At 56.0% G+C, this 128835-nt stretch overlaps 13 protein-coding genes across 24 annotated transcripts in view; 5 read left to right on the top strand and 8 right to left on the bottom strand.

Annotated features, from left to right (window-relative positions):
* Window positions 1–1564: 1564 nt before the first annotated feature.
* Window positions 1565–7097, top strand: EFNA1 (ephrin A1). Its single transcript, XM_004589219.3, has 4 exons — window positions 1565–1786; window positions 4894–5189; window positions 6018–6083; window positions 6232–7097. Exons 1-4 carry the CDS (start codon window positions 1695–1697, stop codon window positions 6396–6398), a joined length of 621 nt encoding a protein of 206 aa, XP_004589276.1. The 5' UTR covers window positions 1565–1694; the 3' UTR covers window positions 6399–7097.
* A 900-nt stretch (window positions 7098–7997) lies between these two features.
* On the top strand, window positions 7998–10341 carry SLC50A1 (solute carrier family 50 member 1). 2 transcript variants are annotated; one of them, XR_009244919.1, is made up of 7 exons: window positions 7998–8169; window positions 8495–8572; window positions 8687–8810; window positions 9380–9541; window positions 9767–9886; window positions 9960–10165; window positions 10209–10341. XR_009244919.1 is itself a non-coding variant. In XM_004588984.3 (6 exons), exons 1-6 carry the CDS (start codon window positions 8090–8092, stop codon window positions 10059–10061), a joined length of 666 nt encoding a protein of 221 aa, XP_004589041.1. In that variant the 5' UTR covers window positions 7998–8089; the 3' UTR covers window positions 10062–10341. The 2 variants fall into 2 exon arrangements, 1 of the variants encoding a protein (XP_004589041.1); XM_004588984.3 differs by having other exon boundaries at window positions 9960–10341.
* Window positions 10342–10937: 596 nt separating this feature from the next.
* Window positions 10938–11351, bottom strand: DPM3 (dolichyl-phosphate mannosyltransferase subunit 3, regulatory). The gene has a single exon (XM_004588986.2). It carries the CDS (start codon window positions 11286–11288, stop codon window positions 11010–11012), a length of 279 nt encoding a protein of 92 aa, XP_004589043.2. The 5' UTR covers window positions 11289–11351; the 3' UTR covers window positions 10938–11009.
* A 9747-nt stretch (window positions 11352–21098) lies between these two features.
* KRTCAP2 (keratinocyte associated protein 2) lies at window positions 21099–24064 on the bottom strand. The gene is made up of 5 exons (XM_004588987.4): window positions 23971–24064; window positions 23597–23751; window positions 23398–23461; window positions 21474–21540; window positions 21099–21251 (listed from the first exon to the last, which is right to left on the bottom strand). The coding sequence occupies exons 1-5, from the start codon at window positions 23975–23977 to the stop codon at window positions 21131–21133; spliced, it is 414 nt and encodes a 137-aa protein (XP_004589044.3). The 5' UTR covers window positions 23978–24064; the 3' UTR covers window positions 21099–21130.
* Window positions 24065–24569: 505 nt separating this feature from the next.
* On the top strand, window positions 24570–35462 carry TRIM46 (tripartite motif containing 46). 3 transcript variants are annotated; one of them, XM_004588988.3, is made up of 10 exons: window positions 24570–24750; window positions 26069–26330; window positions 26567–26910; window positions 28276–28419; window positions 28542–28637; window positions 29317–29570; window positions 29779–29900; window positions 30947–31249; window positions 33296–33593; window positions 34392–35462. In XM_004588988.3, exons 1-10 carry the CDS (start codon window positions 24688–24690, stop codon window positions 34783–34785), a joined length of 2280 nt encoding a protein of 759 aa, XP_004589045.1. In that variant the 5' UTR covers window positions 24570–24687; the 3' UTR covers window positions 34786–35462. The 3 variants fall into 3 exon arrangements, with proteins under 3 accessions (XP_004589045.1, XP_058516372.1, XP_058516371.1); XM_058660388.1 differs by lacking the exon at window positions 24570–24750 and adding an exon at window positions 25738–25823; XM_058660389.1 differs by lacking the exon at window positions 33296–33593 and having other exon boundaries at window positions 24619–24750; window positions 34392–34617.
* An 868-nt stretch (window positions 35463–36330) lies between these two features.
* MUC1 (mucin 1, cell surface associated) lies at window positions 36331–40562 on the bottom strand. The gene is made up of 7 exons (XM_004589220.3): window positions 40439–40562; window positions 38423–39921; window positions 38274–38329; window positions 38008–38141; window positions 37730–37842; window positions 37465–37614; window positions 36331–36655 (listed from the first exon to the last, which is right to left on the bottom strand). Exons 1-7 carry the CDS (start codon window positions 40500–40502, stop codon window positions 36581–36583), a joined length of 2091 nt encoding a protein of 696 aa, XP_004589277.2. The 5' UTR covers window positions 40503–40562; the 3' UTR covers window positions 36331–36580.
* A 2335-nt stretch (window positions 40563–42897) lies between these two features.
* Window positions 42898–52781, bottom strand: THBS3 (thrombospondin 3). 2 transcript variants are annotated; one of them, XM_004588992.4, is made up of 23 exons: window positions 51959–52781; window positions 50720–50926; window positions 49977–50233; window positions 49765–49867; window positions 49497–49523; window positions 49235–49317; window positions 49094–49145; window positions 48839–48987; window positions 48459–48599; window positions 48210–48287; window positions 47360–47512; window positions 47065–47175; window positions 46850–46957; window positions 46450–46609; window positions 46090–46208; window positions 45930–45982; window positions 45468–45661; window positions 45181–45359; window positions 45009–45057; window positions 44645–44841; window positions 44246–44418; window positions 43358–43497; window positions 42898–43276 (listed from the first exon to the last, which is right to left on the bottom strand). In XM_004588992.4, the coding sequence occupies exons 1-23, from the start codon at window positions 52035–52037 to the stop codon at window positions 43218–43220; spliced, it is 2871 nt and encodes a 956-aa protein (XP_004589049.1). In that variant the 5' UTR covers window positions 52038–52781; the 3' UTR covers window positions 42898–43217. The 2 variants fall into 2 exon arrangements, with proteins under 2 accessions (XP_004589049.1, XP_058516373.1); XM_058660390.1 differs by lacking the exons at window positions 49497–49523; window positions 49765–49867; window positions 49977–50233; window positions 50720–50926; window positions 51959–52781 and having other exon boundaries at window positions 42899–43276; window positions 49101–49145; window positions 49235–49313.
* Window positions 52782–52854: 73 nt separating this feature from the next.
* MTX1 (metaxin 1) lies at window positions 52855–57765 on the top strand. Its single transcript, XM_004588993.4, has 8 exons — window positions 52855–53479; window positions 54370–54439; window positions 54577–54656; window positions 56168–56260; window positions 56442–56624; window positions 56752–56828; window positions 57172–57326; window positions 57420–57765. The coding sequence occupies exons 1-8, from the start codon at window positions 52970–52972 to the stop codon at window positions 57632–57634; spliced, it is 1383 nt and encodes a 460-aa protein (XP_004589050.2). The 5' UTR covers window positions 52855–52969; the 3' UTR covers window positions 57635–57765.
* Window positions 57756–63882, bottom strand: GBA1 (glucosylceramidase beta 1). The gene is made up of 11 exons (XM_004588995.4): window positions 63688–63882; window positions 63253–63340; window positions 62816–63007; window positions 62534–62680; window positions 62101–62234; window positions 61701–61873; window positions 60580–60817; window positions 59444–59668; window positions 58989–59152; window positions 58527–58643; window positions 57756–58428 (listed from the first exon to the last, which is right to left on the bottom strand). Exons 1-11 carry the CDS (start codon window positions 63712–63714, stop codon window positions 58323–58325), a joined length of 1611 nt encoding a protein of 536 aa, XP_004589052.2. The 5' UTR covers window positions 63715–63882; the 3' UTR covers window positions 57756–58322.
* A 29002-nt stretch (window positions 63883–92884) lies between these two features.
* On the bottom strand, window positions 92885–99202 carry ENTREP3 (endosomal transmembrane epsin interactor 3). 3 transcript variants are annotated; one of them, XM_004588997.2, is made up of 12 exons: window positions 98427–99202; window positions 98165–98221; window positions 97853–97963; window positions 97608–97730; window positions 97381–97488; window positions 96778–96950; window positions 96548–96647; window positions 96147–96216; window positions 95295–95879; window positions 94074–94142; window positions 93730–93986; window positions 92885–93634 (listed from the first exon to the last, which is right to left on the bottom strand). In XM_004588997.2, exons 1-12 carry the CDS (start codon window positions 98649–98651, stop codon window positions 93461–93463), a joined length of 2052 nt encoding a protein of 683 aa, XP_004589054.2. In that variant the 5' UTR covers window positions 98652–99202; the 3' UTR covers window positions 92885–93460. The 3 variants fall into 3 exon arrangements, with proteins under 3 accessions (XP_004589054.2, XP_036350429.2, XP_058516921.1); XM_036494536.2 differs by having other exon boundaries at window positions 96778–96953; XM_058660938.1 differs by having other exon boundaries at window positions 96778–96953; window positions 98165–98307; window positions 98427–98621.
* Window positions 99203–99635: 433 nt separating this feature from the next.
* SCAMP3 (secretory carrier membrane protein 3) lies at window positions 99636–104314 on the bottom strand. Its single transcript, XM_004589000.4, has 9 exons — window positions 104057–104314; window positions 103657–103734; window positions 102395–102517; window positions 102181–102301; window positions 101699–101827; window positions 101133–101292; window positions 100930–101031; window positions 100332–100449; window positions 99636–100117 (listed from the first exon to the last, which is right to left on the bottom strand). The coding sequence occupies exons 1-9, from the start codon at window positions 104120–104122 to the stop codon at window positions 99971–99973; spliced, it is 1044 nt and encodes a 347-aa protein (XP_004589057.2). The 5' UTR covers window positions 104123–104314; the 3' UTR covers window positions 99636–99970.
* Window positions 104315–104744: 430 nt separating this feature from the next.
* On the bottom strand, window positions 104745–113749 carry CLK2 (CDC like kinase 2). 5 transcript variants are annotated; one of them, XM_004589003.3, is made up of 13 exons: window positions 113444–113749; window positions 111801–111970; window positions 109981–110188; window positions 109356–109440; window positions 108938–109004; window positions 108661–108777; window positions 107779–107945; window positions 106774–106868; window positions 106312–106441; window positions 106124–106206; window positions 105911–105990; window positions 105679–105769; window positions 104745–105284 (listed from the first exon to the last, which is right to left on the bottom strand). In XM_004589003.3, the coding sequence occupies exons 2-13, from the start codon at window positions 111968–111970 to the stop codon at window positions 105099–105101; spliced, it is 1479 nt and encodes a 492-aa protein (XP_004589060.1). In that variant the 5' UTR covers window positions 113444–113749; the 3' UTR covers window positions 104745–105098. The 5 variants fall into 5 exon arrangements, with proteins under 5 accessions (XP_004589060.1, XP_004589059.1, XP_004589058.1 ...); XM_004589002.4 differs by having other exon boundaries at window positions 109981–110191; XM_004589001.4 differs by having other exon boundaries at window positions 109356–109443; window positions 109981–110191.
* Window positions 113750–117900: 4151 nt separating this feature from the next.
* HCN3 (hyperpolarization activated cyclic nucleotide gated potassium channel 3) overlaps window positions 117901–128835 on the top strand; it is an 11483-nt gene continuing 548 nt past the window's right edge. Inside the window, exons 1-8 of one of the 2 annotated variants that reach the window (XM_004589004.3) lie at window positions 117901–118333; window positions 123139–123568; window positions 124403–124564; window positions 124916–125134; window positions 125500–125646; window positions 126034–126274; window positions 127034–127198; window positions 127525–128835. The exon at window positions 127525–128835 is cut by the window's right edge and continues 548 nt beyond it. In XM_004589004.3, the coding sequence (XP_004589061.1) occupies window positions 118056–118333; window positions 123139–123568; window positions 124403–124564; window positions 124916–125134; window positions 125500–125646; window positions 126034–126274; window positions 127034–127198; window positions 127525–128225 (2343 nt within the window). In that variant the 5' untranslated portion in view covers window positions 117901–118055 and the 3' untranslated portion in view covers window positions 128226–128835. Of the gene's footprint in view, window positions 118334–123138; window positions 123582–124402; window positions 124565–124915; window positions 125135–125499; window positions 125647–126033; window positions 126275–127033; window positions 127199–127524 lie in introns of those variants that run through there. The other variant, XM_058660394.1, reaches the window with a different exon arrangement.

Below are 128835 nucleotides of genomic sequence, written 5' to 3' on the forward strand. Positions count from 1 at the left end.
CTCATATTTATTGTAAACCCGCGAGTCCGGCCTCCTGCGGCGTGAGCCCTCCGGGGCGCGGAGGAGGACGGTGCTGGCCCTCCCCGGCTCCAGGCTCCTCCCTGACGGGGTCAGCGCCGGACTTGCCGCGGCGTCCGGCCTCCGCGTAATTATAGGGGGCTGTCGCCAGGCCTGGCCGTAAAAAGAGGATGAAACAGCCTGGGAACTGAGAAAGCTGAGCCCGCGCCGGCCAGGAGCCCCAGATTTGTGGCATCCCGGTGGTGTGCACCGTAGGGGAGGAGGATACACACACCCCCTCCCACCGCGAGCGGGAGGCGCTCACACAGTCACAGACGCGCGGGCTCCCCAGCTGCTGGCACCGTGAGCCTCTTCAGACACCTGCCTGCCTTCTCGACCGGGGAGCTGACACCGTGTGCTCGCCTCCCCCTCTCCAGACGGCAGCAGGTCCCGGCTCGGAGAAGAGCCTCGAGAGGCGAATTCCAGCGGCTTTGTTTACACGGCGCGGGGCTCCTGGGGCTCGGCTGACTAGGAGTCCCGCTTGGCCGGGGCCAGACCCTGGCGCGCGCCACCCCGCCCGGGGGCCGCCGCCCGCCTCCCTCTCCGCCCGGCTCGCGGCCTGTGGACATTAGCATCTGTAGCTGGCAGAGATCCACGCGCTGCCACGCATGTGACTGGGCTGTTGCTCAGGCGCCTCATATTTGCGCGCCACACACGCCAGACATACACACGTGTGGAGACAGCTTGTCATCCTTTCAACACAGGTTCTCGCAGCCCATACGTACCCTCCGCGGGGCACATGTGTGTTGTCACACACACACTTGTAACACAACACACGTACACACGTGAGTGTGCCATTGGTGCATCTGCAAGCAAGGACCGACCCCTCGCGAGCCCGGGATCCGCGTGGCCCTCCCGGGCACAAGCGCTGAGGAAAGTACCCTTAGCGCTCGACCGGACACGCTCCACACTCGATCACACACAGCGTGGCGCTTTCTTCCCGGCATTTCGGCGATGACACAATCTCTTGAACAAAGACAACATTGACAAACCCAACAAAAACAAACAGCCGCGTGTGTGCGGGGAGGGGCGGCGCCGCTCAGAGTGAGTGTGGGAACGCGGGCGCCGGGCTGGGGTGTGCGAGGCTCGGGGCGGTGGCGGGGTGGGAGTGGGAGTAGGGAGGCAGCCGCAAATCAACAGCCTCGCACCCCGCCTGAGCGGACAGCACCGGCTGTTGCGGAGCCGGGGCCAGCGCTCCAGCGCGCTTGCAGGCCGGCACGTGCAAGTTGGCTCTCTTCTCCCGCACGCTCGTACGCGCCTGGTGCTATCAAGCCATAGAAAGCTCCACTCAGGCCACCAAGTGAGCGGACCCGCAGCTCTCGGCCGTGGCAGAGAGGGAGGGAGGCAGGAGGGAGCAATCTGCGGCGGCCGAGGGGGCCTCCTTCCGCGCCGGCCCTGCGCCCCTCCTCCACCGTCCCAGCACCCACGCCCCGGGGCAGCCGCGCGCCGGGCGGGGCGGGGGCGGTGCCGGGTGTCAGGCGGCGCCGGCCCAAAAGGCGGAGTCGCGCGGCCGAGGGGGCCAGAGCTGGTGAGCGCGCGGTGCCGAGTGCGCCGCCAAGAGAAAGCCCTGCAAGGATCCCGGACCCTGAGGAGTTCCCTCCACCAAGCCGCGTGTCCGCCTGGCCCGGCCCCGCGCTATGGAGTACCTCTGGGCGCCACTCTTGGGTCTGTGCTGCAGTCTGGCCGCCGCGGACCGCCACACCGTCTTCTGGAACAGTTCAAATCCCAAGTAAGCCCCGAGTCTCCCGCTGGCGATTTGGGTGCCCGGTTGGCATTGCCCTACCCCCCTCTCCCGCGCTCCGGTCAGTCCGGGACCTGAGCATTCGAGAGAAGAGAGAAACAGACGCGGGAGGGTGGCTGCAACTTTTCTTCCGCGCACTTGGCCCTCGGAAACAGGAGTACCCCACTTCACCCCATCCGCCTGGTCTGCCCTCCCCTTCTTCCCTCTGGCAGATCCTCTCACTTGGGGGGCGAGAGATGCTTGCTGTGCAATTCCTACCTCCAGCTGGGACTCTCCTCCCTGGGTTTCCTTGCCCTAGGCTCCCCCTCCAGGAAAACCTCAATGCCCCTCGCCATAGGGACCCCGAGCTCGGTACTGACAGGTAGCGCTGCTTGGTGGAGCGGACTGAGTGCTCAGTGTGTCCCAGGAGGGGCCTCTCTGGAAGGCTAAGAGGGCATTAGCCTTGAGGGAGACCCTGGAGAAGCCCCCCCACAAGGGATCTGTGGGGCTGATGGGATGAGACCCCCTGCCTGGGCCAGCTGAGGGGGTCACCTGTGCCTGAGTTTCAGGCAGTAGAACTGAAGAGAGAAACAAGGAAAGCTTCTGAAGGAATGAATGGGGTTAAAAGGATTACTAGGGATTCCGGGCAGGGAAGAGTTAATTTCTCCTGGGCAGGTTTAGGGCTGTGAGTCGAATGGCACTTGGAGGAAGACGTTCTTTGGGACCTTTTGTTCTTGCCCTTGAGTTTTCTGAAGTTAGGGGAACAACATTTGTGGGGAAGCAGGAGAGGGGGGTAGGGTGGAGTGCGGAGGGGCGGGCAGTTTGGGGTCACTGGAAACACTTCATTCCTTTAGGCCACCCTGAGTGAGCCCTTGCTGGCCTCCCCCCATCTCTACCCCTCTGCCCTATGAGGAGAAGACTATGCCCGCTTCTCTGGGGACACCCCATGGCCTTGCCTGCTGCTGGGGTTTGTTGTCCATAACATGTTGGGGAGGGGCAGGTGTGGGGGGTGGCGAGGCAGCTGCCAAGCACCAAGGGCAATGCCCTTCTGTCCAACCTCGGGGCCCCAGGGTAGCTGGCCAGCCCTCCCCTTCCCCACTCAGCACGGCCTGTTCTTTGCCTTCTTGACCCAGTCTGGTCCTCTTAGTGGGAAAAGAGCAAAGTCCTTGTTTATGTCCATGCCAGGTGTCGACTGGAGGAGGAGGAGGGGCCAGGAAGCCTGGAGTAGGAGGGGGGGATGCTGGCCTTTTCCGTTCCCAAGCTCCCAGGTTTCCTCTCTTTCAGGAAGGAGCCTCTTCCTCACCCCCCCCTCCTGCCCTCCCTGACGCCACGGCCCCCCCTCTTTCCCCAAGGGGAGCAAGGGTGAACTGAAGGTCCAGGGAAGTGACTGGACACCCTAGAGGGAGTCATGGGGGAGGGTCCCTGCCACCCACAGCTTCTGCCCGGCCCCCTGACCCCCCCCAACACACACACACACACACAAACACACACACACACACAAACACACACACACACAGAGCCATATTTTAGACTACAGAGAAACCAGCCCGGACTGGAGTTCCTGGGCAGCCCAGCTTGGGGGCAAAGATGAGGTGGCAAAAATTGGGCGGCTGTGAGGCTGCCATAAGTGACTCAGGGCAGTGGGCATCAGCCCTGGGATCTCCAGGCCCCGGGCAGGGGCAGCATCAAGAGGAGGGTGGTGCCACTGCGAGCCAGGCCCTGGCACCGGAGGGGCAGAGAGCAGCCTGCTTATAGATACCAGCCACCAAAGGCTGCCTTGGCCTGAGGGGCAGTGTGGGACAAGCAGGTGCTATGGCACCCTGGGGTCCTGGGGGCTCAAGTCCCCTCCCCATGACATTTCCACAGGCTTCCCAGAGTACTGAGGTGTGTAGCAGAGGTGGAGGAGGTGTGAGTCAGTGCCCGTCACGGGAACGGGGAAAGACGCCAGGCCCAGAGCTGAAATACCTGTTCCGAAATGGCTTCTATGTTTATCTCTCCAGAGAGGAATTTTAAAAGCCTCTCTCAGCTCCTCTCTCTCTCTTTCCCCTGAGGTGGGGGAGGGGCCGGCGAGTCCAGTCTGAGCGCCCCGCCCCTGAAGCGAAGGGAGGGAGGCCGGGCCTCCCTGCTAGCTTTGGTGGGAGGAGGGGTGCCCCGTGCTGCCTGGGCACAGGTGGGGGTCTACCTCCCACACCACCCACACCCAGCGCCTTTGGCCTGAAGCAAGCCAGTGGCCACGCCTGCTGGCAGGCCTTGGGGGGAGTCCAGATGGCTGACCAGCCTGGAGAGCCAGCTGAGGGGAGGCACTTTCCCTCTGGAGGACCCCACCCAGGCCTGTAGCCAGGTGTCTGGAGCTGGTCAGAGGGAGTGGTGGGCAGTCAGGCTGGAGCCTGTGGGGTTTGGGGTATGGAATAAGCTGGGAGAGGGGAGCTGGCTTTACCTGGAGCATAGAGAAGGGGACGTGCCTGGCTACCGCCCTCCCTGGGGAAAATGAGTGGTTTTTGGAGATGAAGGGATGTTTTGGGAGTGCCCCCCCCCACCCAGCGAGAAGCAGGACTGGAGTCCAGGGCTTAGGTTTGAGCAGTCAGAAAGGGAGACTGAACTGGATGGACAACGAGAGAGAGGGATGTGACTTCAGGGGTTCTCTGCAGCCCTGGGCTAGGACTGGGATTTGGGGGAAGTGAAGCTGGGAAGTGTGTGGTCAGGGAAGTGTGAGAGGATGAGAGAAGTGAAAATGTGTGTGGGACCAGAGCCAGCACGCTAAAGGGGATAGGTTTCCAGGATCCTGGCCCACAGGGTCTCGTGACATGTAAAGGAGCAACCCATAGAACAGATTGGGGGGGCGTTTCTGGGTGCAAGGTAGTGAAGGCGGAGCTACAGAAATACTTAGGAAACCCTGTTGGCTGGGGTGGGGGCTGGTTGCGGAAAGTGCTGGGAAGCTGGCGGGGAGGATGCGTGATGAGGACAGTAAGAGCCCAAGATAAGTGCACGTTGGAAGTGGACATTCTGGAGACAGTTTTGAGGGGCTGGTGAGTAACATGAGGAGTTCTGCAAACCTGTGGCGGCTCAGAACGCTGGTCTGGCTGCATGCTGACCACCTTTCTTTTGCGCATGCCCAGGTTCCGGGATGAGGACTACACTGTGCACGTGCGCCTGAGTGATTACCTAGACATCATCTGTCCGCACTACGAGGATGACTCTGTGGCAGAAGCTGCAATGGAGCGCTACACGCTGTACCTGGTGGAGCAGGAGGACTACCAGCAATGCCAACCCCGCTCCAAAGACCAGGTCCGCTGGCAGTGCAACCAGCCCAATGCCAAGCATGGCCCAGAGAAGCTGTCAGAGAAGTTCCAGCGCTTCACACCATTCACGCTAGGGAAGGAGTTCAAGGAAGGACACAGCTACTACTATATCTGTGAGTGCCCGGGGAGGGCAGTGGAGGGCCCCGACCAGTCATTCACATCGCACAAGGAGAGTCCATCCTGGGCACTCTGTGTGGCACAGAAATCAGGGAAATGTAGCCATGTCCTGGACATTGGAAAGAAAGACGCAGAGGTTGATAGATGTGGTGTGGCAGACATGAGCACTGGGGCCTTGGGGGACCTAGGCGTGTGCTAGGCCAGGTTAAGGGGACTCAGGGAAGGCAGGCTGGCAGCATACAAGAGCTGGCCAAGCACAGAGGAACACACGCAGAGGACCGTGACATCTTCAGGGAACTTCCCGGAGTCAACAGGTGGAGCTGTAAGAACACGGGCAGGGAGGGAGATGGGCTGGGAGAGGTGGACAGATCCTGAAGATGTAGAAAGTAAGAAGGAGTTGGGTCTTTATCCTGAGGGCAGTGGAGAATAACATGTGAGTTACACGAGTTCCAGGATGAACTTTGTGTAACAGGGACTCAGGCCCCTGGCCCTGGTTTAGCAGCAGGTGACATAAATACTGGTCCAGCTCAAGTGGAGAGCACTTTGAAAGCCTCTCCCAACCTCAGGCAGGAAGGAACGAGGGACAGAATGTGTGTAGGGTTTTTCCCACTGCCACAAGCTGTAGGGTCAGTCCCAGGAATTGTGGTGGGGCTGAAAGTTGTGCAAGAAATACGCAAGAACTGTGAAGGATCCCAGTCTAAGTTATAAGGGAGAAAGGAATGAAAAATGAGTGGGGAACCTAGTCAGCAGGACCAGCCAGAGGCATTTCAGGTTTTTGTCTTCTAACAGTTCCCTCCTTAAAACGCTGTGGGTCTGTCTTGCAGCCAAACCCATTCACCATCAAGAAGACCACTGCTTGAGGTTGAAGGTGACCGTCAATGGCAAAATCAGTGAGTGTCAGGGCCCTGGGGACCCCCTCCCTCATGTCCATGCCCGGGACCAGCCTAGTGACCTGCGACACTTGCAGGAATCTCACTGCCCCCCTCCCCTCTGCTTTCCCCATGCAGTTCCTGACCTACTGCCCTGCTTATCTTTCAGCTCACAGCCCTCAGGCCCACGCCAACCCACAGGAGAAGAGACTCCCAGCAGATGACCCGGAGGTGCGGGTTCTACACAGCATCGGTCACAGCGCTGCCCCCCGCCTCTTCCCACTTGCCTGGGCTGTGCTGCTGCTGCCGCTGCTGCTGCTGCTGCAAAGCCACTGAAGGGGGCCCACCTTTCCCTACTCAAGAACTGGAACCAGAGTGAAGGGGTTAGGGGCAGGTAATGCTCACCTGTCCTGGGGCCCCTCCCACCCCACGCACAAGCTGCCACCCCGCAGCCTCAAAACGGGTCAGTATTAAGGGTTTCAACCCAAAGGAAGTTGGCCAGCCCGGCAGGGCCATTCCTGCCTCCGCCTCAGAGTGATGGAAGAAGTGAGGTCAGTCCCTTTTCCAGCCATTGCTGCCTTTAAGCCAAAGAAACAAGCTGTGCTGATGTAACCCCCCTGAAGAAGAGCCTCAGGGCTGCACCGATGGACACCAAGCTTGGCCAAGATGCTTAGGACGCCCCGATGGACAGATTGAAGGCAAGGGGAGCCAGGTACGGGAGAGGCAGCACACTTGGGCTAACCCAGCACATCGCTGTCCCAGAGGACGTTCGCAGCACAGCACTGCCTTCTCCCCAACCTGGGGTGACACACCCCAGAACTGTGGCCAGCAGGGGGCTATGCCAACCTGGTCTCAGAGCATATGTAGCAGTCAGGGCAGTGCCCGTATGTACAGACTCCCTATAGTGTGGCAGGGTCCACGTGTACAGTACCTGTATATAAACTCATTGTGTGTCATTTCTACAACTGGAGGATTTTTTTTATATACCATATTCTTTGTCTCAGAATAAATGTGTTTGGCTTTGTTTTGTATGTACTTTTCTATGCCTGGTGTTTCTTTCTTGGGGCCAGTGGGTCCCACCACCTGCTAGGCTTCTTGCTACACCACAAGCTGCTGTGCTGGCATCTCCCCTTCTTCCTAGTATACCTAGCCCTTAGCAGGTCAAAATGGCAGGTGTGTGCTCCCCAGGGCTGTCAGGGGGCAGGAATGCTCCTCATGGCTGGCTCCCGACCCCGCCCCACCACCCCCTCAGCCTGGGCATACTCCTCAGGTACTCATGCTGTGGGTGAGTCAGGGAACGCCAGCTGAGGCATGCGGCCCGCCCCGGCCCCGCCAGCAGAGACGCGCGTGGGAGGGAGGCAGGGAAGTTCCCAGCAGCCAAGCAGCCTTGGTGCGGGCAGCTGGCATGGGAGGCCCCCGTGCACTGGCCATGTCCGAGGACCTGGCGGGTGTCTGGCTGGGTGTTTCCTATCAACCCCTGTCAAGAGCAGAGACCGGGAAGAGGCTTCAGACAAGCCTAGGGAGAGTCTCTGGTGGAGAGCCCTGGATGGGGGGGCGGGCTGCGGCGAGGTTAGGCTAGTGGTTCGTTTTGCTGTCGGCTGTGCAGCAGCCTGTGTGAACATGAGGGTTGAGGTTGCGAGGCAGGAGGATCTAACTCCAAGGCAGAAGCAGAGTGTGAAAGCGGCGGGCGAGAGGGCAGGCTGTCAAAGAGCCCTGGGACGGGAATGGGCAGGGATGGCGGCGTCAAGGTCAGGAGCTGGACACCGGTCAGCCAGCATTGATTTGGCCAGGGGCAGGGCCGGCCTCTCGGAGGGGCGGGGCCGAGTTCCGGTCCGGCGCGCTAGCGGAGGGAGGGGCTCAGACCGTTTCCGGGGGTGGGACCCAGGCGCAGTGGAGGGGCGGGGCCCGGCGTCGTCGTCAGGGGCGGGGCCCGGCGTCGTCAGGGGGCGGGGCCCGGCGTCGCGGGCTCTGGCTGAGCGGAACGATCCCGGCGCCGCCGGCCGGGAGCGGGATCCGAGTCGGGCGGGATGGAGGAGGGCGGCGTGTTCGACTCGCTCCTTTCCGGAGCTTGTGTGCTCTTCACCCTCGGCATGTTCTCCACCGGCCTGTGAGAGCGCGGCCGGGCTGGGCTGGGGCAGGACCAGGAAGTCAGGACTCTCGCGTGGTACAGAGACGTGGCCATGCCCCCCCACTCCCCAGCGGGATGCGTGCGGATCCTGGGGGCAAAATAGAATCTGGTCGAGCCTACTTGCGGCCCAAGGGCGAGCGAGGTGGCCACTGGGCCCGAGGGAGGAAGACAGGACAGCTGGCTGGGTGAATGGGTGGGCAGGGGTCTGTGGTTATTGGGGAAGGGTGACAGGCATTGCTGATCCCCTCCCAGCACCCTGGTTCTTGCTTCCCACACCTCACCCCTCCCTTGGGGCTGCTTGCAGCTTGGACCTCAGACACATGCAGATGACCCGAAGCGTGGACAGCGTCCAGTTCCTGCCCTTTCTCACCACGGATGTCAAGTGAGAAGGGGCCACTGCTACCAGAGGGAGGTGGGAGGACAGGTAGGAGGGGCAGGTCCGGCTTCCCATGCGCAGTCTGCCACCTGCGGGCCGTACCCCTCCCTCCCCGTGCAGTAACCTGGGCTGGCTGAGTTATGGGACCCTGAAAGGAGACGGGACACTCATGTTCGTCAATGCAGTGGGCGCCATGCTTCAGACCCTGTACATCCTGGTGTACCTGCGCTACTGTCCGCAGAAGGTAGAGGGCCCCCAGGCTCGGAACCCACCTACCCCACCCTACCCCGCCCCACTCCATCCTGCCATGCTGGCAGGGCCAACGCTGCTGCCTGGAAGCTTCTAACAGACTGGCACTGCCCCTGTTTTCCTGGAAGGCTCCCCCCACCCCACCCTCTTGCAGTTCTTCCTCCATGAAGGCAGCTTGCTCGGATGCACCTGTTGCCTCCATTCCTGCAGGGCCTGAAGGTGCCCGGGGCCACCCAGAGCAGAGGAGAAAGGGCTCTTTGTCTCGGAGCAGAAGCCAGAGTCTGAGAGGGACATGTCCAGTTCAGCTTCCCCATGCCAGCACACAAGCACTTATGAAACCACTACTGTATGTGTGTGTGCATGCCCTGTGCTCTCACACACAGATCCACCTCAGCACCTTGTGGATCTGACTCTCCCATCAGGCCACTGGTGGGAAAGAGACCATACAAGGTGGCATCTCCTTCAGAGCCTGGGAGAGAGCAAGAATGGGTGGCTCCCAGCAGCGGGGTGGGTGTCCAAGGGTGCTCTGGGCACCTGCAGGAGTAGGTGCCTTCTTGCCCACAGCGTGCCCTGCTCCTGCCCACCGCGTCCCTGCTGGGGTTCCTGCTGCTGGGCTATGGCTACTTCTGGCTCTTGGTGCCTGAGCCTGATGCCCGGCTCCAGCAGCTGGGCCTCTTCTGCAGCATCTTCACTATCAGCATGTACCTGTCACCGCTGGCTGACCTGGTGAGCTGGGAGTGGGAGGGGAGGCTATGCCACGAGGGGTTGTGGGGGAGAAGGGCCCGGCTCCCTCCCAGAGTCAGGGACTGTGGTTTCTAAAAACTCCAGGGGCAGGGGAGGACCAAAGGCTGCAGGGAGACAGGTGGGTGAGCGGGAGGCAAGGCCACAAGAGCTAGGTGGCAGAGCAGGTGGAGATGTGCCTGACCCTGTTCCTGTCACCCTGCCCCACAGGCCAAGGTCATTCAGACGAAATCCACACAGCGGCTCTCCTTCTCCCTCACCATTGCCACCCTCCTTACCTCGGCCTCCTGGTCCCTCTATGGGTTCCGACTCCGAGATCCCTACATCATGGTAAGCAGAAGAGGGGACAGGGTGACAGGTGTGCGGGGTGGGAACCTGGCTCCTGGTCTCCTCCTGTGTGCAGGTGCCCAACCTCCCGGGAATCTTCACCAGCCTTGTCCGTTTCTGGCTGTTCTGGAAGTACCCACAAGAGCCAGACAGAAACTACCGGCTCCTGCAAACCTGATGTGGTCCCCTCTCCCACTCCACGCCAATGTGATACCAAAGATGACTGGTGCCGCTGCCCAGCAGCTACGTGGGCACAGTGGGCTATGGGCACATGGCCACTGGGTGCTCATAGCGTTCAAAGAAACAGCTTTCCTTAGACGGTCAGGTGGGACCTGGGGGATGAATCACGCCTAAGGCTTTTTTTTTTAATACACTTCAGAGATTGTCTTTCTTAATCTTCAGGTGATTTATTTGGAAGGTGCCTTATAATAAAATGGTCTCCACCCTTGGCAATCCCAGCTCATTCTTTATTCATGATGGGTGAAGAGTCGATCAGAAAGGGAACCTCAGAGAACCAATGGTTGGAGAGAAGGGATTAAAAAAGGAAGTAAGGCTGGGGCTAGCACCATGGCTCAACAGGCTAATCCTCTAACTTCAAGCAGCAGCATTCCATCTGGACACCAGTTCGTGTCCCGGCAGCTCCATTTCTCATCCAACTCCCTGCTTGTGGCCTGGAAAAGCAGCAGAGGCTGCCCCAAAGCCTCGGGACCCTGCACCCACGTGGGAGACCTGGAAGAGGCTCCTGGCTTCAGCTCAGCTCAGCTCCAGGCTTTTGTGGCCATTTGAGGAGTGAACCAGTGGATGGAAGATCTTTCTGGTTCTCCATAAATCTTATCTGTCTTTCCAAGAAAAATAAATCTTAAAAAAAAAAGAAAGAAAATGAGACTTCCTGATGAGATTGCAGACCCGAAAGGCGGAATGGCAGCTCTTGGGAGGGGAGCTTGGCCCACATCTGGCTGCAGGGGGCGGGGGCTACTCTGCCACTTCCCCCTGCCCCGCCGCTGGCGCTCCAGCCTTTTCCACTCCCGTTCCCCATACTCAAGCCACACCAAGCTAGAAAATAAACTGCTCTTTAATGGGGGCGTGGGCGGGGCCCCGGGGACGGGGTGGGCTGGACGTCCGGCCGTCAGAAGCGCAGTCCCCGGCGCGCTAAGTCAGCTCGGGCCTCCAGGATCTGACTCTGCAGCTCTCGCGCCGCGTCCTCGCAGTCGTGAAACGTAGCCACGCGGTAACCCACCGTGCCCAGGGCGTAGCAGCCGGCGGACACGAGCAAGTAGGCGGGCAGGGGCCAGAGGAGCTCCCGGAGGGAGGGCGGCAGCTCCAGGCCCAGGGCTCCGGTGCTCAGAGCCAGCCAGGTGGAGCCCAGCAGCGCCAGTCCCCAGAGCCACTGCGCTAACTTCGTCATGGTCGCTGCGGGAAGAAAAAGCACAGTTCAGGTCTCCTGCCTTCCCCGTCCCCCCTCTACACGGGAAACCCGCCATCCCCGACGCTCTCGCCCTCCATTCAAACTTCCTAACAAACCTTACCGCGGCCAGGGTCTCCTCCTCGCCGCGCCGCCCCGACGTCAGTATCCGGAAGTTCTCTGCGGCTCACGCTCCGCTTCCGCGCTGCCTGCTGGGAGTTGTAGTTCTCAAGGAGGCCATCGGAAGCCCGGATCCGCTCAGACAGCTCTGCTCAGCAAACTTGGAAAATCTGGGTCTGGGTCGTGCTCTGCGCTGCTGGTTCCCGGCTCCCTCGGGCCCCGCCAGGAGTGCTGTAGAGAGACGGAGCACACTCGGGAACGTTGCCATAAGGTGAAAATATAGCATCATTTTTTTAAAAGATTTATTTTCAGATAAAGTCAGATATACAGAGAGGAGAGATGGAGAGGAAGATCTTCATCTGATGATTCACTCCCCAAGTGACCACAACGGCTGGTGCTGTGCTGCAGAGGTATGAAGCCAGGAGCCAGGAACTTATTCCCGTTGGAAGAGCTCACACACAGGTGCAGGGTGCAAGTACATGGACCTGCTTCCACTGATTTCCCAGGCACATTAGCAGGGAGCTGGATGGAAAGTGGGACATCGGGGATTACAGTCAGTACCCAAACAAGATGCCAGCACTGTAAGTGGAAACTATGTGCTAAGACACAGTGCCAATCCCCCAATTAATTTCTTCCCTTTTTAAAGATTTATTTATTTATTTAGAAAAGCAGATTTACAGAAAGAAGTTGACACAGATCTTCTATCCACTGGTTCACTCCCCAAGTGGCCACAATGGCCAAAATTGAACCAATCTGAAGCCAGGAGCCAGGAGTCTCTTCTGGGTCTCCCACATGGGTACATGATCCCAAGCCTGTGAGCCATCTTTAACTACTTTCACAGGCCACAAGCAGGGAGCTGGATGGGAAGTGGGGCAGCCACGACATGAACCGGCACGTATATCAAATCCTGGTGCTTGCAAGGAGAGAATTTAGCCACTTAGCCATCGCGCTAGGCCCCAAAATAAATCTTTCTTTCTTTCTTTCTTTCTTTCTTTCTTTCTTTCTTTCTTTCTTTCTTTCTTTCTTTCTTTCTTTCTCTTTCTTTCTTTCTCTTTCTTTCTTTCTTTCTCTTTCTTCCTTCCTTCCTTCCTTCCTTCCTTCCTTCCTTCCTTCCTTCCTTCCTTCTTTATTTATTTATTTTAATTGGAAAGTCAGATATACAGAGAACAGGAGAGATAGAGAGGAAGATATTACATCCGATAATTCACTCCCCAAGTGACCGCAACGGTTGGTCCTGCGCCAATCCGAAGCCAGGAGCCAGGAGCCTCTTCCAGGTCTCCCAGGCAGGTGCAGGGTCCCAGGGCTTTGGGCCGTCCTCCACTGCTTTCCCAGGCCACAGCAGGGAGCTGGATAGGAAGTGGAGCTGCCGGGATTAGAACCAGAGCCCATATGTGTCGCTGTCCCACAGCGATGGACTTGGTGCACGGAGCCGATAATAACACACGTGGACCCTGACTGATGGTCAAAAGCCGTAGTTTATTAGTGGCATCAAACTTTATACACTGAGGGCCATACAGGATAAGGGAGGAAGTATTGAGCTCATCAACAAAACCATCAATGCTTTTGTTTGGAACTCTTTTGTCTTGTATATTCCACCAGGTGTTCTCATTGAAAGTGAGGAATTTAGCCACTAGGCCACCGCTCTGGGCCCCAAATAAGTCTTTTAAAAATAAAGTCTTTTAAAAATAAAGTATATTTGGAGTCCAGCGCGATAGCGTAGTGGTTAAGCGTAGTGGTTAAGCCCCGCTTCCTATCCAGCTTCCTGCTTGTGGCCTGGGAATGCAGTCAAGGATGGCCCTGCACCTGCCTGGGAGACCCTGAAGAGGTTCCTGGTTCCCGGCTTTGGATCGGCATAGCACTGGCCTTTGCGGTCACTTCGGGAGTGAATCAGTGGACGGAAGATCTTCCTCTCTGTCTCTCCTCCTCTCTGTATATCTGACTTTCCAATAAAATAAATAAATCTTTAATAAATAAATAAATAAATAAGAATAAAGTAGATTTGAAAGGCAAACAGAGTCAAAGAAACAGAGATCCATCATATGTTCTTTGTTCAACTGCCTGCAACAGCCAGAACTAGGCCAGGCCCAAACCAGGAATTTCATCCGGGTCTACCCTGTGGATGCAGGGACCCTATATACCCAGGCCCTTAGCAGGGAGCTGGAAAGCACAGCAGCTGGGACTTGAACCAGTTCTATATGTAATGGCGATTGGGCAGGTGATGACTTTACGCAATAGGCCACTACCAAGGCCCCCAAGCAGCATTTTTTAAAAAATATTTATTTATTTTAATTGGAAACACAGATACACAGAAGGAGAAACAGAGAGAAAGAACTTCGTCCGCTGGTTCACTCCCCAAGTGGCTAGAACTGAGCTGACCTGAAGCCAGGAGCCAGGAGCTTATTCTGGGTCTCCCATGTGGGTGCAGGGTCCCAAAGCCTGGGACCATCCTACTCTGCCTTCCCAGGCCACTAGCAGGGAGCTGGATGGGAAGTGGAGCAGCTGGGACACGAACCGGCACCCATATGGGATCCCGGCACATACAAAGCTAGGGTTTAGCTACTAGGCTGCTGTGCTGCATACCTCCCCTCGCCCACTTCCCTGCCACCTCTAACCAGCATTGTAACCGCTGCCCCATGCCTGGGAACCCCCAGCCCAGAGTTGTGTTGTTTTTGTTTTGAGGAAAGGCAGTGAGGAGGGACTTGGCCCACTACTACACACATAAAATTAAGTAGTAAATTATAAAGTCATAGTAATTAGTGTAGAAAAATAAACATTCACTAGAGGTTGTTATGTGGTGCCTTGCCCTGTGTGACCCTGCTCTGGTTGCAATGAGTGTTTTTGTATCCCCATGCATGAGTGAGGAAGCAGACGCAGAGAAGGGGAATGGTAAATAACAAATTCCTGCAGATAGTAAGCGGTGAAATCGAATCAGTCAACCTGAAGCTATGTTCTGGCACAAGTGTCTAACCTGGAGGTGCGTAAGCCAGTTTGGGCACCTGTATCCCATAATAAAGTGCTTGGCTCCAGCTCCTGCCTTTAGCTTCCAGGTTGAAGAGACCCTGGGAGTGGCCAGGATGGCTTAAAGATTGGATTCCTGGGGCCCGGCAAGGTAGCCTAGTGGCTAAAGTCCTCACTTTGCACACACTGGGATCCCACATGGGTGCCAGTTCTAATCCCAGCAGCTCTGCTTCCCGTCCAGCTCCCTGCTTGTGGCCTGGGAAAGCAGTCTTGGACAGCCCAAAGCCTTGCGTCCCTGCACCTGTGTGAAAGACCTGGAAGAGGCTCCTGGCTCCTGGCTTCAGATTGGCTCAGCTCTGACCATTGCAGCCACTTGGGGAGTGAACCATCGGATAGAAGACCTTCGTCTCTGTCTCTCCTCCTCTTTCTGTATATCTGACTATCCAATAAAAATGAATAAATCTTTAAAAAAAAATTGGATACCTGGGGCTGGCATCATGGGTCAGCAAGTTAAGCTATTTTTGATGACAGCAAGTCACTTGGGCACCTCTTTTAGTCCTGGTTCTGGCACCTCCCTGCTAATGAGCTTCAGAAAGCCACAGAAGATGGCCCAAGACCTTGGGACCCTGTGCCCATGTAGGAGACCTAGAAGAAGCTCCTGGCTCCTGGCCTCAGCCTGGCCTAGCCCCAGTCGTTGTGGCCATTTGGGGGAGTGAACCAGCGATGGAAGACCTTCTCTGTGTGTGTATCTCTCTCTTTCTGTAACTGCATTTCTAATAAAACTAAATTATAAATTGATCAATAAATAGAAGTGTATGTTCTCAGCAGTTTCAGCCAGAGGTGTTTCTAGTGCAGGGACAGGCAGCTGACCCTGGCTGGGAACTGTGTGACACATGTGTCAAGTGCTTCATGCCCTACTTCACTCCACCTGCACAGCCACCATGGGAAACAGCTGCTATTATTATCTATCTTTTGCTAATGAGGAAACCGAGGCACAACATAGACACTTAGACTCCTGAGCTTATGTACTTTGTTGCTACAATGTACTGCCTCCTTCTCCTGCTACAATGTACTGCCTCCTCCTCAGGATGCAGGCAACAGGCTCAAAATGGAAAAGGCATCTAGCATACAGTGAGGAGGGGGCACCTCGAGCCAGCCAAGACAGTGAGGCCAACCCGAGCAACCAGCAGTGGGCTTCCCCACTGGCTACTGTGTCACTGTCACAGCTGAACAAGACACTGTGGGCAGGGGCCCAGGGATAGTGTGCCACCTGGGAGGTGTGCGTGGGTGTCAATGCCTCCTTCTAGATGGCCATTCCAGATGCCACCTACAGCTGACGACACACTTTGTTCCCAAAGCAATGCTCCCCGCCCCCACAACACACACTCTGCCTTGCACAGCAGCATTCACAGCCCCTCTGACGCAGGTACCTTCACAGCCTGCTAAGCCCCGTAGAGGACTTCCTGCTTTGGCTAGCGTTGGTCTTAGAGGGACACGAACTCCATACCCAGGAGTTCCCGGTTCTAGGGGACAGAAGGACATGCACAGTTCAACAGAACATGAAAGAGGGTGGGACTGTCTGTTGTGGGGGAGGAGGGGCTGAGTGGAGACCCCAGAAGGTGAGCAAGAACTGTGAGTAGAAAGAACGTGGTGGAAACACAGGGGCCTGGAAGTTCAAGGGCAAAGGTCCTTCAAGCCTCTCTCTGGAACAAGGAATGCTGTGTGGGGTGGCGGGGGAGGGGGAAGTGGCAGGAGACCAGGGTGGAAAAGCTGCCCAGAGCCATGGGGTTACAGATCCCCTTAGTAGTAGCCTGTGCATTGGGGGTATGTAGGTGGGGGTAGTCTGTTGGCTCAATGGTTCTGCTGCCTAGAGCTGTGGGCAGCGCCCTGTGTGTCATGGCAGGTGGTAGGACTTTGGGGGTAGCCATAGGTGCCAAGGTAATGAAAAGTCCTTGGGTCCTGGAGGTCAGGTGGTGTTAACAGCACCACTGCCCTCAGGGCACCCACAGTTTCCCAGGGGCAACAGAACAGACACACATATAATCAACCAAAACAAACACTTGCCAAATTACAGGCGGGCAGGACAGAGTGATGGTGACCCTGGAACAGTGTACAGCTGCTTGGAGAAGGGGCTGGGTGGGTAAGTCACGGTTTTCCATGGAAGATGACCCGGAGGAGAACAAGATGGGAAAGGAGGATAGCCTAAGGGAGGAGGGAGTCTGGGTAGTTGCCTGGGGAAACATCTGGCTCTTTCTAGGGATGTAGCAGCTTGGAATAGGGGCTGCTGGATAGAAGGTAAGTTTCTGCAAAGAGGTCAGAGTATAATGGTTTTCTTGTACTCTGCTTGTATTGAGCACCTACTGTGTGCCAAGCACTTGATGCAGTAAATAAAACAGACCACTGCCTTGTCTTCCATGAAGCTCATTCCAGTGGTGGGGCACAAGAACAAATATCTAGTGCATCAAACAGAGGGCAGGTCTTTGATGCATGGGCTGACACCTGTATTGCACAGCAGAGCGCTGTGCTGGATTCCAGCTTCCTGCTGATGCTCACTCTGGGAGGCAGCATGGGATGGCCAAAGTCCTTGTGTCCCTGCCTCCCACATGGGACACCCGGATTGAGTTCCAAACTCCTGGCTCTGGCCTAAGTCCAGACTGTGGCAGGCATCTGGAGACTAAACCAAATGGATGAGAGATCTCTGTCTTTTGACTAAAAAAGTATAAAATTACAGCTCTCTGTGCAGTACGGGGACTGGCAGCTGGCAAATGCTCACATAAAGGCTTTTGACAATGTAATTACATAGGAAACAAACAGCATTTGCATCATTTACAAAGACTCCTCATCACCACAACCTGAGGGAGGTATTGGCACCCTTGGTTTATAGCCAGGGAGGTTACCCACTTTCCCCGGGGACCTTCCCCCGGCAGGTGTGTCTGAGCCCCACCTGGAAGCACAGGCACATCAGGTTCCCCATTGTGGCCTTTTGCCCACAGTCCTGCATGCTAGTTAGAAACCTGCAACACTGAGTCAGAATTGGGCCTGGATGCTGCAGGCAGGAAGTGGGGAGGGGAGGGGGTCATTCTTGGTACACTCACGCAGATAACCACTTAGCATAAGGAGGAGGCCCCTCTGTGGTGGCCAGGCACCTGGCCCAGCCCTTCCTTCTGGCGTGTTCTGGCTGCTAGGGTTCTCAGGAAAGGCCTCCTCCTAGGCCAGCAGGGCCATTAGGGGCTCGGGCCTTATGGTCACACAGAATCTCAGACGTAGACCCCATATGTCACCTCCATGTGCTGGTGGGTCACAGTGTTGCTCTGATGAAGCAGAGATGTGTCATAAAACATATTCAGTCTTTATGATGGGATTTTTTCAAACACTCCAAAGAGGCTGGCATGGCCATTATCACAGGACTGGAAGTCCGGACCGCTGCGGAGGAGAGCGCTCCATAAACCGGGTAATGATCTTGTGGTTGGTATAACGTCGTTGCATTGTGAGTTTGTTTTGTTTTTTTTTTAAAACTGTTAATTTGTCGACTGTAAACATGTCTGTCTTCCCTTTTGAGCCCGTCTGGAGTCCTTCACCCCAGCTGACAGGGTGCCTGCCAGGAAGACCAAGACGCAGGTGCGGGCAAAGGCTGAGCTCTCTGCCTCTGCAAGGGCTCCCAGGGCCATTCCTGCCAGCCCACAAGGAGGACTTCCCTCAGCTGAGAAACCCACCTGCAGGGGAGCAGTGAGCCGCCCCCTCCACAGTGCCGCCCCTGGGATCTGATTGAGGGGCAGCTCTCCTGGGGACCCTAAATGAAGCCAAAGCCGGAGGAGGGGAGGAGCCCAGGGCCTCCGGCTCCCCACCGCGCCCGGCCCCGCCCGGCTCACAATGGGCTTCAGTGCCGGCTTTTGACCGAAGCTTTCCCCCTTTGTATCAGTCTCTGTGTGTCTCGTCATCTCTGTCGCGGCGGGTCCCCGGCTCTCTCTTGTTTCCCAGTATCCTTCCCGGGCCCCCCTAGGGAGCCGAGCAGGAGGGGGCGGGCAGTGGGAACGCGACGGCCTCCTGTTCTCACCACGGACAATAAGGGCCCGGAAAGGGCTGGAGCCAAGGCCCGGCGGCGCGGACTCCCCCTCCCTGCCATGCCCTGGCGCCCCTGTCCCCGCCGTCCTGACCCGCTGGCGTGCCCTAAGTGCCAGGCGTCCCTCATGCTGGTAGTGCTAGCGCCCTGGGAACTCTGGCCTCTGCCCGGGATAAGGAGGAACTGGCCCCTTAGGTGTCACCTTCCCACTGACCGCCTCCCCCCGCCTTTTTTTTTTTTTTTGCAGAGGGCGTCACCTCCTGCCCAAGGGGCGCAGCCTCCGCCGCCCTCTCCCGCCTGCTTTATTTACTCCTGTTTCCGGAGCTCCCGCAGCGGTGTTGTCGAAGCCACGTGTGAGGGAGCGGGGAGGAAACATCTGGCTTCCCTCTGTCCTCCAAGGGCGGAGACTCCCCTGTCTCCCAGGCCCCTGGCCTCGAGGGTGGAGCTGAGCCCCAGGACCGGGAGAGGGGTTAGCTTTTTGCCCTTCGCACCGCCCCAGGTCTCCTCAAGTTACCGTGTCCTCACGCCCCCTTACTTAATGATGGTGATTAGGTGGCTGTGATACCCCTGCCAGGGTTAATTGGTAGGTCAGGTGCAGGCGGTCTGCAACCAGGCACCACGATGGACCTAGGCGGGGTGGCGAGGAGGTCGGCGCCATCCTGCCTTGTAAATGCACCCACTCCCGGAGAAAGAGGTCATTATTCCTGGCCCACACACTGCCCCACTCTAACAGCAGATGATAGCAGCTGCCCAGATCCCTGGACACGGCCGGCTCTGGGCTTGCTCCCTGGTGCCACTTCGGCCTCCCTGAGTCACAGAAGGCTCTGCCTGGCCCGTCCAAGCCACATGGTCCCCAAGGCGTCTGGGTCCCAGGGGCCGTGACCCACTTGGACTGGCACTCGGCTCCCTGCCAGGAGAGGACAGTCAAGAGTTGACACTGCGCCCTAGAACTAGCCCAACCTCCCTATAGGCCTAGGGTCCATCCCGGACCACCTATTCTGTCCCGAAAACCCCTGCAACTTTCTGCAACCACTGCCAGTGAGTTAGCGCCGGGAAGAACCACCCTCTCAGGAAAGGCTCTGTGCTGCCCTAGACTCTGCGTCCCTACACCCAATCCGGGCAGAATAGAGCCGGATTCTGCTTCAGGCCTCTCAGGAGGCCAGACGTGGCTCGGTCCAGGACAGCCGCCTCTGCCCGGGTTCAGCCCTCTGGGGAGGCAGCCACGGGAGGCGCTGCCTCCCTCCCGGAGGAACAGCGAGCTCGCGGCGCCCTCTACAGGCGACTTGGATGAACTGCCCAGCACTCCCTCTCAGCAGGGCAACGATCTGGGGTTCCGGCCAGGAGACCCAAGTAGCCTCTAATCCTTGACCGGAACTCCTGGGACTCACCGTGCTTCCTGCCTAACTCCGGGTCCTCAAACGTGCAAGGCCTTGTCATGTAAATATTAGTTCTTCCCCTTACCACATCGGTCTTTTGTTTTTTTGTTAAGATTTATTTATTTTTATTGGAAAGGCAGATCAAATTTTCGGAGAGGCAGAAAAAAAAAAGATCTTCCATCCGCTGGTTCACTCCCCAATGGCCACAATGGCTGGAGCTGACCCAACCTGAAGCCAGAAGTTAGAACCTTCTTCAGGGTCTCCCATGTAGGTGCAGGACCCCAATGCTTTCCAGCCATGCTCTGCTGCTTTCCCAGGCCATAAGTAGTGAGCTGGATGGGAAGTGGAGTAGCTAGGACACAAATCAGTGCCCATATGGGATACCAGCACTTGCAAGGTGAGGATTTAACCACTGAGCTATAGTGCCAGGCCCCACCCCATCAGTCTTTTTTTTTTTTTTTTAAGATTTATTTTTATCGCAAAGTCAGATATACAGAGAGGAGGAGAGACAGAAAGGAAGATCTTCTATCCGCTGATTCACTCCCCAAGTGACTACAACAGCCGGTGCTGCACCAATCCGAAGCCAGGAGCCAGTAGTTTCTTCTGGGTCTCCCACGTGGGTGCAGGGTCCCAAGGATTTGGGCCATCCTCCACTGCTTTCCCAGGCCACAAGCAGGGAGCTGGATGGGAAGTGGGCCTGCTGGGATTAGAACTGGCGTCCAAATGGGATCCTAGGGCTTTCAAGGCGAGGACTTTAGCTGCTAGGCCACCGCGCCGCGGTCCCCATCAGTCTTTATTTGGCCAAAATGGGCAGAGGTGAGCTAATCCAAAGCCAGGGGCCAGGAGCTTCCTCCTGGTCTCCTACGTGGGTGCAGGGTCCTAAAGCTTTGGGCCATCCTCTACTGCTTTCCCAGGTCACAAGCAGGTAATCAGATGGGAAGTGGGGCAGCCGGGACCAGAACTGACACCCATTTCGGATCCAGGTGCTTGTGAGGGGAGGATGTAGCCATTAAGGCATCGCATGGGGCTGGTGCGTTACTACTGCTCTCTTACCCATTTCAGACCTTTGTGCAGGCCCTCCTTTGCCTTCTTCCCTTCCCTGAAGGCCAAGGCTGCTGTTCATTCACACATCTGTCTTCCATGAGGCCCTCACATGCACCCATGCCAATCCAGTAAATGACATAGAAATGAACCCCTCACCATCCCCAAGGTGTGCAACAGCGTAGCTGTCTCAGCACTCAGTAACACCCAACCAGGCCGTGGCCAACCAGACGCCCAGTGTGCGACAGCTCACACAGCTACAAACAACCATCTTTATTGGACATTCAGGTCTAGTTTCTCTTCTTGCCCTTGCCCGTGACCTTGGCAGGGGTGAGGACCGGCGCTGTTGCCTGGTAGAGGGTGGAAGAGATCTTGTTGATGTAGTACAGACCGACCATGGAGAAGATAAAGCTATGGGGTGGAGAGAGAGGGGTCGTGGCTGACATCAGAGGCGTGTTGCTGGCCCGGTACCTTCCGGGGTGGGCATCAGCATTGGGAAGAGAATTCAGAGCAGGGCGTAGGGCCCAGGAAGGCACGCCGCAGGAGGCAGGGGTGGGTGTCAATCTCCTGGCACCATTATAGACAGGGCCTGGTGCCAGAGGACAGTGCCAGGTCCCTCCCCCAAGTACATACCAGGTGGTAACACAGACTCGGTGGATGAGGCCGGATGCAAAGAGAGCCAACAGGAGGCACAGGAGAACTAGGGGGGCAGAAAGGGAGGGGAGTGGTGAGCCCCAGAACACCAGGCACCTGTTGCTCTTCTGTTTTAAAGATTTGCTTATCTAAAAAGTTACAGAGTTACAGAGAGATCTTCTGTCCACTGGTTCATTCCCCAGATGGCTGCAATGACCAGAGCTGAGTTGACCCAGAGCCAGGAGCTTCTTCCGGGTCTCTCACACGGATGCAGGGACCCAAACCCTTGGGCCATCCTCTGCTGCTTTCCAAGATGCATTAGCAGGGAACTGGAGCAGCCGGGGACTGCCACAAGCACTCAAGTGGGATGCCAGCATCATAGGTAGCAGCTTAACCAGCTGTGCCACAACAGCCTCTACCAGGCAACCTTAGGTGGAGTCTAGCACCCTGGGGCCCTCTGTCTGGCTGGGAGAATGTAGCTTGACAATGGAAGGAGGACCTCGGATGGCTTGCGTGTGCCTGGATGCTCTGCGCCAGATCTCAATCAGCTCCCCCCAAACTGTCTTTCTCTTGTACAAGGGAAAATAGAAGACGATGGCAGAGCTCACAGCGCCGAGCCTGATGGTCCCACCAGGACAGGGGGCAACGGCCTTTCCAACAGAAGCCAGACTAAGGATCATAGTGGGGGCTGTGGGCCAGAGGCTGGCAGCTACACGTTTACCCACTCTGGGAGCAGGAAAGGATCTTAGTGTGTCCCAGGGCAGGAGGGCAGAACGTGGAAGTGGGCAGGCGGGCCAAGGGCTGAGGACTTTGTCCCCCAGCAGTGGTTTCCTCCAGAAGCAAATGCAGACTGCACATGGGGGAACCACACAGGACAGAGAGGCCTGTGGGATTAAACCATTGCCAGGGATGTACTCAAACCACGTCAGGGCAAACACAGCAAGATGGCCCAGGGGCTTGAGTCCCTGGAAAACCCTCGTTGAGAGCCCCCGATGGGCCAGCAGAGGGAAGGTCTCTCTCTGGGTGTGTCACTCTGCCTCTCCAATAAATACTTCCTCAAGAAAACAGTAAAGGTCTAAAGGAGAAGTGCTGGGCCCTGATGGACAGGAGGATGTAGGCCACCCCAGGGCTGGGCAGAGGGCCCCACTTAGACCCCACAGGAGACCCCGTCCCCAGGAACAGGGGACTCATGGCATTTGTTAGATCTGACTCTGCGGCCTCACCTGCTTCATGAGCTCTTTCCCGCAAGTAAATGACTTCACCAATCCAAGCACCAATGGAAGGATTACTCCAAATGACAAAGCAGTGAACTCGTTCTAATTTGATCAGGGTTCTTGTTGCCATAATATTTAGGCTCTTCTCCATTCCTCTCACCTGGCTCATGTCCGGTGTTTCACTTCTGGACCCCCTCCCTGAACATCCCCAGGTGGAAACTAAGTAAACTGCCTTCCAGGATGCAGTCCAGCCACTAGGAGCTATCCCTGGGAGGTGCAGGGCTCTGGGGTCCTGCTTTCAGAAGCCTTTCAGAAGTCTCCCAGCTACCATTGCAGCAGCCAGGCAAGGTGCTGGATCCCAAGATGTCGCGTGTCTTCAGTCTTAGTAAACTTACTTCTCCTTGACAAAGTTTACCAGGAGAAGGGGAGCGGGGGAAAGAGGCTGGGCAGCACGTTAACCTACTACATGTTTTATGGGCAAATACGAGAGTGGAGCTCACAGGATCCTGGCATTAAACAATGATAAGGGGGAGGGGACACGTTAATGTCCTCGGCTGGATCAGGCCACATGGCACCCGTGTACCCAAGCACTGTGCTCCGCCCGAGCGAGTGCAGTTTGAAAATGAGACGAGCCTCAACTGCCTCTACATGTGCCAAGGGGTGACAGAGCTGAGGCCCACCTAAATACTTAACCCACAAGTTTTACTTACTCTCGGGGAAGATCTTGGCTTGGAATCCTTTGCCAAAAACAAGATTCTCGAGATTATTGAAGGCCTGGGTTGCGGCAGTTAAGGGAGGAAGGGCACACAACATGGAGGCAAGCACCCAGTGGGTTCCCCAGGAAGCCCAACGCGGCCCTCCACTCTGCCCACCATCCCCTCTCCCCTCTCTCCACCGCGGGCAGGATACAGTGAGCGAGAAGACGAAGAGGCCGGAGCCCAGCAGGCCGCCCTGGATGGTGAGCCACTCGGTGGAGGCCAGTTGGCGGCTGTACATCTGCATGCCAGCGAAGAGCAGCAGGGACAGGAGGGACGAGAGCGCCAGCGAGGTGCCGGTGCCCACCACTGCAGGGGACGAGGGGCAGTGGTCACTGTGTGAGCATGACCCCCCCCCCCCCCACACACACACACAGGAGACCCTCGGACACTCCACCCCCACTCCCGGTCCCCGAGGCAACGCCCGCCGCCTGCAACCCAGGACACGTCAGCACTGCCGGAGAGGACCCAGAGAAAAGATCCCCGACCCCTCCACGCCGCCCCCCGGGGACCCCGCGGTCCGGTTACCCATCATGCCCCGCCCGTGGGTCCAAGAGGCGCCTCTGGCCACGAACTCGGGGAGCCGAACCGGCGGCGGCGGCTGTGCGCGTGCGTCGGGGCCGGCCGGCCGCACGCCGCGTCGCCCTGCGAACCGCCCTGGGGCTCCGCGCGGCGCCCTCTGGTGGCAGGGAGGACGCACGGCGTGGCGGAGCGCTTCGTCCTGGGCCGCCGCCCCGGAGCCGGTGCAGGCCGGCCTCCCAGCGCCAGCCGCGCTCACATCCCTGCGCGGAACGCGGCCGGTGGCCTCAGCCTTCCTCTGCCTTCCTTTTTTTTTCTAACATCCATGTCGTCTCTAGTGCCTGCGCCTCGAACCTTCCTGCCCCACGCGGCATCTCCCGTGGATTCTGGCCCAATTCATGTAGTGCTGACACCCAGGTCACAGCTCCCTCCGCAAACAACCTCTCTGCTTCCACGAGCAAGACTAGAAGCCAGTGTGAGAAATGGCTGTGCCCTCAGCCCCCCCAGCATGTCCCCCCCACCCCCATCGCCCTTCCAGAACCACGTGGGCAAAACTTTCCCACCCCCAACCCCGACGGGCGCTGGTCGAGGCTGGTCCCTGGTGCATGCGCAGTGGCGCTCACCCCCACCCTCTCCCCACACCCCCACCGGGCTCCTGCCTCCAGCCCCGGGTTCGCAGCCGCAGCCGGGATCGGGCAGCCGGGGGCGGGCGGGCGCGGGAGGGCCATGGCTGAGGGGGAGGAGATGCAGACCTTCACCTCCATCATGGATGCACTGGTTCGCATCAGTGTGAGTTAAGGTGGTGGGGTCGAGGGGAAACGGGAGGGGGCGTTGAGGGGTCCTGGAGCAGGTGGGAATCCAGGAAGATGCCGGCATGCAGACAGGGGGCTAGGGCTGGCAGCGATCACAGGGAGGGTGGAGGGGATGCAACTGCGAGAGGCTGCCTTTCCGCAGCCCGGAGCGGGGTGCGGCCAAGGCGACAGGCTGCTGCGCTGTGAGGAGCATGGAGCTGCCCAGACCCCGCGGACCGGCCGGGGTAGCCGCCCGCGGGGCACCGGGGCTGGGGCTTTTCGGGCCAAGGAGCTCTTTGCTGAGAAGGGGGCCTGGGAGAACTCGGGGGCCTTCCAAGACGGCGGGGGCTGGGTGGGAGGCGATGGAGAAGGCGCCCCGAGGTGCAGCGCCTAATTTGGACCCCTCCCCAAGACCCCACCCCACCGCACCCCCACCCAGGGCTGCCTGCGAGACTGCGGTTGTCATGGCAACCGGGGCCCGGCTCTCCCAGGGGCGGTGCCAACCTTGCTCCCCCCCATTGCTTCCTCCCCCCTCCCTCCCCGTTCCTCCCTCCTTTGTGTCAGCTGCGCCCCTGACCGGGATGGCTGCGAAGAGAGGGTCCAAGGTGAGGTGGGGGGTGGGGCATAGCCTGAGGACCCCGTGCAACCAGAAGGGGGAGGGACACTTCCGGTGGGCTGGGGGCGAGTAGGCGGGGTTCTTGTTTTTCCCTAAGCTCGGGGAGGGGGTTGCAGCCGCCTGCCGCGCTGGGAGGGGGGCGGGAGGGCCAGACGGTGAGGGTGGGTGTGTGGGGGGGTGTAGGAGACGGAGTCGGAATGGGAGGGGGCCTAGAGGAGACTGATGGGGAGGTGAAGGATGAGGAATGGCCGCTGGAGCGGCCACAGGCCGGGAGGACTGAAGGGGCCAGCGAGAGGATGGCAAGCAAGCGGCGCCGAGCACTGGGGAGGGGTCGACCGCGGGGGAGGGGTGTCAGGGAAGGGGGCGTCATCGGTGAGCACGGAGCTGCAGAATGGGCGGTGCCCTTGAGGGAAAGGCCAGGGGCAGGCGGTCCTGACACGGAGGGATGGAGGCAGGTGAGAGAGGGTGCCAGCGCCGGCTGCTGCGGCCCAGGGATGAGGGTGGGGCCTGTAGGTGGGGGAGGCCCGCGCGGTGCTCGCCTCTGCAGGAGGGAAGCAGGGACAGGGTAAAGGGGTGGTGGTCCGGCCCCTCCCTGAGACTCCTGAGGTCTACACGGAAGGCAGCTAAGAGGGGCCTGCTGAGACAGGCCCAGGAACCCCAGCCCTGAGACTGCCTCCTGCTCCCCGTTCCCCTTCTGCAGACAAGTATGAAGAACATGGAGAAAGAGCTGCTGTGCCCAGTGTGTCAGGAGATGTACAAGCAACCCCTGGTGCTGCCCTGTACCCATAACGTGTGCCAGGCCTGTGCCCGGGAGGTGTTGAGCCAGCAGGGCTGCCTAGGCCATGGTGGGGACCCCAGCTCAGAACCCACTTCTCCTGCATCCACGCCTTCCACCCGCAGCCCCCGCCTCGGTCGAAGAACACTGCCCAAGCCAGACCGCCTGGACCGACTGCTTAAGTCAGGTGGGGCTGGGGCCTGCTGGGCTGGGGGCAGAGTGAGACAGGTGGAAGCCGGGCATCTGTCCGCTGGAGCAGGACATCTCTGTCCATCTTTGGGGACTGGCAGCCCTGCTCATGTGGGCTGCACTGAGCGCTGAGCTCTGACCCGGCCCACAGCTCTGTTTTGTCATGGAACAAACTCCCTCGCCCCTAGCCCAACCAGCTGTTAATTCTCACCCCCTCTTAACTTCCATTCACAGGCTTTGGGACGTACCCTGGGAGGAAACGAGGTGCCTTGCACCCCCAAGCAATCATGTTCCCATGCCCAGCCTGCCAGGGTGATGTGGAGCTGGGTGAGCGTGGCCTGGCGGGCCTTTTTCGGAACCTCACCCTGGAGCGGGTAGTGGAGCGGTACCGCCAGAGTGTGAGTGTAGGAGGCGCCATCCTCTGCCAGCTGTGTAAGCCCCCACCCCTGGAGGCCACCAAGGGCTGCACCGAGTGTCGAGCCACCTTCTGCAATGAGTGCTTCAAGCTCTTCCACCCGTGGGGCACCCAGAAGGCCCAGCACGAGCCCACTTTGCCCACCCTGTCATTCCGCCCCAAGGTGAGCTGGCTCCGTTGAGGGAGGGGCGTGGTAATGGATTTCTTTTTTTTTTTTTTAAGATTTTTTTTTTTTTTGGAAAGGCAGATACAGAGAGAAAAGAGAAAAAGACAGAGAGATATCGTCCACCCACTGGTTTACTCCCCAAATGGCCACAATGATTAGGGCTGGGCAGATCTGAAGCCAGGAGCCAGGAGCTTCTTCTCAGTTTTCCATGAGGTACAGGGTCCCAAGGCTCTGGGCTGTTCTCTGCTTCTTTCCCAGGCCGTTATCAGGGAGCTGGATGGGAAGTGGAGCAGCCGGGACTCAACCTGGTGTCCATATGAAATGCTAGCACTGCCGGTGAAAGATTGGTTTGCATGCCACCACTCTGGCCCTGTGGTGGTGGGTTTCAAAACAGAGCTAGGGACCCAGCGTGGTGGCTTAGCGGCTAAAGTCCTTGCCTTGAAAGCCCTGGGATCCCATATGGGCACCGGTTCTAATCCTGGCAGCTCCACTTCCCATCCAGCTCCCTGCTTGTGGCCTGGGAAAGCAGTGGAGGATGGCCCAATGCATTGGGACCCTGCACCTGCGTGGGAGACCCTGGAGAAGGTTTCTGGCTCCCGGCTTCGGATCGGGCGGCGCAGCACCAGCCGTTGCAGTCACTTGGGGAGTGAATCATTGGGCGGAAGATCTTCCTCTCTGTCTCTCCTCCTCTCTCTATATCTGACTTTCCAATAAAACAAATCTTAAAAACAAAACAAAAAAGCAAAAAACAGAGCTAGGCAGGGGTTGGCCACTGAGTTCTTTCCGTGGAACCAAATTGCTGGATGGAGCCACCCACAGCTTCTTGTCTTTGGTAGCCTGGCATGGGTGGGTGGATGGGGGAGGTGTCTGTCCTGCAATATTTGTCCCTGCAAGGTTGTTGACAAGCTTGGGGATAATGTTTGTTCACTCACAAGTGTTATCTGTGCATAAATTCACCCCTACGCATTCTTTCCTCTAACAAATATTTATGGAGCACCACAGTGTGTGGGGGGGCTGATGCAAGTGTTAGGAGTCAGGCAGTCAACAAGAATGGAACAGGTTAAATATCAACCAGGGGTTGAGATTAATTTCCATCATTATTGTTGTTGTTCCTGCACATGGTGGGGCACTGGATAGATGGAGGGAGGAGCAAGGCTGGTGACAGAGGGCCAAGGCCTGGAAACTGCAGGCAACGGCTCTCGCAGATGCCAGTGCCCACGACCAGGTGGCGCTGTGGAACACCACCGGCTGCCTTCCCTTCCCCTACTCTCTGTAGAGGGTGGGCTGCTAACTGCCCCAGGGGTGTAGAGCCCCTCACACTCTATTTAACTACCTGTCTCTCATTGTTCTTTGTGTCCCCAGGGCTTGATGTGCCCAGACCACAAGGAGGAGGTGACCCACTACTGCAAGACATGTCAAAGGCTGGTATGCCAACTCTGCCGGGTCCGCCGTACCCACAGTGGGCACAAAATCACCCCGGTCCTCAGTGCCTACCAAGCTCTCAAGGTGAGCCCCCTTCCTGGCTGAGTTGCACTGCTCACTCACACTCACGCCCTCCCACACCTCCTCCCAGAGCCGCTGGCTCCTGCCCGGCCAGGGGTGCTGCCTGTCTCTTTCTTCCCTCTCAGGACAAACTGACAAAGAGCCTGACATACATCCTGGGAAACCAGGACACAGTCCAGAACCAGATCTGTGAGCTGGAGGAGACCGTGAGGCACACCGAGGTGAGGGAGGAAGGTGCTGCCGCGGTGGGCTCTGGGCCCTGCCAGGGAGTGCTGGCGTGAAGGGGGTGTGGGTAGGCAAGACCCAATCACCTAGCTGCAAGCTGTGGAAGCCCGCTGGGGGTGAGGGTGTGTGTATGTGTGTGTGCGTGTGTGTGTGTGTGTGTGTGTTTGTGTCTGTGAGTGCTCGCAGCTGCTTAGATTCTGGTTCAACCAGGTTGGCAGGGACACTAGCGCCGCAGGCCAGACCTCCATGATGCTGTGCGGCGGGGGATGAGGCCACTGTGGCTCAGGGGCCCCTGAGGCTAGCATGCAGTTGGCCAGGATAGCATGCAGTCTTCCGTCAGCAGAGAGAGACCACAGGCGCGACACAGGTGCAGGTGGCGCATTAGTATAATCCTTTACTTTGGGCGAGTGTTTAAGCAGTTGGGAGTGTGACAAGCATGCAAGGAGCTTAGCGCATGCTGGCAGGTGGTGAGTCGTCCAGCCAAGGGTAGGGGGCCATGGCAGCCATGAACCTGTGCCTGTTGGACTGGGCAATTAGGATTTTCACCCAGCAACTTCAGGAGCCTAGGCCTGGCGTGGCATCCCAGGGATAGGGTAGTGGGGAGGGGGGTTTAACCTTCAAGGGGAGCACAGTTAGTCATGTATTCCTGGGGGGCGGGATTTGTTCCCTGGGCAGGTGAGTGGTCAGCAAGCCAAGGAGGAGGTGTCCCAGCTGGTGCGGGGACTTGGGGCTGTGCTGGAAGAGAAGCGGGCGTCCCTGCTGCAGGCCATTGAGGAGTGCCAGCAGGAGCGGCTGGCCCGTCTCAGCGCCCAGATCCAGGAACACCGGAGCCTGCTGGATGGCTCAGGCCTAGTGGGCTATGCCCAGGAAGTGCTGAAAGAGACAGACCAGCCTTGCTTTGTGCAGGCAGCCAAGCAGCTGCACAACAGGTATTTAGGGGTGTGGTCCCCAGCACAGGTTCCCTGGAGGGTTGGTGGGGAGGGAGCAGAGCATTATGTTGGGAGCCAACCCCCAAGACAGGGTCTAGAAAGCTTCTGGCTAGCAGGCTGGGACCCTGAGGGGGGTCTCTTGAGTACAGCGAAGCTTGGGGGCAGCAAAGAAAGGGCAGTGCCTGAGCCTCTTGCACCCCTCCCCCAGGATTGCCCGGGCTACTGAGGCCCTCCAGGCCTTCCGGCCAGCCGCCAGCTCCTCCTTCCGCCACTGTCAACTGGACGTGGGGCGTGAGATGAAGCTGCTGACCGAGCTCAGCTTCCTGCGAGGTAAGGAGGTGGCCAGGCCCCTAACACCCAAGCACAGCCTTCCCTTTCCACCTCCAGCAGCGGGCCTGGGGGGGCAGTGCCCACCAGGGACCTCCTTGGCCTCCTGCCCCGCCTGGCCAGGCCAGGCCAGCCACTCCTCCCAGCCAACCCACCCTGCCACGCCATCCCCACCACCGCGTTCAGCGCCGCTTCTCCCCCTCTCTTTGTTTGTAGGCTGTGGCCACCGCGGACTCTGCTCCGGAGCAGCCCAGGCAAGTCAGCGGCCCTGCCCCGGGGGGGGCCTGCACCCCCCCGTCGGGCCCCCCACCCCACCCCCATGCAGCTCTGTGTGACCCCACCCCTTGCTCCACACATGGCCTTCCTTTTTTCCCACCTTCACCCAAATCACCTGGCTCTTCCACGAACCAGTGCCTACACTCTTGCTTCTGCCTTGTGCAATGCTTGCCCCATCTGCCCTGGCCCTCCTGACCTTTTGACTGCTGCCCTCCTGGGCCTTCATTCTCTTTTTCCTTGGCTTTCCCCCATCCCTCCCGTGTTCCCCGCCAGTGCACAACAAGCTGCCGCTTGCTTGCTTGCTTTCCCTCCGTTGTCTCCCAGTTTTCCATTTTGCTGACCATGCATCCCCCACCCGGTCCTGTTCAGTGGCCTTTGCCTGCTTCACCCTACGTTCCTCTGACCTCCCAGAGTGTTTAGACTGGAAGGACCCCCACTCCCCCCTCCAGAATGATGCACCTGCTCTGCTACCCTGAGTAGGACAGAGTAGGAAGCTGATGCCCCAAGACAGGAAGTGACATGGTGGCAGACCAAACAGCATGGAGCCCAGGGCTCCTGACTCAGCCCCACACTCTCTCTCTATTGCTTTCTCTCCCCTGGGCTCGGTCTGGCCCATGCCTAGCACCCACAGGGGTCTTGCCCCAGTTCCCTCTCACCCACACTCACCCCCCCGGCTCCCGCTGCTTTCCCTTTCCCTACCCACCCATGCCCACCCTGCCAGGCCAGAGGTCAAGCTCTCACTGACCAGCCACCCCATTCTCTCTCTCCCACAGTGCCTGAGGCGCCTGTCATTGACACCCAGCGCACCTTTGCCTATGACCAGATCTTCCTGTGTTGGCGACTGCCCCCCCACTCCCCACCTGCCTGGCACTACACTGTGGAGTTTCGCCGCACAGATGTGCCTGCCCAGCCAGGCCCAGCGCGCTGGCAGCGACGGGAGGAGGTGAGGGGCACGAGCGCCCTGCTGGAGAACCCCGACACAGGCTCTGTGTATGTACTGCGCGTGCGCGGCTGCAACAAGGCTGGCTACGGCGAGTACAGCGAGGACGTACACCTGCACACGCCCCCGGCACCTGGTGAGCATGTGGAGGGCTGCATGGCTGGGCGGGCGCCGGGGCTGCTGAGGCCTGAGGTTTATGTCCCGGATGGATGCCAGAGAGCTGGCTCAACACAGCGAGTTCTACAAATGAGCTCTGGAGCTGGGCTGCCTGGGTTCAGAGCCCAGCACCACTTCTTACAGCTGTAGCTCTCTCTGTGTGTTAGACTTGATTTATTTTGATTCAGAAGTCAGATTTACAAAGAGAAGGACAGATAGAAATAGAGCTTTCATCCGCTGGTTCACTCTAATTCAATGGCTGCAAAGACCAGAGCTGAACCGATCTGAAGCCAGGAGCCAGGAACTTCTTCTGGGTCTTCCACAGGGGTGCAGGGGCCCAAGGACTTGGGCCATCCTACCCTGTTTTCCCAGGCTGCAAGTAGGGAGATGGATCAGAAATAGAGCAGCTAGGCCATGAACCAGCACCCATAGGGGATGTTGGGATTGCAGACAGAGGCTTAACTTTCTTTTTCTTTTTTAATATTTATTTATTTTTATTACAAAGTCAGATATACAGAAAGGAGGAGAGACAGAGAGGAAGATCTTCCATCCGATGATTCACTCCCCAAGTGACCGCAATGGCCGGTGCTGTGCCGATCCGAAGCTGGGAACCAGGAACCTCTTCCGGGTCTCCCACGTGGGTGCAGGGTCCCAAGGATTTGTGCCATCCTCCACTGCTTTCCCAGGCCACAGGCAGGGAGCTGGATGGGAAGTGGAGCTGCCAGGATTAGAACCAGTTCCCATATGGGATCCCGGCGCGTTCAAGGCAAGGACTTTAGCCGCTAAGCCACCACGCTGCCGGGCCCCAGAGGCTTAACTTTCATTGCTACAACACTGGCCCCCAGCTGTGCATCTATGGCCAAGACTTTCACTCTCTTCTGAACCTTCTACCCGTCTCTCAGTGTGGCTGTGAAGATTAAAACTGTAACATATTTGGGCCTGGTGTGATAGCCTACTGGCTGAATCCTTGCCTTGCAGCTGCTGGGATCACACAAGGCTGCTAGTTCCTGTCCTGTCCTACCCAGCTCTGGCCATTGCAGTTACTTGGGGAATGAACCAGTCGATGAAAGAGCTTTGTCTCTCCTCTCCGCAGATCTGCCTTTTCTTTTTTTTTCTTTTTTTTTTTTTAAAGATTTTTATTATTATTATTGGAAAGCCGGATATACAGAGAGGAGGAGAGACAGAGAGGAAGATCTTCCATCCGATGTTTTCACTCCCCAAGTGAGCCACCGGGCCGGTGTGCGCCGATCCGATGCCGGGAACCAGGAACCTCTTCCGGGTCTCCCACGTGGGTGCAGGGTCCCAAAGCTTTGGGCCATCCTCGACTGCTTTCCCAGGCCACAAGCAGGGAGCTGGATGGGAAGTGGAGCTGCCGGGATTAGAACCGGCCTCCATATGGGATCCCGGGGCTTTCAAGGCGAGGACTTTAGCCGCTAGGTCACGCCGCCAGGCCCCAGATCTGCCTTTTCAATTAAAATAAATCAATCTTTTAAAAAAAATAAACAAAAATAATTTTTAAAAGGCTGGAACATAGTCACAGTCGGGCTCGCAGTGAAGGCTGGCAACATATTAGCAAGGTGACTCCTGAAACTTGACTGTGAGCTGATGGCAGGAGCACTGAGGGAACGGCATGAGAGGTAGGGGCATGAGTACCGGGGGTGGGGGGAAGGCACGCAGACGGAGGTGAAGTGGCAGTGTCGCTAGGCAGGACACCTGCACAACAGGGGCTCAGTACAGGGCCCACCGCAGCTGCGAAGCGGCAGGAAGCCTGAGGCAGCTGTGACACTAAAACTGTTCCTGGGGTCCCATGCCCATCTGGCATCCCCTTCTTTTCTTCCACATTGCCCCCCATCCCAGTTTCCCATACACGTCCTATCCCCCAGAGCCCCCTGCCTGTTCTTGGGGAGCCAGTGGCCCTTGGCCACCTGCCACCTGTTCAGAAGCACCCCAGCCCCCAGGGTCTTATCCCAGCACCTGGGCTGCCCTGTGTGTCCTCCCTCCGTCTTACCCCTCCACCTCCTTCCAGTCCTGCACTTCTTCCTTGATGGCCGCTGGGGCGCAAGCCGAGACCGCCTGGCCATCAGCAAGGACCAGCGGGCCGTGAGGAGCGTCCCGGGGCTGCCCCTGCTGCTGGCTGCTGAGCGGCTGCTCACCGGATGCCACCTGAGTGTGGACGTGGTCCTGGGCGACGTCGCCGTGACCCAGGGCCGCAGCTACTGGGCCTGCGCTGTGGATCCAGCCTCCTACTTGGTCAAGGTGGGCGTCGGGCTGGAAAGCAAGCTTCAGGAAAGCTTCCAGGGCGCCGCTGATGTGATCAGCCCCAGGTCAGGCCCCCTCTGGAAAGGACGATTCGGGAGGGGGCCCCTGCAAGCAGGACAGAGGCAGTGTGGGGTAGAGGGAGTATGAGGACTCAGCGGGAGGGTGTCCGGGGCTCCCAGGTGGGTGGGTGGGGAAGGGGGGTGGAGGTGAGCCATCTTCAGCTCGTTCCGTCCGTCCCTTCTCCCTGGTATCCCACTGCCAACATCCTTCCTCTACATCACCTTCCCCGCCACATCTGCCATCAGCATCCTGAAGTTCTCCCCCCAAAAGGCCCGTCTCCACTACCTCCCCATCCCCAGCATCCTACTTCGCACCATCCCATCCAAGTCCCCTGCCACAGGCTCTTCCCCTGGCACCCCACTCCCAACCCTCTATCCCCAACACCTCGTTTCTTTGAAATGATTTCTCTCCAATTCCAAGTCCCTCCTAGACCCGGCTGTTCCAATCCCACATTCCTGTGACGCCTCTGACTCTAATCGGCCCTCAGCACCACCCCACACCCACCTCACAGCTGCTCATCTCCCCAACTTTCTCCCCACCAGCCCTCTCCTCAGCATATTCTCCCGGCCCACATCGTGTCTTATCAGTACCTCATTCCCCCCACACACATCCCTCTTGCTGGTTGGCTTTCCTTTCTCACCAAACCCCTGCTCAGGACCCATACACATACTGCCATCTCCTCATCCTAGTTTCTGCTGGGTACCACAAACTCATCCTACATCCCATCATTCCACTCCCATATCCCATCATTCCCAACCCCTTGGGACCCCACTTTCTTCCTGACCCAGCACCCGCCCCTGCAGGTATGACCCAGACAGCGGGCACGACAGCGGGGCCGAGGATGCCACGGTGGAGGCGTCACCACCCTTTGCCTTCCTGACCATTGGCATGGGCAAGATCCTGCTGGGGTCCGGAGCAAATGCCAATGCGGGGCTGACGGGGAGAGACGGGCCGGCTGCCAGCTGCACGGTGCCCCTGCCGCCCCGCCTGGGCATTTGCCTAGACTACGAGCGGGGCCGGGTCTCTTTCCTGGATGCTGTGTCCTTCCGTGGGCTCCTGGAGTGCCCCCTGGACTGCTCAGGGCCAGTGTGCCCGGCCTTCTGCTTCATCGGGGGTGGTGCGGTCCAGCTGCAGGAGCCTGTGGGCACCAAGCCCGAGAGGAAGGTCACCATAGGGGGCTTTGCCAAGCTGGACTGACCGTCCTGGGCCCCCACTGCAGGCTTTCTGGTACCAGGCTGTCCCCTCCCTCCTCCAGCAGCTTCTTCCCCAGACACCCCCACACCCCATGTCTGTCTCCCCAGGCGTTTCTCCTGACCCAGGGCCTCTCCCCCATCTCCCTCTCTCGATGTCTGTGCTCTGCACCCTCCAAGTCTCTGGCCTTTATCCTGCCCCTGGCATCTTATCCAAGTTGCAGAGAGAACCCCTTCCCCACCCTGGCTGGCCCTGTGCCCCCAGGTGACGGGGTGGGGGTGGCGCCTGGAACACTGGGCCTAATGCCCAGCTCTGTCTGTTGCCTGCTGAGCTCCTTGCACCATTGAGCCTGACCTACAGCCTGAAGGCAGGCAGGCTTTTCAGCCAGACCGTCCAGGCACTCCTTGGCAAGGGTAAGGGGTCCCCATCACCCCACTTTATTTATTTGGATCCCCTTCTAGCCGCATGCCCCTTTTGCTCCTTCTCCCCTCTTGCATGCTTTACTTGTCCCGTACCCATGCCAGTGTGCCAAGAGTCTCCCTTGGGGATCCGGCTGAGACTGTGTCCCCCGCTGGGCTGCTCCAGGCCAGGCCAGGCCTAGGGTGCCTTCTGCTGCCGTCCTGCGTGGGCCCTGGGAGGCCTGTGCCAAGCAACTGCTGTCATTTTCATGGTTTCTAAACAATAAACTGTGAGGCCAGGCACAGTCTCTGCCTCCCCTGAACGTGTGGACTGTTGCTCTCAGCTTTTGCGCTGTGTGTGGAGGGTGGCAGAGTCCCATAGCACCCCTCTGTCAGGGAGTGCAGGGGTATCCCAGGGAATATGGCACCTGAGAGAGGACGGTCCCCAAGCTGGGGGCTCCTGATACTGCGGCCCGCTGACCAGGCCCTACCAACCACGTGGGTTTCAACCCCAAGGCATGCCCTAGACAGATGGTCACAGCCGCCAGGGGGCGCAGCGCCCCGCCTGCTGGCGTCTCGCCCTAGACGGGCGTCCTCAGTCCTGGAGGCGCCGAGCCCTGGAACAGTGTGATTGAGAGCACAGGCACTGTGGACCCAAAGCAGCCAGGGAACCAGAACCATTTCCCCATTCCCGGGGTGCCGGGAGCTCACCCCAGAGGCAGCGGGAGGGAGAGAATGGTGAGGCGGGGAAGGGGGGCGGGCAGGGCCTTGGCGCCAGGGCCCGGATCTGACCCAGCCCCCACTTATCGCTGTGTGTTGACTCTGCCGTGGTTATCTCTACCCGAGGGTTTACTTCACACCGGGGCAGCTAAGAATAGAGCTGCTGGGGATGGGGGGGTGGGCACGGTGCCAGGGGAGAAAGGAGGGTGCGACTGGCAGGCTGCACCCAGAATGCTTTGAGGAGGGGCATGGGCCACGGCGCCCATCGGTTTTGTTTCCTGGTTCTAATATCGCCTTCAGGTATGGGGGAAGAGCTCCGGGGCGCCACGTCACCACTGCTCCACCTCCACTTCTCCCACAAAGCCAGCACCTCCTGGTGCTGCCCCCAAGACACCCTTCCCGGCCACTCCTCCGCAGTCACAGGTGAGGGATCAGAGGTCCGCACAGCAGGAGGCCCGTTTTATTCAACCACGTTCTTTCCCATTGGTATGGGGTCCTTTCCCAGGCCAGACCAGTCCACCTGAACGTCACCCCATCCCTGCCCCCAGGCCTATCCAGAAGGGCAGGGACAGGTGGTACTAGGCTACTACCTTCATGGGCTCCCAACCCAGGACAAAGGAAAGGGGCTCCATCAGTGAATGAGGAACTTTGGCACCGGCTGGCCCTCAGTGGGCAACTTGTCCCTACAAGTTGGCAGAGGTGGCTGCCACGGCTGGATTGGTGTAAGCAAGGCTGCTGCCGCCATTACCTGCAGAAATCTGGGTGGGGTGGGAGGAAGGAGAAGGGAACAAGAGTGAGAGGGAAAGGAGCTCCTGGGGCCTCTGGCTGGCATCCCAGGTCAGGGGCCTGGCCAGCTCTCCAAGGGTTAATGCAGAGACAGCACCTGGTGGCCCCACAGCCAGCCAAGTGACTGTAAACACAGGCTGCTCCACCTCTCCCCCTCCCGCCCTCTCCCCCTCACACCCTCTCTCCTGGGCTCTAATCAGCCCCCTTGCCCAACCCCCTTCACCCCTCTGTGCCCCTAACCCAATGGGGTAGCAAGTGAATGAGTGAGTATGTGCACACACATGGACAAAACTGGGAGAGGCAGGTCCCCAGGAAGCGGAAAATGCAGACAAGAAAAGGAAACTTCTGTCCCCTCCCCCACACCAAGTGGCTTTCCAGTCCCAGGAGGCTGCAGTAATTATTTACCAGGTCCTGCAGAGAAGGGCGGGAGAGGAAGGAGGAGGGGTCCTGCTCCCCTGAGCAGGCAGGTCACCTGGCCTGGCCCCAGACCCCTGTGCTTGCGCAATCTGCTCCTGATCAGGTCAGGAGTGAGGCACAGGTGCTAACTCCAGCAGGAAGGGTTTCGCTGCAGAACCCATTTCACCTCTGGGCATCCTTGCCAACACTACCCTGGTGCCAGTTCAGCCAACCAGGAATGCTGAGAAGCCTCCTCCCCACAACTCCTCACATCTTCACCCACTAACCTTGACAGGGCCTCGGCCACCACCGCGTCCCACCTCTCCCAGGTGCTTTGGGTTTTCTCCCATTCCCTTTAGAAATCCCCAGCCAGGCCAAACCTCACCTCCTCATAAGGGCTGCGCTTGGTACTGCCAGGGGGCACATAGCGGCCGTGGGTCTGGTAGGTGGGGTACTCGCTCATGGGATGGTAGGTGTCCCGAGTTGAGAAGAGGTCCAACTGCCCACAGTTCTTGCGTCGGCACTGACACACAGCCTGGGCAGACAGGGTTATGATGGTCTAGCATGTGGGGGAAGGGCAGTGGGGATACTGAGGGGGACTGGTTCTTCCACCAGGGGATGCTAGTCAAGGCCAGCGCCTGAACACTCACCAGGGTCAAGCAATAGATGATGGCCAGTGCAACCAGAACACAGACCAGCACGAGCAGGGCGATGCCCCAGCCTGGCACCCCAGACTGGGCTGAAGGAGACAGTGAATTGCCCACTACAAGGAAAAGTCATTGGTCAGAAGAGTCTCTCAAAGGAGGTGCCCCGCTCCATCCCCCACCTTGTCCCCTGCTAGCACCAAGGAGGAACCCAGGGACCAGGACATTGGCAGGAGAGAGGTTCCTGGCATGGGGCTGGGCTCTAGCCGGGGAAGCAGCCTTACCTGTGATTCGTGAGATGTCCAGGTTGTATCTGGCTGCTTTGTCTATGTTATTTAGAAACTGCGACTGCACCGTAACCTCATTGGTGGTGTTCCCTCTGAAGGCCAGAATTGCATCCACCACCACGGAGCCTGGGCTGGCCATAGGGAGACAGACCACTCAGTCCCGGGTCCCAGCTCGGGCTCAGCATCCCCTCCCCAACCACACAGTCCTGCCCCAGACTTACAGCCACATCCCTGCACCTACCCTCTGCCCCATGCAACCGTACCTGAACCTAATACCAGAGAGGCCCACGAATTCCTTCTGGGTGTAAATTTCCAGAATCTGGGGTGAGAGAGCAAGGAAGTCAGGCTTGCCAAAGCCAAGCCCCCACCAAGTGTGGTTCCAAGGAGGGCTGCTCCAGGGGTAGATACCCACCAGTGCGGAGACATTGTGCTGCAGCTCTTGATAGTAGTTGCTGTTGGGATCTTGCAAGGAAGAATTGAACTGGAGATTGGAAATGTAAAAAGACAGGAAGAAGAAAGCAAGGCTGTCATGCGCTGTTGGGGTGGTGCTGTGATTGGATGCTGTGAGGGGAGGCTCTGTGCTGTGGCTGGGAAGGACGGTGGGGGTAGCAGGGTGCTGGCTGGGAGTGCTTGTTGTGCCAACTGTCACAGTAGTGGCCGGGGCTGAGGAGCCACTATGGGCAGATGTGGTGGCCGAGCCCGACACAGGGCTGGTGGCTGGGGCCGAGGTGCCGCTGTGGACAGGGGTGGTGGCCGAGCCCGACACAGGGCTGGTGGCCGGGGTTAAGGTGCTCCTGTGGGCAGGGGTGGTGGCCAAGTCCGACACGGGGCTGGTGGCTGGGATCAAGGTGCTGCTGTGGGCAGGGGTGGTGGCCAAGTCCGACACGGGGCTGGTGGCCGGGGCCGAGGTGCCGCTGTGGACAGGGGTGGTGACCGAGCCCGACACAGGGCTGGTGGCTGGGGCCGAGGTGCTGCTGTGGAAGGATGTGGTGGCTGAGTCCGACACAGGGCTGGTGGCTGGGGCCGAGGTGCCGCTATGGGCAGGGGTGGTGGCCGAGCCCAACAAGGGGCTGGTAGCTGGGGCCGAGGTGCCATTGTGGAAGGATGTGGTGGCCGAGTCTGCCACAGGGCTGGTGGCCGGGGTCGAGGTGCCACTGTGGAAAGATATGGTGGCTGAGCCTGACAAGGGGCTGGTAGCTAGGGCCGAGATGCTGCTGTGATTGGGGGTGGTGGCTGAGCCTGATTCAGGGCTGGTAGCCGGGGCTGAGGTGCCATTGTAGACAGGGTTGGTGGCCAAGGTGCCACTGTGGACAGGGCTAGTGGCTGAGCTGATGACTGGAGTCGAGGTGCCTTCAAGGACAGAGGTGATAGCAGAGCCTAATCCAGAGTTGGTGGCTGGGGACGAGGTGCCACTGTGGACGGAGGTGGTGGCAGAGCCTGATTCAGCCCTCGTGGTTGGGGTGGTGGCCAGGGTTGGAGTGCCACTGTGGACGGTGGTGGTGGCTGAGCCCGATGCAGGGCTGGTGGGTAAGCTGGTGGTAAGGACTGAGGTTCCACTGTGGATGGTGGTGGTGGCCGAGCTCGACACAGAGCTGGTGGCTGAGCTGGTGGCCAGGGTTGGAGTGCCACTGTGGATGGTGGTGGTGGCTGAGCCCGACGCAGGGCTGGTAGATGAGCTGGTGGCCAGGGTTGGAGTGCCACTGTGGACGGTGGTGGTGGCTGAGCCTGACGCAGGGCTGGTAGATGAGCTGGTGGCCAGGGTTGGAGTGCCACTGTGGATGGTGGTGATGGCTGAGCCTGACGCAGGGCTGGTAGATGAGCTGGTGGTGGGGGTTGAGGTTCCGCTGTGGATGGTGGTGGTGGCCGAGCCCAAGGTAGAGTTGGTGAGAGATGTGGAGGAGATCTGCTGAACTACAACGGCAACAGAGCCTGAACCAGGGCTGAGGACGGGGGTAAGCTGCTGGTCACGTTCCTGGCGCTTCTCTCAATGGAGCCGGGTGACACCGAGGTTGGGGGAGCCTGAGTCTCTGCTCTAGCTGGGGCCAGAAGCTGGAGGAACTGTTGGCTTGGAGGCCAACCCTGGGTAAGCGGAAACTAAAACCTCCAGACCCCAAACAGGCAGTACAGGTGGGCTGGGAGCAGGCTGCAGCCAACATCTCCCCACCCACTACTGGCCAGCCAGCTCTCCCAGGCCTGACTCCCCCCACCCCTTCTCCTAAGGACACACACCTGCCCCTCGCAACCTGGGACAGGGGAGGGGGTGCTTCTACCCAGCCCACACTAAGCCACCCTCCTTCCTGACTGATGAAGTCACCACCATCCGTAATGTCTGCCCCTGGTGCAGCTACCTTGGGCAAAATCCACAGCCAGGCCCAGACCAGGGAGACCGCCAGCACAGGTTGGCCCCTTCCCACCGTGTACCCCTCACCTGAAAGCCCTGGGAGCAGCAGCAAGAAGAAGAAAGGAGACAGGACATCCATGCCTGGTGGCATGGCGGTGGTGAAATGGGTGGGGAGGGGGCAGGGCGCACTCCAGCAGGCGCTGCGGGTGAGGTGGAGCTGCACTGGCGCCTGCTGCTTTATACCGGTCCCCCCCTCCTCCCGCCCTAGGCACAGCCGGAGCAGGTGACAGGTGATGAAACCCCGCCCCCTTGCTCCCTTCCTCACCTCCTCCCTTTTCCTCCTCCTCCCCAATCATTCCTGGGCAAGTACCTGGGCTCCAATCACCCAACCCTCCCAGGACCTGTTTGTTTTCCAGTTGCGGGCCTCCCCCTTTCGTCAGCCACTCCCTGGATCCAGGGGGTGGGGGGCTGCCTCTAGTTTTAACCTGAGGACTGCGGCCAAGGGGAGAGGAGGGCATAGGGGAAGTGGGTTGCTGGGGGGGTGGGGGAAGCCCACTCCACCCACTCACATTCCTATTTTCCCAGAGTTTCCTGGTGTCCTTCGCAGCCCCCTGGTGCGGGGGGGCGGGGGGGGAAGAAACCAGACGGGTGATAATGAGTGCATGAAGTGGTAGTTTAGGACTCCCTCCCCTCAGCACTTCCCGGAATAGCCCCACCCTTCTAACCGCTCCCTGTCCCGTTCCACATGCAGCTCTAGCCGAAAAACCACATTGGCCCGCCCTGGCCAGACTTTCCAGTGGCCTGGGTTCCCTCCTGGCATACTGGGGTGGGGTGTGGGGGGGTGGGTAAGTTTCCACTTAAAGACATGAATCTCGGGCTGCACCGAACCCTTAAGGACCTCCTTTGCCAAGTCTCCGCTTGAAGCTAAGGCCCAGGCGCTCCTGCCCTCTAGCGGTCAGCGGCTGCCTGGTGGGGGGTGGCCCGAGACCCCGGAGTGGAGTAGAGGGCAGGGGTCGGAAGTGCCGCCTGGGTGGGGGGTGGATAGATGCTGTGGGGCGGGGGCGGTGGACTCCTGCGAAAGGAAGCCTTAGCTTGGATAGAGGGGTAGGGACACCCAGGAGTTTGCTGGGTGCAGGAAGCTTTGCGAACAGGGACACTGAGGCATCTGGAGGAAATGGAACCGGCTGGGTGGGGTCCTCAGGTATGTGGAAGGGGCATCTAGGTGTGTGGGGAGAGGACATCGGAATGTGGGAGGAGAAACAGGACAGGTATTGTAGGGGTAGTTTCTATTTAGAAGGTAGAGAGTAGGTGGGGCGACAGAAGCGACTGGAATCGTCTTTGGGGGAAGTAGGTAGTATGAAGGCAGGTGGCACGTAGTGGGCAATGGGAAGCTGTATTAGGGTGCGTGATTGACAAGTCCAGGAAGTGTTGTGAAGGGCAGAAGTTCTTGAGAGCAGGGAGTTAATTTGGAACCGCAGCGGCACATGCCGTTGAAGCACTCAGCCGGGTGTAGCGGTACCGGGCTGCGGTCTGGGACAACAGAAGCAACCCGGATTGCGTTAGGAAAAAATGATTCTTGGCTCCCACGGATACAGGCTGGAAGACCACACTTTAAAAACTCTTCGGGGCAGGCGCAGGATTGGAGGGAGAGGCGACGGGACCCCTCACTCCCAGTTCTCCGCTCGCGTCCTGCGCCGCGTGGCCGTCAATTCGCGCCTTTGTGTGGCGGTGGAGCCAAGCCAGGGGCAGGGTGGGGGCGCCCGGGCTGGAGAGGCGGGGGAGCCTCCCCACCCGCTGTCCGAGAAAGTATCTAGGTGGGCGGCCCCAAAGCTCAACTCCTGGCGTTCCCAGGCAACAGCCATTCGACCCGGTTGCTGGGAGACGCGTCACCATGGCGGCGGCTTCGCCGCGCGGTCTGAGTATTTAAAGAGCAAGCGCGCGCAACACCCTGGCATCGGAAAGCGGCCTTCCGGGGCAACGCGGTTTTCCCTTCTCCCTCCCCCCTCCCCTCCCCCTTTCCATCCCCTCGCGCCCCTCGGGGCGCCAAGTCTCTAGCCTTATAGGTGAGCCCAACTCTCTGCTGTGCGCCCCTGGCCCTGTGGCTCGGCCAGCTGTAGGCTGTGAGAGAGTGGGATCCCGGGCCCCGGGCGGGCGGGAGGGACGGGACGCGGTGCAGTGTTGTTCTTTGCCCTGCCAATATTGCACTCGTCCCGGCCTCCGGCCCCCTCGGCCCCCCGGTCTCCCCCTTACCCGAGCCAGGCAGCCTCCCCGTGGTCTCCCCCACCCCCGCCTTCCTGGTTCCCCGGCTGATCTAAGACGGAGTGTTGTCGCCGCTGCCACCGTGAGTAAGTGGGGCTGGGAGAACTTTGGGGACCCCCCCAGCCGGCACCCCATCCTTCACTCAGCCCTGTCTGGTGTCTTCTCCACCCTTGCCTGAAACTCAGTCCAACTCTCCCAAGGCTCTCATCCTCCAGCCTCTCTCTAACGCACTCCGTTTCCTTGCTGTCTCCCACCCTGCCCTGGCAAAAAACAAACAACCAAAAACAAATCCCTAAAAATAAGCAATTGCAGTTAGTTAGAAAACAAGGGGAACTTTATGGCAATGGGATGTTCTTTTCCTGGGGGTTAGTGCCTGAGTAATACCCCTTGGAAATCTTCCATCTCTTGACAAGTGGGGTGGGTCACTGCCATCCTCCCCAACTCAGTGGCTGAACTCCTCACGAGTGGGTGCCAGAGGAGGGGTCTGTGGTTGCCCGAGGGGCGGACTGTAGCTTAGACCCCAACCCCGGCCTCCAGGGTCTCCAGGATGGGCCCCCAAGCCCTAGGGGTCCCTAGAAGGCTGGATTCTGAATCCTGTGACAGCTCCTCAGGCCCTTCCCTGGAGTAGCTGCCTCCGGAATGGCTCAAAGTCCTCGGGCACAGTGTCTGAAGGAGGGAGACAAGTGAGGTCAGAGGATGTGTTCTCCAGGTGGGGGGAGGGGTCGGGTGCGTGGCCCAGAGCCTCACCGTTGCAGCGGTACTGGAGGTTGGACCAGATGATGTTCTCTTGGGAGAAGCAGAATACACCGAGGCGCCCCCCTCGCATGGACGTGTCAATGATCACCCCCGAATCTGCCACTAGCTGGGGACCCTCATAGAGCTTCACCCTGTCCGGGATAGGGGAGTGCATGGGTGCCACTGTGCCCAGGGAGCCTACTCCCGCCCCCCCCCAACCAAGCCTGGCAGAGCCGGGAGGGAAGGATAGGCTGGGACTACTTTTCTCAGGCTTGGGGCCCCTAGTTCTTTGTCAGGCCCCTTTTGCATCTCAAAGCACCAGCCGCATTCCAGGCGAGGATTGGGTTGCCATGACGACAAGTACAATGGGCTGGGGGGTGAAGTCACCCACTTCCCAGGCTCTAGTCCATCCCCCCCCTTTATCCTTGTCCTGGCACCACCACAGCCCTAGGCACCTTAAAGGAGAACCAACCCTGGGGGGTCCTAGAGAGTTTTTTCTCTTAAGAACCGTGTTCCCGCTGCCTTCCCACCTAATGCTCACTTGGCACCACCACAGGGAAACGCTAAGAGAGAAGCCCGTGCAGGCCCAGTCTGGACCCTTCCTGGATGGGCTCCTGTCTAGCCCAACTCAGAGGAGGGAGGACATGGGATGCAACCCCTCCAGAGAAGGGCCTGGTTTCTGGAGGCTCCCACAGGGCCTGTATGATGCATCTAAGCACAACACCTTTTTGGGACCACAGGGGAAAGAACAGAGCAGGACAAAGTGCAGAGGACAAGTGGCTAGCCCAGCCTGGCCTGCAGGCCCTGGCATGGGTAGGGAGAAGGGAGAGAGAAATCATCAGTCCCTGCCCACAGCCCCTGGGGAGTGGGCAGAGGTGTGTCCTCCAGGAGCTGCCTCACCGGATGTAGCCCACTTGAGGCCGGTGCAGGAGCTGCCAGCGATAGGAAGTCTTGTCACGCCAGCCCACGTTCCGTGGGTCTGTCCACAGCAGCCGGACCTGGTCAGGGGTGTGGCCTGTGTGCCACAAGGCATTCCGGAGGTGTTCTCCTGGACCTGAGGCTGACGTCACTGCCTGGCGGTTGGTGGGGAGGGAGCAAGGTAAAGATAATGAGTCAACCAGCTGTGAATCAGCCGGCCTGGGCAGACACACAGGTAAGGGAGCTAAGGTTAGCAAGGGGCAGTGGGACAAGGACCAGGGGGGACCCTGAGGGCTGTCCTATGGCCAGGCCAGGCTGTGGGGTGAAGGGGGAGAGTTGGGAGATAGGGCCTAGGGTGGATAAACTAGGCAGCTGGGGGACCTTGAGCTGCAAGCCTGGCTGCGCGACGGCCCGGAAGGGGGTGGCCTGCCAGTAGGTCTGCTCCGTCTGCTTCCACATGACCACGTAGAAGCGGCCGCTGTCCTGGTAACTGAAGAGAAAGCCTGCGTAGTCATCGTCGGTCACTGTGTTCACATGGAAGGTACCTTCAAAGTCCACACCATTGAAGGCTGTGTAGCCTGGGATGGGGGTGGGTTGAGGGTTCCAGGTCAGAGGATGCCTGCTGGCTGAGGACAAATGGGCCAGCCTGCCCACTTCCTGCTCTCTTCCTGCCCACTTCCTTTGCTCCCTGTGCCCCTGTAGGATTGCTCCATAGGAATGACTGGACTGGGCATCCCTCACATACCAACTGCCAGGCCAGGGTCGCTGTTCATGGTCTGAACAATTTCCATGCCCTGGGGGTTGTTCAGTAAAGGAAAAAGAAAAAACAGCCCTGATCCAGGTGCAGGGGCCCCACCTGGGCCCCACTCTGAGGTCTAGCCACCACCAGCACCCTCCCTGCCTACATCCCTGGGTACCTGGTTGAGCACCACCCAGTTTGGGTCAATCTGAGCGTCACCCTCAGGATCCAGGACAACGGTCTGATAGGCGCGGAAATCCGTGAGGGTCACCTCTGCACTCTCGGGACACACGTCCAGGGGGTCAGCCACTGCATCATTGTCAAAGTCGTCCTCACACACGTCGCCTACGCCATTGCCTGGCCGGGGTGAAGGCTGGGTGATCAGGAAGGCTCTGGTAGTGCCACCAGCCACAACTCTCCTCCCTGGTTCCACAGTGCCCCCCGCCCGGAGCTGGCCCTCCTCACCATCTGAGTCCTTCTGATTGGGGTTGGCCACCAGGCGGCAGTTGTCGGGACCTGGAGGCACGTAGTCTGGGATGCCGTCATTGTCATCATCCCCATCGCACTCATCCCCAAGGCCGTCATTGTCTGAGTCCAGCTGAGAGCTGTTTGGCAGCTGTGGACAGTTGTCCTTGGTGTCCTGATGCCCGTCACCATCGCTGCTCCGAACAACAGCCGCATATCAAGCCAACAAACAACAAAGAGTCCCACCCTATCCTGACCCTTGCTTCTGCCTGGGGGGAGGGGCACAGTCTGTGGAGTACCTCATCCTCCTCACTGCCACTCAGATGAGGTAAGGGGGGGAATGGAAGTCAGATGATGGGAAAGGATGACTTTCTGCTCTGGGAGGCAAAGAATGAAGGCCATGTCCTAGAGGATTGAACTAGAGGAGAGTAAAATGCCTTTCCTTCTCAGCCAGGACCCCACCTGTCCTCATTGGTGTCGCAGACGTCGCCCACCAGGTCGCTGTCGACATCTGTCTGAGAGAGGGGGCCCTGTTTACCAACTCCTCTTGGGTGACCCACTTCCCACCAGAGGGCTGGGGCTTCACCCACCCACCCATCCCTGCCCTCGCCAGCCCCTGTACCTGGGTGGGATTGCTCATCTCGGGGCAGCTGTCGCAAGCATCTCCCACTCCATCCTCATCCCTATCCGTTTGTAGTGGGTTGGGCACTTTGGGGCAATTGTCCAGTCCATTGGGGATGCCTAGAAAGGGGTGGCACTTTGTCCCATCAGCTGACCAGAGCCCTAAGCTTCTCCACCCACAGGACAACTGGTTAGGAAATCTGCTGTGACCCTGCCACCCCCATGTTCTCACAAACACTTGCTGCAGGCAGTGCCCACAGGCATCCCTCCCCTATTTCCAGGGACCACCTAGCCTCCCTGCCTCACTTTCCCCACCAAGGCCTCACAAGTTTCCCAGCCACCCCTAGCCCCAGGCCTGCACCATCCCCGTCCACGTCGTTGTCACAAGCGTCTCCTTCTCCATTGCCATCTGTGTCCTTCTGGTCATTGTTGGGAACGTTGGGACAGTTGTCACAGGCATCACCGAATGAGTCTGTGTCAGAGTTCTGCTGGTCCTTGTTGGGGAACAGCCGGCAGTTGTCCTGGGCAGAGTGGGAGGGTAGTGAAGGTGTCACATCTTCCTGCAATCACTGGCCATCTTGCACTACCCGTGTCCCTTTGTGCCCCTTGGATGGTCCCACCCTTCATCCCAGCTTCTATGTGGTCCACCTAGTCCCGGGCACCAAGCTGTGTCTCCCTAGAGAGCTGCCAGGGGCCAGTGAGAGACAGAGACACAGAGAACAGCAGAGGAACCGGAAAGGGCAGTGCAGCCAGGGAGCCACCTCGACATTCTTGATCCCATCCCCATCGGCATCATCATCACACTGGTCCCCCACGCCATCATTGTCAGCATCTTCCTGCCCAGAGTTGGGTGTCAGAAGGCAGTTGTCCTAAAGTGGGGGTGGATAGGGTAGAATCCATGAGTCCTAGCCTGGCACAGTCTGTGGCTCCCCACCACTTGCCCCCAACCCCTCCAACCTCCCGTCTGCCCCTGCACCTGCTTGCAGTGCTTGTTGTTGTCCATGCAGGGCAGGGCCTGGTCCGGGTAGCCGTCTATGTCTGTGTCGGGGCCGCACACATTCCCATTCCCTGCCCAGCCCACGTTGCACTAGGCCAACACAAAGGAGGTTGGGGGCAGTGTTTGTGTGTGTGTGTGTGGCAGCTTGAGTTGGCTCTGCTGCAGGCACTGTTGTCCCCACTAAGCATGGCCCAGGTCCCACCATCTTCTCCCACCCAGTCCCTACCCCTCTTCCTAGGGTTTCATATCCTACCAAGCTCCCAGTGCTGCTCACCTGGCAGGACACAGCACCATTACGTTCAAAGAGACAGTGCGCGTGCACGTGGCAGGGGCTGTGGGCTGGGCTGTGGCAAGTCCTTGCTGGGAGGCAGCCATGGCTCTGGTTACCCAGGAAACCCAGGCGGCAGGGGCCACACTTGAAGGAGCCCTAAGAATGGGGAAGCAGTATCTTAGGAAGACTGGAGTGAGCCTAACACCCCACACACCCTCAAGGCATCTAGGACCAGCACTGCTGGGGACAGAAGCGTCACTGCCGGCCATTCCAAGTATATCTGGGTCTCTTTCAGGTTCTCATGGCAACGATACTTTCCCAACAAGGAAGTAGAAACTCAAAAAAAAAAAAAAAAAAAAAAAGTGAAAATAGGGCCCGGCGGCGTGGCCTAGCGGCTAAAGTCCTCGCCTTGAAAGCCCCGGGATCCCATTTGGGCGCCGGTTCTAATCCCGGCAGCTCCACTTCCCATCCAGCTCCCTGCTTGTGGCCTGGGAAAGCAGTCGAGGACGGCCCAATGCATTGGGACCCTGCACCCATGTGGGAGACCCGGAAGAGGTTCCAGGTTCCCGGCTTCAGATTGGCGCGCATCAGCCCGTTGCAGCTCACTTGGGGAGTGAATCATCGGACGGAAGATCTTCCTTTCTGTCTCTCCTCCTCTGTGTATATCTGGCTGTAATAAAATGAATAAATCTTAAAAAAAAAAAGTGAAAATAACTTCTCACAGGTCACAGCTAGTAAAAGGCAGATGTCGGAATTCCAAAGCCAAGTCCTTGTAAACACCTCCTTCAGCCGAGTGCTGGGGAGGGGGCAGGGCAGGAGGACGGCTGAAGAGAACCCCTGACATGCAGCTCACCACAGTGTTGGTACAGATGGAGTTTGGGTCACAGCCACCATTGTTGCCATCATTGCATTCATCGATGTCATTACAGACCTAAAGTGGCAGATGGAATAGAAGCAGACCTGTGTTGAGGGCCCTGCTATGGCCTCAGCTGTGAATACAGACCCAAAGCTGACGCTGTCAGCCCTCATTCCATCTTACATTGGGGTCCTATGGTCAACCCCAAAGCCCCTGGCAGATCCAAGAAGTGCTACCCATGCTGACCTGTTTACTGGCCCGGGCATAGTCGATGCCCACGCCAGACACCCGGGTGCCCTTGTATCCTCGGGGACAAGCTTCACAGTGGAAGCCAGGCATGGTGTTGATACACTTGGAGCCCGGGAAGCAGGGGTCAGCATGAGCACACTGGGGAGCAGACAAGGAGGCATGAGTCAGGCCTCACCCTGGGGTGCTGCAGCCATTGCCCTGCCCACCCAGCCCACTCTAGGCCAGCCTTCTGACATCTGTCTCCCAACTCCCACTTTGCTGTATCCGAGCCTCTCCTAACCCTCAGCTCTTGCTTCTCTGAGTTCACCTAGCCCTCTTGATGCCCACCTCAAACCCCCACCCTTCTCTCCTGCCCTTGTGGCTTCTGCTTTCCCCACCTCATTGATGTCGCTGCAGTGGGTGCCGTTGCCCTGCAGGCCTGGGGGACAGGGCCCACAGCGGTAGCCTGGATACTCATACACTTCCATGCAGTCCACACCTCGGAAGCAGGGGTTGGGGCTGCAGTGGGAACGCTGCTCGTGGAAGCCTGGGGGTGGGCGCAGGCAGAGCCACCCAGAAGTCAGCATTCAAGTCCCTGGAAGGTGACAGGGTTGGGGAGCACCGTCTGGAGCCTGCCCTGTTTTCCCACTCACCGCACACCTGACACTCCATGATAGTGTTACGGATCAGGGACATTTCCTTCACCTGGTGGGCGAAGCGCAGGCAGGAGTCAGCTCCTGGTGTCTGCCACCTGCTCTGGAGTCAGCACCACCCCATCCTAACCCCACTCAAACCTGGTCTCGGATGTCATCCCGCAGCTCCACCAGGATCTGATTGAAGAGGGTGAGTTGGGTAACCAGCGCTTTGGTCTGCTCCCCTGCCAGAGCCCAGGATGGGAGAAACTCAGGATGAGGGGTGGGGAGGGGGTACGACTGGCATTCTGCCCACCTGCCCCCTACCCGCCCTGCCTAACTGAAGAGGACTTGACTTCAGACAGCTGTCAATGCCCAGGACCTGCTCCATACCCTCACCCCATCCACCGCAGGGCCCACTCACCTAGAATAGAATGCAGGGCACTGGCCACTGGAAGGGATGAGAAAACATAGTCAGTGCACTTGGGCTGGACGCTCAGGATGAGCTGGGTGGTGGAAGGGCAGAGGTGATGGGCAGGCAGCACTGGATGTGGGACCCTTTAAGGGAGTTTCCTCACAGGAGATCAAACCCAAGTTCATACCAAAGGACTAGGTATTCAGGGTGAGCGAGGTCAAGAGCTTATGAGCCACCAAAGTCCAGTGCAATCAACCAACAGAAGGCTCTGTGTTACCTGCATTGTGGATGGAGTCATCCCCTTGGAAGGGACATTCGCTCAGAGCTCCTACTCGGGCCATGGACCCACCCAGGATGAGTTTCATAGACTCCACAAAGCCCTGGGAGGGTAGAGGGGTTAGAGCAGTGGAAGAGGGAGCTCTCCCACCTCCTCCTCCCACCCCCGCTGGCACCAACTCCATCTTTCCACACAGGATTCTCCCTGCTCACCTGCATCCTCAAGTAAGCCTTCTGCCCGGTCCTAATCTCCAGCCCGCTGACCTCGGCCGGGGGGATGGGGGCCAGTGCAGGAAGGCCAGCATGTTGGTCTCCCAGTCTGCAGTCCACATAGAGCTGCAGGCCGGGGCTGGGTCGGGATGGACCTCGGAGCCGCAGGATGGCTGTGTGTGTGCGCCCGTCGGCCAGGCTGGCCTGCTGGAGGTTCACTGCGTGGACCTTTCCATCCTCGCGCTGGTACCGCACCAGCACTGCCCGGGAGGGGAGGTCAGTATGGGCCTTGTCTCCCACTCTGGTGGATCCACTCTTGTGGATTCCATATCTCTAGGGTCACCACCCCTAATTCAGCTACAGGCCCTCAATGCTGCATACATTGATAGTGGTTCTCCCCTTGGTTTAAGAGACCAGACGTCAGAGCATCAGTTCATTCTATCCTGTCCTGGGGCAGCAGTGGGTCCAGGTGCCCACTATGCTATCTTGGGGACCTGAAGGACCTCTCTGGGTCACTGCCAGAGATGGGCTTCACCCTCCCTCTTGGCATTCCCCAAGTACAACCTCCCATCCCTGCACATAGCAATATCATTACATGGGGGGTGCCTGATCCACCCCCCCATATCAAATGCCTTCCTCCCCAGTCCCTAGCAGAAGCCAAGGAGAACAGGAGGCACCTGGGCAGGGGATGGGGGAGCGTGCTCAGAGGGACACGGCTGCAGGACCAGGAGATGCCCACCAGTCACCTTTGTTGATCTTGCCCACCACAGAGGCCTCCAGCCATCGAGTGTTGTCTTGGCGAGAGTAGAGGCCAAAGAGGACCCCGCCCTGCTTGGGGGGCAGGCGGAAAGTGGACAGGAGGTAGATGTCCCCAGCGGTAAGGAGGGCTGTCCGGATCTTCTCGGCCACAGCCACCATCTGCCGGGACTCGCCCACAGTCAGCAGGTCAATGACTGGCCAGGCAGAGGTTATCAAGGTCAGAACAGAGGGTTAAATACTAAGGCCTGCCCTCCCTGTTGTGCCTTTAGGGGTGGGGCATCCCTTATCATCCCATCCACAGCCCCAGGTGGTGATAGTCCAGTTCTCAGCTCAACCCTTTTGGCCAACAGAGGTGTGTGCCTTGCTACCTCTCCAGTTACAATCCCTGTGATGGTGGAACCTGCAGGCCCCAAGGCTCTCTTGGAAATCCAGGAGCACCCTACAATCTTGAGATGCCCCCACCAGATGGCGCAAGGGAGATACACTGTGCTGCTGTTCTCAGGTCTGAGTGGCACCTGGCGCCCACAGCGCAGCAACGGAAGGCTGCTCTTTTCACCACTGGGTTTGGCTCCTACATCCAAGCAAGTGCCTATCCTCCCCTCCTGGGGGCTCAGTGCGCTCCCCTGGAGGGGAACAGTTACCCAGTGAGGCTCTGACCTCCCAGCACCGTCTGGGCTGTCTCTTCTGGGAATGTGGGACCCAGCTCTCCTTGTCTCCTGTGTCCTAGCCAATCTGTGGTTTCCCCTCCCACCAGTGCAGAATCTGTGCCTGTGTCATCTGCCCCAGTTACCTCTCCCACACCCGGGCCCAGGGCCCATCGTGCCAGACCTCCCAGGAGAGCCCAGACCTCTGTCCCCACCCCCACCCTCAACTTCAGCAGCCAGGACCCTTGGGGGAATGAAGCCCAGAGACCACATCTTCAAGCTGCTGTGCCAGACCCTGGGGGTGTCCACAGATGCTCAGACCCCCAATCTTTGGCTCTGGCCTGACCCTGGCTAGTTCCCACTCACCCACCACTCCGTGTGTCCACTCCCTCCACCAGGCCACCCTTCCAGGGACTCTCCCAGGGACTCTTGTTTTCCAACAGCTCAATTTCAGGACTGGTCCCTATCCCCTGGCTCACATGTTTCCCTGCTACCTGGACTGGGGTGAGGGCTGGGGGGGGGAGGCATCAGAAGGAGGAGGAGGCCCAGAGGGGGCGTCTAACAAGATAGAGTCAGGCTTACCCTGCAGGTCCTGACTGGCAAATGCCAAAGAGCAAAGGAGGAGAAGAGCCAGGGCCCCCCGAAGTTCCTGCGTCTCCATGCCGCTCGGCCGGCTCACTACCCCTGGCAGACAGGCGGCTGGGAGGGGAAAAGGCTAGGCAGGCGGAGAGAGCAGGAGAGGGGGGCGGAGGGACGGAGGGGGGAGTCGAAGGGGGGGGCAGAAGGCGGGTGAGGGGGGGCTGAAACAAAGAGCTGCCAATCACTCTGGAGGCATCCTTAGTGCCGGTGGTGGGGGAGAGCCCCGGGCACCGGAGAGTCCTAGAGGCCTCCTCGCCGCCAGCCCCTCCCTACTGGTCCTCTCCCCAGGTGCCTTCCTCTCTCGGTCATCCCCCGTTGTTGGGGACCTCAGCACAGAGCTACCGAAGGCTACTGTTTTCTGGAAGGCAGAGTCGGGGGCAGGCAGGAACCTCTGGCTTGGGCAGCGACAGGCAGTGGGCATTATTCCACAGCTGGCAGGAACAGATGCCAAGGAAGCAGCCGAAAGGAGCTGGTTTATAGCGTCCAGAGGATGCCCACACAGCATGAAGATCACTCCTGGCTCTGACGGAGCAACTGCTCTTTATTTAGGGTAGGGGTTCCCCCCCACACACACACACACACTCGCCGACATGTGTGCTTGAGCCTCCATTTTCTCTCATTTTCTAGGAAAACTTGGGAGTCAGAAATCATCCGACAGGAACTTAAAAAGAGGTCAGTGAGGTCGAAATGAAGGAAGCGGAGGCCAGGGGCAGGAGTAGAAAACCAGGGCAGAGGACAGACGTCCAAGCACCGACTGGAGGTACCGGAGGACGGGCCGTGACCCGGATGAGGCGGAGGGGGTGCCTGAGTTCCCGTTACCAAGGTAACGGCCCGGAGCCGCACCTCCCCTCCCCCAACTCTGGCCCCAGCCCGGCAGCCGCCGCCGCCCCTGTTTTGTTTCCATGGCGACAGGCGGCGCGGGGATCGCTCCAAACATAACGCGCTGTGGAAAACATGCGGCTCGGAGGATCCCCCCTCAGTCCCCGCCCGGGGCCGAGCCCTGAGGGGCCTCGGGGCAGTCCAGGCCTCGTGCAGCCTGGCAAGAGCGCCCGGGGCCAGCCCAGGCGCCCGAGGACTTCTTCTCCCAGGCCAGCCGCGCCTACGGGGCTTCGGAACTCCGCTAGGGCCGGGCGTCGTGACTCCCTGAGGAGCGTGGCCAGGCCCACGGCCCAGCCCTCCTGCAGGGGCCGCTTCTGGATGGGCCGGCGGGTGCCCTACCCCGCAGTTCAGTGCCCCGCCCCGCGCCGGCCAGCCGCCTCCCCCAAGTCCTCCTCAGGCCCCCGGCCCGCAGCGGCCAGAGGGGCGGCGGCGGCAGCAAGCTGGCCGGCGCAGGGGAAGGCGGACGCACAGGGGGAGGTGCTTCCGGGACAGAGGGCGGGCAAGATGGCGGCGCCCATGGAGCTGTTCTGCTGGTCGGGGGGCTGGGGGCTCCCGTCCGTGGACCTGGACTGTCTGGCCGTGCTGGTGAGGGGTGGCGCCGGCGCCCTGGAGGACTAGGGGAGGGAACTCGAACTGGCCAAGCATTCGAATTCAGCCCGGGGAGCCTCAGCACGAGTGCAGCAGGGGAAACTGAGGCAGTCAGCGACCGTGCTGGCCACGATGGACCCAGATGGACCTGTGCCTTAGTTTTCTTTGGCTTTGTGCAGCACCAGAACGAGGCCTGGGCGGGGGTTCACGGGGAAGGGTTCTGGTCCTTACTCATCCTTGTGGTGCCTGTGTGACCTTGGGGCCATAACACTTCTCCCCGGGTGCTGTGCCTTTGGCGCCAGGATGTTGACTAAACCGGACAATCTCAGGAATCTCCTTGGGCTTTACATTCCAGTGTCTTCAGCCCGCTTCCCCTCCCCTCCCCCCATCCACTGTCTCCAGTCTTCCTAAAGGATGTATTGAGCCTATTGTTCATTGGCCCTAACAGCCCACAGCCAGGGCTGTCTGTATAAAGATCTTTGGAGTCAAACTGAGTTGAAGTCACTCTTTCACTGCCTCTTTGGTTTACAGAGTTATCTCTTAGGTTTCTAACACCAAACATTGCTTTGCCAAGATGAGTAAGTCTTGGTCCCTCCCCTTGAGTTGTTATCAGACAATTGAAGGTAAAAACAAATACAGCAGAATGTTGAGGTGGAAGTAGGAATCTGTCACAGAGACCACCAAAGCAGAGCATTGTCAGGACTCCCCATTAGAGGGTCTGTCTCTCTTTGGGAAAAGCTTCTAAGGAGGTGGCCAGAGAAATGGAGGAGGAGTCCTCTGCTGACTGTGTAACAGTTATTTATATAAAAGTTATTTCCCTTCTTAGTTTCCCCATGCGGGAGATGGGTGTGATCTTGCTACTTTCTGCTTTCTTCCCCACCCTGCAGACCTATGCCAGATTTACTGGTGCTCCACTCAAAGTACACAAGATTGCCAACCCCTGGCGGAGCCCTTCAGGTACCCAGCGTCCCCCAGGGGTGGTAGGTGGTTGAGGGGAGGAAGAGTGGATACAGGGGGAGGAGCAGAAACGTGGCATTCCTGTGTGTGACAGGAAGACCAGGGTTGTGGTGAGCAAGCTTTTTTCTCCACATCAGGAACCCTGCCTGCCCTTCGCACCAGTCATGGAGAGGTCATTTCCATACCTCACAAGATCATCACCCACCTGCGAAAGGAGGTACGTGGCTTTAGTAGAGGGGCTGCCAGCACAAGAAGCTCCATCAGTTGAAACAACACAGTGTTTATTGAGCATCAGATACAGCCAAACCAGATGGCTGTGACCAAGGGCATGAAGGAGCAGGTGTTCTGATGGGGAAGATGCACACAGTGTCGCTGCAAGATAGTAGGGCGCTGTGGTGGCATCCCAGGGCACAGTGGCTTCCACCTGCCAGGCAGCGGGAGGCGGAGGCCTAGGTGGATGATTCAGGGACTGGAAAGCAGAAGCCTACAGTGGGCTCCAGTGAGGCCCTAAGATGTGAAACTAGAGAGGAACTTCCAAGGGTTACTTCCTTCTTGTTAGGGCCCAGGTTGGGCTGGACATAGGGTTCAGGCTGCACAAGGCTTGGAGACGGTAAGGGGAGTTGAAAGTGTGGTACAAGCAGGGTAAGTTGTGCTCAGCACAACTTGACTGTGATCTTGGATGAGTCATTGAACTGCTCAGAGTCAAAAGTTCCTGGAGTGTGCAACTAGGGGACTTCTAACACACTTAGCAAGGATTCTCCTAGCATTCACATGAAGGGACACAGCATCAGAAATGGAGGAAGACACTCTTCCTTATCACCACTTTGCTGAAGGTGGAGGCACTGAGCTAATAAGAAAGGCCTGTAGCAGTGGGGGCCTGATTAGGGCCAAAGCTGGCAGGGCCCTGGGCCAGTGCCCTGAATCCTCATCTAGGAACAGAACTTGTCAATTTCCCAAGTGCTTTCCTCCTCCATTAGTTCCTGAGGTAGTCCTATTGTGATGAAGACATTCTTCCCATTCTGTTTCTTGGGAGGGAGAGGCTGCAGCTTAAGGATCAAAGGGATATTAGGGACAAAGTTTACTCAAAGGGATGTGGGGAAGCAGGGAGGAACCAAGACTAGAGATGAGGAAGGTAGGGCAGCTGGAGACCCGGGGTGGCATACGGGTGGAATGTGTATGTGGCGGTGGTGCCTGGGCCACGGAATGAAGTGGGAGGAGCCAAGAGCTGGGCCACTGGGCCCTGAAGGGACAAGTGGGGCGGTGTGTGGGGGGTGTCAGGGGCCTGAGTTTGCTGGGTCCAGGGTGTGTGTGGGTGGCAGCTCCTGGCTCCTGAGGCATGGACCAAGGCCCAGTCTGCCTGGGTGCTTGGATCTGCTAACTTTGTGGTGTCTGGATGGGGAAGTTACTGTTAGAGAGTTGCCGTCAGCAGGAGTGCCGCCAGCTTTCCGTGGAAACTCTGGGAGCTGCTCCTAGTTTGTGGCTGGGCCTTCCTTCCTCCCTCCCCCTCCCCAACCCCCAGTGGGCACAGGAGCTTGACGGCTAGCAGACTACCAAGTCCAGGCCTTGTGCCAATGGCAACAGGCTACTGGCTGGGCCCAGGCAAGGGGGCCTTAGAGGAAAGAGTATGTTGTACCTCCCGTGGTACGCAAAGCCTAAGGGGCGGGGAGGAATACCCTGCTGACCCCAGCTCCCCAGCATAAAGTGGATTTTTCCTTTCCATCACCACAGAAGTACAATGCTGACTATGATCTGTCAGCCCGGCAGGGGGCAGATACCCTGGCCTTCATGTCCCTGCTGGAGGAGAAGCTGCTGCCCGTTCTGGTGAGTGTGCCCATCTCTTTTCAAGTATTCATGTCCAAGGAGGGCAGGGGTAGACACTCACACACACACCCACTGGCTCCAAACACTGTCGAGACAGAATCCCACCCCGAGCCAAGCAGGCACACACGTAGCCTCAGACCTCCCCACCCTCAACCCCATCCTTCCCTTCTACCCAATCCAGATACACACTTTCTGGATCGATGCCAAGAACTATGTGGAAGTGACCCGGAAATTTTATGCAGAGGCTATGCCCTTTCCGCTCAACTTCTTTCTGCCTGGCCGCATGCAGCGGCAGCACATGGAACGGCTGCAGCTGCTGTGTGGGGAGCACAGAGCAGAGAATGAGGAAGAGCTGGAGAAGGAGGTAGCTCTGGGACAGGGGCTGTCGTAGGAGATGAGCCCCAAGGAGGGTGGCTGGACATGGGAGTGCCAGGAGAGGGGATGGCACTGTGCCTGCAGCAGCCACAAGCCTATCTGTGTCCTGCCTACAGCTGTACCAGGGGGCTCGTGAGTGCCTGACCCTTCTCTCTCAGCGCCTGGGCTCCCAGAAGTTCTTCTTTGGAGACGCGTGAGTCAGACCCCAAGGGGGTCTTGAGGGGGGCTTGGAGGATGATGCGGACTTTCCCTGGAGGCTGCAGTCCTGGTGACAGTGGGACTCATGTATGTGGTCAGAGCCTCCTCGGTGGTCCCGCAGGCTGGGATGGGAGGGCAGCCAGGCGCTAAAGGGGCCTGCCGGGGCTGCGGGAATACTCAATGTGCCTTTTATGCAACCCTGGGATAGAGCCCCCATTCAGAGGCAGCCTGGCGCCACCTTGGGAACTCTCCCTAGTTCAGGTCCTGTCTAGCCATGGTGACCGTCTGCTGCCCAGAGCCCTGCCCCAGGCCGCCACTTCTCTCTCTCTCCCCTCCAGCCCTGCCTCCCTGGATGCCTTTGTCTTCAGCCATTTGGCCCTGCTGCTACAGGTGAAGCTACCCAGTGGCAAACTGCAGGCCCACTTGCGGGGGCTCCACAACCTCTGTGCTTACTGCACCCACATCCTCAGCCTCTACTTCCCCTGGGATGGAGGTAAGGGACAGACGGGTGGGCGGCCAAGCCTGGGGAGAGGCGCAGGGCCCCAGGAGCAAGTGTCCCCACCCACCTGCCTTCTTGGCCCCTTAGCTGAGGTACCGCCCCCACGCCAGACATCAGCAGGCCCAGAGGCTGAGGACGAACCCTACGGGCGCCGGAATCAGATACTATCTGTGCTGGCAGGGCTGGCAGCCATGGTGGGCTATGCTCTGCTCAGCGGCATCATCTCCATCCAACGGGCAACTCCTGCCCGGGCCCAGGGCACCCAGGCCCTGGGTCTAGCAGAGGAGGATGAAGATGAGTGATTTGGCCACATGCTCCCCAGAGTGACTGATCTTTCTACTGTCGTGCATTCCAGAGGCCCCGTGCCTCCCCATTGTTGGTACGGCCAGAAAGGGTGCTCCCCCCACAATAAAGCTGCTCATATTGACTGAGATCAAATGTCCTCTCTTTTGAAGGCTGCCTGTTTTTTAGTTTTGTTTTGTTTCTGTCTTTGGTCAGAAAAGGCACCAAAAAAAGGCGTGGGAACCTCCTCTATTACTCCTGCAGAGCTCCATTCTGCATCTCCACCAAAGATACAGTCCTGTTTTTCCTCAGTTTTGCATCCAACTTCCCTCTTTTTTTCTTTCCCTTAAGCAACATCCTCCCTCTGCCCCCCACCCCACACCTCTACTTGTGTTTATACAGTGAGCTCAGCCTGGGCCTGGACCCAGCTTCCACAGGCAACCAACACGTAGCACAGCATAGGCTTACACAAGCGCGGGGTATGGTCCCCCAGGGCTTCCTGATCTTTCCACTGGTGGGTGTGTTAGGTGGCTCTAGTCCTTAGCACCAATCAGAGGGGGGAAATAAGTCACCTAAGCTGCTGCCCCTGGGGTCACACCACTGGTAGCTACCCCCTCCCCTGCCCTGCTGCAGTCCTATGGAATCACAGCATGTATGCTGTCTTTGTCCCTTTAATGCCCATGGCTCCTGGGGTGTCTGCTCCTTCCATCACTGGCGACGCCACACGTAGGTGTGGATGGAGTAGCCAGGTGAGATCGTTTCCAGGAAGCCCATGGCAGGATCCTTAATGGTAAGAGGCACGTCCTTGGAGGAGCTGGGGGATGGGGGAGGGGAGAAGCTGAGTGTGAGCTCGCTGAGGCCCCATGTCCTGCCCACCAGCCAGCTCCCACCCCCGGCCACCACTGCCCTCACCGATTGAGTACAACCACCACCGCAGAGCCGTTGGGATGCAACAGGGCCACCGTGTCTAGGTCATTCTTGTCACTGGCCATCAGCCCCACTCTCTGGGAGCCCTCAGGAATGAATTTACTGTATGTGGGAATAGGCATCATCAGGGAGCCCAGCCCAGCCCCGGGGCCCTCAGGCACCTCGCACTGAACCCTTATCTGAGAAGTCAGCCACCCCTCACCCTCCCTGGGAGCTGCTGCCCTGCCCCTCCCACGCCCTGGCCTCAACATTGGGCATCTGGGCTGGATGTGTCCCTGACGCCACCCAGTCACTTCCTGCCCTGATGGTGCAAGGGGGGGGTGGGTGTGCCTGTTGCAGGGTTCCCACCCCGAACATCTTCCTGCTCCTGCCTGGTGTGAGGTGATGCAAGCCCCATGCAGGTGATGACAGACCTGGTGAGGAATGGGGCGCCTGCCCTGCGTTTACCTGAAGTGGCCAAGGTGGTAGAACATGGGCTGTTTGTAAAACGTATCCTTGGTGATATCCACGATGATGGGACTGTCGACAAAGTTGCGCACCCAGTTGGGGCCCCCCTCGAGGTTCAGGGCAAGATTCCAGTCAGTCCAGCCGACCACATGGTAGAGGAGGTTCTGGGGTGAGGGACAGTCAACACAGGGGTTCCTGTGAGGGTGATGCGGGCTGTGGATGGCCCATCCTGTCATGAGTACTCTCTTGCCTTGAGCATTTAAGATGGTGATACTGCAGCAGGTGCAACTAACTGCCAGAGGTGTGCAGATGTGTAAGGGGAACAGAAGACAGAATCAACATTACCCAGCGCATCACCCTGCGGGTAAGCTGCCTTGGAAAGACCACCTGTCAGCCCTTGGTAAGACAGGAGGATCTGGGTGGCCTGTCATGTGGGGAGACAGGACTTGGCTCACCGTGATGATGCTGTGGCTGTACTGCATCCCTCGGTCCCAGGAGCCCAGCCGCACACTCTGTTCCCAAAACTTGGAGCCCACACAGGCCTCTGAGGCGAAGAGGGTAATGTTGGGGAATAAGCGGTGTGTCGCCCCTAGGGTAGCTTTCGCTGGAGCCAGAAAGTCCAGGTACCAGTGTACAGCGATGCCATGAACGTACTTGGCTGCCTCTGGGTCTGTGAGTACCTGCACAGGAAAGGAGACCCACTGACCCCAAATGCCACACAGAAGGTTCTGGAAGGGGAACTAGGAATCGCAAGAAACAGGTAATGAGATGGCAAGCAACTGGGGGCAGAAGAGGGCTAGGTTCACAGCAGCCATGGCACTCTGTGGGACCCTGGAGGTCCAGAGGGTACGGTGGCCTGGGTACCTGGACCCAGCCCTGGGTGCTCCAAGCACCTGGCACTGCCCAGGACACCGGGATCCCAGATGGCAGTACTCAGTTTCAGTCCTAGATCCAGTCCCAATTCCAGTTTCCTGCTGGCATGTACCTTGGGAGGCCACAGATGATTGTTCAAGTAGTGGGGCCCCTGTCACTCTTGTGGGAAGACCCAGACTAAGTTCCCAGCTCCTGGCTTCAGCCTGGCCCACCCACAGCAATGGCAGGCTTTGGGGAGATGAACCAGCTGATGGGACATCTCTGTCTGCCTTTCAAAAAAAAAAAAAAAAACAAACGAATCAAGAGCTGTGGCAGGGACAGGCATTGGCCACTGACAAAGCTGTGTCCTACATCACAGTGCCTGTATTCAATACCCAGCTGCAGCTCCCAGTTCCAGCTGCCTGCCAGTGTGTACCCTGGCAGGCAGTAGTAATGGCTCAAATAACTGGGTTCCTGCTACTGGGAGACCTGAACTGAGTTCCTTGCTCCCCCTGCTCCAGGATGTCCAGTAGGGATTTGGGGGTGAACTGGTAAATGGACAAGCATGCACTCACTTCCTATGTCATATGTGTGTGTGTATCTTTCTTTCTCTCTCCAATGAATGAAACAAAACGGGAAAAAATAAGGCAGGGAAATACTGTTGAGTTTGGTAGTCAATTGGTCAGTTGGAGGCTGGATTTTGAGGGGGTCACTGGGACACTGAGGTCCTGGCCCTTACCACCTTTGCCCAGTGGGGCAGCAGCAAACGCTGGTCATCCAATATCAGCAGGCGGACATCTCTGTGACTACTGTTGGCAAGGGCAGGACCCAGGTCACGAGCGATGAAATCTCGCTGGTGTTCAGCAGTAAAGCCCAGGCATTGGAAGGGGTACCCACTGATCATCCCTGCTGAAGGCTCATTCTCGGCTGTCACCGCCCAGAACCATAAGTTATTCTCAGCATAGGCATCCAAGAACCTGGCAGGAGGAAGGGCATGAGTAAGCAGGATCAAGGAATGAGACCAGGCCCAGCTCTGTGGCCTAGCAGCTAAAGTCCTCGCCTTGAACGCGCCAGGATCCCATATGGGCGCCGGTTCTAATCCTGGCAGCTCCACTTCCCATCCAGCTCCCTGCTTGTGGCCTGGAAAAGCAGTTGTGGATGGCCCAAAGCCTTGGGACTCTGCACCCGTGTGGGAGACCTGGAGGAAGTTCCTGGTGCCTGGCTTCGGATCAGCATAGCACAGGCAGTTGCGGTCACTTGGGGAGTGAATCACTGAACAGATGATCTTCCTCTCTTTCTCTCCTCCTCTCTATGTACATTTGACTTTGCAATAAAAACAAATAAATTTTTAAAAAAAGAAGAAAGAAAGAAAGGAGACCAAGGGCCCGGCATGGTGGCCTAGCGGCTAAAGTCCTCGCCTTGAATGCACCAGCATCCCATATGGGTACAGGGAGCAGGTTCTAATCCCAGCAACCCCGCTTTCCATCTAGCTCCCTTGGTTGTGGCTGGGAAAGTAGTTGAGGACAGCCCAAAGCTTTGGGACCCTGCACCTGTGTGAGAGACCCAGAAGAGCTCCTGGCTTGGGATCGGCTCAGCACTGGCCGTTGTGGTCAGTAGGGGACTGAATCATCGGACGGAAGATCTTCCTCTCTGTCTCTCCTCCTCTCTCTGTATATCTGACTTTGCAATGACCAAGGTCCCTGGGCAGTAGGAGACCTGATGGAGTAAGACAAATAGGAGGCCAAGACCCAGGAGGTGAATAGGTGAGCTGGGGTAAGCAGGTTGAGGACTTGGGACATAGAACAAGATGTCCCAAAAGGGGAGGCTGGTGCAGGCCACCAGGATTTGCTGATCCCTTACTTCACAAAGTATCTGGCCCAGGTCTGATGGTAGATATTCCCTGGTTGACCTTTGAGTGTCCCCTTCCCATTCACTGCCCCATTGGTCTTGAGCCATGTGGGTGAAGTCCAAGGGCTGGCAAAGAGCGAGACAGGGCGCTGGGCCATCTGCAGGGCTCGGTGAATCAGGGGGATCTGGAGACAGAGGCAGGGAGGAAAGAGACACCCTGAGCTGGCACACAGGCAGACTAGCCCAACCAGCACATCAGGTCCAGCCATCAGCTCACCACCTCCCACCCTCAGGACAAAACACAGAACAGGGGGGCAGGTTCTAGGTTTCTCTAGAGACTGCCACAGCCTGAAAGCTGTCTGTCCTCCCATACATGGATGCCCTGAGACCCTGAGGCAGCCAGAGTGCCCACCTTGAGCTTGGTATCTTCTTCCAAGAGGCTGAAGTTGTGCAATTGGAAGTCCTCGGGGGTGTCGGCATAGGTACTAGTGCGGATAGAGAAGTCACAGCTGGCCATGGGCACCCGGATAATATTGTATTCAATTCCTGCAGAAAGAAAGAACCAAAGGGGAGAACGGAGTGTATTGCTTGCCAGTCCTCAGTAGTGCCTGAGACAGGGCTCAAAGGGAGTTTGACTCCTGGGATGGGCCAGCACCTGGGTGAAGCACAGGCTCTGGGCAGCCTGAGTCCCCAAGCATTTAGCAGATCACCAGGGTCACATTGTGTCACTGGCCATTAATGGAGGACCCAATGTCAGGATCTAAGGAAAGGTTAAAAAAACCAACCAAACAAACAAACAAAAACAGCTGGCTAGGTCTATGTCACTTTGGGCCCCTTTTCCTCACCTTCTTTAGAGAAGTAGGATTTCAGAAGCAGGTCCTGGGCAGAAGGTGACAGAGCGAGGATGTTGAGGGCGGCCGCATCTGTCATGGCCCCTCCAAACCCCTTCACTTTCTGGAATTTTTCCTCTGGCTGCAGGGTCAGGAGCAGCTCTGGGGACAGCCACAGGGAATGAAGGGTGTCAGTGTCCAGGGCTGAAACTCATGGTGTGGCACCAGCAGGAGTTGGCTCCAGGAGGGCCCAGCCTGCAGCCTGGCCTAGGGGCAAGGTGAGGCGTTGGCAGTCACCTGCACCCGTGCGGTTGGCCTGGAAGGTCCCAGTACTCAGCTCCATCCGTCGCCCGCTGCGTGTGCTCTCGTAGCGGCTGAAGGTGCCAAGGGCAGGAAAGGTCAGGGGGTCAAGGGAGTCACAGTATGTGGCATTGCAGACGCAGACCACGGAGCTGTAGCCAAAACTTTTAGGGATACAGGGACGAGCACCTAGGAGGGAGGAGGAAGAGCAGAGGTGAGGACCCAAGAGTGAGAGGGTGAGCAGAATGGACAACCCTGGTCAGGCAGATGGAACATGGGCTTCAAAATTCCCCTTCCACTATATCCCCTCCACCAGGCTGGTCTTAAATCCCTCTACAGGGTTCACTGGACAGCTACAAAACGTCCCCCAGTGACACACTTGAAGACTGGCAGGCAAAAACAAAAGAGCAAGCTTCTCCCTCCCCATCATTTACCTGATGCCCATGACACTGCCTGAAGGAGAAGCAAGACTGGGAGGCTGGCAGCCATGCCGGTTACCCTGCCCCTTTGCTTGGCACCTGCCTGAAACCAGAATGAGGAGTGGTTAGAAGGCAGGCCCTCCACCCTTCCACCACTCTCCTGCCTACAGGTGCCCCAGCCCAGCTGCCTCCCCCCAACAGGGAGGGGATAAGGCCTGAAGATTCCTGGGCACACACCCTCCCTGCAGCTCTCCCACCCACCCCAATCCTGGGCCTGGGACTCAACACACACTTCAACCTGGACCCCACAATCCCTCCATCTGGACCTTGCTCAATTTGCCACGACAATTAGGGTTCAAATAATCTGTTCATTGAATTCCAGAGCCTTGGGATGGTCAAGATCCCAGCATTAGCAGCATGACAAGACCATGGGGACCCCAGTCCAGTTACCTTTCTGTAAGGCTGGGAAAACTCCATCACCTTGGGGTCACCGGATGAGGAAAAAGCTGCAAGGCTACCAGAATCCCGGAGAGATGGAGGAGCCGCTGAATGAAAACAAAGATGCAGCCATTAACCCTGGCTACAGGCATGTAATTCGCCTCCCGGGCTCATTCCGGCACCAAAAGGAGACGGGCGTGTCATGTGATGACCGTGGGCGAATCACGTGATACAGGAAGTGATGCCATTGGAAGCCATAATTGTGAAGGGCAAATTCTTCCAAGTACTGGTAGTTGCATATTCCGTGGAACTCGGATAAATGAATGGGGATGACAGCGTGGGGAAAGGATCTATAAGAGGTTGGCGTGAGAATTGAGCAGAAGCTGTCAAACCCTAGATACTGAGGGTGGTGGCGGGCATATCCCCTGCATGAAAACATTTCTACGTGGGAATGATAGGGGTGGCAATAATGCAAGGAGTCTCACTGTCCAAAATACTCAAGTTGCCGAGATGTTCGAGACGCACTGACTTTGCCCGAAACAATCCCACAAGGCTTTGGAGTCAGACAATAATACAAATACTACAGATAAGGACGGAATCGGTAACAGGTGCTCACAGGGAGGTAGAGAGGTATCCAGGCAGGCACCAAAGACGAAAGGGATGCAAGAGGTTGCCGACCTGAGACCTTCCAGGAGGGTCGGAGCAGGAAGGGATGGCGGGGCCGGGGAGGCGGGCCAGGAGGGACGGCCCGGCGGAGGGAGGGCGTGGTCGATCACCTGCTGTGCGCTCTGGGAAGTGTTCTTCCTTTCTCCCAGGACAGGGAAGTTTGTAAAGTAGTCCACAAACTGGGAAGAGATGTCCGTCCAGGCATAGCCCCAGTGGCCCTGAGAAGGGGCTCGGCCGTGGTGTTGCTACATGAACCACATCAGATGCAATTTCGTGGGAGTGAGAGACCGTCATCATTGACTGCAGCCCTGAGCCTCTAGCCTCACCTGTGACGCGGAGGTGGTCATCTTGCTGGAGTCAGGGAGATGAGCAGGCGCTGCTGAGTTCTTCGTGTCTTTTAAAAAATTATTTATTTTGTCTTATTCATTTGAAAGAAAGATACACAACACACACACACACACACCCCACCATGTGCTGGTTCACACCCAAATCCTGCAACATCCAGGTGGAAGCCAGAAGCCAGAAACTCCATCCAGGTCTCCTGTGTGGGTGGTGGGAACCCAAGTGCCTGGGCCTCCTCCTGCTGCCTTCCAGGGTCCACGCGAATAGAAAGCTAGGAATGTTTGTTTCCCCTTGTGTTTTGAATAATCTCCATGAAATATTTCCCACCAGTAAAATCCAATGGTTTGTCTGCGTTTCCACAGCGTTGAGCACTGAAGAACTGTGTCCGTGAGAGGGGCCGGGTTTGGCCCCTGGCTCCACCATTTATGGGTGATTGGGCTGGCAGTAAATTACCTAATGCCTTTTAAACTCCTGATTTTCACTAACGCAAGAGGAGCAATAACAGCTCATGGGAGTGTTTAATGGGATGAGTGTATCCAGCTCGTGGCTGGGCACCACCAGCATCCAGAATTTGCATTCGTGAAGGGCACGCAGAGTTCCTGGAAGGAAGCACCTGACTCACGCTCAGGAGCATCACTTCCTGTGGGCGGCAAGGCACTGGGGTGGGTGCCAAATGGGGAACTGCAACTCCTTGTGTCTTACATCAGCATCCAAATCGTGTGCACCTCTTGCTTTTTCAGGAAATGCTGCTTGGGGACTGGTTCTCAGGAGTGCAGGCGATACCCAGCACCTACATCCCCCCTGACTCATTCAGTTCACACATATTTAGGGAGAACATTTGACATGTGCCCTTGGCCTGCTGTGTTGTGTTCAAAGTCTCCACTTCTCCCAGGATCCCTCCCTGGCGGAGTCTGTGGTCTCTGGAATCTTCGTTTGCTATTTAGTACATACATTCATACATTTTTTTTGCAAGGTGATAGTCAACCTGAGTTAACACAATAAGAAAATCTCTGCTGTTCTATTTAACAAAAATGTTATTGCCGGATCCAGTGCGATGGCCTAGCAGCTAAAGTCCTCAGCTTGCCAGCGCCGGAAGCCCATATGGCGCTGGTTCTTATCCTGGCAGCCCTGCTTCCCATCCAGTTCCCTGCTTGTGGCCTGGGACAGCAGTCAAGGACGGCCCAAAGCACCTGCATGGGAGACCTGGAGGAAGTTCCTGGCTTCGGATCAGTGCAGCACCGGCCGTTGTGGTCACAATCATCAGACAGTTCCTCTCTCCTCCTCTCTGTATATCTGGCTTTGTAATAAAATAAAATCAATCTTTAAAAAATAATAATAAATAAGTCTCTTTCAAAATGTTATTGCCCAGCAACTAAAACCATTAAGGATGTGTTTTTGTACACTTTGCTCTGAGATTATTAACATTGTTGAATAAAGTGTTTCTTTTTCACTACTTTTTTTAAAAAGATTTTTTTTAAAAAAAATTTATTCATTTTTATTGCAAAGTCAGATATACAGAGAGGAGGAGAGGCAGAGAGGAAGATCTTCCATCTGCTGATTCACTCCCCAAGTGACCTCAAGGACCGAAACAGCGCCGATCCAAAGCCAGGCGCCAGGAGCTCCTCCAGGTCTCCCACGCGGGTGCAGAGTCCCAAGATTTTGGGCCATCCTCGACTGCTTTCCTAGGTCACAAGCAGGGAGCTGGATGGGAAGTGGGGCTGCCGGGATTAAAACCGGTGCCCATATGGGATCCTGGTGCGTTCAAAGTGAGGACTTTAGCTGCTAGGCCACGGCGCCGGGCCCTTTCCTTTTATTGGAAAGGCAGATATACAGACAGGAGGAGAGACAGAGAGGAAGATCTTACGTCCGCTGGTTCACTCCCCAAGCATGCCAATCACTTAGCCATAAGCAGGGAGCTTGATAGGAAGCGGAACAATTGGGACTCCAAATGATGCCTAAATGAGGATTAGCTTCCCACACCCTGGTGCCAATCCCAAGTTTATTTCTCAAAAAGAACACAGTTTTTGGCACAACATCAGGGGGAGTCCAGCAACCAAAGCAATGAGCTGCACACCACTGCCAGTCTCTTTGAGGGCCTGCAAAGCCTGTGAGCTCTAAATAAGCATGAAAGTTGTGTGACAAGCATTTTCCAAAAACCCTTCACAAAAGTTGTGTTGAGGAAGCTCACGGATCCTCTGGATGTAAGGAGGCACCAAGTTCATGTGAATGTAAGTGGCTGCAGTGAAGTCCTGCAGCCTCTGGCTCCAGTGTAGGAGTCTTACTGGAGTTGCCATTGTGGCATAGCCGCTTAAACCACTGCTCTGCCTCTGATCCAGCTCCCTTATAATGCATCTTGGAAAGCAGTGGTGGATGGCATAAGTGTTTGGGTCCTCACACCCACGTGGAAGACCTAGATGGAGCACCAGGCTTCTGCCTTCCATTTAGTCCATGCCTGGCTGTTGCAGACATTCAGGGAGTAAACTAGCAAATGGATCTGTCTCTGCCTTTCAAATAAATAAAATATGTGGGAGAACTGGAAAAAGCACCTAGCTACTGCCTTTGGGCCAACTCAGCTCTGACTGTTGCAACCATTTGGGAAGTGAATGATGGATAAAAGGTATCTTTCTCTCTCTTTCTGTAACTCTGCCTTCATAAATAAATTAAATCATTAGAAAGATAAATTTATATTTTAATTATATTTTCCCGTAGACTTCATAACATAGGGTAAGTTTTTTTTTTTTTAGGATTTATTTTATTTTTATTGAAAAGCAGATTTATGGTGAGAAGGAGAGACAAAGAGAAAGATTTTCTGTCTGCTGGTTCACTCCCCAAATGGCCACAATGGCTGGAACCGAGATGATCTGAAGCCAAGAGCTTCTTCTGGGTCTCCTACATTGATGGCAAGGATCTAAGCACCTGAGTCATTACTTTCTGCCTACCAAGCTTTGCATTAGCAGGAAGTTAGGATAGCCAAGGGAGGAAGGCATTGCAGCATAGCATTCCACTTGGAATGCCCATACATCTCATGTTGGAGTGGCTGATTCAAAGTCTCAGCTAATCCACTTGTAATCCAGCTTCCTGGTAATGTACCTGGGAGGTAACAAAAGATGTCTCAAGTGCTTGAGTCCTTGGCATCCATGTAAGAGACCTGTGTGGAGTTGCCAGCACCTAACCTTCACCTCGGTTAGGCCAGGTTGCTGAGCACGTGTGGTAGTGAACAGAGATGAAAGATGCTTTCTCACTCCTCCCACGCCCCAATTTCAGCCTTTAAAATAATAAGTACATTTTTAAAATCTGAGCTGAAAATCTGAGCTGGATGCAGGATGCTCACATCCCAATGGCTTCCTTCTTTAAAAAAAAAAAAAAAACAATTTGCTTGTTTTGGGACTGGCACCATGGCGGAAAGGGCTAATGCTCCACCTTCAAGTGCCAGCATCCCATATGGGCACTGTCCTGGCTGCTCTACTGCTTGTGGTTTATTGCCTGGGAAAGCAGTGGAAGATGGCTTAAGTCCTTGGGACCAGGCTCCTGGCTTCAAATCAGCTCAGCTCTGGTCATACTGGCAATTTAGGGAATGAAGCAACAAATGGAAGATCTTTCTTTGTCTCTCCTTCTCTCTGTAAAAACATGCCTTTCAGGGCCCAGCACAATAGCTTAGTGGTTAAAGTCCTCGCCTTGAACGCACCAGGATCCCATATGGGCGCCGGTTCTAATCCTGGCAGCCCTGCTTCCCATCCAGCTCCCTGCTTGTGGCCTGGGAATGCAGTTGAGGGTGGCCCAAAGCTTTGGGACCCTGCACCCACGTGGGAGACTGGGAAAGAGGAAGCTCCTGGCTCCTAGCTTCAGATTGGCTCAGCTCCAGCTGTTGCGGCCGCTTGGGGAGTGAACTATTGGACGAAAGTTCTTCCTCTCTATCTCTCATCCTCTCTGAATGTCCTCCTTTCCAATAAAAATAAACAAATATTTTTTTTTAAAATGCCTTTCAAATAAACTTAAATAAATGTTTTAAATAAATGCAAAAACAACCACAGAATAGGAGAAAATGCTTGCAAATCACACCTTTGTTAGGATCTAGTAAGTATCTAATGATGTATAAAGAACTCTGCTTTATTGGTTTTTTTTTTTTAAGATTTACTTATGTTTAGGCCCTGTGTGGTAGCCTAGCGACTAAAGTCTTTAGTTTGCACATGCCAGGATCCAATAATAGGCACTAGTTATAACCCTGGTGGCCCCGCTTCCCATCCAGCTCCCTGTTTGTGTCTTGGGAAAGCAGGATCAGCTCTGGCCATTGTGGCCACTTGGAGACTGAATCATTGGATGAAAGATCTTGCTCTCTGTATATCTGATTTCTGTCTCTCCTCCTCTCTGTATATCTGATTTTCCAATAATAAATAAATAAATATCTTTACAAATTTTTTTACTTATTTTTGGGTCTGGCATGATAGTCTGGTGGCTAAAATCCTCGCCTTGCAACCACTAGGCCAAAACTGAGTCAATGCAAAGCCAGGAGCCAGAAGCTTCTTCCGGGTCTCCCATGCTAGTGCAGGGTCCCCAGGCTCTGAGCGATCCTCCACTGCTTGTCCAGGCCCCAAGCAGGGAGCTAGCTGGGAAATTGAGCAGCTGGGACACCAACGAGTTAACATATGAGATCCTAGCACTTTGAGAGGTGAGGATTTAGCCACTGAGCCGTAGCGCCGGGCTCAAAAACATTTGAAAAGGCATTTCTCCAAAGAGAGGTACACATGGCCAACAAACATGAGTAAAGGAGATCAGAACTATGAGGAAAATACAAATGCAAGGCACCAGGAGATGCCACTGTGTATGTATGAGGTGCCACCACACAGGCAATGGTTGCTACAATCCAAAGGAGAGGGACTTGCACAAACTGCCACCTCCAAGAGCCACTGATGGGAACATGGAACAGGATGGCGAGCCACTTTGGAAAACAAATGGGCACAGGATCACTGTGTGACCAAGCAATTCTGTGTGCAGGGTGGGTTTAAGAACAGTGGAGCCCGTGACCTCACACAGGCTTGCACACGAGTGTTGACAACACCATTCTTCGCAATAGGCAGAAGGAAGGAGCAGCCCCAAACCAAGGGCAGGTGAATGAAGACACAAGTCGTGGCGATTCACACCACGGAATTGAGCAAGCATAAGGAACAAATGCCAACAGGACAGGCGCCATAGAGCTTGTCACCCATGATGCTTAGGCAGATGCGGAAGGGCACAAATCATATTGTTCATTTACACAAAATCCCAGGACAGGCCAATCCCTGGTGCCTGGGGCTGGAGTGGCTGTGGTGACTACCTGTTTGCCCAACTCAGTAAATCTGATAAAAATCACTGAATCGAGCTCTTGAAAGCAAACACCTGTGTGGTATGTAAATTACACCTAGGCAAGCTGGAAAGCATTTTTATTGCCTGCTGACATGGCCTCGGTGGGAGCTACACTCCTGTTGGAAACTTGGGACTAAGGATCCAATGGTGTCAGAAATGTTTTAGTACACTAGGTATTCAGACGTGAGCGTTTCAAGATGCGAAACCCAGTTTCCGGGAGGCCATTGCCTGGTCCCCAGCAGGTCAGAGCGAAGCAAGTATCCCCGGTGCTAACTGCCACTTAAGCAAACAGAACCTTTCCGGGAGCAGGTTTCTGCTTGCAAACAGAAGATTCCAGACGACCTGAATCAGGGCAATAAGAATGTTTACTCTGCTTTCACCCTCATCAAAAGTAGCCTGAAGTCATCCAAGGTTACCTAATAGTCTCTTATCTATTGCTCTGTCTGCTTGTGCCCACCCTGCAGACCCCATGTTGTCTGATGGAAGCTCCAATTCCACTTTGTTGAAGGGAGACTGCACTTAAACCCATTTTTAAAAAGATTTTTATTGGAAAGACAGATTTACAGAGAGAAATAGCCTCCATCTGTGTCCTGACCAGGTTACAGCACCCACTGGCAAATGCCAAGGTGAGGGGGCTGTGCCAACCAGCACATGTGAAACACGGGGGGTGTGGTAGGGATGGCCCCAGTGAGAGGGCTGCGACAGCCCTCCTGCGGTGCCACTACTCCCACTGGTGAGCATGAGAGCTAGGATGGGGGCAGATCAGGCCGTGCAAGGCCACATCTGATGGCCTACAAGAGAGCTGGATCAAGGAAAGGCCAGGCTGGGCTGACTGTACCTTCAGGTTCATGCATAAGCCAGTGTCTGTGGATTGACTGGGCTTTGCTGCAGCATCAGCTGGCAGATACTGGCACAGGACACAAATTCTGTCAGGTGCAGGCATGGTCTAGATAGACAGTGACACCCACTGGCACCAGTGTGAATTGGATAGTGGGGCTAGTTGGGACGAACTAGGCTTCAATACCCATCAACATGTATGAGAGCTGAATGGGATGTGGGACAGACCAGACCAGTCTACTGTACATACTGGCAAGCACAGGAACCAGGACAGGGGGCAGGCCTGATGAGGGTTTTTGTGGGTCGTTCCGACTAGACTGAAGCTCCCACTGGGTCATGTGAAGGCTGAGTATGTGATGTGCAGGATTGGAATGGGCTCCAGCACCCATCAGGTTTCGTGAAACATGGGGCTGGAGACAGAACTGACCCAGCTATTGCAACTACCAGTGAATGTGTAGGCTGATTTGGGTGCCAGACGGTGCCAGACCCTGTATTGGCAAACACACACAATAATCAGATCTGGAATGGCTTCAGAGGTTTCTTGGGATATTCCCTACCAGCTGAACTGCTGGACTCAGAACCCTAACCATGGAGAGAATTGCAGGTTCCATGGACTGACTGTGGGAGTGGATGTGTCAGAGGTGGGCCTCTCAGCGGCTCAGACGGAGCAGAGGACAAGATATCCAAATATACATGGAGGATATGGCAATACATCAGAGCCTCCAGAGGACACCTGGTACCGTGGCAGAGGTCGGAGGACAGAACAATTGATCAACTACTCCAGCCAATCATTGGCAGTGAAGATCTGGGCAGACGGAGACACTAAAGTGGACTATAGCAGTTAGTGGATTCGGGAGAGAGATTTCATTGTGATTGGAGTGGCGGGATTGGCAGCAATTCAGTTGAACTATCAAAACCTCTTGAGAAATTAATGGTGTTGTAAATTTCTATTTTTCTTCCTGTTGTTGATTTTGTATTGTGACTTTTCATTTAACAGGGATATGTGGTGACTGTGTGATGGAGACTATCATGTCCATGTGAGGATGCAGTGCAGTGTGCATCTCTACTTCCAGATCAAAGGTGAACGCCCCATGAAACTATTAGCTGTACCTTTACAATCGGAGGCTGGACTCTCTGCCATTGTCCATGCCCGAAATGATGACCATGTGACTGTTTATGAGGAACTATGCTATAGTAATAATATAGGGGAATTCGATGGAGGGAGGAGGATTGGGAGGGGTAGGGAAATATAAACAATCAAACAAACAAATAAATAAAAATCCTCCATCTGCTGGTTACTCCCCAAGTGGCCACAACAACTGGAGCTGAGCTGATCTGAACCGAGGAGCCAGGAGCTTCTTCCAGGTCTCATGCTCGGATGCAGAGTCCCTACTGCTTTGCCACAAGCAGGAACTGATGCGAAGTGAAGCAGTCAGGACACGGATCAGCATCCATATGGGATCCTGACGCATGCAAGGCAAGTATTTAGCCACTAGACTACCATGCGGGGCCCTTGAACCCTATATTTGTGTGACTTTAACCATCAACAATACAAAATTTCCTCAGCTTAGTTTCTGCTCCTGGTGACCTCATAAGGCATGCCCTGTGCTGTGTGCTTACAGCTTAGCGACGAGAAACCTGAGGCTCTGAATGGTGGGTTTTTGTTGTTGCTGTTGTTTAAGATACATTTATTTTTGGGCCTGCATGATGGCTCAACTGGCTAATCCTTTGCCTTATGTTGTCTGCATTCCATATGGGTGCCAGTTCATGTCTTGGCGATTCCATTTTCCATCCAGCTCCCTGCTTGTGGCCTGGGAAGGCAGCAGAGGATGGCCCAAATCCTTAGGACTCTGCATCCACTTGGAAGACCTGGAAAAAGCTCTTGACTGCTGGCTTCAGATCAGCTCAGCTCTAGCTGTTGTAGCCATTCAGAGAGTGAAGCAGCAGATGGAAGATCTTTGTCTCTCCTCTCCATCAATTTGATCTGCCTTTCTAGTAAAAAGCAAATCTTAAAAAAAATGTGTTTATTTTACTTGAAAGTCAGAGTACAGAGGAATAGAGAAAGAGGGAGAGAAGGAGATCTTCCATCCTCAGGTTCACTCCCCAAAAAGCCTGAACAGCCAGAGCTGGGCCACTCTGAAGCCAGGAACAGAGAGCTTCTACTGGGTCTCCCAAATGGGTGCAGGAGCCGAAGCACTCGGGCCATCTTTCACTGCTTTCTTAGGCACATTAGCAGGAAGCTGGATTGGAAGTGGAACAGCCAGGACTTGAACTAGAATTGGAGCTCATATGAGGATGCCAGTGCCACAGGCAGGGTATTAGACTACCAAGCCACCACATCTGTCCCTGAATAGTTTAAAGGCCTGAAGTCCCTAGGCTCATCCACATCCAGAGTCCTGTGTTACTCATGATGCATCCATTAAGGACTTCCCACCGTATCCATGCCTTGAAGTGAACTCTCATTACCTGAATGTCAGCTAAGACTGTAAAGCTCCTCACAAAAAGTACCAGAGGGGCCCGGAACAATGGCTCAATTGGCTGATCTTTCCCTTGTATGTGCCAGGATCCCATATGGGTTTTGGGTCATGTCCCAAGGTCCCAGCTGCTCCACTTCCCATCCAGCTCCCTGCTTGTGGCCTGGGAAAGCAGTCAAGGATGGCCCAAAGCCTTGGGACCCTGCACCCATGTGGGAGACCCGCAGGAGGTACCTAACTCCTGATTTTGGATCAGCGCAGCTCCAGCTATTGCAGCCACTTGGGGAATGAATCATCGGACGGAAGATCTTCCTCTCTGTCTCTCCTCCTCTCTGTGTATCTGACTTTGCAATAAAAATAAATAAATCTTTTTTTTTTTTAAAAAGTATTTGTTCTGAGGGCAACATGACAGAAAAAGAATGTCAGAGTGAAGTTTTCCTATCTGCAAGCTCACTTCCCAAATGGCTGGCAATAGCGACGGATAGACCAGATGGAATTCAGTCACTGAAAACTCCATCCTGATCTCCTGTATGGATGCATCAGAGGCTCAATCCCTTCTGTCTCCTACCGCCTTCCCCAGTGCATTAGCAGGGAGCTGGGTCAGAAGCAGAGCAGCTGGGGTTTCAGCTGGTGTGGCGATACGGGACTTTGGCAACTCCAAAGTGGAGGCTTAAGATGCTGCACCACAACAAGGCCTCCTCTGTTCCTATTCTTACTTCAGTTTCCTGGGGCGGCCATGGTAGTACAGCAGGTTAACCTGCTGCTCCGCTCCCAATCCAGCCTCCTGCTGGTGCTCCTAGGAGACACAAGCACAAGAGCCTGTGTTCCTCCTACCCACAAGGAGGACCCAGGTGGAGTTTCTGGCTTCTGACTTTTGTGTGGTCCAGAACTGACTGTTACAGACATTTTGTGAGTGAACCAGCTGATGGAAAATCTCTCTCTCTCTCTCTGCTTTTCAAATAAGTAATGTTTTTCTTAAGAAGTAGGGCTGGTGCTATAGTATAGTAAGCTAAGCCACTGTCTGCAGTGCCAGCATTCCATATGGGTGCCTCTTCAACTTTCAGTTCCTCCACTTTCTTTTTTTTTTTTTTAAGATTTATTTATTATTTTTACTGAAAGGCAGATATACAGAGAGGAGGAGAGACAGAGAGGAAGATCTTCCGTCTGATGGTTCACTCCCCAAGTCCGATGGTTCACTCCCCAAGTGACCACAACAGCTGGAGCTGAGTCAATTCGAAGCCAGGAGACTCTTCCGGGTCTCCCACGCAGGTGCAGGTCCCAAGGCTTTGGGCCGTCCTCAACTGCTTTCCCAGGCCACAAGCAGGGAGCTGGATGGGAAGTGGGGCTGCTGGGATTAGAACCAGCGCCTATGTGGGATCCCAGTGTGTGCAAGGCGAGGACTTTAACCACCACGCTATCGCGCCGGGCCCAGTTCCTCCGCTTTCAATCCAGTCTCTTGTTTATGGGAAAGTAGTGGAAGATGAGCACAAGAGGATGGAATATTGCTCCTGAGTGGGAAACCTGAAGAAAGCTCCCCACTTCCAGCATCAGACCATTTCAGCTCTGGCTATAGCAGCCATTTGGGGAGTAAATCAGAAGATGGAAGCTCTCTCTCTCTCTCTACTTTCCTCCTAACTCTGCCTCTCTTTTTTTAATTCTTAGTATTCTTTAAATTTAAAATTTATTTATTTATTTATTTTTAAAATTGTGTCCATAGTTGTGGGAGGACAACTATGTAGAGCGGGTGCTGCAGCCTAGTCGGGGCAAACCTCAATCATCACCACCAGGCCCACTCCCAGCCCCAGGTTTTGTGCATGCCAGCCTCTACCATGCCCTATTTCAGCCCAGCCTGCATCCCATCTGGCTCTCATATACAGCCATGGGTGCTGCAGCTTAGCTCAGCCTGCCTTTTCTCCAGACCCAGTCCTCACATATGCCAACAAGTACCGCTGCTTGTCCAGCCTGGCCCACCTCCAGTCCTGGTTTTTGTGTTCATCAGCAATAGGTACAGCCTAGCAAGGCAGTGCCTGCAGTTTCTCTGCAAGGCATGTTCCCAGCCTTGGATCTTGCCCCTGCCAAGGGGTGTTGTGGTCTAGCCTGACATAACTCACACCCATTGCTGGCACTTTCAGTTGTTGCTGCAACCCACCTTTGTTGGCCTGTACCCTTTCTGGCTCTCAAGCACAGCAATGGGCATGGCAGCCTAGCCCAGTACCATGTCCAGTGTGGCATGACCAGGGTAGGAGAGGGTGATGTGCAATTGAGAAAAAAGGGAAAGAGACAGACCCAAGACAAAGACTGTGGAAGCCAGTGGCCAGAGGGAAGCCTCCTTCTCTGAGGAAGGAGATCAACTTAGCTGCCTTGCTGCCTCAATCTCTTTTTTTTTTCTTTAAGATTTACTTATTTTTATTGGGAAGTCAGATTTACAGAAAGAAGGAGAGAGAGAGAGAAAAAGATCCACCATCTGCTGGTTTACTTCCCAAGTGGCCGCAATAGCTGGAGCTGAGCTGATCCAAAGCCAGGAGCCAGGAACTTCTTCCAGGTCTCCGATGTGGGTTCAGGGTCCCAAGCTTTGGGCTCTCTTCTACTTCTTTCCCAGGCCACGAGCAGGGAGCTCAATGGAAAGTGGAGCGGCTGAGATACAAACTGGTGCCCATATGGGATCCCGGAAGATGCAAAGTGAGGACTATAGCTACTAGGCTACTGCTCTGGGCCCTGCTGCTTCAATCTTTTATTGAATTGCTTGGGGAGTCAAATTACAGGAACTGTGGCACAAACAGTGATACCTATGACCCATGTTGATATTAACCAGTCAATACTAGATGATCAGGAAGTAAAAATGTGACCCAGGTACAGAAGTCAATACATGACTGTCTCAAAGATATCTTAGAGCACACAGTCCTGTGGTTTTGGTTTTGTCAAGCATGAACTCTTGCTCAGAGGCTTTGACCTTGGTCTTTAACTTTTGTCCACTATCAGACCACTGCCCACAGAATTTGACCTTGGTTTCTATCACCAGCAGTCTGTGAACTCAAGACTCCAGACATAGTCTGTCCTGCTCTTCTATATCAAGTCACATTGTTATTATTATTATTATTTTTTCAAGATTTATATATTTTTATTGGAAAGGCAGATATACAGAGAGGAGAGACAGAGAGGAAGATCTTCCATCCACTGATTCACTCCCCAAGTGAGCCGCAACGGCTGGTGCTGTGCCGATCTGAAGCCAGGAGCCAGGAACTTCTTTCTGGGTCTCCCACCCCTGTGCAGGGTCCCAAGGCTTGGGGCCGTCCTCAACTGCTTTCCCAGGCCACAAGCAGGGAGCTGGATGGGAAGTGGAGCTTCCGGGATTAGAACCGGTGCCCGTATGGGATCCCAACGCGTTCAAGGCGAGGACCTTAACCATTATGCTATTGCGCCGGGCCCTATTATTTTTTTTTTTTTTTACAAACTGTCTGCAGTAGCCCGTTTCCAAATCAATCACCTCTCCCCAGTCCCAGCTCTCACACTCACCAGAGGAAGCAGCAGCCCAGCAAGGTAATCTCCAAAGTTCCCCTCCCAGGCCCACTCTCAGCCACTCAATGGTCTGCATGTGTCAGCAGGTGGTGTGGTCCAATCCGAGATGGCCTACACGCCTTCGTATTTGCCAGCAGGTGTTACAGTCTAAATTAGTCTGGCCTAGATTAAGTTCTTTCTTTTTTTTTTTTTAAGATTTATTTATTTTTATTGCAAAGTCGGATATACAGAGAGGAGGAGAGACAGAGAGGAAGATCTTCCGTCCGCTGATTCACTCCCCAAGTGAGCGCAATTGCCGGTTCTGTGCCGATCCGAAGCCGGGAACCTGGAACCTCTTCCGGGTCTCCCACACTGGTGCAGGGTCCCAAAGCTTTGGGCCATCCTCAACTGCTTTCCCAGGCCACAAGTAGGGAGCTGGATGGGAAGTGGAGCTGTTGGGATTAGAACCGGCGCCCATATGGGATCCTGGGGTGTTCAAGGCGAGGACTTTAGCCAAGGACTTTAGTGAGGACTTTAGGCCACGCCGCCAGGCCCCTAGATTAAGTTCTCACCAGCAGGTGCAGCAGCCTGGCCCAGCATGGCCCACTCCCAACCCGCATGTGAACTGGAAGATATTGTTGTGGTCCAATCCAGCCTAGCCTGTACCTTGTCCTGGCTCTCACTTATGCCAGTGTGTGTTGTGGACTTACTCTGTCTAGTCTGCCCCAAATACAGCTCACACTTGTGCCAATGGATGGTACAGCCCAGCCTGAGGCAACTTATTTGCAGCTCCAGCTCTCACACTTACCAGAGGGAGCTGGGTCTAGAGGGGAGTTCCCCAAGATTCCCTACTAGGCCTGTGCTCTCAGATCCCACGTGTGCCGTCAGGTGCTGCTGCCCAGACTGACATGGCTGACCACCAGTCCTGGTACACACTGGTGGGTACTTTGACTAGCCCGACTAGCCCACACCCAGTCTGGCTCTCACCAATGGGTGCTATGGCCTAGCACAGACTGGCACACCCGCAGACCTGGTTCTTGTCAGACCTGGTGAGTTCCATGGCCTAGCTTGTCCTCAGAAGTACAGCAAATGCTGGAGCTCTGCCCAGTGGGCCCAAACCCAGACCCAGCCCACACACATATTGATGGGTGCTGTAGCCTTGCCTAGCCTGGTGCACCCACAGCCCTGGCTCTCGCAATCATAGTGGCAGCTGCAGCCCAGTAGAGAAGTCCCCAAGAGTTTCTCTACCAGGCCCATTTCCACCCCTGCTTCTTGTGTGTAATGGCAGGTGCTTTTACCCAGCAAGGCATGGCCTGCTTACAGTCTCAGCTCTCACTAGTAGGTGTTGCAACCCAACCCTGCTGGGCATGGCCCACAATGTCCTGGCTCTCATGTATGCCAGTAGGTGCTAAGGCCTAGCTCAGTCTAGTGCGTCCCTAGACCCAGCCCACACAAACACTAATGAATGCTACAGACTTGCCTGGCCCACCCCAAGCTCTGGCTCCCATACTCCCCAGAGCGAGCTGAGGACTAGTAGGAGAGTTCTCTATGTTCCCCTACCAGGCCTGCTCCCAATCCTGGATCCCATGGGGCAGTGGCCCTGCTTGGCATGGTCTGCCCTCAGTCCTGGCACTTGCATGCATGGGTGGGTACTGCAGCCTGGTCCTGCCAGGCCTTCTTCCAGCCCCAGTCCCATGAGTGTCAGGTGAGTTCTGTGATCTAGCCTGGCTTGGTCAGTCACCACTTGCAGCCCTCTGCATAAACTTGTGGATGCTGCAGTCCCACAGAAGCAAGCCCACAATTCCCCTCCTAGAACCTGATTCCTCAGTTGCAGGTAGTTGCGATTTTGTGGGTGCTATGGCCAGCCTGATGTGGCATACTCTCTACTCCAACACTCATGAGTAGGTACTAAAGCCTAACCCAGTAGTAGTCAGGCATGCCAGCAAGTCTCAATTTTGCAAGCACCAGCAGGCAGCAGGTAATGCTATTTAGCCCAACCCAAGTCTCCAACGTGGACAGGTGCCTTGGCCTGACCTAGACATCTCATCTGAGTTCCCCTCCTGTAAGCCACTTCATCTCATTCTCTTGTCTACCTGTGAGTACGGTGGCCTAGTCCATGGAAGACCTCAGAAATCATTCCTTCCCTGTCAAACATGCCCTGAGCAATATGCGCTGCAGTGTGTCCGCAGATCGCTCTCCCGAGCAGTCTGCAGCACCTCCACCTGGGGGTTGGGGTGATATGTTCTGGCCTGGAGGTCTCCATCTTTCCCACTTACCTTTAAAAAAGAAAATAATAAACAACTATGCTGGCGTACTGATACAGTTAGCACAAATCTGGCATTAACCAAACCCAAAATGCCCCCCAGCTACTGGCTGTTTTTATCCCAACGGTGCAATACTTGTCTAGGTACAAGGCAAGCTAGGCAGTTGCGTACAGCTGGGGTTAACCCTGTCTTTCAAATAACAAATATGTCTGAGAGAAACAGAAAGTGGTGCTCTTAGAAGCTGCACTAGTGGAGCATTTAAATGGATGGTGCTTTGGAAAACAAATGGGCATGTCCACACAGGATCGCTGTGTGACCAAACAATTCTGTGTGCAGGGTGGGTTTAAGAACAGAGGAGCCCGTGACCTCACACAGGCTTGCACACGAGTGTTGACAGCACCATTCTTCGCAATAGGTAGAAGGAAGGAGCAGCCCCAAACCAAGGGCAGGTGAATGAAGACACAAGTCGTGGCGATTCACACCACGGAACTGAGCAAGCATAAGGAACAAATGCCAACAGGACAGGCGCCATAGAGCTTGTCACCCATGATGCTTAGGCAGATGCGGAAGGGCACAAATCAAATTGTTCATTTACACAAAATCCCAGGACAGGCCAATCCCTGGTGCCTGGGGCTGGAGTGGCTGTGGTGACTACCTGTTTGCCCAACTCAATAAATCTGATAAAAATCACTGAATCGAGCTCTTGAAAGCAAACACCTGTGTGGTATGTAAATTACACCTAGGCAGGCTGGAAAGCATTTTTATTGCCTGCTGACATAGCCTCGGTGGGAGCTACATTCCTGTTGGAAACTTGGGACTAAGGATCCAATGGTGTCAGAAATGTTTTAGTACACTAGGTATTCAGACGTGAGCGTTTCAAGATGCGAAACCCAGTTTCCGGGAGGCCATTGCCTGGTCCCCAGCAGGTCAGAGCGAAGCAAGTGTCCCTGGTGCTAACTGCCACCTAAGTAAACGGAACCTTTCCGGGAGCAGGTGGATCCCAAGCATATCAATTTACTGTGGAAACAGAAAGTTTCATCTGTCTGAGTGAGCACGTTGAGGAAGTCCTGTCTATTTTTTTTGTCAGAGCAAATTTATTTAAGCTTCCTTAACCATAATGATCTCCTAAATATTTGGGCTGTCTCTAAGAACTTTCAGAACTTTTCCTGCAATTTTATATAATAGCTTCCTGCTGGTTTGTGTTTGGTTTTCTATTTTCCCATTTGTTATCCTGAATATTCCAAAGTCAGGTGAAATGAAGGGTAAGTCTCCTCCTACAGAAGTGTGAGTCTTCCTCTTGGGATAGATGTGGTGTGGCACAGCACATTATGCCATGGCCTCCAACACCGGCATCCTGGATGAATACTGATTTGGGTACTGGGTGCAACACTTTTGATCCACCACCTGCGAATTCACCAAGAAAGGCAGCAGACAACGGCTCAGGTACTTGGAACCCTGCCTCCTTTGCATTAAGACCTAGATGGAGGGGAACCGGCTCAATGGCCTAGCAGCTAAAGTCCTCGCCTTGAACTCCCCGGGATCCTATATGGGTGCCGGTTCTGATCCCAGCAGCTCCACTTCCCATCCAGCTCCCTACCTGTGGCCTGGGAAAGCAGTTGAGGATGGCCCTACACCTTGGGACCCTACAACCGCGTGGGAGACCTGGAGGAAGTTCCTGGCTTCTGGCTTTGGATCAACACAGCACCAGCTGCGTTGTGAAAGTGCAGCACTTAGCTTAGCTAAACTCCAAGAGAGAAATGAATGAAAATAAATAGAAGCAGGAGCAGAAGTATGAAGAAAGCCTGGCTGATGGAGCACAGGAGCTCTGATCCCACTAAGGCAACCCTGTCCCTGGGCTGGGGCCTGGCACATTCCTGCCCCGGAGATAGACAGGTTCCTTGGCACAGCTTCCGTGCAAGGCCCTAGATAGGCTCCTCACGGGTGCCCTGCCCAGGCCCTCTCTTACCTCGTGAGCAAGTCAGAGGGGGATGCTTTCTCATGCCATGCACAGATGAGAAGAGATGCTTAAAGCTGCCACCTACAGTGCTGCCATCCCATATGGGCGCTGCTGCTCCACATCTGGTCCAGCTTCCTGCTAATATCCCTGGGAAGGCAGCAGGGAAGATGGCTCAAGCATCCATGTGGGAGACCTGGAAGAAGCTCCGGGCTCCAGGCTTCAGCCTAGATAAGTCCTGGCTGTTGTGGCCATTTTTAGGAGTAAACCAGCAAGATGGAAAGCTTGCTCACTTGTTCTTTCTCTCTCTTTCTCTCACTAATGCAGCCTTTCAAGTAAGTAAAGAAATCTTGAAAGAAAGAAAGAAGGAAGGAAGGAAAGAAAGAAAGAAAGAAAGACAGACAGACATAGTGACATGATGTATTAACATGAACAGTTAATCTCAAACCTGTCCTTCCAGCTCTGGTCTCTGGCGTGAGCACTGAGCATTCTCCCTGATTATTGATACTCAGAAGGCCTGCACTTGTGGGTGAGACTAGTACCCCTGGTCCACCAGGATGTGACTTTATTATCAGATTCATCTAATGAACCAACTTTTTTTTAATAGATTTTATTTATTTTATTACAGTCAGATATACAGAGAGGAGGAGAGACAGAGAGGAAGATTTTCCGTCCAATGTTTCACTCCCCAAGTGAGCCGCAATGGCCGGTGTGCGCCGATCCGAAGCCGGGAACCTGGAACCTCTTCCGGGTCTCCCACGCGGGTGCAGGGTCCCAATGCATTGGGCCATCCTCAACTGCTTTCCCAGGCCACAAGCAGGGAGCTGGATGGGAAGTGGAGCTGCCAGGATTAGAACCGGCACCCATATGGGATCCCGGGGCGTTCAAGGCGAGGACTTTAGCCGCTAGGCCATGCCGCCGGGCCCCATGAACCAACTTTTAAACCACCACCATAGCATGGGCATAGAAGGTTCTAGAACTTCAGGTGCTGTCTTTCAATGATTTCCCAGGATGACAATAGTCATTGTTTCCTGCAGGCTTATGTATACATTACCTAACAGATGAGAAGTTGACTGACACAGCCAAGCCCAGACTCTTATCTGGCTACAGCTGCCACTCTGAGTCATCATGTTCCCTGGCCTCCTATGTGTTTGAGGAATGTATGGATTTACAACCCGAAAGGTTGTAAACAGGTCTAAAGCAAATTGGGTTTCCTAACGCTTTGAAACCTCAAAGCTTTTCACACAGAGGCAGGCCCAGCATAGGTGCTCCATGTTTGTCAAATATAGAAAGAATATGCTTACCAACCATAGTCCACCTTCAAGTGTTCCAGAGCCTCTCCTTGATGTGGTTTGATGCATCGGGGATAGTAAACTTCCCGAGAGTAAGGCTAACTCGGAACATGGTGATGAGGGTCCTAAGGAGACCCACCGGCAGAGGTACTTGGTGACTGAGGCTTCTGGAAATCTGGCTCCAGGTACCCAGTACCTGTGTGTGCGTTCTGCCTCTTGCCTGGGCTCCAACCCTCCCCTGCAAGGCTGCCACAAGGCCCAGGGAACGTGGAGACACCTGCAAACGTGTTTCAGAAAGGTTCCACGTGGGTGGCACAAACTCTCACTGCCAAGGTTATTCAGTCCTTGTGTTGCAAATTCTTCCATGTGCGACAAGGAAGCTGTCTGTCCAGGAACCCCCAGCCTCCACTCCTGCTCTTCCTGGCTCTGGCTGCCACCATTTGTGTCTTGTCCCTAAAGAGATGTGACGGGTGTTCCAGTGTGGACACTGGAGTGACCGTGTGTACACAGGATTGCAGTCCTTGCTACATTACTCACTCGGTATGAGACATGGGGAACTTGCTACTCAGGGCTTTAACCGCATTTCTGAGACTCCTACCTCAGGGTTGTTAGAAGGATTGACCAAAATAATATATGTGATAATATTACTTTTTTGTTTTTAGATTTATTTGTTTTTATTGCAAAGTCAGATATACAGAGAGGAAGAGAGACAGAGAGGAAGATCTTCCATCCGCTGATTCACTCCCCAAGTGACCACAACAACTGGTGCTGGGCCGATCCGAAGTCAGGAGCCAGGAACTTCCTCCGGGTCTCCCACACGGGTGCAGGGTCCCAAGGCTTTGGGCCATCCTCAACTGCTTTCCCAGGCCACAAGTACAGAGCTGGATGGGAAGTGGAGCTGCCAGGATTAGAACCAATGCCCATATGGGATCCTGGTGCGTTCAAGGTGAGGACTTGAGCCTAATGCTCTCTCTGTTTCTTTAACATAACTGTTTTTTTTTTTTTTTAATTCAGAGTTCCAGATGAAGAAGGAGATTCAGGGGATTATGGGAGAGACAGAGATCTTCCATCTGTTAGTTCATTCACTAGCAGACCACAACAGCCAGCACTGAGCCAGGTCAAAGCTGGGAGCTTCTTTCCAGTCTCTCACATGGCTGCAGAGGTCCAAATCTTTGGACCATCCTCTGTTGCTTTCCCAGGCCATTAGCAGGGAGCTGCATGGAAACTGGAGAAGTGGCTTTTACAAGCTACACTACAGCGCCTACCCCTGGCCAATATCTTCAAGAAGCAGTTCCACTGAATCGGACCTCACACCTCCTACACCACACAGGCAGACACTGTCCCTCTCCACTACAGAACTGGCCTTGCCAAGGTCACGAATGCCTCTTTATTGCTAAACATCAGCCGTTTAAAAATTCATTTTATTTATTTTTGATATTGTTTACATAACTGAGAGGGATGCATGTCCTTATGGGTCTTTGACTAGGGTAGAGAGGGTCGAGACATGCAGGAAGGCAGGTGAGACAAGCATTTCAGTTCTATTCTTTTTTTTTTTTTCTTTTCAGTGTCCAAAGGAGGGGAAAGGGAAGGGGCTGCTGCTTGCTGTCAAGCTGCATCAGTACCCATGAATGGGGGATATTCATTTAATGATGTAATACAGACCCTGATGAAGGGGAAGAATGTTCCAAGGGTGTTACTTGAGTGATTTTGGTAGTTTGAACACATGTTCAGCTTCATTACACCAGGGTTGAAAAAATCTTCCCAAGGTCTATCAGCTGACCAAGTCCACCTTAGTGCATCCACAGGCCCAGACATGTGCTGCAGAGCTTGGCCAGGTGCTGGGGTCTGTGTGATGGTTGTGGAAGAGGGAAAGGTGTGAAGAGAACTGTTCCATTGCAGGCAGGGCTGCAGGGAACTTCCCGCTGTTTGGCAGGGCCTGGCGGATGTCTCTACAACCACCTGAATGCAGCTCCACCTCCCTTTGCATGGACACCGGACAACCCCGCTGAGATTTCTATAATTTATTTAGGCATTGTCTGCCTCAGTGGAGTTAATGTTTACTACCAATGTGAGCTTGGAAATTGATGTTGCTGATACTGTTTTAGCCAAAGGGCCTTTTATTATTGCTGTCTCTGCCCCCATTGACCATATGCTAATCAAGGGTGTTCCGTCCTCAGGTGTAGTGGGAATCTATTCTTTCCCTCTTTCTTTGATATTTAGGTCCTTCCTTCTGTGATGCCTTTCCTCCCTTAACTGATTCAAGATTAAGTTGTAGAATGAGGATTGTAGTAGGAATGTGTTACTGATTGATATGCACTGTCTATTGAGAACTTCCTGACCACAGGGTCAGGATGGATAACATCCTGCTTTAAGGTGAAACAAACGGCAGAATCATCCTTAGAAACACCCACTTGACCATGATGTAAAAAGTCTGAGCCAGAGTTTGACTGCTTCTGTATAAATAAAGCGAACAGCTTTCATGCATTACCCACGATGATCATGGAATTGTAGTGGTCCATCTCTCTCTCTCTTTGTGCCTCATCCACGCACCCTTCACGAGTTCCGAACTCAGCTGGAGCTGGACTCCGGCATCCAGAAGAGTTGTCCAACCATTTTGCTTGCCATCCTTTGATGAGACACTCCACATCCTCTACTGGCCTATAAGACGTGGCTGTCATGTCCCTGTGTGCATTTGGGCATGCTGTCCACTCTACAGACATCAGCACCTGAGGAAGCCCAGTCCCAGTACATGGACTCTAAGACTAGACCACGTATATTGTGATTTTCCCTGTGGCTGGGGTTTGAGGCCAGCAATCCAGTTGGAAAGTCTCCCAAAAAACCTTGGTTTGGGTGATCTCAGATGTGACTCTTGTGTGTGCCAGCTAGTGCAGAGTCACATTTGGTCAGGAACCTGTACCAGCAAATGCACATAATGATGAACACACCTGGTCAGTTCTGCCCTTGTCTCATCTCTCATGCAAACCAATGAGTACTATGACCTAGTCCACCCCAGTCCACCCCAGTCCACCCCAGACCTGGTTCTTATGCATACCAGTGAGTTCCACAGCTTAGTTAGGTGACCCCCAATAACCATAACCAGATCCACCCCTAGCCTTGTTTTTGTGCATGGTGGCATGTACTGTCACCTAGCCTGGCCCATCCTATATCTCATCCAGCTCTTGTACATATCCATGGATTCTGTGGCTTAGCTCAGGCTGATCTGCCCCCAGACCTGGCCCACATGTATATTGCTACCATGTCCAGCCAGGTCCACCCCCAAGCCCTGGCTCTTGTGCTCATGAGCAAGAACTGCAGCCTAGAAGTGAAGTGTCCATACATCCCCTACCAGGCCCATTCCCAGATCCTGCACTTGCTAAAGGATATTGCAGTCCAGCTTGACATGATTTTCACCCAGTCCTGGCATTTGCCATAGGGTGCTGCAGCCTAGCCCTGCTGACCTACCCCGATTCTTACTCTCATGTACATATGTAGTTCAGCCTGGCTCACCTCCAGATTCAGCTCAGTGTGTCAGCCAAAGGCTTCCATTACCCTCCCAGGGCCAGCCTGTTCCCAGTTCCAGGTATCATGCTCACCAGTGGAAGCCACGGCCTAAAAGGGGAGTCCCTGAAGTTACTCTACCAGGTCTGCTCCCAGCCCTGAGTCTTATACATGCCAGTGGGTACTTTGACCCAGTCTAGTATGGCCCACCCCCACTCTCAGCATTCACTGGCATGTGCTGCTGCCTGGCTCAGTCTGGCCCATCTCTAGTCCCAGCTTTCCCCAGTGTGTCCAGAGACCTAGTCCAGCCTGGCTTGCTCCCAGCTGCAGCCCTCACGTGAACTGGCCGATGTTGAGGTTTAACAGGGCCTGGCCTATACCCTGTCCTGGCTCTCATTTGTGCCAGTGTATGCCCAACCTAGCCTGCCCCCAGTCCTGGTGTCATGTATGCTGATTAGTGCTGTAGTCTGGCCTGGCCTGTTCTGCCCCCATCCCCTGCTGTTATTCACAACAGTGGGATCTGTGGCCTGGCAGGGGAGTTCTCCAAACTCCCCTAACAGGCCTGCTCTCAGACCCAGATTCTACAAGTGCCAGTGAATTCTGCAGCCCAGAATAACATGGCTTGCCTTCTATTCTGGCACTCACCAGTGGGTATTGTGGCCTAGCCTGACTGGCCTATACCCATTCTGGCTCTTGCTGGAAGGTGCTGCAGCCTAACCCAGTCTGGCCAACTCTTATGTGAACCAGAGGGGCTGGGACCTAGCTCAGCCCATCCTATACCAACAATAGCTCTCATGAGTGCCAGCGGGTACTGGGGCTTAGCTCAGTGAGGCCCACCCTAGACCCAGTTCATACCCATGCCAGCAGGTGCTGCAACCTTGCCCAACTTGGTCTGCCTCTAGGTTTGGCTCTTATGCTCACTAGTGGGAGAGCTGCAGCCTAGCAAGGAGGGGCTCTTCAAAGTTGTCTTGACCAGACCTGTTTCCAGCCCTGGGTCTTAATGTGCCAGAGAGACTCCAATGCCTATTAAACTGTGTCATAAAATAAAGCACTAAAAATAAACAAATAACCCTTTAAAAAAATAAAGTACCTAGAAAACTTGGATGGAGTCCTGGGCTCCTTGCTTCAGCCTTGTCCAGCTATGGCTGTTGCATATATCTGGGGAAGAAATCAGCAGATGGAACATTCTCTCACTCTCACTCTCACTGTCTACCTTTCAAATAATTTTTAAAATATTTTTTTTTATTGCAAAGTCAGATATACAGAGAGGAAAGACAGAGAGGAAGATTTTCCGTCGTCCAATGATTCACTCCCCAAGTGACCAGAATGGCCAGTGCTGCGTCAATCTGAAGCCAGGAGCCAGGAACCTCCTCCAGATCTCCCAAGAGGGTACAGGATCCAAGGCTTTGGGTCATCCTCAACTGCTTTCCCAGGCCACAAGCAGGGAGCTGGATGGGAAGTGGAGCTGCCGGGATTAGAACCGATGCCCATATGGGATCCCTATGCATTCAAGGTGAGGACTTTAGTCGCACCGCGCCGGGTCTTCAAATATTTTTTTTTTTTAAAGATTTATTTTGATTGGAAAGTCAGACACACAGAGAATAGGAGAGACAGAGAGGAAGATCTGTCTGATGATTCACTCCCCAAGCGGCCGCAACTACTGGAGCTGAGTCAATCCAAAACCATGAGCCAGGAGTCTCTTCTGGGTCTCCCACGTGGGTGCAGGGTCCCAAGGCTTTGGGCCATGTTTGCCTGCTTTCCCAGGCCACAAGCAGGGAGCTGGATGGGAAGTGGAGTCACCAGGATTAGAACCAGAACCCATATGGGATCCTGGCGCGTGTGAGGCAAGGACTTTAGCCGCTAGGCTACCGTACCAGGCCCTCTTTCAAATAAAATTTTAAATATTGAAGATCACCAACAAACCCAGTCTTCCTCCTAGGATGGATTCTGTGTACATGACCTGCAGACCTTTCTCTCCATGGAGGTTTTTCAAGATCACGGGATGGTCTTTATTCATCAAACTTCGTCTTTCCGTGTGTTCTCGCCCAATGAATGGGACCCCTTCTCCCTAAAGCAAAACACTCATCTTTTTTTTTTTTTAAAGATTTATTTATTCTATTACAAAGTCAGATATACAGAGAGGAGGAGAGACAGAGAGGAAGATCTTCCGTCCGATGATTCATTCTCCAAGTGAGCCGCAACGGCCGGTGCGTGCCGATCCAAAGCCGGGAACCAGGAACCTCCTCTGGGTCTCCCACGTGGGTGCAGGGTCCCAAAGCTTTGGGCCGTCCTCGACTGCTTTCCCAGGCCACAAGCAGGGAGCTAGATGGGAAGTGGAGCTGCCGGGATTAGAACCGGCGCCCAAATGGGATCCCGGGGCGTTCAAGGAGAGGACTTTAGCCGCTAGGCCACGCCGCCGGGCCCAAAACACTCATCTTGACTTTGCTTCGGGCCCACATGCCTCTCCCGTTGTTTTTCTCCTAGACAAGTGAAACATCTCAGTCCCTCCCTCCACTTCTCCCGTTCTCCAAGGAGTGGATGGATGATCTGAGACACTAGTTCTGATGCTGCCACTCTTCCCTCCAGAAACCTTCACTCCCTGCTGCCTTTAAGGGGCCATGGGAGCTGGCATCTTCTTCCCTCCCTCACTTGGCTTGCGCCAGATGCATTTTAGTTGTTAAAATTTACCTATTTAGGGAACAGCAGGGTAGCCTAGCAGCTCAAATCCTCACCTTGCATGCGCCGGGATCCCATCTGGGCACTGGTTCTAACTCTGGCGGCTCCGCTTCCCATTGAGCTCCCTGCTTGTGGTCTGGGAAAGCAGTCAAGGATGGCCCAAAGCCTTGGGACGCTGCACCTCTGTGGGGGACCCGGAAAAAGCTCCTGGCCCCTGGCTTTGGATCTGCTCAGCACCAACCTTTGTTACCACTTGGGGAGTGAATCAACAGACAGAAGATCTTCCTCTCTGTATATCTGACTTTCCAATAAAAACAAATAAATCTATAAAAATGTTTATTTAAAAAGCCAATAAAATTTACTGATTTGAAAAACAGTGGCAAAGAGCAGAAACAGATTTTTCTTTTAAAGATTTATTTATTTTTATTGGAAAATCAGATTTACAGAGAGAAGAAGAGAGAAAGATCTTCTGTCTGCTGGTTCACCACCCAAGTGGCCGCAATGGCCAGTGCTGAGTCAATCTGGAGCCAGGAACCAGGAGCTTCTTGTGGGTCTCCTACATGGGTGCAGGATTCCAAGGCTTTGGTCTATCTTCTACTGCTTTTCCAGGCCATCAGCAGGCAGCTGGAAGGGAAGTGGAGCAGTCAGGACACAAACAGACACCCATATGAGATCCCAGCGCATGAAAGCTAAAGATTTGAGACACTGAGCCATCGCACCTGGCCCCCAAATATTTTTTTTAAGATTTTAATTTTTATTGGAAAGGCAGATATACAGAGAGGAGAAGAGACAGAGAGGAAGATCTTCCGTCCAATGGTTCACTCCCCAAGTGACCGCAACGGCCGGTGCTGTGCCAATCTGAAGGCAGGAGCCAGAAACCTTCTCCAGGTCTCCCACACGGGTGCAGGGTCCCAAGGTGTTGGGCCGCCCTCAACTGCTTTCCCAGGCCACAGCTGGATGGGAAGTAGAGCTGCCGGGACTAAAATCAACACCCATATGGGATCCCAGAACATTCAAGGTGAGGACTTTAACCACTAGGCTATCACACCAGGCCCTCTCAGATATTTTTTAAAATTCATTTTTTATCGGAAAAAGCAGATTTAGAGAGACAGAGATCTTCTATCCACTGGTTTATTCTGCAAATGGCCACAGAGGCTGGTGCTGGATCAGGCAGATGTCAGATGCCTGGAGCTCCATCCAAGTCTCCGACAGAGTAAATCAGAAAGGTAGAGTGCTGGGACTCAGGAACTGGCACATGCATACACATGGGCATACCAGTGTCACAGGCTTAACCCACTGCACCATAGCACTGGCCCCAGACAAAAGGGAGACAGATCTTTCATCTACCGAATGGGTGCAACTCTCAGGGCTGGGCCAGGCTAAAGCTGCGAGCCAGGAACTGCATCCAGATATCCCACATGGGGCCCACGTGTTCGAGCCATCTTCTACTGCTTTGCCAGAAGCATTAGCAGGGAGTTGGATCAGAAGCCACGCAGCTGCAGTTCCAGCTGGTTCTCTGAAGTGTGGTTCTAGTGTTGCAGGCAGTGCCGGCTGCAGGGGCCCACACCCCTGCGCTTCCATCACCTCCCGTACTAGGTCGCACTCCGTGTTCTCTGCGCAGTACCCTCTGCCTCAGCACTTTTCCTCTCTTGAAAAAAACAAACCTTCAGCAGTAAAGCCTGTCTTACCCAGCACTGTCTTCGCACCTTGCCACGTACTGTCTCCGATTCACACATCCAACCACACTATTAATTGGATCTCTCCTACATGCCAGACCCTGTTCCATAGCCTGTGGACACAGCCTGGAGATGGTAAGGTCCTTGACTTCATGGGTTTATGTTCCCGTGGGGGTGGTAGACAGACCCGCTAAGTTCAGGTGGTAAGAGCTAGGTGGCCAAGGTGAAGGGTTACAGAGTGTTGGAGCCGAAGCAAAAAGTTCGAGATCAGGTCTGTAGGGCCCTGGTGGCCACGGTCAGGAGCCTTTACATACTGGAAGGTTTGGAGCAAGCAGTTGACACTATCAGATCTGCTTAAAATTCGGTCAAGGGCAGCCAGCCGGGATCCCCGCCCCTTCTGCCTCAGGACAGCCCCCAGTGCGTGGCCCAGGGTCCCCGCGGATCACAGAATGACTGAATCGGCGAGGATGTCCTCCAAAAGCAAGCGGACAGAGGAAGAAGGACTCAAAAAATTTCATCCCCTTTTTCTTCTTTCATGAAATGCAACACTCCCTACAGTGACAACGACGATGAAATGGTTAACATCAAACGCCGGTACGGAAAAGAGGGCACACCACCACATCTGCTCCAAGGCGAAATAGCAACCCCAACCGGAGGCTCAGGGAAACCCTACAAGCTGGCGAAGGGCCGGGCCGGGCCGGGGCGGGACGTTGCTCGTCCGCATGAGGGACCTAGGCCCGTTCCCACTCCTCATTGGTTCTTCCGGAAAAGGACAGCTCTCGCGGGCGGAGCCAGACGGGGCGCAAACGTCAGCGTGGCCGGCGCGGAGGGAAAGGGCGCGGGAGGTCGTGACGCTAGCGCCTCGGTCGCCAGCAGCATCGACTCGGGCAGCGGATGGGAGTCCATCCCACGGGGCTTCAGCAGGATTTCAGAAGCTGGCCGCCCTGGGGATTTGAGTGCCCATTGCCTGCAGCGTCGTTTTTCCGTCTTGGCTGTGCCTCAGCCCTTCCCGAGGCCGTGTTGTTTTGATGGTGAATTATTCAGGAAGCCTTGCAGCCTGACGCCATCTCTGAGGAGCGCCCCTCCCTTCCCCTGCTGTTCCCTGGAGGGCCCCCAACGCCCTGCCCCTTGAATGCCTTATGTTAGAGCTGGAATCCAAACGACGTCCCTGCTTTTGGGGGTTTATCTCCTATGGCACGACACAAATATGCAAAACCGAAAAACTCAAAATTTAACAGGACTTATGAAAAAAAAAGAAAGGAAAAAGCCACTTGATTGACAGAACTGGGATGAGGGAGTGGAGGTACGGCTTGAATGAGGTGGCGACTGCTGTGGAAGAGATATGAAGGTCCTGGGGCTGCCCGGGCATTTTGGCTGGAAAAGAGAGAGCGCCAGATGGTACCTGACAATGGTTTTCTTGCTTGGGAGTTTGGAGAATCTTCTAAATACACTAGGTGGCTATTAGATTTAGGAAGAACTTGATGGGATTATTTGTCACCTGAGTGGAGAATGGCCAGTTGGGAAGGGCGGAAGTAGATCCATTTCAGAGGTAGTGGAGAACAGGTGGGAGCTGAACTAGGTAGCGGGGGAGTGGTGGGGATGGTTGAGTTTAGGACTGGGTCAGGTGTGAGGAGGGAAGGACAAGAGGTCAAGAGGATCCCTCAGCATGTGGGACAGGTCAGTGGGTAGTGGTGGTGTCATTTAGTAAGCCTAGAGGGGCATGGAGTGGGCAGCGTGATAGGCAAGATGCATTAACCTGCAGACGGCGAAGACCTTGCTAAGGTCACTTACAGAATGAGCAGAAGAGGGGGCAGGCTGGCAATGGATGCCCAGAAGAGCAGAGAAGGAGGGGAAATAAGACAATGTCAGTTGGACAAAGCAGGTGGGGGGCTGGCATGGCGGTGCAGCAGCACTTGCAATGCTGACCTCCCATCCTGCAGTCCTTTTGGAGTCCTGGCTGCTCTGCTTCTGATCCAGGACCCTGCTAAGGCACTGAGGAAGTACAGAAGGTGGCTCAGGTGCTAAGGTCCTGCTGCTCATGTGGGAGACCAGGTTGTTTTTGGTTTCTGGCTTCTGGCATTGTGCCAGCCCAGATCTGACTGTTAGGGGGCCATTTGGGGGAGTGAACCAGTGGATGGAAGATCTGTCTCTCACTTTGCCTTTTAAATAAATACATCTTTTTAAAAGTAATTTTCTAGAATATGCTTACCATCGGGCTCGGCAGTGTAGCCTAGTGGCTTAGGTCCTCGCCTTGATCCCATATGGCCGCTGGTTCTAATCCCGGCAGCTCCACTTCCTCTCTGTCTCTCCTCCTCTCAGTATATCTGACTTTGTAATAAAAATTGAATAAATCTTTAAAAAAAAAAAAAAGAATATGCTTACCATCTGGGTTAATTTCCATCTGGGAGGGGTCAAGTGAGACACAGGCAGAGAAGTCATTCCCCAGCCATAACCACTTTGATCACAGAAAGCTTTGTCAAGGTCAGTAGCTGGGAGAGGTATGGGAGAAATGACCCATGGCAGCCAGTGAGGAGAGAACGGATGTGCAAGAGCAGAGGGAAGAGAAAAACCACTGGCGTGTGAAAAGAGGAGAGATGCCCTGTGGTTGCTGGAAAAGAGTGGCTTGAAAGAGTCATTTTAAACAGTGAGAAGCACTTGAGTGGATTTCACTGTGGACACAGAATGAGCCAAGAAAGAAGGGGAAAGTTGAAATTTATTGAAGGCTTATTTAGGAGGTAAGAGCTTTACAAACATTCATCTTCACCATGTTTTACGGATTAGGCAATTGAGGTTAAATAACTTGCCTGAGTTCATGCAGCTAGAGGGGGCAGAGAGGCCGCCCAGATGTCAGCCTCCCTAGGCCTGCCTCACCACCCTGTCCTATGGGCATACCCACCCTACCCTTCACCACAGAGGCTAGAGTGCGCCTGTTCATCTCAAAGGGCCACACCCAGACTGCAAGGACCGGAGTTTGCATTTCCCTCCTGCAGTGCTGTAAACAAGGGCACCTGCCTTCTTTCCCACCCCCACATCCCACAGCCCCAATCTGCACACAGCCCACCCTGGTCCCAAACCCCCAGTCCAGAGGGGCAGAGGCAAGCAGCAGGAGCTCCCAAAGGGTGCAGGAAAAGGGACCTTTTGGTGGTGGTGGTGGCGTGGTATACAGCAGATTTTTGTGCTAGCCAGTGCAAGAGGGCATGGAGGCTGCTGGTGCCTGGTGGCCCCCAGCAATCAATCACCTGGGCCTGTTTAGAGTGACAGGAAGCTCGGGTCAGAGCCCAGACTCCCGACTGCCACCATTGAGACTCAGGCTGTGGGGACGGGCACCACGCTCCAGCCTGCGGCCAGACAGGAGGCGCCGCAGGGAGGAGCCATAGCTGAGATCACCACAGCTGCGCAGGTGCAGGCTCTCGCGGCCTGGGCGGCCCCAGGAGCTCCTGGGCACCTGCAGGGGAGCCACAGCAGAGGGCAGCAAGTGTCAGGTCCCACCTGAAGCTTCCAGATTTCCCAGGGATCTTTCAAGGCTACTGGAAGGCTTACCTGCTTAGTAGGTCCATGGGCTCCAGTCCCAGTGGAGTCTGGGGCCTTTCTGGACATCTGGAGGAAACGAGTGACCAAGGCGCGGCCTGGCCAGCTGCCCTTCAAATCCCCCAGGGAGTGGGCAGGTGCAGGACCTGAGGGCAGTGGAACTTTCTGGAAGGTGGGTACAGGGCGTCGTTTCTCAGCTGAGCGGGCACGTAGCAACTTGGGAGAAGGGCAGCGGGCGAGGCGGAAGAGGCAGGCTTCGGAGCAGAGCCCTGGAGGGAAAGAGAAAGAATGGAGGGTACAGAGCAGACCAGGCAATGCCCCCATTCCTCCTGCCCGGTAGCCAACCCCCTCCTGACCTGTATCTGCAGAGGAAACAGAAGCAGCTTCTTCCTCGAGCACTTTGGTATAGAGGTCCCTGAAGTCAGCTGGGAAGATGACGGGGCGGGGGGGGGGGGGGAGAACAGCAGCACTCTATGGGCACATTGGCCCATCTCGCTTTTTTTCTTTTCCCTTTCTTAATTGAAAGTAATTATTTGAAGGGCTGCAATGTGGCACAGTGAGTTAAGTCACCACCTGCAGTGCTGGCATACCACATAGTTCAAGTTCCAGCTGCTTTAATTCCAATTCAGCTCCCTGTTCATACACCCAGGAAAGCAGTGGAAGATGGTCCAAGTGCCTAGGTCCCTGCCTCCCACATACGAGACATGGATGGAGTTCTTGGCTCCTGGCTTCCTCCTCTCCCAGCCCTGGCCATTACAGTCATTTGAACTAGCAGATATGAGATCTCCCTCCCTGTCCCTCCCACTCTCTCTGTAGCCTTACCTTTAAAATAAATAAAAAAATAAAATAAATAAAAGCACATCTAACAAATAAAACAATTTTTTGAGAGGAAGAGAAAGAGTGAGCTTATTCTCATTGGTTTATTTGACTCCAGATACCTGCAATAGCCAGGTCTGGGCTGGGCCAAACCTGAGAACCAGAACTCAATCCAGGTCTCCCACGTGGGTAGCAGGGACCCAATTTACTGGCGCCATCACCACTGCACACACGGCAGGAAGCTACATTCAGGAGCCAGAGCGAGGAATTGAACCCAAACCCTCTGATGTGGGAGAGTAAACCCCACCCCTACCATCCTGCCAGAACCTGAGCCCAGGAGAGCTTTCACAGTTCCCCCACACTCCCCAGCCTGAATGGAGGGGTCATCACCTCAGCCCACCATGACAGTACAGTCTGTGGTGGGGGCATATCCCTCCCGCCAGCTGGCACACGTGTCATATGTCCGTGCCAGATACCCTGGCACCTGCATGGCCTGTATCTTGACAATTTATAGGATTACGATAGAGCTCTACTTATTGTACCTGCCTTACAGGTGAGACGCAGAGGCCTGGAGGGGGTGGGTAAACTGGCCCAGGCTGGAAGCTGGTTTGCAGTGAGCAGCCAAGTACGTGCTGTAGGAGTGGACGCCTCCTTTCCTCCCTTAAGTGGACTTTAACTAGTCCTCTTGGGACTCTCCAATGAGCTCGCACTGCCTGCCCATTCCTGAGTCTGGGAGGATTTGGGTGGGAGGTGGGGCTCACCAGTGTCGCTGGAGGTGGTGATGCCCGGGTCGCTGTGGGACCGCGGTAGCAGCAGCGGTGATGGGGGAGCCGGATGAGGTGGCCGGTGCCCCGGTGGGGTGAGGGAACCTGAGCTGTCGCTGAAGCGCCGGGTGGGAGCTCGCGTGGGGGGCACCGCCGCTGCCGCTATTGATGCTGTCACGGCTGTTGAGGCTACTGCAGGACGGCCGCCTCCCCTGGGTGCCCGCCGCCTCAACTCCGGGAAGCAGGGGCCCACCCAGGGAGGCCAGCCCTCCAGACGGTGGCAGCTGCGGGCAGCTGTGGGTGCGCCCAGAGGAGGCGGGCCCTCGGGAGCAGAGCAGGAATAGGAGCGGGCGGCCCTCGGGGGCCGCCGGGGCAGGGGACTGTCCTCAAAGGGGCCCCGCAGGCCGCAGTCCAGGCTGAGGCAGTAGCCGGCGCGGCTGCGCTGGATGGAGCGGAAGAGCACGTAGTCAACGGAGCGCACTGAGCCTTGCAGCTCCAGCAGGCACGAGTCCTCGGATGGGCTGGAGCCCCCGGGGAGGTCACCGATAGCAGACAGCACCAGAGAGCCGCTGTCCATGGACACTGTGGGCGGCAGGGGGCGCTCGCTAGCCAGCCCAGCCCAGGCAGCTCCTGGTGCCTACCGCACCCATTCCCTGCCACTCTGCTTGCTCTGCCTCCTGCTTCATCTCAGGTCCAGGTTTCCAGGAAGCTCCACCCCCCAACTCCCAAAGCTTATCTTTAAACCAACGGCTCGGCCTTGTTTCTGACCCCACCACACATCCTGTCCCCAGGCAGCCACACAGTCCCCAGCAGCTCTGCCCTGGTCCATCTTGCCCAGGCTCTGCTCACCATCTACAATGGAGGCCACTCGCTCGCAGAGGCAGGACCCATCATGCAGCTGAGGATCAAACAGGGTGGCCTGCAGAAGACACAAGGTCAAGGGTCTGGCCCCTCATGCAAGCACACACACTGGCCATGGCCAGCACCACATGCTTGGGCAGAACACTGGAGAACCAGAATGCAGATGGGCTCTGTCTGCACACATGGAACTGGGCTCAGGTGGGCCTTGTCGGTGCCATGTTAAAACAGAGCAGTTCCCAGCCCACCTTGCCTCAGCTGGCTCCGGGTAAAGGCCAAGAGAGCTGGAAGGTCCAGTACTACAGAGATGGTGAGCAAGAGCCTCTGTGACCTGTCTGCAGCCACTGTGGCTCCACCCACAGTAGCCCAGCTTGCACCAAGAGTGCCCTCACCTGGCTGTCTCCTCGGAGCCCCATGACGGCCTCGTAGGATGGGGGACAGTCTGTAGGGTACAAGGGCATGGGACTGTCCATGGAGCCGTTGTAGGTGATGCTGGTGGGAGGAAGGAAGGGTCAATAAGGACCTGGGAAAATAACTCCCTCTCCACAAAGATCCCCCTACTGATCCAGCCCCCACCCCTGCCCCTCTCCTAGGCTCCCCTAGTAGGACCTTCCCAGCTCACCTCTGTGCATCAGTTTCTGAGCTGCAGGTGTACTCTGGGGGGTAGTAGGGGGGTGGGGGCACAGGCGGTACAAACTCCTCCAAGTCCAGCATGGTGTGTAGGAGAGGGGCTGGGGGTGAGGCTGTGCAAGCCAAGGACCCCAGGGGGCCAGAGGCGGAGCGTTCCGGGGCCAGCTGCTGGGAAGCAGGCAGGTCAGCCAGCCTGGCTCGCTTGAGCTCCCCCGTCATCTCCATCATGTTTGTGGCCCCAGGTCCAGTCCCATCCTTCACTCAGAACTGGCTCTTGAAGCCAGGCCCCTGCCCTGGCCCTCCAGCTCTAGTCCCATACCCCTTCACTCGGAGATGCTGATTGTCCCCTCCTCTGTCTGGGATCCCTTTGATTGCACCCTACCTTCCCAAAACTCTATAAAGTCCCCTCTGATGGCTTCAGCTCTCAGACTGACATCAGGCGCTAAGCTTGCTCTTACTCTTCCCTCCTCACCCTCCCTGGGATACATCCCAGTGATCAACAGAACCCCCATCCCACCTGGGTGCTCAGGAGCCAGGCCTATGGCCAGTGCCCACTTCTGTCCACACCCCTGCCCAACCCAGACCTCTCTCTCACCGTGTGTACAAGGTCCAAGGAGAAGATCTGGACGCAGCAGACAATCGCAGAGAGGGTGCAGATGATGGCAGCACAGATAGTGAGCCCACAGACGCTGAACAGCAGGTTCTGGGGGGTAAAAAGCCCACATTCTGGGTTTCTAAGGATCCCCAGGAGGGTAAGGCAACGGGGAGCACCGGGAGGCTGGGGGGAGGGAAGAAGGGAAGGTACGGCAGGTGCACACTCACCTTGAGAGCCCCTCGGGCTTCTTCACAGGTGGAGTTTGGGGCCACTCTCAGTTCCTGCCCTGAATCAGGACAGGGCCGGACCAGGGGGTCAGAGGGACAGCACACACAGACCTTCCCATCGTCCTGAGCATGAGTGGGGCAGGGGAGGCAGCCTGAGTCAAGACAAGCCCAGGAGCCTGGCATGTCCCGCTTCCCACACTACCCCTCCCCTCAGTTCTTCCCAGCTCTCCTTCCTAGAACCTCACCTCAGTGCACTGTTGGAAGTCTCGGGCCAGCTGGGCGTTCTTACAGGAGAGAACAGAGCCCGCCATGCTGAGCATGACACAGAGCACCGAAAGCAAGGAGAAGAAGGAGATCTGGGGGAGATGGAATGCCAACTCAGGGCTAGGGTGCTCCCAGCCCCTGCACCAGGGCCTCCCCACTCCCCCTGCAACTTCACAGATGCTTAAGGCCTTCCCGGCATCAGCTGGACAGCCAATTTCCTGATGGCATAAACAGGCATCCCTCCAGGTGCCCGGCACCTGCTTCCCAGAGGGCACTGGGACCCTGGCACCTACCACTAGAGTGAATGGCCGCTTCCAGGACACGATGCCAACCACCCCGGAGAACGCCAGCTGGGGACAGAGTGGGCACAGGCGGCTCAGCCTGGCGGCAGAAGCACCCGAGTGAGCCCCTTGCCACAGGATGTACCCCACAGTCCCTGCAAGGTGCGAGAGGACCAAGGGGGTGGGGAGAAGCGAGGGATGTGGACTTGCAGCCCCATGTGGAGGGGTGGGGCCCGGGGAGCCGCCCTCCCCAGTCACAGTGCACCCAACTCACCGAGAACCCAGCCCAAGATGGGCAGGACCTCTTGATGCTCTCGGTGATGGTGACGGAGGAGGCCACCATGCTGAAGGTGACCACCAGGATGCCCAGGAGCACCTGGGCCAGCCCCAGCGTAAGCAGGGCCTGCAGCCAGGGCCGCTGGAGGCCAAGGTGGGTTAGGCCCCGAGTGCTGGGCCGGCTTGTCAGTGAGCGGCTGGAGTCACTAGGCGAGGGCATCATGCCTGCCGCCCGGATGCCTGCGCCTCGCTCGGCTCCACCAGGCGCTTGGGAGCATCTCAGAGGCGCCCAAGGCCGCGTCCTTTCTCCTCTCCACGCCCCTTGTTCTAGAGCCCACCCCCTGGCTGGGTCCCCTGGGCCATGGCCCAGGGACGCCAGCTGAGGGGGGGCCTAAGGGAGGGGCGTCACGGAGGGACCGCAAGGTCCTCCCTCCCCACCACGGGCACTGGACAGGCAGCGTGCCCGGGGCGGCGAGGAGGACGCGGGGGCACCGGCTCATCGCATCTCCCTAGGGAAGAGGGAAGCCGAGAAGGGCCGGTCCCAGAGTGAGCTGCAGGCAGGCGGTCTGGGGAGCCCAGGGAAGGGTGGGGAGAGTAAGGGCGAGAAGGATGCAGAAAAGTCTAGAGGAAAGGGGGAGGATCCAGTAGCGTCCGGGGTCGCCTGGTGGGGAGAGGCCGCGATGCCGTCGCCATCGCTGGGGTCGCCTGCCCCGCTGCCCTCCCACCACGCTCCGCTCCCGGATAGGGCTGCAGCTGGTCCTTGACTGGAGGCGAGGGATGGGGATGGACGGGATGGGGAGGGGAGGGGCGTGGTGGCCTGCGCAGTGCATTCTGGAAGTTGTAGTCCTGGGCTCCAGACCTGGAGGTGGGGCGCAGCCCCTCTCTGGGGGCGAGAGAGGGACACTCTTTCTCCAGCACCCCCTGTCCTCTCCGCCCCGCCTAGGGGCCTAGCCGTGATTCTCAGATCCTCTCGGCACCCACTGAACCTCTCTGGTTCACAGGCATTAGTGGAGAGGGGTGGGGAGCCTGTCCGCCTGTCCGGCGTTTCTTCGCCCAGGCTGGAAACAGACTTACCTCTTATGTCCCACCCCGCCCCGCCCCGCCCTGCCCTGCGCGTCACCAGGGCCAGCTCCATCCTCCGGATTCCACGGTGGCTCCTCCAGCCTCTCCTCTCCTCATTCCCCATAAAAATTCAGGACACACGGGATGTGTTCCAGTCAGGGATTTTTGGTTTTAATTTAAATAACTGAAGCGACAGCCTTGGCACAGGGCATGGAAGCTGGGCTGGGGGTGGTAGTGTGCGAGGTGGCAGCAGTGTGTCCTGAGGGGTGGGGTGAGCAGTGATCAGGTCACAGTGGGCTCCCACACCCCTGAGTCAGGTTCAGAGGTCACAGCCATGGGGTCAGGGGCACTAGGGAGGAGCCATCAAGTAGTGACGTGTCTTTCCAAGTCCCAGAAACCTCAGGGATTAGGGGAGGGAGGGCTGCATCAACTCCCTCAAGTAGCCTGGGGGGACCAGGGCATCCTGACGGGGCTGGGGGGTCATGGCCCCCGAAAGGCATTCCCAGCGGCCCCGGCGGCTGCGTTGGCAGCTGCAGTGCGCACAGCGGGGTTGGAGAAGACGCCAGCAGCAAATTCTTGCTGGGCCTTCTGGAAGCTGGCACCAGTACGACGGTACAAGGAGTGGATCTGCAGGAAGGAGGGCAGATGCATTGCAGAATGTTCCAGTCACAGCTGCTCCACCCCAACCCAACTCCCTCTCACTTCCAATCAGCCAGCAGGCTTACTGTAGCTTTGCCTTTTCCCCTCCTAACACACACCCCCAGAGGACCATTAGTGGAAGGCCCATCCAGTTTCTCCCCAGGTGTCTTCCTTTGGCCCCACCCGCGCAGCAGCCCCTCACCCGCTTGAGCATGACAATCCCCAGCACAGCGATGCCAGTGAACAGCAGGGCCACGAGCAGCATGAGAACGGCCACGGCTGTGTTGGTCTTCAGCACCACCAGGGCAGAGATCCAGCCACTGTGGGGACAGACCAAGGAGAGGCATGGGCAAGGAGGGGTGTGGGTCTCTGTTTCCCTCCCTCTATGTCAACCCCCACCTTCTCCACTGGCAATGTCTGTCACCAACACCCCTGCTTCCAAGCTCCAATGCAGCTTCCCTCAGCCTGGCAGCACTCCATGGCCTGCAAGGATCCATTCTATCGTGGGTCTCTGTGAAGTTTTGTTGAGCCATTAGCGCCCAGCTCTTCCGGCCCCTCCACACAGGCCCATGCCAAACAGACCGGGCTCCCTGGGGGCCTCTCTCTCCTGCTTCCCACCGCCATCAGCCAAGCCTCCGCCACAAAGTCCCTCTTCCATGGGGCACATTCCCAAAGGTTAACAGTCCCCTCTCTTTTTTAAACAGCTTCTGCTGGGGTACTCAGGGCCTGGCGGTGGTCTGGTCCAGATTGGGGGTGAGGAGGAGAGCACATGTATGAGTGTGCATGTAGCAGACACACACCTGAACCCCCAACCGGGGATGCCAATGGCCTGGAGGACAAACAGCACATCCTGGGCGAAGAAAATGAAGAAGAAGACGAAGAAATTAAATGAGCTGTCACTCCTGTGGAAAAAAATCAGGAGAAGGTGTCAGGGCTTGGAGGGTCAGGTGGCAGGAGGTCACTCCTCCTCTACTTCCTCAGCCCAGCCAGCCCTAATACTCACCGGAAAGCCTTGTACATGGGGCGGTACCAGCAGACAAAGGAGCAGGGTGTGAAGAGGAGGACCCAGAGGATGGAGAGCCCGAAGCCTGAGCCGTTGCTGGTCTCCACGCAGAAGCTGGCCAAGCAGGCCAGGAAGTTCAGGAGCAGAGCCAGTGTGCTGCCTGCGGGGGTAGGGGTGTGTGTGTCAGTGGGGGGGACACAAGGACATGCCATGCAGTGACAGCTCTGTCCTGCAGCCCTCCCCCAGTGTGGTCAAGAAAGGTGACGACATTGTCTCCCCAGCAAGTAAACCTGGGTCATGTGTCATGGGATACCCCCCAACTCTCCCTACCCAAGACACTCATAGACTTCACAGTGAGTTGGCACAGGCGGGCAGGGGGCAGGGCTGAAAGCCACTGCTGGCTGGCAGGCTGGTGAATAAGCCCAAAATGGCTCTACAGAGAGGTACCCTGCAAGGTGCCCTGGGGAGAGGTAGATGGGTATGTGCTTGGGGAATAGGGGTAGAGGGCTAAGAGCAGCTTGGTAAGCCCCCTACATTGTCCCCAGTGGAGGAGGCTGGCCACTCACACATCCAGAGGTAGTACATGGTGGACACCGTCTTCTGAAACTCCTGGGGGATCTCCAGGGCAATGTCCTGGAAAAAGCAGGGCTGAACTGGGCAAAAAGAAGGCAGAGGGGGCCAATTGTTCTGGCGAGCTGCAAGGCACAAAGAGAACGGGAAGGACCAGGGCATGAGGCAGAGCCTATGGCAGGTGTCACGCCCCGCCCTCCACCCTCAGGCTCTCAGGTGGGCCATGGATAGGGTGGGCTCTGCACAGTTAGCAGCTGTTGATGCTCCATGGCACCTAAGCCCCATGCTGAGGGCAAAGGTTCTCATTGCACTGGTAAACAAACCCAGGTGCTCAGACCAAGCATCGTGTAGAAGTACCTATGGTTACAAAGCAGTTTCTCTAAAATCCAAACTCGGCAATCAAGGCTTTGCCACTTTCTTTTTTTTTTAACTGTGGTTCCCAAACTGGCCACCCAGCACCTCCCAAAGACCCACGCACTCGCAGCGCCTCCCAGGGCTGCCTGCTGTAGTTCCCGCTCCCGCCGGTCCAACTCTTCTGCCTTCCGGTTGAGCTCCTCTTGCTTCTTCAGCAGCTCTGCCGTGGCGGCTGCGGCTGAAGCCTGCCCAGGAGGAGTACAAGGAACTGTGAGGCGCCGCGGGGTTCCCTGGAATAGGTTCCCTCCCACCAGCTTGCAGCTGCACATCCGCCTAACCTGCGTGCTGTAGGAGCCATAGTTCTTGGGTTCTGAGGGGCTGAGTTTTCGTGAGGGCTGCAGGGAGGGAGCTGAGGGTGGAGGCACTGGGGCAGGGACAGGAGACTCGTAGGCTTGTGGCGGCTGTTGGAGAGAAGACCTGGGAGTTCACCTGGGCCCTAATAATCTAGAATCCACTTAAAACCTTTAGCCATACCCCCATCCCCTGCCGAGGCCTGCCAAATCCCCCCTCAGCAGCCAGCAAGCTCGTTCCTGGGCTAGACACAGGTCCAGTGTTAGAGAACTCCACAATGATGACCAGCAGGTCTTGTTCCCCACATCCCTGAGCAAGGACTCAAAGTGCTCAGCAGTCAGTTCTTCAGAGTTGAGCCCATGCAAAGCCAGGAGCCGGGCGCTTTCTCCGAGTACCTCACAAGAGTACAGGGTCTCAAGACTTTGGGTCATTCTCTACTGCTTTCCCAGACCACAAGCAGAGAGTTGGATGGGAAGTGGAGCAGCCAGGACACGGACTGCCGTCCATATGGGAGCCCAGTGCTTGCAGGCAGAGGATTTAGTCAATAGGGCCATTGCAGTGGACCCTGAACATTTCTATTCTTAAGCTTCCTTTTTCATACAACATGAAAAGCAGAGTGGCAGAGAGCAGGCCTTCATCTGGCTGTCAAATACCCCTCAACCCTGCACCAGGAACCCAGAACTCCATCCCACATGGGTGACAGAGCCCCAATACTTGAGCCATCACCTCTGCCCCACAGGCTGCATTGGCAGGAGGCTGGATCCCACGCAGGGGAGCCAGGGCTGGAATCGCACTAGGATAAGGGATGTGAGTGGTCCTCACTCACAGTGGCTTAGGGGGTCTGCCACCATGCCCATTCCCTTCCCCTCTTAATTTCTTACAACAAGCCATTCTCTATGCCAGTCGAACAAACAGGACTGGGTTTCCTCACTGTGTGCTCTCCAAGCCTACACTTAACCATGGCTTGTTTTCACTCTCACTCCAGCCTTGATCTTTATTTATTTAGTTTTTTTTTTTCCAAAAAAGCCTTTCCAGACAGAGCCGTGGTTTGGGTCCTCGGGGACTCCTCAGCGCTTGTGTTCATAGGCAGGCTCAGCATCCGGCCGCGTCAGCCTGGCTTCTTCCAGGGAGCTGGGATCCCAGAACTTCCTCCCTTCTCGCAGGAAAGCCCCACGTCCCCAGCCGCCGCGGGCTGGGCTTCCTGGCACGCCCACCCCGTCCCTCCTCCCCGTGCTTGCAGGTAGCTCACCTCCCGGGTCTCGAAAGGGTTGTAGACGTCAAGGGTGGCATACTGCGGGCTGGGTCGGTGCTGGATCACGGCTGGGTCCTGGAAGGGCAGAGACCTGGGGCTCAGCGGGCACAGGGCACCCCTCGGGAAATGCTTAAAGGACCGTTCCTAAATTGCCTGTGGCTGCAAATAGTGTAGGCCATGCTGATGTTCCATCCGCCTGAAATCCATCACTAGCCATAGCTCCTTTCCAGGGGCGGGGTCCGCCCCCCACCCACGCTCGCTGGCCTAGGCTCACCACCATCCCCACGTGGTGGCCCTTCCCGTATCAAACGTCACGAGTGGAAATCCAAGTGCGCCCGACCCTCCAGGATTGAAAAGTATCAACCCGACTGCCCAACAGAGGCCGGCGCCAAATCACCTGAAAGGGGTTGTCAAGCTCGCCCGACTCGGCGAACGGGTTTCCGATGTCTCTGCTCTGAGCCATGTTTGCAATTACGGCCTGGCCGCCCCACGGCCTCCACGCCCCTGCCGCGGCAGTGGCGGCGGCGGCGGCCCTCGGAGCTCCCTGCGCTCCTCTCGGGCCTGCCCGCTTCTCGCCGCACCAATTGGTGGAAACCACCGGAAGGGTCACAAGGCTCCCTGCAGCAGCAGTGGGTTGCGCCTGCGTCCAAGCCAAAGGTAGATCCCGGAAGTGCGCCACGTGACACCGCTAGCCCAGTCCCCTTGGCCACGTACCGCCCTCCCGCACGTGACTTCCCCCGACCAACGAACTACACTTCCCAGCAGGCCTCGCGCGGGAAGTCGTCTTGGAGGTACGACGGGAAATATGCTGACTTTATAGGAGGCCTCTCCCCAGCCAAAGCTTCTTCATTGTACTAGGGGTGTAGCCTAGGATTATGGTGGCCTCTTTTCATTATCCCAGATCTGAAACATGCCATCTTGTAACCCTGCTCCAGTCTAGCTTGTAGGAGCTGTTGCTCCACCCATCACTACCCTTCCTAAATCAGCATGGCCATATGGACAAATAGCGGCCTGGCTGCGGTCGCCCAGGCAGCCAATGGTCTCATCCCTCCCTCCCCACACACCCAAACCTCACACTCCAGGGATGGGGGTCGGATGAAGCATGTCATTTTATTTCACAAAGACTGTACAAAATTCCTTATAAAACATGGGGTAGACGCCAACGCCACCTGGCTGCCTCACTTTGTCCCCAGCCAGCTCCCCCTGGGGGGCAGGTGAGGGTAGAAGCGTGTGGATGGAATAGCATTATGTACATGGCAGGGCTGCAGTGATAGGTACAAGTTCTGTCATATTTACACTATGTCACATATTCACAGGTGTAAAGGGAGCCAGGAGGAAGGAGTGAACTCCGGCTCACTTCTCTTGTATAAAAAAGCACCAGTGTCCGGGACTGGACACCCTCTGCTGGCAGAGTCGCAGGGGGGCCCAGGGCCTGATTGTCACCGACTGATATCCCGACTGGAGTCCCACAACTTCGTGTTGGGTGGCTCAGCCCGAAGGCGTGCGAAGAAAGGGTGCTGCAGGGCTTCCCCCAAGGTCAACCGCTTTGCTGGTTCATATTCTAGCATGCTTTCAATCAGATCGAAGAGCTGGTGGTGTTCCTCGGCCTCGGAGGTCAGGTACCGCTGGGGGAGGAGGGCAGGAGAGGTGAGGCCCCACCTCCTAATGCAGTGGCAGAGCACATCAAAGGACTCCCTTGCCAAGACAGCACTACAGCCGATACTTGTCATGCCACTCAGCCTACCACCCCATGAGCACAATCATTCCTTTACGTTCTCTGAGCGTCCTGCCAGGCAATCACCATCAACTTCATGCCTCTTTTTTAGCTCTTGCAAGGTAGTCTACTTCCATTTGTGTCACCTAAACAATCTATTACATTGCTCTGACCTCTAGCCATCTCTAGGTCAGGCTGGCTAACCTCCATCCAGCCACAAGACCACAGAAAGATGTCTTCTCTCTGTTCTCCCCTCCTCTCCCAAACTTCTCACGCAGGAGGTGACCTCTGGGAGCCCTGCTCACCCGCAGCGGTTTGCAGTTCTCCCGCACGTAGCGCCCGGCTGAGGTGTTCTCATCCCAATCCAGGCGACCCCGGTAGAAATACTTCTGCTTCCTAGAGGGCAGATGGAGGGAAGCGTCAGCAGGTTCCCCCTGGTGCAGGACACTTCCCTGCCAGAAAGTGACCGGCCACTGCAAATCAGTGCTGTGGAGGGAAGGGCAAAAGGCACAGCCCTGCCCACTTGTGGCCCATCACCTTGTCTTTCGGATCATTCGGGAAGGAACAGGTCCCAGGATCCTCTCCATCATGGCTAGATGTTCTCGGTTGTCATGGGTCTGCAAGACAGAATTGTGCATGGGAGGCAGAGTGGATGGGGCGCATGGCCAGATACACAATCTGTAGGCCCTCAGCCAACAAGCAAGCAGGTGGCAGGATCTGGTTGGCCAAGCCAGGGAGCCCACAACTCACCTGGAAGAGGGTGAAGCCCACATAGTACTCGAAGATGATGCAGCCGATGCTCCACACGTCACAGGGCTGTGACCAGCCCAACTCTGGGGGCAAACACATGGGAGGACAGAGGTGTCATAGGGCCTGGGAGAACCCTTCCCTTGCCAGCCTGGTACCTCAGGCACTTGGGCAGCTTTGCCTGTCCTTACCAAGGATGACCTCTGGGGCCCGGTAATGGCGCGTGGAGACAATAGTGCTGTGGTGCTCGTGGTCAAAGGTGGCGCTGCCGAAGTCCACTACCCGCACAGCTGTGCTCTTGACACTGCGCTCGTCCCGCTTCTGGGAGCCAAGCAGGAGCACAATGAGCCCTTGGGCCCCAGACCCAGATCCTGCCGCTGGCCTGCAATGCATTCCTGAGCCCTACAGGCAGCGCCCCGCACCTCGGGCTTACTCCCTTGGTCCCCCAGGTCCCATGAACTATGTTTGGGGAGTCAGGGAGGATGAGGAAGGAATCATCCTGTGTCAGGGGGCTAGTTCGCAGCTGTATGAAGACTACACCCAGGTGCCAGGGGTACAGTTCTCCTGAAAATAACAGGCAGGAGAGGGGTCTGGGGAGGAGAGGTCTCCATCACCTCCAGGTAGTCAAGGAATGCACAGTCTACCTTACTTACCTTCTCTAGGTTGTAGGTGAGCTCGTAGTCTGAATTCACAAAGAGGATATTTTCAGGCTTGAGGTCCGTATGTGTCAGCTTGTTATCATGAAGGACTGTAGGGGAGAAGGCCAGCTCAGGCTTGGCCCAGGCAGCCAGAGCCAACTGGTGCCAGCCAAGCCCAGCAAGGCCACCTAGAGCCAAGCAGGAAAGGAGGCAGGCACAGACTCACCAGCACCAACCTGTACACTACATCTAAGTGAAATGCCTGGTCTACACAGCCCTGGTCTGATACCCGTCTGTTTCCCCTGATGATGAGAGATACTCTGTTACAGTTACAGCTGTGCACTGACTGTGACAATGTTTATCTCACATATTGCCAACTTAGTCTGTGAAACTGTATCATGAGAACTCAAGAGACACTATAAACATGAGAGCTTGGCTGGAATCCAGGCTCAGCTCCCATCACAGCTTTCTGCTAATGCACACCCTGGGAGGTGGCAGGTGATGGCTCACGTAGGTGGGTCCCTGTCTCCCACAGGTGAGACCCACACTGAGTTGGGGTTCCCTGTGTTGGCCTAGCCCAGCCCTGTTGTCCCCAGCAGCCAAGTGCCAGCTGGTGGATGGGAGCTCTCACTCTGTCTCCATCTTGCAAATTAGAGACAGAAGTTAGACTACGTACTTGCCTGGATTCTCTACCTGTTCCCTCAGCTCAACTACTCCGTGTGCCCATCTGCTCTGCCGTGAAGGGAGAGCATTTCAACTAAGACGGCTCAGCGTAGACCGACCATCAGCCTGAGCAGTGGTTTGCTGCTGCCTTGTGTTTACTGTCCACCATGGTCCCACGAAAGGGAGAGAGGGAAGGAAGCGCTTTGATTTCAAAGACTTTCGTGCAGCTCCCACCAGGCTGTGTGTAATGGTGAGAACAGGGAGGCAAGGCAGCAGAGGAGATGCCAAGATGAGAGACAGTAAGGGCCCTGCAGGGGGGAGGGGCTGCCCCACTTCCACCTCAGCCCCCCCACTCACACTTGACGGCCTGGCACAGCTGGAAGGCCATGTGGCGCACTTGGTGGATGGGGTAGGGCAGGTAGTTGTTGTCTTTGAGGAAATCGAAGGTGCTAAGGCCCAGAAGCTCAAAGGAGATACACATGTGGCCATGGTAGTCAAACCAGTCAAACATCTGGACACAGAGGCTGGGAAGAGAGACGGGGGAGGAGGGCGTCGGATGAGCTCCCATCTGCCCACAACCTTCCAAAGGGAGGGGCTCTGTAGCTGCTGATTTCCCATCCTGGGATGAAAAGAGGCCAGCTGGGAATACCAACTCAGCTCTGCTCTCCGGTGGCCTTCCTGGCACACCCAGGTGGAAAGACGGTGTCTGCCCTGCCTCTAAACAGCTCCAGTCCTTCAAAACCTTTATGCCCAGAAGTGGGTGGACGCTGAGTCATCAGCCTGTCACTCTTAAACCCCAAGGCCAGCCCCAGCTCCTAAGATGCCCTCGCCACCGCCACGACCAGCTCACGTTCACACCTCTTGCCCTCTTGCATCTTCACTTACTACTCTCATTCTATTTTTGGCCTGAGAATAAATGGTAACAAAATATTGCTATGGAAACGACTGTGAGCTGATCAGCACAGTTCCAGAAGAAAACCCACAAAGCATGTTTGGGTGAAAACGTGAACGTTTAGTCCCAGGGCCACTGCCAGGGGAATCACTGCAGAGCTGATCCAGGGCTGGCTACACTGCACCTCAGGGCCACCAGGCCTACCCTGATGTTCTACTCTAAGATGATGAAGCAGAGATGAATGGATAACAAGGCCCAGGACCTCCCTGCCTAGCCCAGGTCTAGTGGATCTTTCCTGTGTGATGAAGAAACCCAGCAGCTGTCCGCCAACTCCTTGGCTTGCTTACTTCTTGTTGTCAGGGTCTTTCTCATTAATTTTCTCTAACACATTGATTTCAAGTCGAGCTGCTTCCTTGTACTTCTCCACGTTCTTAATGATCTTCAGGGCAACGCGAGCCCCACCCCTGCAAGTTGGAAGGACAGTGTTTGCAAGAATATATCTCGGACCAGTGCTGGGAGCCTGCAGTCAGGAATCCTGCCTTTAAGTAGTCAGCAGAGGCAGCCCCGGAGCCCCCACCATCTCTCTGCCTAGCAGCTGTGAAGCAGGGGGCCACAATTAATTACCTGCGATGGTCAACACACTGCACAACTCGGCCGAAGGTCCCCTCTCCTAAGGTACTCACGATTTCATCTGCAATGAAAGACAGTGGGGGCGGGGAGAGGGAGGGAAGAGAAGGCGGGCAATGAGCTGACGTGGAAACAGAAAGGCACGGCCACCTGGGGCAAGGAGATGAAGGAAGGGGAACAGATACAGATAATCATGGGGGAAAACTCCCTGCCTGATTCCCCACCACCTTTAACCCAGGGGCCATGAGAGCTGGGAGTGCACCCAGAGGTCAAGTCTCAACAGCAACTCAAACCACCCAGATAGACAACACCACTGAGAAAAGGCAAGAGAGGCTGTGACTTGGGTTGGCCTTAGGACATTAAGATGGCTATGGGACCGTTACAGGCTATAGGATTGTTACGATTTGGCTTGTACATCGCTCTTGTAGCCAGTCCCCGACGTGGTAGATGAGGTGGCCCTCAGCGTCGTCCTCTACACTCTTGGCTCTCCGGCTGCTGTGCTGCTGGCGGGGGGCGGGGGGGATCGGAGCAAGCCAGATGTCGGAGCGGGGGCCGGAGGGAGGCGGGGTGGGTGGTGGAGGGGTCACCGGTCACAGGCGCCCAGCCATGGGGGACAGACGATGATGGGGGACAGTGGAAGGGAACATGTCAGGATGCAGTAAGGCGGATCCGTGTGAGAAGAGAGAGCGACGCACAATCCCAAGTCCCCGGGCAGAACAGAGAAGTGGTGTTGCCAATGTCACCCATGACCCCATGCTCTATAAGATGCCTTTTTTTCGGACAGGCACACTTCTCCCTTTGCCCCCACCCAAGCCTGTCTGCCCAGGGAGGGGTCCAGGGCTTAGGGGAGACAGATGCTTTCTGGTCTGCCTTCAAACACTGGAGGAGCTGCCCCAGACACAGCAGCAAGCTCAGCCTGCCAGCGACAGTGCTGGGCATCTGATGGGGGCTCCATGCCTTGCCTCCAAGCACACTGCTCGCTTATCAGGGTCCCTGAGAGCCTGCAGAGCAGGAAAGGTGGGGGTGGGGCTGAGACTCACCGAAGATGAGCGGCTGAAGGTCCGGCTGCGCCGCCGCCTCCTCCTGTGCTTTCTCCGGTAGCTGCTGTCATCCCGGTGGTACTCGTAGGAATGGCGGCAGCCTGCATCATAGCACGCCTCAGCCCGCTCCCGGCTGTAGTCATTGCGCCTGTAGCTGCCACAGTAGCGCCGGTCATACATCCTCCGGTCAGAGGAACGGTCGTCATAGCTGCTGTGGGATGACAAACACCCATTAGGTGCACTGGTTCCAGACACGGTCCCTGCTACAAGGCAGAGGGCCGTCCCCACAGCGGCATGTCACCAAGACCTCTTCCTTTAAAAAAAAAAAAAAAAAAAAAAGGAAAAAGACTTTATTTAGCTATCTGAAATGCAGAATATTAGATTACAAGCATATATAGAGATCTCGTCCAACTGCTAGTTCATGTCCCAAAGGGCCACAGTGGAGGCAGGCCAGACCAAACTCCATGGGTGACAGAGGTCTAAGTGGTTGGGCTGTCTTTGGCTGCTCCCCCAGGTACATCAGCAGGAAGCTGGATCAGAAGCAGAGCAACTAGCACTCAAACTGACGCTCTGATTTGGAATATTGGCACCCTAAGCCAACGAAGACCTCTTTAACAGGCACCAGCAGATTCACTCCTTGCAATGGTTTTCCTCTCTACCAGTGACACAATGGGAGCAGAGACCCACTACTTTCTCTATGTTAGACTCCCATTCTCTGTCTGGCTACAAGAGCTAGGACCTGGCCAGGCCCAAGTCAGGAGCCTCATCCAAGTCTCCCATACGGGTAGCTGGGACCCAAATGCTTGGCCCATCTTCTGCTGCTTTCCCAGGCACACTAGCAAGGAGCTGGATCGGAAGTAGAGCAAACCGGAACCCACATGGGAAAGCCAGAGTTGCAGGTGGCAGCTTAACTCATTGGAGCCACAATGCCGACTCCCCCCACTTCTTTCCTCAGAGTTCCTGACTAAAATCCAGCCTTGTTCCAAATCATTTCTCCCATTCAACAGGCCACTACATCATTAAAATTAGATAGATCAGAGTGGCCACACAGCATGGAGATCGAGACAACACTAGGGACACACTTGCATTTCATACCAGAGTCATCACTTGGCTCTGCTCCTGACATCTTAGAAGGCAGCAGTGGATGGCTACCCACATGGGAGACACAGAGTTCCTGGTCTAGGTCTAGCTGTTGTTGGTCTCTGCAGAGGGAATCGGCAAATGGCAGATTTCTTTCTCTCTCAAATAATTAAGCAATAATAACCAACACATAACTCTAATATAGTCTTTGACTCTAGTATCTAGTAGCTCATTAACTATGTCCGGCAACTAGTCATTTGCACATCCCCCTTCTCACTGAAAATCCAGCTATTTGTTTTTTTATTGGAAAGTTAGATTTACAGAGAGGAGACAGAGACAAAGATCTTCCATCCACTGGTTCACTCCCCAAATGGTCACAACAGCCAGTGCTGAGCCGACAGGAAGTCAGAGCCAGGAGCTTCTTCCAGATCTCCCATGTGGGTGCAGGGTCCTAAGACTTTGGGACCTTAAGTTAGCTCCACTGTTTTCCCAGGACACAAGCAGGGAGCTGGATGGGAAGCAGAGCAGCCGGGATATGAACCAGCGCCCACAGATCCATCTACTTGCCCTTCAGACAAGCTTCAATGGTACTTAAGCTTTCCAGGCACTAGCCATCCTGCCCCCACGCTAAGCAGACCTGCTGGATACACTCTCAGCCCTCCTGCTGAATACTTCCAACTGCAATACCATGTTAGCGCCACCTTAGCATGTGCAATCTATGTTTCTTCCTGAGGCCTCACCTTCGGGAACGAACATGGTAACTGTCCTCCCGCCGGCGCCGCCTGGTCCGGTCACTGCTACTTGACCAGGAGCGACTTCTTCGGCGCTTATGCTTCCGGCTCCGATAGTGTTCATGGTAGCTGCCTCGGCTGCCCCGCTCTGAGGAATGGTACCTTCGGGGATGAGGCATCTGGAAGGGATGGAAGGCAGAGAGGAAATGGTAGGGAGAGCTGACTTGCCTAAGCTCTCCCCAAGCACCAGTTGCTCCAGAGACGCTAAGTTGCACTCTACGGTCATCACCCACCAGCCTCCTCAGGTCCTATGAGCTGACCACTCCTCCTTTTTGGAATAAACAGTCCCTTACTAACCTGGTGGGAAATGCTAACAGCACCACCCAGACTATCCCCGCTATAATCCTCCTCCCCCCAACACACTCATTAGGCCACTCCTTGTCCTGGACCACAGCTCCACCAAGACACTCAGGGTCTAGGCCAGGGACTAGGCCTGTGACTGAGGGAGACTGCTTTAACTCACCCCTGGCCAGGGTCTCTCAGGTGTGGACCTGTGTTACGCAGAATCCTGCCCAAGCCAACAGCACAAAGCATTAGTTTGCAGTTGTGGTGTTTCAGTCACTAAGAGGATCCTTTCTGTCCCCAGGCAGACCTGGACCTTCAGCATCCCAAGTGCACAGGTGCAGTTGCTGGGGTTTCCACATGCAGCGGGTTCCAGGGGCCTGACCCCTTGAACTGCCTTAATCACCTCTCCCGTGCCTGGCCAAATCCTGACAGGCTGAATACATAAGGTGCCAACCTAGAGCTGATCTTTCACCTCTTGGGCTTATTAAGTGCAAAATAACTTTTCCAATTAACATCAGCAGAATCTGGAGGAGAGTGGCTACCTTTCCATATGACTGGAACTGGAATGATATGGCTCAAGAATGCTTTATTTCCTTCAAAGGGGGGAAAGGTCCAGGAAGGAGAGAACAGGCCACTCAGGACACAAGTGGTTTTTTTTGGGGGGGGGGAGGGGAGGACGGCAGACTACAGGATGTGCAAAATGTAAGGATCCCATAGCTCCTCTCCACTTCCCCCAACTGAGGACGGTGATATTTGATGCATTTCGGCCCTTACTGGCTGGCAGCAAACCAAAAAGCTAGCAGAAGGTTCTACCTCGATCAGCACGGCCACATAAACGCCATCTCACCCCGTCCGCGCCATCACCCGGATGCCTCCCAGGCCGTCTTCCCCCACCGCCAGGCAACAGGCATCGCAGCTGCCCTTCCTCACAACACCCACACCTCTCTCCTGTAGTTCAACAACTCCTGCACGCTCGAGGGCCATGGGGGGGTGCCTGTCCCCGGAGCAGCTGTGTGGACTCCCCGAGGCCCACTTCGACATTCTGGAATCACTCGGCCTCCTTCCCCTAGCGCCGCTTCGTCTACTTCTCCCTCCAACTTTCCTCCGGGGGCTCCCGCAGACCACCTCGGGCGGCCCGACCCCCTTCCTCCAATCTCCTCTAACCGGGCCGCTCCGCTCGTCTCCACCCTCCCCCTCCCCATCTGCGTCCCCGCCGGCCCTTGCTCCCCAATCCAGTCCTCTCCGCGCTAGCCCGCCGTCGCCATGTTTCCGCGAGGCCCCGCGGCCCGCCCAGCCCGGGCGCTCACCGTTCTGGCAGCGAGGCCCGTGCGCTTGTCCCACAGGAAGTCCGTGATGGCGGCGGCACTGCGGCCGGAGTCCCGGCACCCCCGCGGCGACGAAGTGCGGCTCCACCCCCCCGACCCGAGCCCCTGGGACCTCCCGCCCGTTCCCAGGCTCCGCTCCAGTCCCGCCCGCCCCGGCTCCGTCCCCGCCCCCAGGATCCGCTCTGGCGCCGCTCGCACCGCCCCCGCCCGGGGCCCGATCCCAGCTCGGTCTCCGGCTCTGGCCTCTCTCCGCTCCGCCGCCACCGCTGTGAGCGAGCACGTACGCACGCACGTACGTACAGCGTCACTTCCCATCTACCCCTCAGGTTCCGCCCCCCAGCGCGGCGCGCGCCACCACGTGCTCACCGAGGACCGGGAAGGGACTCGGGGCGGAAGTTCATGGGGGCGGGGCGGGGCGGAAGTCCATGGGGGCGGGGCGGGGAGGCTGAAGCGCGCGAGATGCCTGCCCTCCCGTCACTCCTCTGTCTATGGACGTGGCTGGTGGCTCACTTAGGTTTGGAATTTAGCAGAAAGGCATCTCCTTGACAAGGTGTCGGTTCTCCACGGACGCTCCGAGTCCCACGAGGCTTGCTGAGATCTGTCTACGAGGCCCTGAAATACATCTGCATTTAAAACAATGAATCTACAAAGCTTTAGCAGAAAAAGGCTTTTGTCCTGAACAAAAGTTAGGCGCCTCTTAGGGCGGGGATTAAAGAGGGTTGAGCCATGGAGAAATGGGTGTAGAAAAAAGAGGAACCTTCGGAGAACTATATTTCCCGTGCCTTAAATAGAAGAAGTGGAAGTTGACGGGATTTTTAAGAAGAACGGAGATGAGGAGCCGGCGATGTGTTTCAACAGGCTAATCCTCCGTCCTCACGTGCCAGCATCCCATATTGACGCCGATTCGTTTCCCGGCTGCTTCATTTCCCATCCAGCTCCCTGCTTGTGGCCTGGGAAAGCAGTCAAGGACGGCCCAAAGCCTTGGATCCTGTACCCGCGTGGGAGACCTGAAAGAGGCTCCTGGTTTCAGATCAGCTCAGCTCCCGTCAATGCAGTCACTAGGGAGTGAGACAGCAGATGGAACATCTGTTTCTGCTTTCTGGAATATGCCTAATAAAAATAAATAAATCTTTTAAAAATATACAAAACAACTAAAAAAAAAAAAACGGAAAAAAGAAAAAGACCTTCAGGCAGACAGAGCTAAAGATGCTCTAAGAGGAAGTGATTTGTGGTCAGAAAGGAAAATGAAGTAACCTGAAGATAAGCTATTTAAGGGAACTAGACTGGGGAGAGTCAAGTGGATCATTAACTGGGAAGGACTTAGAAATACTCGGATGTAAAAAAAGGAAAGATAATGAAGGAATTAGGATTGGGGTAGAGATATCACTTCCTTCTCCATGAACACTTGCTAGATCATTGATTCATTCAACTAGGGTTTGCTGAACATCCATGATGCATCCAGGGGTTTGCAAGACACAAAGTTTTCATTCTTTTTTTTTTTTTTAATAGTTATTTTTATTTTAAACAGGAGACACAGAGAGAGAGAGATCTTCCATCTGCTGATTCACTTCCCAGACCCAAACAGCAACAATGGCTGGTGCTGGGCTGGTCCAAAGCCACAAGCCTGAAGTTTGTTCTGGGTCTCTCCCATGGAACCCAGAGGTCAAGGCCAGCTGATCTGCTTTTCCCAGACTGTACATCAGGAGCTGAATTAGAAGCAGAGCAGGTGGGACAGGAACCAGCACCCATATGGGATGCTAGCATGGCAGACAGAGGCATGAAGTACCATGGTACAGTGTTAGCCCCAAAGTATTTTTGTTTTGTTTTGTTTTGTTTTGTTTTTAATTTAAAATGATGTTGACATAGTTGATCAGGGTGGGAAAGATTGAGGGTTAGGGAAAAGTGGGTTAAAATCATTGTTTCCAATATTCTATTTTTTCTTCTTGCTTGGGGGCGGGGATAAGGGGAGAAGCCACACCCAACCTCCCAACTACTCCAGTACCCAGGGACGGGGAACAGCCACAGGATATCAACCTAGGGTCTTGATGTGGCATACACTCCAAGGGTTCTTCCCAGATGGTTGAGATAATTTTGTAATGCTGTCAATCCTGGCAATCCAAGGATGAGGAAACCCTCCCAATGTCCATTGGCTGACATAGAGTCTCCATTCACCCAGATATTTGCTGTCATCATTTGGCTGGGGTATTTGTCCAATTTGTTCTGTTTTTCTTCCTTTGCTGTGGTACCAGATGTCTGCTGCAGGCCCCAATGCAGCCCTAAAGTTCTTGTTCTTTAGGGTGTCGTGATCCAACAGGAGAGACAAACCAGTAGATCAATCTGGAGTAAGAGCTGTTACACATCATCACTAGGCTGCTGTGCTAGGACTCAGCTACACACCCTTCACCCCTCAGGGAAAAGAGTTCTGTGATATGTTGTATTAAGATGCAGCTTATGGGGCCAAAGGCGTGGCCTAGTGGCTAAAGTTCTCGCCTTGAATGCGCCGGGATCCCATATGGGCGCCAGTTCTAATCGCGGCAGCTCTACTTCCCATCCAACTCCCTGCTTGTGACCTGGGAAAGCAGTTGAGCACAGCCCAAAGCCTAGCGACCCTGCACCCACATGGAAGACCTGGAAGCAGTTCCTGGCTCCTGGGTTCAGATTGGCACAGCACCGACTATTGCAGTCACTTGGGGAGTGAATCAGCAGATGGAAGATCTTCTTCTGTCTTTCCTCCTCTCTGTATATCTGACTTTGTGATAAAAATAAATAAATCTTTAAAAAAAATGCAGCTTATGATGCTGTCATGCCCTGTAGCAGTGCTGATTTTGGTCCTGGTAGCTCCGTTTCTGAGCCACCTTCCTGCTAATGAGCTGGGGAAAACACAACGGTTCAGGTACTTGGCCCCTGCCATTCTCATGGGAGACCAGGAGGGAGTTGTGTTTCCCAGCTTCATGGCTCCACCTGGCCTAACCCTGACTGGTGCCAGTGGGGAATGAGCCAGAAGACAGATACCTCTCTCGGTGTCACTCTGCCTTTCAAGTAAATAAATAAAAGGAAAATGTTTTCCAGGTTTTCTAGAGGAGATGAGATCTGAGTCAGCTGTTGCAAAGTGAAATGGAGGAGGAAAAAAAAGTATTTTTTCAAGGCCTGGAGACAAGGTGGAACAAAACAGCTCAGCATGATTGGAGCCCTGGCTTTCAAGAGGGACCAGACAGAGATCTTGAAAGCGGCTCACATTGGCTGCTCAAGAGGTTCCGTGAAATCCTCCAGAAGATGGGGATATCTGAAGGTCTTTCAAGTTGGTGGGTCTTTTTTTTTTTAAAGATTTATTTATTTTTATTGGAAAGTCAGATATACAGAGAGGAGGAGAGACACAGAGAGAGGAAGATCTTCCATCCCATGGTTCACTCCCCAAGTGACCTCAATGGCTGGAGCTGAGTCTATCCAAAGCCAGGAACCTCGAGATTTTCCAGCTCTCCCAAGTGGGCGAAGGATTCCAAGGCTTTGGGCCATCCTTGACTGCTTTCCTGGATGGGAAGCTGGGCTGCCCGGATTAGAATCAGTGCTCATATGGGATTCCGGTGCGTACAAGGTGAGGACTTGAGCCACTAGGCCACCATGCCAGGCCCTCAAGTTGGTTTTAGAAGGAAAACTTGAGTGTATGAAAAAAAAAGGAGGGGGGAACTGGGAGATGTTAAATAATTGAAGTGAATAATATCAAGGGCTTGAAATAAGACAGTAGCAATAAGAAATGGTGATGAAGAGAATTTCCGATCTCCAGGGACCAATGTCTTAGGACTCTGCACCCATGTGGGAGACCCAGAAAGAAACTCCTTGCTTCTGGGTTCAGATTTACCCAGCTTTAGCCGTTGAAACCATTTGGGGAGCATACGAACGGATGGAATATCTTTGTTTCTCCTCTCTGCAAATCTGCCTTTCCAATAAAATTCAGATTAAAAACAACAACAACAAAGGAAATATAGACTTGTTAAAAGCAGCCTGAAAGAGAACAGAAGAACGGAACATGCCTAGGAGAGTATTAAGAAGATGAAATCAGGACAGAAGAATGTCGAAAGTCAGCTGTTTCCATTGCCCCCTCTAGCCCCACACCCTCAGCAGCAAACAGGGTTGGCTTTCCCGCCACTAACGACCGGTCCCGCCTGCTGGGCGCTCAGTGGACAAAAGCCGTCCGCTCCAGGCCACGCCTCCCCGCCGGTCCTGACCCCGCCCACCTCGCCTCGGCCCGGGACTCCGGTGCCTCGGCCACGCCCACACGGGAGCCCCGCCTCCGCCCAGGCCCCGCCCACCTCGCCTCTGTCCAGGACTCCTGCGGCCTCGGCTCCGCCTTTGCTGTCCGGCCGGCCCCCGCCAGGGGGCGCCGCGCAGCCCCGCCGCGGCTCGCCCGTCGGTCTGGCGCACACACCCCCTCCGCTCCGCGCGCCGGCGGCTCGCAGCCCGAGGCGCCTCAGCTCCTAGAGCCCCGCGCCGCTGCACCGGCTGCCACTCTCGAGGGGCCGTGTGTGTGTGTTGGGAGAAGTGGGGTGGGGATGGCCGCAGCGGGGTCTAGGAGGCCGAGCTCGTAGGGGAGGGCGTCATGGAGGCAGAGCAGCGGCCGGCTGCGGGGGCCGGCGAAGGGGCGACCCCTGGGCTGGACGTGGCGCCGTCCGCTGCTTCGGCGCCTTCGGCCGCGGCCTCAGGTCCGATCCCTGGGGCTGCGCCCGAGCCTAAGAGGAGGCAGCTCGGGACACTGCTCCAGCCCACGGTCAACAAGTTCTCTCTGCGAGTGTTCGGCAGCCACAAAGCCGTGGAAATCGAGCAGGAGCGGGTGAAGTCAGCCGGGGCCTGGATCATCCACCCCTACAGCGATTTCCGGTACTGGGGGCTCGGCGGGGAGGGCGGGCGAGGGACCCCGATCCTCATGCTCGGGCTGGAGACCCCGCGGGCCAGGCCCGCCCCACCCTCCACGGCCACTTCTCCCGCCCAGGGGGCCGTGCGGCTGGAGGAGAAGCACCTCCCCCCAGCCGAGCCTGGGAATTCTTGGTCAGGGTATCCCCGGCTGGAAGTCCTCCCAGACTTGCCCAGCTGGGGACGCCAGGACCAGGGCGTGGATCCCCAGACACCTGGATTTCCCGTCCCTGACGCTGGGGCCCCAACTGGACCACAAGACTATTGGGAATTTGGGGATCCAGTCCTGCTTGCAGGGGACTGGGATAGTTGATGTCAGATCGGGACCAACCTGGACTCTGCTCCCTCCTACCTCTGCCCCTACCCGCAACACCTACCCGCTTCATTAGGACAATCCACCAGAAAAAAAAAAATCGGAGACCTTGGAAGGCGGGGACGGGGGTATCTAGACCCCAGACTCCCCCAACCCTCCACCTCGGGCTGCTGTCCCTGGTACTGAAGTCCGGGAGCAGCGGAGTGGGCCGGCTCTAGGCAGCAGAACAAGTACAAGACCACCGCCCAGATAGAAGGGACCAGGGTGGGGGTGGGGCCATTGCACAGTCCCCATCAAGCTGTACCTCTACGTCAAGGTCGCTAGGGGAGGAGAGCAGGCCTGTCCTTGGGGGGAGATGAAGGACAGTGTCTGGATGAGGTGGCTGGGGGTGTGCCAAGCCTCTAACCCTGGGAAGGAGAGAAACACAGAGCCAGTGGCATGAAACCAGAACCTAGATTTGCAACTGGGGACCCAGACACTACCTCCAATGCACAGACTTACACACTCCCTGAACGTGCTGCCTCCTCCCATTGCTCTCATCTTGGCTGCCTTGGGCCCCCTCCTCCCACTGCACCCTGTTTAGTCTCCTGTGACTCTCCCACCACTCCCCCGCCCCATTCACCCTCAGATGAATGCCCCTGAAGCCATGTATCCCCCTTAGGCTGCTGCTGCTGCTTCGTCCTCCCCACTGCATCACCCGCAGGGCTTGTGACTGCCTGTGAGTCAGGCTGTGAAGATGCTCCTGTGGTGAAGGCAAACCCTCCTTCCGTCCCCTCTTCCCAGGGAGAGGCTCAGGGCTCAGGGGTTTGCTGTAGGTCAGGAACATGTAGTGCAAGGGAACTTCCCAGACTTGAGGCCCCAGTTGAAAAGGTTGATTTTACCCTCCCAGCCTGCAGGGGCCGGGGCCCTGTGCTGAGGCTGGGATTAGCTGTGTCCTAGAATTAATCCACCTTAGGTAACTGAGTCCCGCAGATTACCCAGTGATTGACTGAGGGCTTCACCCAGTTCCCTCCCACCCTTCCTCTGTACAGCTTCTGCCATCCATAGCAGAGCAGCTGACCCCTGCCCATGCCTGCCTTGGCCTAGCCAGAGTCCTGGGGGTGGGCACGCAGAGCTTGGAGGAGAAGACAGGTGCGGCTGTCCCTGTGTCTGGGCAGCCCTGATGGAGATGCTGGGAAGAGCAGAGGGCATCTCTTGGGAAGTCCAGCTCAGATGGGAGGCTGGCCCGTTCATACCCACCTGGGCCGCAGACCAGCAGATCCCAGCCAAGAAGCAGGCTCTGTGAGTCTGTGTTGGCGAGGAGGCTGGGGAGGGTGTGAGGAGCTTGAAATGGGCATTGAGCTGGAGACAGGAGAAGCAGCATCCCTTTCAGAAATCTGGGGAGAAAGAGAGGGTGAGTCATAATACCAACAGGCTGCACGGCACCGCCACTTCCATTGTCTCGGCGGAGCTTTGCCAACAGCCCCGTGAGGTCAGCAGAGGGTATTTTTTTTATTTTCATTTTTTTTTAGCTTGAAAGTTTTATTTACTTGAGAAATGAGGGAGAGAAAGAGAGAAAAAAAAAACAGAAATATCGCATCTGCGGGTCATCTTCCAAATGCTGTCAGCACCCAGGCTCTCTGAACTCACTCTGGGTCTCCCACGTGGCTGGCAGGACCCACATCCTTGCGCCATTACCTGCTGCCTCCCAGGGCGTGCATTAGCTGGAGTGGGGAGCACACTGAATTCAGGCATCCGAAATGAGACGTGTGCCTCCCAGCCAGTGTCGTCACTAATTGCTGTGACAAGAGCTCACCCCATTATAATTTTTTTTTCTTAAATATTTAAGGAGCAAGCATTAGCCTAGCAATTGCAGTGCTAACATCCTGTATTGCGGGATCTCCCCCACAGATTCCTGTAGTACCCCTTTGCTAGAGGGGACGAGCCTACTGCCCGCCACCCAGCCTCCTGTCCCATGAAAGACAAACAGTCGGACAGGGATTCTGTCTAAGCAGTTCTGATTTATTGGGGAAATTCAGTTTCTTATATAGGGTAAGGGATACCCTCAGGCCAGGAATTTCATGAATTCCAGGAGGGGAGAAACTAGGAGCCAATTACTAGGAGAATGACTGCGGAAGCCACCTCCCATAGGCCAGGGGTAGGTGAGCAAAATGGCCCTGGCCAATCAGTCTTTGTTTGAAACTACGTGACTCCTGCCCTGGTTCACGCCCAGGACTCTGTCCTTGGCTGCCATCTTGCCCGCAGTGACCTTGACTCTTAGTCGCCATCTAATTGACTTAGAGACCCTTTTGCCCCTGAGCCCCACACTGCATGGCAGTACCTGACTTGATACCCAGCTCATGCTCCCGATTCCAGCTTCTTGCTGGTGTGCAGATTCTGTGAGGCAGCCATGATGGCAGGAGGCAGCGTGTCCCTGCCACTCCACAAGGAGAACTGATGGAGCTCCCAGCTATTGGCCACCAGCCTGCCCCAGTCCTGACCACCACAGGCTTTTAAGCAGTAAATCAGAGGGCAGGAGCCCTCTGTTTCACTTAATCTCTGTCTCTTAAGAGTATATACATGTGGGGGCCTGGTGCGGTAGCCTAGTGGCTAACATCCTTGCCTTGCATCCTCTGGGATCCCATATGGGTGCCAGTTCTAATCCAGCTTCCTGCTTGTGGTCTGGGAAAGCAGTGGAGGACAGCCCAAAGCCTTGGGTCCCTGTACCCGCATAAAAGACCACTCTGAGCTCTTGGCTTCAGATTGGCTCAGCTATGACGATTGCAGCCACTTGGGGAGTGAATCAGTGGGCAGAAGATCTTCCTCTCTGTCTCTCCTCCTTTCTGTATATCTGACTTTCCAATAAGAAAATCTTTTTGTAAAAAAAGTGTATGTACATGTTTTAAACTCCATGTTGCAAAAATAAGTGTTTAGTGACGACATAGACTGTATGCCTTAGCACCTGTCTAGATCAAGAACTACAATAATGCCAGCACCCTAATGCATCCCCTCTAGGATTCTCACATTCTTTTCCAGACTCACCATCCTCATTCTTTTTTTTTTTTTGTAAGATTTTTTTTTAAAAGATTTATTTTTTTATTTTTATTACAAAGTCAGATATACTGAGAGGAGGAAAGACAGAGAGGAAGTGGAGCTGCCGGGATTAGAACCAGCAGCCATATGGGATCAAGGCGAGGACCTTAGCCACTAGGCCACGCTGCCAAGCCCAACCATCCTCATTCTTGTGGCACTCATTTCCTTACTTTTTGAATAGTTGTGGAGATCCTGCAGCTACGTATATAGCTTAGTCCTGCCTGTCTTTGAGCTTTATGTCAGTGGACTCACCCTTATGTATCCGTGCGTTTCTTGCTGCTCTTGCTCAACACCAGATTTTTCAGATTGCTAGGTGATTTTGTGATTGTATAGTGTTTCAGGTCATGAATATTTCAGAATGCATTTATCTGCTTCGTTTATGGACCCACATTCTTCTATTGGTGTACATTTGGGTTGTTGCCAGATCTAATGCATCTGTGAACATTCCTGTAGATAAATTCCTGGAGTGTGTTTTCACTGGGTGTAGGGATTCCTAGGAATGGCATTGCAAAGTTGGCTTAAAAAAATGCAAGTATTTAGCTTTTTTAAAAAAGATGTATTTATTTTTTATTACAAAGTCAGATATACAGAGAAGAGGAGAGACAGATTCACTCCCCAAGTGACCGCAACGGCCGGTGCTGTGCCAATCCAAAGCCAGGAGCCTGGAACTTTCTTCTGGGTCTCTCACGCAGGTGCAGGGTCCCTAGGCTTTGGGCCCTCCTCGTCTGCTTTCCCAGGCCACAAGCAGGGAGCTGGATGGGAAATGGAGCTGCCGGGATTAGAACCAGTGCCCATATGGGATCCTGGTGCATTCAAGGCGAGAACTTTAGCTGCTAGGCCACGGCGCCAGGCCCAGTATTTAGCTTTTTTAAAAAAGATTTATTTTATTTTTATTGGTAAGTCAGATATAGAAAGGAGGAGAGACAGAGAGGAAGATTTTCCATCTGCTGATTCACTTGCCAAGCGGCCGCAATGGCCGGAGCCCTGCCGATTCAAAGCCAAGAGTCAGGAGGTTCTTCCAGGTCTCCCACGTGGGTGCAGAGTCCCAAGCTCTGAGCTGTCCTCAACTGCTTTCCCAGGCCACAAGCAGGGAGCTGGATGTGAAGCGAGTCTGCCAGGATTAGAACCAGCACCCATATGGGATCCCCGTGTGTGCAAGACGAGAACTTTAGCCACTAGACTACTGCGCCAGGCCCAAGTTTTTAACTTTATTGGAAGATGATGAACTATTTTCCCCAAATCAGAGTCCTTCCGATCCATACCCCTGCCTACTGTAGATGGTCTGCCCACTGTTCCCCATCCCTCATTTTTAGCATACTGTCTCCGGTCCACCTGGTGACCGGTGTGATGTGTATCAGCTGAGCTCCTCCCTCGCCTCCCACCTTAGGTTTTACTGGGATCTGATCATGTTGCTGCTGATGGTGGGCAACCTCATCATCCTGCCCGTGGGCATCACCTTCTTCAAGGAGGAGAACTCCCCACCCTGGATTGTCTTCAACGTCCTCTCGGATACTTTCTTCTTGCTGGATCTGGTGCTCAACTTCCGCACAGGCATTGTGGTGGAGGAGGGAGCAGAGATCCTGCTGGCCCCGCGGGCCATCCGTACACGCTACCTGCGCACCTGGTTCCTGGTTGACCTCATCTCCTCCATCCCTGTGGATTACATCTTCCTCGTGGTGGAACTGGAGCCCCGGCTGGACGCCGAGGTCTACAAAACAGCCCGGGCCCTGCGCATTGTCCGCTTCACCAAGATCCTCAGCCTGCTGCGGCTGCTCCGCCTCTCCCGCCTCATCCGCTACATTCACCAGTGGGAGGAGGTGGGGCGGGGAGGTGGGCAGGGGGGCTCTCGCACACTCCTCTGGGCTGGGATGGCATTGTGGCGGGGCGGAACGGGGGAGAGCTCCTGGTGGGAGGCACATGAGCTCTCTCCCAAGTTGGTAGGGGTGAAAAAGCAGGGGCAGAATGAGCCGGAGCCTGGGATGGGATGGTAGCACAGGAAGGTGAAGCACTGAAACAAGTCTTCAGGGCTGGTTGGCACTGGATGGAAGGGGGATTGTGGGAAGAGTTGGATTTCATCTTCAGGGACGCAGGTTTAATGGTACAGCCTGGCCTCCACAATCCCATTGCCTGCAGCCAGATCCCATTTTCTTATTTACTTGGTGAGACCTAGTTTCATTTTGTGTGAATTGAGAATGTCAGATGTATTGGTCTGGGACAAGGCTGTAAGGACTACAGGAGTCAGTGTACACAGTGTTCAGAGAGCGAGCTGGCTCACAGCATATTCTCAGTAAACTAGCTGTGACTGTTACTGGACGGGAAAAGCGCTCTTGGTGTTAACCCTTTCAGGTATATGCCGTGTGGGTGTCTCAGGTCTCCCAGTCCACGCCTGGGCAGCACGTTGCAGGAGACCTCACTGTGTGATTCTGGGCGATTGGCCCCTGTGTCTCCATTAATGAGGTGACCGATACAACCTGCTTCACATTACCTATAAATCTGTCCAAGTGAATGGTAGCCACAATTTTTTATTTTTAATTTCCCTTCCTAGGGGCTAGGCCTCTGGAGGGAGAGAGAGAGAGCAAGGCTGGGGATGGAGGAGGAGAAGCAGGGGCGGGGGGCTCCCGTGCACAGCAGCCCCTCCTCGGACTCCTCAGATCTTTCACATGACCTATGACCTGGCCAGCGCTGTGGTTCGCATCTTCAACCTCATCGGGATGATGCTGCTGCTGTGCCACTGGGATGGCTGTCTGCAGTTCCTGGTCCCCATGCTGCAGGACTTCCCTCCCGACTGCTGGGTGTACATCAACCGCATGGTGGTGAGCAGGCCCCACCGCTCCACCTCTCCCGGGCCACCACAGGGCTCTTCCGCCCCAGCAGCAGGGACGGCACAGGGAGCAGGAAGTGGGAGTGAATGAGAAGGCACCAGGAAGGTGGGAAGAAAAGGAGAGAGCAGGCAAAGTGTGTGTGTGGGGGGGATCAAGACAGAAACCAAGCCCCCCTTTTGCCTCAGGGGTTCCAGAGCCCAACTTCAAAGCCCCAACCCCATCCCACCACCCATGGGAGAAGGTCTGGTGCAGAAGGGGTCAGCCAGGAGGAATGAAAGAGAGGAAAGGTGGCAGGCAGAGACTGACACTCTGCCACACCCCTGGCCCCACCCCTCCCACCAGAACCACTCCTGGGGCCGCCAGTACTCCCACGCCCTGTTCAAGGCCATGAGCCACATGCTGTGCATCGGCTATGGGCAGCAAGCACCTGTGGGCATGCCCGACGTCTGGCTCACCATGCTCAGCATGATTGTGGGTGCCACATGCTATGCCATGTTCATCGGGCATGCCACTGCCCTCATCCAGTCCCTGGATTCTTCCCGGCGCCAGTACCAGGAGAAGGTCAGCAGGGACTTGAGAGGGAGGAGGTGGGGCGTGGAGGGCTGCTGGGGCCTGGGTAGCCTGACTTGAGGCACGTGCTGATGATGCTTCTGTTGTTGGGTCTCTTGTGTCCTGTCCACTTGTCCCATGGCCATGTGTGAACCTTTTGCTTGTGTGGGTCTCCATGCCCTTGTCCTTGGGCCTACCTACCCCCTCCATATCTGGGTTTTCCTGAAGTTTCTGTGTGTCCCCCCATGATCCTCACATCCTCCTTGGCCCTGCCACTTCTGGCATACCCCCCACCTCACACGGCTTTCCCCCACCCTGTTCGGGTCCCACCCTTCTGTCTGTGTTCTCGTGCACTCTGGCTGTGGGCCCGCCCCCAGTACAAGCAGGTGGAGCAGTACATGTCATTCCATAAGCTGCCGGCTGACACGCGGCAGCGCATCCACGAGTACTATGAGCACCGCTACCAGGGCAAGATGTTTGATGAGGAGAGCATCTTGGGCGAGCTGAGTGAGCCGTTGCGGGAGGTGAGGCTGGGCTCTCCAGGGACCAGGGCTTCTGGGGGAGCTGAGAAGGGGCGCCTGGGGTGGTTAGCACCGCTTCTATGGGGAGGCAGACTGATAGAGGGTTCCATGCGAAAATTCTAGGCACTTGGGGCCCCTTCCATGGGTGGGAGCCTTTCTTGAAAGTCTGATGAGGGTGAAGCATCCATGGGGAGGGTGGCTGCAGGGCTCTTCATTGGGGACGGTGCTCCCATGAGGTTTTGTGGGGGTGCTGAGAGCTCAAGCATGCTCCCAGGCCCAAGACAGCAGTCCATGTTTTAACAGGTCATGAATCCCAAAGTTTGTTTTCTGGGACAGAGGAGTTTAGTGGGAAAGGGCACAGCCTGCCTGACAGGTCCCTCTCCTGCCCAGGAGATCATCAATTATACCTGCCGGGGCCTGGTGGCCCACATGCCGCTGTTCGCCCACGCTGACCCCAGCTTCGTCACCGCGGTGCTCACCAAGCTGCGCTTTGAGGTCTTCCAGCCGGGGGACCTCGTGGTGCGTGAGGGCTCCGTGGGCAGGAAGATGTACTTCATCCAGCATGGGCTGCTCAGCGTGTTGGCACGCGGTGCCCGCGATACCCGCCTCACTGATGGATCCTACTTTGGGGGTCAGCATGTCTCAGGGAAGGGTGGGGGGGTGCTGATAAGTAGAGGACCGAGGTCAGCTGTTCCCCAGGGTCAGGGTCTCTCCCAGGCTGTGTGTGGCAGAATCACAGAGTTCCAGGCCCTCCCTCCCCAGGGACCCTGGGACCCAAAGCACCTTGGCTTTAAAAAGCTGTGCCAGGGCAATCTGGAATGCTAACCAGGGCACCAACTAGTGGCCAGAGGGATATTGGCAGCCCCTCAAATAATGAAATCCTTGGAGCCCCAGAAGCGAAGGAGAGAGAGGCAGTAGGTTCTAGGTGGAGCCATGGGTTTGAACTTTCAGTGGTACTGCCCAGGTGCTGCAGCAGGGAGGAGCCATTTCTGGCAGCTACTTGCCTCATCCCCTCCCTCAGTTCTCACTATCCACATGACCATGGCATTGCTTTCCTTCTCCAGGGTCACCCTTGGCGTTCATTCAAGGTGATATGGGGTACATAGAGTGGGCACCTCAGGACAGAGCAGTTAGCGTGCAGTGGGGAGCTGGGCGTGAGGAGGCTAGCCAGACTTGCCTCTTGGGCTATTTTGATTTGGACAGCAGAAGGACGGAGAGTGTACAAGTCAGGAGAGGGACACTGCTCAGCGCCGTTAGGGAGCCTAGTGGACTTGGGCAAACGTCTATTTCTGCCAAGCCTGGGGATGCTCCCAGGACTGAGAGAGCTGCGTCAGCAAGCAGGGGCCCTTTCTGGGGCTGGGGGGTCTGAGTCTCCTGCCAACCTCCACAGAGATCTGCCTCCTGACTCGGGGCCGGCGCACAGCCAGTGTGCGGGCTGACACCTACTGCCGCCTCTACTCTCTCAGTGTGGACCACTTCAACGCTGTCCTCGAGGAGTTCCCCATGATGCGCCGGGCCTTTGAGACCGTGGCCATGGATCGACTGCGTCGTATTGGTGAGGCCCATTCACCTTGTCTGCATTGTGTCCCCGGCTCTAGAGCTTCCGTGTCATACCCCACTGCACCTGCTTCTGGCAAATGCTCCCAACAGGCCTTTCAGCTCTGCCTCACTGCCTCCATCTCTCAGCATGCTGCTGCCAGGGGGCTGAACCCCAGGCCTGGGTCCTCCTTTTCCCCACCAAGGACTAGCCCCCTGACTGACACGCCCCTTCTTCCTCCAGCCCCACCCCTTGGTCCTGTCCCTTGGCCCTCTTCTTGTGATCCAGCCTCCACCCTGGATTCCTTCTCTTTCCCTGACTCCTCCCCTGGGGACACCCCGTAGGCAAGAAGAATTCCATCCTGCAGCGGAAGCGCTCGGAGCCGAGCCCGGGCAGCAGTGGTGGCCTCATGGAGCAGCACTTGGTGCAACACGACAGGGACATGGCTCGAGGGGTCCGGGGCCTGGCCCCAGGCACAGGAGCTCAGCTGAGTGGAAAGCCAGTGCTGTGGGAGCCCCTGGTGCACGCACCCCTGCAGGCAGCAGCTGTGACCTCCAACGTGGCCATTGCCCTGACTCACCAGAGAGGCCCTCTGCCTCTCTCCCCTGACTCCCCAGCTGTCTTCCTTGCTCGCTCTGCTCGGCGCTCAGCGGGTTCCCCTGCCTCCCCACTGGTGCCTGTCCGAGCTGGTCCTCTGCTGGTCCGAGGACCCTGGGCATCCACCTCTCGCCTGCCTGCCCCTCCTTCCCGAACCCTCCATGCCAGCCTGTCCCGGGCTGGCCGCTCCCAGGTGTCTTTGTTGGGCCCTCCCCCAGGGGGAGGGGGACGGCGGCTGGGACCTCGGGGCCGCCCCCTCTCGGCCTCCCAGCCTTCGCTGCCTCAGCGGGCAACAGGTGATGGCTCTCCTGGGCGCAAGGGCTCAGGAAGTGACCGCCTACCCCCCTCAGGGCTCCTGGCTAAGACTCCAGGGACAGCTCAGTCCCCTAGGCCGCCACTGCCAGAGTCAGCCACTCCCCGGGGCCCCCAGCTCTCTGCCAACATGTGAGATCCTGGGAAGACTGGCCTTAGCTCTGGGGGTGGTGCGCATGTGCCTGAGGGTCAGCGCCTCTGGGCGCAGGCCAAGGGGCCCTGAAACAACTCTATGAAACTGTCTCCCCTCCAACCATGAAGATGTTCCCTGTGTCCTCAGCTCAGACCCCCTGCAGCTGTCTGACATTTTCATCTGTGCCCTGTTCCCCACTTCATCATATGTTCTGAGTGCCTGCCCCAGCTCTGTGTGTTTCCACTGCCAAGTAGAAGTGACTTGAAGTCCTCCAATGAGGGGATGCCCCTGGCCATGGTCCTGCCAGGTGCAGACCTAGGCCTGTGACCCCTCATCTTGACTAAGCACAAGTACTCGCCACCACCATCACTGCCAAGTAACTTAGGCATCTCTGTGTCCCCACTGATGAGAGCCCACAGGTTCTGCCTGGCGTGGTCATCTTCCTCTGTCCCTCTAGCATAGCTGGGCACTGCCAGTGTCCTGTGCCCACTGCTGCCAACAGATGTCTTAGTTTCTGAGTGTGGGCACCTCCTCCCCTGTGCCCTCTTACTGCCACTTGTGGACCTCCTTCCTGTCCACACCTCCTCGTGAGGATGCTAACCTGCTGCCCAGT

Source organism: Ochotona princeps, chromosome 2 (assembly GCF_030435755.1).
Source record: "Ochotona princeps isolate mOchPri1 chromosome 2, mOchPri1.hap1, whole genome shotgun sequence".
NCBI lineage: Eukaryota > Metazoa > Chordata > Mammalia > Lagomorpha > Ochotonidae > Ochotona > Ochotona princeps.

Bases quoted from the DNA above. Each gene is read 5' to 3' on its own strand.
- DPM3 (XM_004588986.2), bottom strand. From the start codon at position 11,288: ATGACGAAGTTAGCGCAGTGGCTCTGGGGACTGGCGCTGCTGGGCTCC.
- CLK2 (XM_004589001.4), bottom strand. From the start codon at position 111,970: ATGCCTCATCCCCGAAGGTACCATTCCTCAGAGCGGGGCAGCCGAGGC. The intron at 109,444-109,980 runs GTGAGTCTCAGC...GCCCCCCGCCAG, and splicing joins CCTTCAGCCGCTCATCTTCG to CAGCACAGCAGCCGGAGAGC. The intron at 109,005-109,355 runs GTACAAGCCAAA...CTTTCATTGCAG, and splicing joins GGACTGGCTACAAGAGCGAT to ATGAAATCGTGAGTACCTTA.
- SLC50A1 (XM_004588984.3), top strand. From the start codon at position 8,090: ATGGAGGAGGGCGGCGTGTTCGACTCGCTCCTTTCCGGAGCTTGTGTG. The intron at 9,542-9,766 runs GTGAGCTGGGAG...CCTGCCCCACAG, and splicing joins TGTCACCGCTGGCTGACCTG to GCCAAGGTCATTCAGACGAA. The intron at 9,887-9,959 runs GTAAGCAGAAGA...TCCTGTGTGCAG, and splicing joins TCCGAGATCCCTACATCATG to GTGCCCAACCTCCCGGGAAT.
- TRIM46 (XM_004588988.3), top strand. From the start codon at position 24,688: ATGGCTGAGGGGGAGGAGATGCAGACCTTCACCTCCATCATGGATGCA. The intron at 26,331-26,566 runs GTGGGGCTGGGG...TTCCATTCACAG, and splicing joins GGACCGACTGCTTAAGTCAG to GCTTTGGGACGTACCCTGGG. The intron at 26,911-28,275 runs GTGAGCTGGCTC...TTGTGTCCCCAG, and splicing joins CCCTGTCATTCCGCCCCAAG to GGCTTGATGTGCCCAGACCA.
- SCAMP3 (XM_004589000.4), bottom strand. From the start codon at position 104,122: ATGGCTCAGAGCAGAGACATCGGAAACCCGTTCGCCGAGTCGGGCGAG. The intron at 101,032-101,132 runs GTGAGTATTAGG...TTTTTTCCACAG, and splicing joins CCCATGTACAAGGCTTTCCG to GAGTGACAGCTCATTTAATT. The intron at 100,118-100,331 runs GTGAGGGGCTGC...TCCTTCCTGCAG, and splicing joins GGATTGTCATGCTCAAGCGG to ATCCACTCCTTGTACCGTCG.
- MUC1 (XM_004589220.3), bottom strand. From the start codon at position 40,502: ATGCCACCAGGCATGGATGTCCTGTCTCCTTTCTTCTTCTTGCTGCTG. The intron at 39,922-40,438 runs GTGAGGGGTACA...TTGCCGTTGTAG, and splicing joins GCTGCTCCCAGGGCTTTCAG to TTCAGCAGATCTCCTCCACA. The intron at 36,656-37,464 runs GTGAGGTTTGGC...CACCCCACCCAG, and splicing joins AGCGCAGCCCTTATGAGGAG to ATTTCTGCAGGTAATGGCGG.
- THBS3 (XM_004588992.4), bottom strand. From the start codon at position 52,037: ATGGAGACGCAGGAACTTCGGGGGGCCCTGGCTCTTCTCCTCCTTTGC. The intron at 44,842-45,008 runs GTATGTGAGGGA...CCCCCATCCCAG, and splicing joins CGACCCTGGCCTGGCAGTTG to GCTACACAGCCTTCAATGGT. The intron at 43,277-43,357 runs GTGAGGCTCTGG...TCCCTCCTTCAG, and splicing joins CCTCCAGTACCGCTGCAACG to ACACTGTGCCCGAGGACTTT.
- EFNA1 (XM_004589219.3), top strand. From the start codon at position 1,695: ATGGAGTACCTCTGGGCGCCACTCTTGGGTCTGTGCTGCAGTCTGGCC. The intron at 1,787-4,893 runs GTAAGCCCCGAG...GCGCATGCCCAG, and splicing joins TGGAACAGTTCAAATCCCAA to GTTCCGGGATGAGGACTACA. The intron at 5,190-6,017 runs GTGAGTGCCCGG...TCTGTCTTGCAG, and splicing joins ACACAGCTACTACTATATCT to CCAAACCCATTCACCATCAA.
- GBA1 (XM_004588995.4), bottom strand. From the start codon at position 63,714: ATGGAGTTTTCCCAGCCTTACAGAAAG. The intron at 63,341-63,687 runs GTAACTGGACTG...TTCTGGTTTCAG, and splicing joins TTTCCCAGCCTTACAGAAAG to GCAGGTGCCAAGCAAAGGGG. The intron at 58,644-58,988 runs GTAAACGCAGGG...TCCCACATACAG, and splicing joins TACCACCTTGGCCACTTCAG to TAAATTCATTCCTGAGGGCT.
- MTX1 (XM_004588993.4), top strand. From the start codon at position 52,970: ATGCGGCTCGGAGGATCCCCCCTCAGTCCCCGCCCGGGGCCGAGCCCT. The intron at 54,657-56,167 runs GTACGTGGCTTT...CCATCACCACAG, and splicing joins TCACCCACCTGCGAAAGGAG to AAGTACAATGCTGACTATGA. The intron at 57,327-57,419 runs GTAAGGGACAGA...TTGGCCCCTTAG, and splicing joins CTACTTCCCCTGGGATGGAG to CTGAGGTACCGCCCCCACGC.
- KRTCAP2 (XM_004588987.4), bottom strand. The intron at 21,541-23,397 runs GTAAGTAAAACT...CTGCCCCCCTAG, and splicing joins AGCCAAGATCTTCCCCGAGA to TTCTCCTGTGCCTCCTGTTG. The intron at 21,252-21,473 runs GTATGTACTTGG...TCCACCCCATAG, and splicing joins CGAGTCTGTGTTACCACCTG to CTTTATCTTCTCCATGGTCG.
- ENTREP3 (XM_036494536.2), bottom strand. From the start codon at position 98,651: ATGATGCCCTCGCCTAGTGACTCCAGCCGCTCACTGACAAGCCGGCCC. The intron at 97,489-97,607 runs GTGAGTGTGCAC...TTTACCCCCCAG, and splicing joins AAGCCCGAGGGGCTCTCAAG to AACCTGCTGTTCAGCGTCTG. The intron at 96,648-96,777 runs GTGAGCTGGGAA...TCCTCCCACCAG, and splicing joins TCAGAAACTGATGCACAGAG to CATCACCTACAACGGCTCCA.